We start from the raw sequence: 144,179 nt of genomic DNA, 5'->3' as shown, positions 1-144,179 counted from the left end.
TCTTTTACATTACTAAGTTATATCATTTAGTTACAATATTAGTAGAACAAGAAGACATTATTTAACTTTGATATTTTTGTGGTTAAGAAAATGAAGTAGAAAAATATATAGCAATTATTACCTCCCGTTTAGACAGTGTCTTTTTAAAGAACTATAAATTGTTGAATTATGATTATCGATTTTTGATGTTTTAAATTGATGGAAAACTCTGGCCGAAACCTTATCAATTTTATGGTTTTATGAGTTTTGATGTCATCTGTTTTTTGTTTTCTGTTAAATTCTGTAAAACTTTAGACGACGTATCAAGTCCAGTCAATAACTAGTCATTTATAAATAATAAAATTCTTCGTATTGTTATGAAAAAACTACTCCAAAATTCTTATCAAATAAAGCAATCAATCTTCATGAATGAAAATCCTTTTCTTTCAACGCAGTTGAAATGAAATTAATACTGATCCAGTTTATATCAGTCCGTTTCTCTGGTCAATATGGATGACATGATGTATTAGTATTTGAGTTTCTGTTTGCATTGATTCGAGAAAATGCAATACCAATGTGCAAACGATTCAGTATTATTAAACAAAATAAAAATGTTTTAAGAGTGTTGACAAAAAATTATCAAAAATAGCGGATCGGATGCAGATTCAAAATTCTGACAAAATTGTATATTATTTCTAAATAAATAAAAAGCAATGAATAAATAATATATATGTTTTATGGCCTAAATATGTATATTTATGTGTGTAATATATATATATATATATATATAAACACACATATCAATTATATTTACAATTTTTCGAAAAATCACGACGCCAGCGCAACCTTGCGGATCCGTTTCCTGCAAAAATATGTCGTTTCAGCGTAACTAATGTATATTCTGAATATGAGCCAAATTAGACCATAGATACAATTTTTCGAAAAATCACGACCGCAGCGCAGCAACCTAGCGTGTCCATATTCTGCAAAAATATTTCGTTTCAGCGTAATTAATTCATATTTTGAATATGAGCCAAATTCGACCATAAATACGATTTTTCGGAAAATCACGGCCTCAGCGTCACCTATTCTTCTATTTTATTATTTCTTGTAAATATACAATAGCCGATTTGAAATATACGTAGTAGGAAAAAAAAATCATTTATTGTACTATTTAGTTAGTATATGTTTACTAGCTTACACTTTCTTTTGATTTACTTTTCTTAAAAAAAAATGTTTTCACTGTTTTTGTTTTACGAAAAACTAAATTTTGTTAATTTCCTTCAACGAATATTTTTTCAATGGTGTAAGTTAACAAATTTATTATAAGTTTAAACAATATTTTTATTAGAATTTTTATTAATATCTTATATATATATATATATATATATATATATATATATGTGTGTGTGTGTGTGTGTGTGTAGTCGCCGAGTGGCTTCGATGGCACGTGGCACTTAATAACCTTGGGTTGGCCCTGAAAATGTCTGATTTTTGCGTTAGCTCTGAGAAGAGCTGTTGGTCCGAAAGCTGGTCTACGGCAAAGTCGGGGAGTCACGGCCCGTTCATTGGAATCAGTCTGGGCTTCCCCTCAGCGGCAGTTGGGTCCCCACTACAGCGTGGCAGAGGTAGCTCTCAAAACCGCTCAGCGGTTCTCCATGAGGGATCCCATCCACGATTGAAGCCCGACGAGCTGGAGCGGGTAGAAAGCGTCCACGTCCAGCGGCTCCCTTGGCGAGCCGGGCAGGTCTGCTGCTCCGGCGGGGATGTTAGCAACCGCCGGAAGTTCCTACGTTGAGGCGGCTAGAGAACTTCTTCTTGTCTTCTTCCATCTTCTTCTTCTTGGTCTTCTCTAGGTGGTGGTCGTCGATTAATTAAAAATTCACTCTCGTGCACGCTCTTATATTGGACCTTGAGAGTGGTGGGGCAGCGCAGCTACGGAGGGAGAACTTCGCGGTCATCTGTGAGACGCGAGTGATGCTTCTACGAGTGCGTACGTATACTGTGCTCCAGCTGATATCTGAGCTGGTATCGTGTTCGTCCACCGATATTAAATTCGATATTTATGTGGTAACAATATGTATGCATATATATATATATATATTTATTTATTCTTATTATTACATTATAAATAAAATATTTATTCAAATGCACCTTTGGTAATGGCTTGTTTGGTTTTATATGTAAAGTTCCAACGTTAATCGTATTTGGCTGTACTGGCATCGGATATGATTGTGATAAATCTCCAGATAATATTAATAAACTGTTATCCATTTCAAGTTCTCTTGATGAAGGTATGTCATTTCCAAAATGCTTTTTCATTACAGCATCCATTTTGGGGTAAGTATAATAATAACGAATATAAATCTCGTATAATAAATAATATGTATTCATTAGCCGTTCAGAAAACGTCATTTTGTCACTAAAAGTGGTCACAAATGATGGTATATACGACGGATTAACTGGATTACCCATTAAAAAATGTACTGCTCCAAATAATGGTGTGGTAAACATGACTATAGATGGTACGTTATAATGATATTTAAATGCTAACAAGCCTGGATGTAGTCCTTCGTAAATTAACAAATCAAATTTTGTATCGTTTGACCTGAAACATAACAAATAAAAATGTATTACTTTTTATATCTAATTGTTATTATACATTTTTATAAGTGGTTACCAAATATTCTCGCTAAAAACAGGAGTTATGATGGTCCTTAATAGAAAAATGAATCTGCTTGGTTATGGAACTCCAAATATTTCAGCTAACAGGAAATCGTGATTTTTTTATAATAATTATTTTCAGTATAATAAAAGCGGGCAAAGTATTGTACGAATTTTACGATTATTAATTACAATGAGCAGTAATCTTAGTAATTTAGCCGAACAGTATTTATTTAAAAAATAAAACATAAGGTTAAATTTAGAAAAAGCAGCATTCTTCATTTGATGTTTGTATTTTGTTTTGTTCTGATTATTTAATGATCTCGTGTTAGAATTTTTATTGTATTTTCAACTTATGATCTGTACTTATAGTATGACTGTGTGTGTGAGCGATCTTCCCCGCCATGATGGAATGAGTTATTAGCTATGCCAAGAAGGGTGAATAGCCAGGGGTGGAGGTTTAGTCGATAGTGTGCAGATACGCTCTTCCTAAATTCTAGCGGGACTTGTTAGCGACCCCGACACTGCTTCGGCAAAAGAAAAAAAAAAACTGTTAGCAAGAGCAAAGTGTTTCCCAATTTTCTCTTGGTAATTTTTGTGTTATTTAAAAAAAATTTAATCGTTTACAATTAAATTTGGCACAAATTATTGTAATAAAATAAATCAGTCATTTCAAATTATTGTTGGAAAAAATTTTATTATTAATTTTTCAATATGGTGAATTACATATTGTGAAAATATTTCTTATTTTGGAAGATTTATTATTGTTTCATATATTGATAGATTCTTTTATGATTTTTTTTTTTTTTTAATCACTTATATCAAAATTTTTACTGATAGTCAAAAGAGAAAATATTCTTTTTTCAATTTTTATGTAATACAACGCACCAAGTTTATTACGATATTATTTATTTTAACCGTATTTATTTCAACTATATTTACTAACGGTCACAATAAATAAAAATCAGAATTCGAATACAACCTGAGCATATTTTTTACAGCTTCGGAGCTAAATGTTTCATCTATATATTTGGCAAGTAAATCATTTACAGGCGGAAAAAATTCCCTTGGCGACATATAATTTTGGATAGAAAAACTATTACTTTCGCTTTCAAATTTACTAAGCGTAGCGTAACAGATGTTTACATTGATTACATGAAGATTTGGATGTGGTTCCTGAAAAAAATAATTAAAACAAGATGTAAATTTTATTTTTATACGGTTGGATAATTAATTAAAAATTGTTCATTTACATTTTTTAACGGCTTATCGCCCAACTAGACTATTTAGACTAACTCAAGCATAATTTTTAAAAGTATGATTTTTTTTAATACAATGATCTTCTTCAGCAGTGTTATTTTTATCTATAGATGAAGGTTACGTATATGAGGAACAGTTCGAAACATCGTTTTTAATACCTTTTTTCGTTTCTTTTTTTTAATTCCTTTAAAAAGAATGATGTAAACCTCACAGTTATGGTTTTAGATTAACATCTTGATTCCTTGTAGGAGAAGACATCTGTCTCGTGACGATCCCGGTCGCCACATCAGCCACTCCGTTTATAGGTATGATGTGCCTTACTGTAGGTTGTCTTTTAAAACCTCTAAATCTCACCTCACATCGTCACAACCTCACATCTTTTAAATCATTACCGTCATCAGTTTGGCTTCTGTCAGGATGCCATTGATGCAAATGTATCGACACACATTTCGATGAGTGTATTTACACAACTTACTATAGCATAAATACGGTTTCTTTCAACCTCGACCACACTATATCTTAAAACTTCAACTCTCAAGTTAACCAAATCGCGGACGAGCTATTCCCGCGTTTTCTTCTGTCACAGAATATTTCAAACGAAAACTGTTTCCCGCTTTGGGAACGCCATATTTTTCGTTTAGTTCGTGCGACGTTGTTAGTTGCCGGGCCAACTGCTGTTTATTACTCTTCTGCTATTACTGCAGAGCAGGTGGCTGCGCGCAGCTGACTTATCCCGCCACCGGTGCTCTCTTAGTCTTTTTTCCTACAGTATTTTTTAAAATACTTTTAAATAATTTGTTAATTAAAGACTTTTTTTACTTCTAAATATTAACTAATAATCCATTTCTTTTACTAATACGTTTGAATAATTATTAATTAAAATACTCGTAATAATAAAAATAATTAAATTTTTATGTAAATTTATAAATAAATAATAATAATTAATTAATGAATTCTAATTCATACAGTATAAATAAAATAATAAATTATTATAAATTAGATAAATAAAATTAGTTCAAAAAAATACAAATATAAAATATGAATCTACGCTTAGAAATTATATAAAATAATTTGTAAATTATTTGACAACGGACTGCTTCTAGCCTTTAAAAATTAGCTGTTTCTGGTGTTGTGATTATTTAACACAAGTGTTGTGTTAAATGAAAAGCCGGAGGGAGTCGTTTGTGCGCAGCCACCCGGCGCATACGTGGACCGCTCTGGGCGAATAGCAGCTAAAATAAAAATATGAGTACGTATAACAAACCCACGTGCCATCATTTTTTTATTGGAAATATATGTATTTATATATATAACATTATATACATAATAATATGTCAGGATATAATTATTTTTTCAATATTATAGCATAATTTCGTAATTACGCTCTTGATTTTTTTATTCTTAAACATAAGATAAAATATTTTAACAAACAACTTATTACAAATCTAAACTACTTTACTTAATTTTTTATAAAAAAAAAAAAAAAAATAAATAATAAATTTATCATAAATTAGATAATTCAATATAACTATTAATACTTACCAAGATTTCAGGATTACAAGTTATTACTGTTACATTATGGCCTCTTTTGATTAAACTTGGAACTATACCAAGCCAGGATTCTTGATGACTGTACGATGCAGTAGGACATACTGAAAGTATATTACTACATGCAGTTAAATTCAATACAGAAAGGATTAAAAATGAAACGTAATTAATAACCTGTAAATAAAAGAATATTTATTATAAAAAAAAAAAAAAAAATTAACAAACTGGTGTAAAACTTTAATCCCACATGTAATTACACATGTATGCTTGATTGTATTTTTAAAATTATCTTTAATCTAATTTGAATATAAGAAAAGGAAACAATGGCTTACGGGAGAAATAAATTTAATATAGGGGGAATAAATAAGAATCTGTTCTTATTCCATTTTTCTGAAACCCATCAAGCATATATATATATATATATATACACATACTGTCCCACAAAGAAACGCAGAACCATTTAGGATATATTCTAGTCGAGAAAATAATGAAAAAAAAATTCTTATAAACATAGAAAGGGGCGCATTGCTCCCTCCAAATAACTAGGGACCCGGTAGGCGTATTCTTGATAGTTCATAAGCTATAGTACCGAAAGGACTTCAGCGGACGGACTGAAGCGGAATAACGGCGGGAGCATGAGGCTAAAAATCTTATTCTCCCAGGGTCAAAACCAGTAAATAATTTTCACGCTGGTTCATACGGATAGAAATGCAAATCACCAAATCCGTCCATAAATAAAACTTAAAATTTGTTACCGTCACTAAATAACACCCAATAACCCGCCCGATAAACGAATGACAGCAGCAAGAGATATTATCCAGGCTCTGGGATCTGTAGGGAGAAATATTGAAACTCCCGCCATTCTTGCGTTCCGTTTCTAAACATAGGCCTGGAAAATCTTTGTTTTCGAATTACGGCTAGCGAAAGATTTCGCCCGGATTTCAGCTCTTTTATTAAAAAGAAGCCCTACTGTAATTTTTGGTGGTTTCTTATGTAATTTCAGCTGGGAAATAAGAGGATTTACCGAGGCATTTACATCGGGTGGAATCCCAACAAGGCCTGGATAATTATTGTGATATGTTAAATGTTAGAGAACGAAAGGCGACTCCTGTTCAAGCCCATCAGGGCTAGCAACAGGGGCGGTGATGTGGCTACCAGAAGCGTCACAAGGCGGGTATCTTCCCCTACGGTGGTTGGGATGGGAAATAGGATAAAACAGGTCCGAGAACTGTAACTCCAGTAGCTTTTAAGGTATCGACGTAAAACACAAAATTCGGTGTCGAAAACCAATTTTTTTTAGTTTTGTAGTACAATAGCTTTGTTAAATGACTTTCAAATTTGGAAGACTTAGTAAGAAAACTTTTAGAAAATTTAATTCTGAGAAACTTAATTTAAATATAGTCAATAAAAAGAAAGTAATAACTTTTAATAATTGGATTTTTATTGCAGCAAAACAGACGAAAAATAGACAGAAAATCGTATTATTTTGTTCCAAATAAACATTATTCTTAATATAGCAAAACGAAGAACTAAAATACATAAAATGATAAATGGTAACAGAATAATAGACGTTACAGTAACTGTTCGAAATTCCCCCCTTCACTATGTACACCGCATCCTGCCCGACGTAGAATATTTCCGGTGATTTTCTGTTTCATCTCAATATCGTTTCGTATAAATTCCAGTAGCATTTCGTATTTTAATGAATAACACTTCTTTAATATGAATCTTTTATTGGTATACTATCGCTTTCATATTGCCCTAAATGAATTAACATAGTGGCGATAAGTCAGGTTATCGTGGTGGCCAACTGATTAGACAACCACGTTCAATCCAGTTTAATAAATTAGATTTATTATCTACAGCAGTATTAGATTCAGCAATCTACAATTTAAAAATTTCCGCGCACAATTCTCTAAAAGTTTCCTGTGTGTGTAATAAAAGAGAATATCGTTAAAAAAAAATTATCTTGTCTATTTAATTATATTATGTACAAATACATCGCAACCAATTACTATTCTACACACACACACACATACACACACACACACACACACACACACACACACACACACACACACACACACACACACACACACACACACACACACATATATATATATATATATATATATATATATATATATATATAATAATAATTTTAATTTAAGATAAATAAGATAATTAAATATATAAGAATTTTAATATTTTTATAATTATACGGAAAAGTATTACAGATCTACCTGTGCGTCGATAAAAATATTTGATTTTCTGTTAATATATTTTTTAAAATTATGTCAGTTATAATTTAGCGTCAGTTTGTTAACAAAAGAAGATGGCTATCTTATAACTTCCCTTGGAATTTCCTCAGAACAACTGACAAAATTACTCATATATATTGAAGTTATTACAACATAATGTAATGATCTGTAAGGGGTGTTATGCGATATCGCTCCCTTTAAGTTACATCAAAATAGACGACGTGTAATGTTAATTTGTATTTGAGACAGTTGCAATAACAATAAAAAATTGGTTAATATATAATATTGAACAAGTGTTAAATACGGATAAGATACTAGTTTTATAACCAAATAAAAGATATAAGCCAGCAAACATTTTAATCATCGTTTCAGTGATTTTAATAAACTCTTGAACAATAACAATGGACTACAGATAAAAAAAAATTGCATTATAAAATTTAATTAATTCGTAAACAATACGAGCGTAGTGTTGAATCAATCAACTTATTATTATTATTACTTATTATTAAAAAGAAATTTGTGATAATTAATTATGTTTTTTAATTCTATTAAAATAATATATTAAGTAAATTTTTTAAAACAATGTATGCCATTTATTTTTCCATTATTTATTATTATTATTATTATTATTACACATGTTTATAAGATTGTTACACATACCTGCAAGGAAATTTATGTTAATTATTTCATCAATTTTGTTTACAGTTAGGAATGGTTTATATGATTGAATATCATATAATTTAGATTATATTTTAAATAAATCAGTGAATAACTTTAAATACACATAAATTAACAAACATTTGAATTAAACATAATTATTTAATCATTATTCTTATCGTTACATTTTATTAAATTTCACTTTATATTTTTGTTTTTGTTTTACTAAAATTAGGTAATAAATTGTCAAAATATGTATTTAAAATAGCAATTATGACATTCTTTCTCGCAAGGGTAAAGGTTAAACCACAAACAGTTCAGCTAAATTATTAAGAAAGCTACTGTAAGCATGTGGACTTGTCTGATTGTTCCGTAACCTCTGCACTTTATATTATTCTGTCTATTTGTATTTGTTTATTGTTAACAATAAACTATAAACTATAAAAATTTAAGTGATACATTAGAGAGCTTGGTGTGTAAAATTTATGAAAATGGGGAATTTCCATCAGACTTTAAAAAAAGTGTTATAGTTATGATACCAAAGAAAGCAGGGGCAGATAAATGTGAAGAATACAGAACAATTAGTTTAACTAGTCATGCATCAAAAATCTTAACTAGAATTTTATACAGAAGAATTGAGAGGAGAGTGGAAGAAGTGTTAGGAGAAGACCAATTTGGTTTCAGGAAAAGTATAGGGACAAGGGAAGCAATTTTAGGCCTGAGATTAATAGTAGAAGGAAGATTAAAGAAAAACAAACCGACATACTTGGCGTTTATAGACCTAGAAAAGGCTTTCGATAACGTAGACTGGAATAAAATGTTCAGCATTTTAAAAAAATTAGGGTTCAAATACAGAGATAGAAGAACAATTGCTAACATGTACAGGAACCAAACAGCAACAATAACAATTGAAGAACATAAGAAAGAAGCCCTAATAAGAAAGGGAGTCCGACAAGGATGTTCCCTATCGCCGTTACTTTTTAATCTTTACATGGAACTAGCAGTTAATGATGTTAAAGAACAATTTAGATTCGGAGTAACAGTACAAGGTGAAAAGATAAAGATGCTACGATTTGCTGATGATATAGTAATTCTAGCCGAGAGTAAAAAGGATTTAGAAGAAACAATGAACGGCATAGATGAAGTCCTACGCAAAAACTATCGCGTGAAAATAAACAAGAACAAAACAAAAGTAATGAAATGTAGTAGAAATAACAAAGATGGACCACTGAATGTGAAAATAGGAGGAGAAAAGATTATGGAGGTAGAAGAATTTTGTTATTTGGGAAGTAAAATTACTAAAGATGGACGAAGCAGGAGCGATATAAAATGCCGAATAGCACAAGCTAAACGAGCCTTCAGTAAGAAATATAATTTGTTTACATCAAAAATGAATTTAAATGTCAGGAAAAGATTTTTGAAAGTGTATGTTTGGAGCGTCCTTTATATGGAAGTGAAACTTGGACAATCGGAGTATCTGAGAAGAAAAGATTAGAAGCTTTTGAAATGTGGTGCTATAGGAGAATGTTAAAAATCAGATGGGTGGATAAAGTGACAAATGAAGAGGTATTGCGGCAAATAGATGAAGAAAGAAGCAATTGGAAAAATATAGTTAAAAGAAGAGACAGACTTATAGGCCACATATTAAGGCATCCTGGAATAGTCGCTTTAATATTGGAAGGACAGGTAGAAGGGAAAAATTGTGTAGGCAGGCCACGTTTGGAGTATGTAAAACAAATTGTTGGGGATGTAGGATGTAGAGGGTATACTGAAATGAAACGACTAGCACTAGATAGGGAATCTTGGAGAGCTGCATCAAACCAGTCAAATGACTGAAGACAAAAAAAAAAAAAATTAGAGAGCCAAACGTTAGGATATTTATAGTGCAGGTATTGTAACATTAGAATCTGTTAAAGTCACATGGTTAGTATTAGTAATATTAGTTTACGAATTTTAGAATTATAATTTTTATTTTAAATTAGTAAATTTTTGTTTTAATTTATTTATTTATTCTACATGTAGCTAATTGGTTTTATTATACTTTATTTTATCATTTTATTTTCACGGCAGTATATAAAAAAAATATAAAATTCATTCAGTGATTTGTAACAGTATTTTTAAATGTTTACACAAATAATACATAACGGATCAATCATATATGTGTATACATATATACATATATATATATATATATATATGTATATATATATATATATATATATATATAAAACCACCGAACTGCGAAGACTTCGACATTCCGATGGGGTTTGTGTCGAGGATACGACAACTGAAATATCGGGAAACGATGGGGTAAAGGACAGCTCCGTATGCAGCTGCCGTTCGCCCGTGCTTGCAAGGGTGGATGTTGGTGATGAAGTGCGGAGATTCCCGAGCCCCTGAGCGAAAAGACTGAGTCCCGGCGGGGCCGTCCCTTTGGGGGGTATCCCTGTTAGAGGCGAAGCACAAAGGACCGAGTCCCAGTTGTTGGATAAATATGTAAATGTTTAATTGGGTTGGTCGGTTTTCAAAATAAACAAAAAATCGTAATTGAAAATTTGTAATAAATAAGTTTTCTTTTTATTTACTTTTTACTCTTGCTGGATTTCCTGCATATATGTGTGTGTGTGTATATATATATATATATATATATATATATATATATATATATATATATATGATCATGTTATATATATATATATATATATATATATATATATATATATATATAACATAATACGAAAATAAATTTTAATTTTTTTTATTTCTACACCGTATTTATTTCCTAACCAGTTGAGCATCGTTCTTCGATAATAAAGGAATACATAACTTGGTCTGTATTTTTAATATTACTTATTATCATAGTAAATAATATAATTTATTCCATATTCCCTCACGGAAATTTCTATCTGTAATATAAATAATGTTCCTCTTAAAACTATTAAATTCTGATTAATGAAAGGATTTTAATACTTTTCATGATATATCATTAAAGTTTAATTTAAAAAACAATATTGAGGTTTTGATACTTAGTTGTATTATACGATCAAACAAGAATAGATGTTTGATTTCACCCAGTCGTAATCATGTACTATAATAATTGATCGGGGTTGAAAATATTGTTCCTAGAAAGGAAAACTTTACATGTACGAAACATAACTTTTATTATTCGCAGAAAAGCTATTTACCTAAGTTTTTAAATGAGGGTATATGTCTAATAAATCATGTTTCATGTTTAAAGGTAAAATATATTTTAATCGTGGTTTGTGATATTCTATTGTACTATTTATTAAAACTAGTACAGCTTTCATGCGATAATTAAACAAAAATAATAACCGATGGAAAAAGATTAAATTTTAACATAATATCGGTTGTAAACGAGGTTTGAATAAACTAAAAGTTTATTTATTGTTTTATGAACGACAAAAGGATCATCCGTATGAATTTACATACTTAGAATACTTGGGCAGTAATTACGACTTTCAACATTGCAAATCTTTTACCGCCTACATTTTATTTTGTGAAAAAACATTAAAAAAAGTTAAATTTTTAGGTTAAAAGAGAGCTAAAGATTATTAGAGAGAGTATTATATTCAAACGGTATAACAAATTTAAAAATAAAATAAATTAATGATATGTTATCAATATATTGCAGGAGTAATAAAAAAAAATTAAAAATTCTGTATGTTTTCCCCTTTAATACATTTTTTCTTTTTTTTTAACCTCCGAGTCCACAGTTAAGAAGCATTACTTCAGAGGATGAGATGAATGGTTTGTAGTAGTAGCGTGTGTGAAAATGCCATGTCTGACCGGGATTCGAACCCGGGACCTCTGGGTGAAAGGCCGAGTCGCTACCACTCGCGCCACAGAGGCCGGTCCCTTTAATACATCTGTCTGAGCTATATTTCCCGGGAAAACAAAATCAGAGTATAGTTCTTAGTTATTATTATTTCAGTTTAGTGTAGCAGATAGTTAAAAATCCGAGCGAAACAAGCAACCGAAAATTTTTAACAGACATTATACATTTTTACTAACGTGTACGAAATTTAAATATATTGATTTATTAATAATTACTTAAATGATTTTATAGTAATTACCTGTAATTGTAAAAATATTTTTACGATAATTAACAATAATAACAGTGAAAAAAAACTATGAAAATATATCAGGAGTTATTAATGAAATAAAATCTAAATAAAATTTTATCTAATTAAAATCTTTTAATGAAATAAAAATGTGTATATGTACTTTAATCGGCGTACAAATAAGTCATGTGATGTCCACATCTGATTTTTATTTTTTTTAACGGTAGAGAACTTTTTTAAAATGGTAACCGCTATTACATTTCAAAGTGTTTTATTAAGTAGGCGAAAATGCTGGAAAATTTTATCATCTATGCGATTCTGATTTTTTTAAGGATTCCTTTTGTTTTTATTAAAATGTATTCTATTTGAAAAAAAAAATTATTGTATTTTAGTTTTTTTTTTGTATTGGAGTGTTTCAGCAGGATACGATTATGGAAGTTTGGAGTATTTTTAAGCACCGAATTAAATTCTATATTTCTAGTTATATTAGATTTAAAATCAAAGTTTTAGTGAGTATAAACTGAACGGTTTTCTCCCAGTAGGATAGTATTTTTTATTTTTTATTAATATTCTTCTAAATTTATGGTGTTATAATAATTATTAAGGGCTGAAAAGTTTGACGAAATTAGGGGTTATGTAATCAATATTAACCCTATGGCGGCCACTAGGAACTAAGATTTTTAAAATAGTTCAGGACTTTTTCATTTCCGTTCAGTGGTTCTGAGATTCCCCCAGACAAACGAACAGGCTCTGCGTTTTTGTATAATAGTACATAAAAATGATGAACTATTTCATAAAATACTACACCATTTATTGTTATTATTTCAAAATTTATGAAAATTAATAATAATAAGAATGATTATGCTTACTCTATAAAAAAAAATGAATGAAAACATACCATGCTAGTCGTAATTGGTAGCTCAGTTGTGATTTTCAGTTAATCAGTTTCAATATAAAGACTAGGATCCGCTGGTAGTAAATATAAACTACTGTATGTACGAGAGTATGTCAATGTATTTAACAGTAGTTGTTGATCGTAAGCCAATTATTCATATAAAGGTCACGTGTACTGACCTTAAGATGCAGTTCTTGGAAAAATGTTAAATTTTATCATTTTCTTGAGTGCTATAAATGCAATCTATGAAATTACATATCTTATATGAAATTACCGAAATATTAATTAATATATCGTAAAGAAGTACCGTATGAAAATTAAATTAAAATATCTTTAATTTTTCTTAGAAATGTTCGTTATATACTCTGATAGCTGATATCATTTCTAGAAAGAATTACTATACTGTTTTGTTTTTTTTTTAACTGTGTAGTGCTTGAATTTATTCCTCCGTCATTAATTACTTTTGTCATGGCCAAGGAATTCGAAAATTCATTAGAAAAATATCTTCAGCCAACTCTACTCCTCTGTCAAGATCAGCATATCCGACTTCCACCAGATTAAATCTGATATATCTTAATGAACGGATAAAAATTATTCTGAGGACGACATTAAGTCAGGTTAGAATATTTGTTGCAGAATTATCAGACGAGAGGACTTTGAGTAAAAGGAATTGTTCTGTTCAACCTTTTTAATATTAGGAAATATTTCGAAAAAATAATTCAGTTATCTAAATTTAAATTACTCCGATTTTATTTTAATCTTTTTAAGGGTAGAAAATAACAATTTTTTAACAATAAAGTATATCAATAAAATAAAAGCAATAATATCCAACAACGTTTATTGAAACCAATATAATTCTTGTAAAGCTTGTCTTAAATGCGGTACACCTTTGTGTCTTACCACGTATTCTACCCACCATGCAACAGTTTCCTCGTTTTGCATTGGTTTATCTTTTGAAATTGCTGATAATCTTTCCATGTTTATTTTGTAACTAAAAATTAAAAAAAAAAAAAAATATTCTTTATGATACATATCTTTCGTCATATTTATAAATAAAATTAATAATTCTATTGCCTCTGAAGTTGCATAGTCAGAAAGGAAAAGTTCAGCAATTGGCTGTGATTTTGATATTTGTTTTTTTTGCAGATATCTGAATTACAATACCCGTTTTATCCAAAGATATAGAAAAAATATAGAAATTTCAGAAAGATCTGTATACGTAAACGCGTACGTACGGATATACACGTACGTTGTGTATGTTGTGTTGGCATGTATTTTGTTTAATATTTCTAAACTGGCTGAACATAAATTCTTTGATAGTAGCTAAAAATGAATTCTTAGGAATAATTTTCAGCATTTTTAATTCTTAAATATTTTTACTGTAATTGTAGAAAATTGAGGTTTAGTGCCATAGAAATATGTAAAATTACAAATTTTTAATTGAATCATATTTTGGAGGAGGGGATATTCAACATTATTTCTAAACATTTTTAGTATCAAATCTGAAAAATCCGTTGATCAGAAGAGTTGAAGTGTTTTACAAATATTTGGCTATTGATATCACCGTATTGTCCTAATTTTTGATTCCATCGGACAAGGTATTCAGGTTCTTTTTGTAATAGCTGAATAGGATCCTCATTTAAAATATAAATTTTTTTTGAATTTTAATTTTCAAGATTTTTTTTAGCAGTTTATATTCTAAATCAGTCTTCTTCAACCCCTGTTTTTTATGGCAGATCGGCAAAATTATAGAAAAATATAACGGACCGGCACACCGTCAGCTTAGATTTTTTGACGAGCAAAAAATAATACTTATAATCAATCATATTTTTATTTTATTAGTAATTAAATTTACATATACATATATTAATATAATTTCTATCTATAAAAAAACAAAACAATATAAAAATGAAAAACAAAAAAATAAATATAGGTTGTTGTATTTAAAAATGGAAACTACAAACAAATCATATTACAAACTAATTATAAATAATGAAAATTAGTGAGAAATTTGTTGTTGCTCATTTTGCACATTTGTGTCAATTTCGGTTTGTAAATTACTTAAACATAATCGAAGAGATGGATTAATTGATAAACACATACCTCAAAAAGTATAGAGAATTCATTTTCACCCCGTCACTCACACCATATAACCGAAAGTAATACGGTACTTTTCTTCGAAAGTCGTTAAAAACAAAAATAAAATTTTTTTATCTCTGCCGGCCAGTAATTATTAAATTTAGGACAATTTTGTTTTAAATAACAATTAATACAACTGTCTTGTACAAAATAATCGCTGGTTTCAAAGATAATTTTCGTGAAGGAATGTTTTAGTATAAAGTTCGCACAATAAATATCCCAAATGTTTAGGAGAATATTGTATTAATTATAAAAGTAGAAATTCTTAAGTTTATAAACTTCAGATAAAACAGGTCCCAGAAATATAACTCCAGTAGCTTATGAGATATCCGACGTAAAACACAATATTCGATGCCGAAAAACAAGTTTTTTGTTAAGTTTGTTGGTAAACAAAAAAGGAATCAAAGTACCCAATTTTCGTTGTTGATTAGTTGTTAGTATTTCTAATCTGTACAATAACATATATTTAAATATTTATAAAGTAACATACTGTACACATTTCAATTTATTTTAACGTAATTGTTTCGTTTTACCTGTATAATTATTGAATATATGCAGCTGAAACATTTTTTTATAAATTTTATATTTCTTTTAAAATTAATTTTCAATAATCAGCATTTTTTTTTTAAGAATGTTTATTACGTACAAAAAGAATAATTCGATATTCTGTCTATTTTTTGTCTGTTTTGCTTCAATAAAAAACCGACTGCTTTTTATGGACTATTCATAATTTTGATTACATTTGGTCAAGTCAAGAGGCTTGGGAGACTCATCACCTTGGGTGCCGTATATTAACATCTTACATAGAATAATATTTTACATAATTGCTGTACTTCTATAGTTATATAGTTAATGAAGTGCTCCACTTCATTTTCATTCTAAACATAGTAGTCTTTTTTTTTTCTTTTTTTTCTGAATTTTTATGGGCATCGACTGCTAAGGTCAGTAGCCCTCGTCACAATCTTTAAAAGAAACTACTATCACCATCTGGATCGTCATATGTAAGGGTGTAAAGGGCCCTTACATTTTATTTAAAAGCACAAACTACACAAAACATTTAAGACATAAAGACAAGGACAATCACAAACACTTATGGGGTGTAAAGGGCCCCAATATTAAAATTTGAGATAGGTTCCCAAAAGACCATTAAATTAAAATTAAAATTAAAACTTATCCTACCATATCTTTCTTTCTTTCTTCTTCGAGTCTCATTTATAGTTTGTTTAAGCACCCTCGGGGCGACCAGAACCGCCGTTGAGCAGTATATCAGTCGCGCCAGGGTGCCGTGGCAGTTGAATCCTTCTTATAAACAGGCTATAGACATGCACAGCGCACACCCACAGCCTCGCGCCCTCAATCCATCCTTGAGGGTCCCCCATGCCATCATCGGACACACCCCGACTCACTGCTCTTGAATACAGGTGAGCCAAAATGGCCTAGGCAAGAGGGCTACCTCCCGTCACTATACGTGCCAAGTTTCAAGACTCCCTTATGTATATATGCATACATTTAAAATTAAAATTAAACTTATCAATACCATTTTTTCTTTATATATATATATATATATATATATATATATATATATATATAAACTACCGCTTAGAGTTTCTTTTGTCACAGCTTTAAACTTTCATTTTTATAGACTTTTAAGAAGTCCACTGGCGTGTAAAAATGCAACTATATTTTCTTCATTTCCATTATCCAGATCAGCAGTAATATTATTTCTAAAACGGAACCTCTTTCTGAGGTCCTCATATATGGTACACTCTTCTATAAGATGCTTGATTGTCAGTGTTTTATTACAAACACCGCACATTGGTCTCACTTCGCCGGTTAACAAATATAGATTTGTTAATCGCGTATGACCGATTCTAAGTCTGGTCACCGCTACTTGTTCACGGCGAGTCAACTTATAGTCGCTTTTCCATTTATAAGGAGAAGATTTTACTGTGTTTAATTTTGTATTTAATCTCCTCCATTCAGCATTCCACTTGTTTTTTACTATGTTTGTTAGACGGTTTTTAACATCTGCCACTCTTACAGGAAATGCATCCAAATCATCGCAGACTGTTGCCTTTCTGGCAGCTTCGTCTGCGATTTCATTACCTGTAATAACAGCATGCCCCGGAGTCCATACAAATACGCATCGCTGTCCTCGTTGTTTTAGTACGTATAAAATGGACAGGATGTTTGCAATTAGGACATCCTTAATGTTCTTGTTCCGAATTGCGACGAGTGCACTTACTGAATCGGAACATATTAGCACTCTCTCTTCGCAATAGTGTTCAGTGTAGCGAAGAGCTTGCTGAATTGCAGTGAGTACTGCCGTGTAGACACTGGCCACATCTGGCAGTCTCCAAAAGTGGGCTTCTTCATTTACATATATCGAGCATCCAACACCATGTTCGGTTTTAGAACCGTCAGTATAAATTTTAATATGTTCTTCGTAATTACTGACGGTTGCCAAAATTTCCTGCTGGATGATCACTGCTGGTTTCTTTTTTATTTCTCCTTGAGAGAGATCCAAACTTGTATTTACCGCTGGCAAGAGCGATGGCGGTATTTCTCTAGTAGAAATTGCTAGAGTCTCTGGTATAGCAATTTCATATTTTCTTCTTAATTCGTGGTACCTAATTCCGGCTGGTCTGGAATAGGTAGCACGACGTTCGTATAATGCAGTCATGGGATGATTCGTAAACAATTTATTATTTATATGAGCAGGGAAAGCCCATATATTTGCTGCATATCTTAACAAGAGGATCTCTCTTCTATAATGTAGTGGCATTATTCGGGCTTCAGACATCAGACTATCCGCCGGACTTGTGCGGAAAGCACCTGTTGCGTATCTTATTCCGCTATTATGAACTACGTCTAACTTTCTTAAGTGCGACTTTCTAGCGGATGAATATACGATATATCCGTAGTCTAGTTTAGATTGAACCAATGCTTTATACAATCTCTCAATGTCTCTTTTTCTGAGCCCCAATTTAAGTTCGATAAACATTTTATAATGTTTAGGGCTCTTTTGCATCTATCACTCAAGTCCTGTATATGTAATCCCCATGTAAGTAATTTATCCAATACTAGTCCCAAATACCTTACGCTGTCTTTATATTGTATTGGATTATCATCAATTGTCAACGCAGGACTTTGATGAGGAATTCTCTTCCTACAAAAGTGTACACAGCACGTTTTTTCTGGTGAGAATTGGAATCCATTATTCCTTGCTACTTCATTTAGAGGATTGATCGCTCGTTGCAATTTGTACCTCACCATAGCAGTCTTGCTGCTGGCATATACGATTGCCAGATCATCAACATAGACGCTTTTGCTGATTTCTACTGGAATGACTAATATCAATTTATTAATGGCAATGGTAAACAAGGTACCGCTCAACGGCGAACCTCGCGGTATGCCATTTTCCAAGATTCTTTCACATGAATATTCATTGTTGACGCGTACTTGGAAGGTACGGTCATTCATGTAGTTGCTGAGCAGTATAGGCAGATTGCCACGAATGCCCCATTCATGTATCTGGAGCATTATACCATGACGCCAGATCATATCAAAAGCCTTCTGAAGATCAAAGAAGACTCCGACACAATGTTTCCTTTTAATAAAGCTGTTATATATAATTTCCTCTAAGCTGATCATTTGATCAGTGGTAGAATGGTATTGTCGAAAACCTGCTTGATACGGTGATATCAGGTTTTCTTTTTTATTAATCATTTTTTCCAATATTTTCCCCATAGCACACGTCAAAGAAATAGGATGGTAGCTATTGGGGTCTGTTAAATTTTTATTTTTCTTTGGTACTGCAGTAACATTAATGCAGTAATAATCAATGAGAACTTTTCAACGATATATCCTAAGTGGTACTTATTTTCATTGGTTCAAGGTTTATAGCCAAATTAAAATTTTAATTAATGAAATATTTGGATCTTACACGGGGAAGGCACATCGGTTCGAATCCGACATCATCTCATTTACGACAATCCGACATTTACTTTTTCTTTTTTTTTGGAATATATAGATTTATTAATAATTATTAATCTCCGATTGTGAAAAAAATTTGCGAAAAATGATAATTCAATAATAAGAATACAAAAACAAACATCAGAAGTAATTAATGAAATAGAATTTTATGCACTTTCCATTAAAAAAAAAAAAAAATATCTATATGTAATTTAATATGCCTACAAGGAAATTATGTGGGGTCCACATCAGATTTTTATTTACTGTATTGTGTTTTTCATTTATTATATATTAAAGATACTTCTATTTTTAGTAATATATAATAATCATATTTAATGTAATCGACTTCAATTATTCAATTTTGGCTAGAGGTAGAAAAATAAGCGAAATATATAATGCGCTTGTAAATGTAGTTAATTAAACTGAATAAACTGAAATCGAATATTTTTATGAATAAAATAATAGTAAACATGCAAAAGTTAATTTTTCAATATTTTCTAAGCTCAATTACAGTTCTGTTATTATATCTGATTATGATTTGCAAAAAGTAAATTCATCGTTACTTTAGGTAAATCCTTTCGGAAAATAAAAATATTTTGAAGTTTAAAGGAGATTAAATTTTGTACATGAATAATTATTTCACTGATATTGAAATTGATGCCGCATACAGCGAGGAAGGGTTGATCGTATAGAGATTAAACAAGTAGTTACTATAACTCTGATTAAGGGCGCTGTTGTCAAAGCAAGCAATATATTGCGAAATGAACTAGAAGCAGCCTCGCACGATGGCACAGTTAGTAGTGTTGTTCAATTCTCTAAAATAATTTTGTAACTTGCAAACTACGAATAAATCCTTTATTAATTTTATAGAAGTACGGTATATTACATTATTAAATGTAAGCTACTTTTGATACGCCTGTAATCGGCGATTAGTAGATTTATTGAACCTATATTTTTGAGTTTATTGATTTTTACTATAAATTTTTAAAGCAGAGAATTTTTTAAGCAGCTCATATACTTTACGTAGACAGCATCAATTATTTCATCATTTGAAAGAAAAGAATTAAGAATCCTTGGTTTATTCTTTTATAAATTTATATTTATAAATAAATGTATGCTTTTAATTGTAGTATGATGAAAATGCTAAATTAAACGTCCCTAATTCAACTCCAGACAAGGATTTAAATTTATAATAAATGACTGAATTTGCTTTCATAAAACAACCTTCATATTTATGTTAATCTGTTTACACCTAGTCTATAAAACTTGATCAATTAAAAAAAAAAAAAAAATTTATAAAGATTATAATCTAAAAATTGGTCTTATATAAAAAGTGTTTAATAAAAAAATAATTATATTACAAATAAAAAAAGGAAACAACATATGGAATATTAAAAATTATTATAAATCCACAACCCATAAATCCATAATTTGATTTTTTATTGATTAAAGATGAATTATTTCTCTAAAGAAAATGATTCGATTTGATATCATTTATCACTTCGTATTTCTTTCGGATGTTTTCATATATAGTATATACTTTTCCAGTAGATGGTTAACAGTAAGTGGTTTATCAAGTAAAATTGATATTAGTATTTATTCGCCGGTAACCGGCGAATAAATAGTAATATCACACAACTGTAACCGGTAACCGGTTACAGTTGTGTGACTGATTCCGATCAGGTGGCGGTTGGTCACCGCCACTTGTTCTCGTCCAGTCAATTTAGTGTCGGTCTTTCATTAATGTGGAATGATTTTAATTGCATCTAATTTCGGATTTAGTCTTTTACATTATTTCTCCCATGTTTCTAATAGTGTTAGTTTACGATTTTTAACATTTTCCACGCGAATAGGGATTATATCCATATTCTCACAAATTGTTAACATTTTGGCAGCTTCGTCTGTGCCTTCATTTGCCTGAGATACCACCATGCCCTGGAGTCCATACAAATACGCAGCATAGCGTCCCATTCGATTTAATACATGCAGAACGGTCAGAATGTTTGTGATAATTATTTTTTATTTACGTTTTAGGGGTATCGACAAGTGCAGTCATTATCGCTTTCCCAAATCAAAAAAAAGAAGAAAACTTTCCCTTCCTAATGAAAAACACTAGCGACATAGTCAGAAGTAATCTATTATCTATATAAATAAAAATGTAAGTGTTCGTTTGTTAAAAATCTTAAATATCCGAAATTGCTTTGAAATTTTGACACAACGTTACATTCGAATACGCGCTTGTTTTTATATACCTATGATGTCATACCTGTTATAGATAACATGCTTTTTTTTAAAAAACAGCGCTACCTGTTGGACGTAGAAGCTACACACGCTGTACTAAATATTTTATGATTCCATTTCAGTGTTTCCGATATGTGTGTCCGATATAGACTAAAAAATTACTGGATCGATTTACGCGCGGGGAAAAAGGGAGAAGGTAAAAATCGGAAAAGGGAAATAGGGAAAAATTTGAAAAGATAAAAGGGAAGAAGGTGAAAATAGAAAAAAGAAAAAATGAGATTACGGGGAAAAGGAAATGGAAAGGGGAAAGGAGAAAAAAGAAAACAGGAAAGAAAAAAGGGGAAAGGGAAATAAGGGAAAGAGAAACTGAAGAACGAAAGGAAAGGGGGGAAATGGTGAAAGGGAAAGTGAATATGGTAAAAATGAAAATGGGGAAAATGGGATAAAGGAAAAGAGGTAAAGATTAAATTTGTGAAGTTCCGTAATGTTCATTTTGTTAATGTTTTATCAAACTTTCAATTGTGTTCATTTAATCTATATACATACTCACATCTAGCAAAAGCGAAGCATTGCCGGGTCTGATAGTTATTATTTTTCATAATATTATGATTCTGAAATAATTTTGATAAATCATATTATACATATACATATACAGGAACAATTCGAGGAAATGTGTTGATGAAATTCTCAGAAACGTAAGGATGAATAATTACTTTAACCAGCTTGAGTAGGTGCCCAATAAACTAACATTATTAATGACTAAATTTCTAAGCAACAGTTATCCCTACAGAATTGAAGAAAACATTATTATTAGGCATGCGAAGCCTAAGCTATTTCTGTATTAATGATATCTATCCAAGAATAATTATTGTAAAATTTTCTGTAGGTCCGTTTGTCAAACTGCACAGTTGCTTTTTTCTTATAAGAAACCCGTAAACATTATTGCATCTAAAAATTATATACTGGGTGATATTTAAGTATGGATATTATACTGCAAACATATGAGAGGTAATTGGAAGCGGAAAGAAATGGAATTTAACTTAGTTAAAAAAAAATTCTGCATTATAGTAGGTTTTTAACGGAAACGTTAGGCGACGGAAAAGTTAGGCTACCGAAAAGGAACGGAACCCACCGGGTTGGTCTAGTGGTGAACGCGTCTTCCTAAATCAGCTGATTTGGAAGCTGAGAGTTCCAGCGTTCAAGTCCTAGTAAAGCCAGTTATTTTTACACGGATTTGAATACTAAATCGTCGATACCGGTGTTCTTTGGTGGTTGGGTTTCAATTAACCACACATCTCAGGAATGGTCGAACTGAGACTGTACAAGACTACACTTCATTTACACTCATACATATCATCCTCATTCATCCTCTGAAGTATTATCTGAACGGTAGTTACCGGAGGCTAAACAGGAAAAAGACAAAAGAAAAAATAAAAAGTAAGGAAAAGACGAGAGATTTTTTTGCAGCCGGAATTTCTAAGTTAGTGACAAGGTACGATAAGCGCCTAAATCTAAATGCTAATTATATTGAAAAGTAGAGGAAAGATGTTTTAAGATGTATATAATAAACTGAATTTACCTACAACTGTGTTACTTTCCGAACGGCCCTCGTGTGTGTATATATATATATATATATAATCATACACCTAAATTTCAAAAAATCCTAGAGGGCATAAAATATAGGCTTAATATTGATCAAAATTTAAGAGTTATGATTTTAAACATGTTTTCTTATTAATGCATACCTTAACAATCCGTATTTATCGTAATAGTAGCTTATGTTATTATGACTAAATAAATTATTGTAGATAAATACGAATATATGAGCGGCTATACGATTTGGTTTTATCCGTCATAAAATGCTTTTTCTATTACAAAACCTTAATTATTAGTGTAAATGATGACATTTGCAGATAAGCCAATATACATTTGTTTTGACACTCACATTATTGTAAATTCTATATTGTTATATTATATTCAAATTGTGGTATTGGATTTCCCAATTTACTCTTTATTACAATATTGTGGTATCATCTCGTACACCTGGCAATAATTTGACATTTAATTTGAATCTTGAACATGAAAATAAAATTATTGAAAAAGTACGTTTTAAGTTGATTAAATAAATTTATTGAAAATTCACATTACATTTTTTTGTTTACTTATACATTTTAATCATATCATAACGTCAATATTTTCCTTTATTTACGATCTTCTTTTAAATTTCCCTTAATGCTATAAGTATATATCTGGCTACATGAAATTAGTTTCAGATTTTTATTCTTATTATTTGCATTAATTTGATGCTATTTATAGGTATTGAACGATTGCAGGATTTATTGTTTATTAAAATGAAGTTTTAATCTTGTTAAGTTTGTTTGAAAATTTACTATTTTTTCTTTCTTTAGCTTTATTTTTTTTTTAATGTTGGTAGGCTTACAAGATAATTAAGCTTAACAGTGTAAGAAAAAAAATAAGAAAAGAAATACAAAAATTAACAAAATAATTGCTATTGTGAATGAGTTGAGAATGGGAAAAGCCATCATCTTACATTGTAAATTAAATAAAAAATTGTTTTGAATTTTCTTGTAAAACTACTTTCAATATTCGAATATTAGTAACATTAGAATAAGCAACGATGACAATTAATAAAAAAGATAGTAAACATTCTAATCGTTTTTGTAGATCATATAATTAATTTGTCGTTGAAAATGTTTTTCAATTAAGTTGTATATGCAAGAAGCTTGTAATAGAACATCTGTAAGGTTTTTCTGTTAAAAACAATAGAAAAATTGTCAATCGTTCCATTCAGTAAAAATTTCCATTTTAATAAAGTACATTAAACATTTTGTTTAATGTAACTTACATTAAACAAAAATACGTAAATGATACATTTGGAACTTATTTCATTAAATTTTTTAGTTACTAATTCATTGAAAGATATCTAGGTTATATTAAAATAAGAGAAAAATCATTGTAAAAAAAATAGTAATAAAATTAAATTACTAATATTGTATCACATTTTTTTTTTTTAATTTCGTATTTTAGAAGTAGTAGCAAAGTTAAAATCAAAACTTATTAGCCTTTTATTTGTCCCCAAATTCGAAACCTGTAATTAAAAAAAAACTTGCAATTAACAAAATTAAAAAATTTAATACTAATATTTTTTTTACTTCTTAGAGTAACTATTTTAAGTAGGTTAAATTTATTTACGTATTAAGTTTTTTTCTACGTATTTGTTTTATTTAAATCTATGATCGTTCAACAAACACGCTTTTCTAAGGAGAAAACATCTTGTAAAAACCGCCAAGGCTAGTAAGAAACCTATATATTTATAAGTAAGATATCAGTTCCAAAGGACAAAGATTCTTTTTATTTTTTAAACACCCCCAACGCTAACGGTTCCCGCCGGTTAGACATAACTCGGTTAACTCAGAGTGCCGTGGCAGCAGCCTGCCCCCACCCGAAGCTAGGCCCAACCCAGAGGCCACCCACCTTCTTCCTGGATCGCAAGGACGCTCCGACTCACTCTTCTTCCGGGGAGCCAAGACGACCCTCCTCAGAAGGGTTACCTGAGGAGTATATATATATATATATATATATATAAACATAAATGTAATTGATATAAGTTTATTTTCCTCTTGATTGGATAGAATTAAATATAACAAGATATATTTTACTTGAAAATACTATCTTTATTAATCTCCTGGATTAACCAATCAACTTTAATTACTTATAAGTAAATTTAATTTATAAGTTTGTATAGTTGATTGGATTGGTTAACTCAAGAGATTATTAAGATAATATTATTAAGTAAAATATGTCTTGTTATATATATATATATTTATATTTGAGTTACGATCGATTTGGTTCTTTGCATCTATGTACGAGTATATATAAGGGTTGTCTGAAATGTTTTGAGCCTTAACTTGAAGATGGCAGCACTCGCCAACAAAAGTTAGGGATTGTATTCGCGCATGCGTTGAAAGGTACTCACTGAAACATGCAGACCGTCCAGCGGAACACAGAAGACCAGCGAAAACCTCAGGAAGTGAGGTGTAGGATACCGGACTAGAGAGCGAAGGGAGAATAGACAGCCCTCTGCAGAGCTGGCGATCGTTCGTGCTTGCATGAATGAGCGACAGTGATGATGCACGGGGACTCTGAACACACTGAGCTCGAAGGCGCCTCCTGGGGCTGACTAATGCTTATATGCCGTTTCCGGCCTTGGAAGTGTGGAAGGTTAGGTGGAGGTTTAGTCGGTAGGGCGCAGGCTACATACGCCATAACATCTGCGGAACCTGTTAGTGAGCCCGACATTTTGTCCGTAAATGGGATTACTCCCCTAACCATTTTCAATTTTCATCGGAAGAGGAGGTTATCGCATACGTAAACACCTATTTTGCTTAGAAAGACGACAGATACTTTTTGGAAGGGTTAAAGATGTTAGGTCATCGCTGGAAAAAATGTATCGACTTGAAATAAGACTTTGTTGAAAAGTAAAACTTATTTTATAAAAACAATACGTCTTTCTATGTTAGGCTTAAAACTTTCAAGACAATCGTATATATCTGTACGTATAAAGCAAGTGGTCCTGACTGACTGACCGACCAATTCATCAACGCCCAGCAAAAACTACTATAGATAAATTGATAAGAAAAATTAACCGTGTTATTCTTACGGTTTAAGTACCCGCTAAGAAAGATTTTTTGAAATTCTGAATTTAAATGGTTAAAATGAAGTAAAAATGAAATACATTATTTTTTTGAGTTTCTCGATAACAAACGAAAATATCAACTTGATTTTTGTTATGTGTAATCTTTATTTGAATATCAAAAGTACGAATTTTTACATTTTTCAAATTCCGAGTTGGAAGAGTTAAAATGGATTTAAAAATATTTTAGAAACCCGGCTATTTAGTTTGATTTTAGGTGGGTGTTATTTTCATGTAAATATCTAATAAGCAATTTCTAGAGTTTTCGAAATTCTATCTTGATAAGGGTGGAGAAAGATAAAAAAAATTTGAACAAATAATGCAAATTTTTTCCAATTCCTACTATACTAAAAGGGATATTCACTAGAAGGTCCTTGTAAATACTCTTTACATAAATATCTAAAAATTATTTTCGGTTGTTTTTTAATTTTGATTTTTTAAGGGTACGGTGGTGTATGGCGAGGTGGCTGACCCAACACAGCTGCCACTAGCTGCCACTGTTACTTCACGTGCGTCGCGACTCGATGCAATTGCCTCTGGTTAATTGACTAAAAAACAAAATAATAAAAATGTTATTTATAAATGAGAAATCAAGTTCGATCACATCTTAGTGTTCTCCGTCGGGCAATGCAAAGAACCGTGCAAAGTACATTTTTACCTGTACGAAGTACAGGTATAAATCAGGTCATAATTAATAATACATATTGTTCCATAAGTTTCCATACATAGAAAAAAAACAAAAAAACATTGTCGTTATTTCTAGTTATATCAATGAAAAATAGTTCAATAATTCTTTCAGCACATATCCCACCGGCATCATCACTTTACCGGCATCTTAAATCCTCGTGAAAAAATGAATTAATTTAAAAACTAAACAAGAATAAACTAAAATAAAATTCAAATCATCGATATTTTTCGTTTTAAAATTTCGTTCACTTACATTTTATAGAAGGAAATACAACGGAAACACCAAAGAAAATTTTTCCGAAAAAAAAAAAACGAAAACCTAAGTATCTCTAAGAACTATAGAGGTTGCTTATTTTTAATGAATTTAACAAACTGAGGTCTGTAATGATTTTCTGAAGTAACTAAATAACTGTTTTTAGTAATTGTTGAAAAAATAATTCTTACTAAGTAAAGAACGTAATGCTTGTACACATGAAATTAATATCGTGGGATATTATTTACTGCATAACTATTTGTCCCCCCATAAGAGTGTTTGTAATTTAAAGTCAACATTATGTCTAATGATATAATAAATATTAAGATAGGATAAATGTTATCTATTTTAACATCTTAAAATAGCTGGTCAATCTGCTTAGATATTTTATGCCCTGTTGTATTTGTAAGATAATTAAGCAAGCATGTATTAAGTAAGATAATTCTAGTACAAATGATTCTCGCAAAAACAGACAAAACATAATTGTCACCAGGAAAACTTCTAGATAATCTGTTCTTAATTATTTAACAAAACAACAAAATAAATATATTAAAAACATTTTATGTATATCAGGGAAGAAATATCTGATCAAAACTGAGACAAGGAGATGGACTGTCACCGCTTTTATTCAACTGTGCCCTTGAATTTATAATACGGGATTGGAAAAAATTAAATAAAGACAACCTTAAAATAGGAAAAAATATTTCCTTAAATTGGCTACGCTATGCGGACGATTTAGCCCTACTTTCCCAAAATATAGAAGAGGCCAGATACCAACTGTCAACACTGGAAGAGATTGCAGGAAAAATTGGTCTAAAAATTTCATACGAAAAAACCACAATTATGGTGAGAGACCCGCTATGCATAAGCAAAGTAAAAATAAACAATAATGACATAGAACTAGTAGAAAACTTTAAATATTTGGGGGAAAACATTACACACAACCTTCAAGAAATCCAAACTGGAATGAAAGAATAAATAAACTCATCAAAGCCACAATAAAAACACAAAACATCTATAACAAAAAATGCATGTCCATAGACATAAAAATAAGACATTATAACTCAGTTATCCGACCAGAAATACTTTACGGATGCGAAACCATATTTGGACCGTTCCAGACAAGGTTTACCGACAAACTGGAAAAGATTGAAAGACAGATTCTACGACGATGCATCGGGAAAAACATTAAAAAAGACGGGATTTGGAGAATTATTCCAAACAAAGAGATTTACAAAACGATCATCCCGATAACTAATAAATTTAGAAAAAAGAGAATTTCGTTTCTAGGACATATTTTCAGAACGGAAGAGACCAGATTTATTAGACGGATAATCGAACTTTCCTGGAACATGAAAAGCAGACCGAACTGGTCATACGAAGTACAGAAACACATAAAGGAATTAGACATAACCCGTGAAAATCTAAAAACGAAAACCGGAAACAATGAGAAATTAAAAAATAAAGAAATAAGATTCCTATCAAAACCTAAGAAAACAATAAACCGGGTGTACTCTGAACAAGAAAGGGCAAGAAGATCTGAAACCCTTAGAAATTACTGGAAAAAAACAAAAGCTGAAAAACAACAAATCAGCAAGAAAAGAAAGAACTTGCCAAAAAAATGAACTAATCCATGATGGTCTTAAAAGTAAAAAAAAAAAAAAAAAAAAATCCATTTTTATAAATATAATTTATTTGTACCCGTGAAAGCTAAATATTTGGAATATTAATTTACACCTCTATGTATGTAGTTATTATTACTATATGTAATTTAAATGTACTGAGGAATTCAAAAAAACTTTACAACTCTGAACACGTGCAAAAGTTTGTAAAGAAAAACTAGCATTCTACTAAATCAGCATAAGAAATATCTTTGCAGAAGTAAGATAAAATTATAATCTGATTTTAAACGAAAAGTATTAGGATTATTGGGTTAAGAGAAATTAATCGTAGACGGTAGGAAGTATGGAACGCTTTCTAATCATACGTATGTAATTTTCAAGAAAAAATAATTCTTATTTTTCGACTTATGTGTTGCAATAATCTTTTTTTATTTTTATATATTATCAAAATTATGTATATTATTGAGTAAGAAGTGGTATTTCCTTATTTTTAACTGGTTTTACACTAGATTTTGTGTGAATACATTACCGAGAACTAACTAAACTGTTATTAGAGTTTTTTTGGAGCTCTAGTTCTTGCTTTAAAAAATGTTTTGAATAAAACTTAGAAAATTGTAAATAGATATAGTAATAATGTTTATGTGTTTTTAAGCCGGTAAGGACCATGCTATCTGTAACATAGATGCAGCTATGACTGGATTTACGCACATTCGCTTGAACGTACATAACCGTGCGAAATAGGTTTAAATTTAAACAAAGAACTTTTAAGTTAGAAGATGCAAGTTGTCTCTATTTTAAAGTCAGTGCCTTTTTTTTACATTGTCTCTCATGTTCAACCTCTGTTGTATTGAGAAGTGCTCAATTTTAATATTTCTTTTTTTTCTGTTTAGCCTCTGGAATCACGTAAGGTATTACTTCAGAGGATGAATGAGGCAATTTGAATATTGTCCATAACTGTAGACAAAACTAATGGCAATTTGAATATTCCCATTGGTTTTGTCCATAGTTGTATGGTGCCAGGTGATGAACTTTCAGCATTCCGAGCAGAATAAAAAAAAGGTTGACTGATCCGTCATGTAGAACTTCTGGACGGACTGGAAATAGGCTTTGTGCATGCATTTTATCTGTGGTAAGAAAAAAATAAGAGTTTTGGGGATGAGCCGTGTTGTAAATGGTATAGGTTTTTAGCCGAATTTTTTAAATATTTAACATTATTTTGTAATATAAACGTTGCGAAGCATTTCGGATCCACTAGTTATATTTAAATATTCGATTGTAGAAAGATTAGTATAAATTCTCTTTTGTCAGTAATTGTGGTCTCTCATTCAGTTAACAATTGTATTCTCAATTCCTTACCGATTTTTATTTTTTTATATTAGATTTCTTTTCAACATAAATACTCTGTTTGCTTGATCCAGTTTGCTTTTTAACACATCTTACTACAACCATCCTTTTGTTTTTTTTTTTTTGTTATCCTGAATGGCAAAATTCAGTTATATTTGTTATGTTATGTTCACCAATCTTAATATTTACTTTCTCATGATCCATCTTCTTCCCGTGTCACATTCATTGTCATTTTCTTACCCTTTTTTCATACTTATAGTATCTACGAAAAATATATTGAGGTAGATAAATTTTAACATTTCAATTTTTTCTTGAATCATTATGTTAGTCATTTCTACTAGTTGATTTTTCAATTTCTGTAATGCTTCTTAATATACTCGGACAAGTGAAAAAGCATCGGGAACAGAGTACAACTTACTCTTTTCTTCATATTTAGCTTAACTGCTGTTTGATTCGTCTTTAGATTGTAAATAACTTTTCTTTTTCTCAATTTAAATTTTTAATTTATTAAAATTCTTTTTTATTCTACATTATCAAATTTATTTGTTTTTTTATTAATATATTTCTGTTAAATTGTAAAGAAGGATATAAACTAACAAATATTTAAAAATTGTAATAAATAAAAAAATTGGTTTATAATCATAGTTTAAAAAAGTAATCGTAAACCCTGTAACACATTTTTATCAACACAGCATCACATCAAATAAAACCAAATAGTATAAAGAAAGATTTTTTACACTATGTACAAAAAATGTTTTTACAAAAAATATCTTAGAAAAGATAAGGTACTGGAAAAAGCCGATCTTTTCTAAGAAGATACTTTTTTTATCTTGCTATTTATATTAATTTAAATTACTTCTCTTCTTCGTTACGTCATAAATAGCGATTATATATCCTCGTCTCTTCCAAAGAGTCCTATTTTAGGGGAATAATTCTAAGCAAAAAGGTAGTCTTTCATCTTGTATAAATCTGTCTTAACGGACTTGCTACAAGGTACATCCTTTGTTATGCTCTGTCACAGAAGTTTCAAAAGTAATGAAGCGGAATTAAACTAAAGTACCTCATACCTGTTTGTACTTGTGCATGCGCGTGTTTGTGAGTTTGAGTAGATGTACAAATAGTTGTTACACTTTACATTCTAATGTTTTGAATCAAGTGTTTTTTATTAATAATTGTATTTCAGTACAAAACGTATATAAATTTACGAAATATATATCTGCGGTCTGATCTTATAATTAAATTACGTTATTGTTTTCCTTTAATGATTTGCAAAATAAATTATGTTAAACACACTTACCTCATTCACGATAATATGTAGTAAGTTCATTTTATTATTTGTTTCCTTTCATAAATATAATATCCACACACATTTTCATAACTAGTAACATATTTCAATTGATTTTCATTAATGTTACCTTGATTAACAATAGTTTTTTCAACTGAAAGAAAATCATTTAAAATTAAAATAAAAATAAAATCTTCTGTTACATTCTAGAGTATTAATATAAACACAATTTGTTCTACGATTATTAATAAATTGTTATTGTTATTAAACGCAAAGAGCTTATTTAACTAAAAAAAAATCATATATTTTAATTACTTCATATTGTCATTCTGTAATGTAAAAGCGTCCTAAATTAACAATACTATTTACTCTTCAGTGTGTATATATATATATATATATATATATATAGACGATCGAAAAGTGTTGGTGATGAACTTTCAGCATTCCGAGCAGAATAAAAAAAAAAAGGTTGACTGAATCGATATGTTGCAAATCAGTATTTTATTAATTGGTCCACAATTAATTTTTCTTTTTCAATTTTTACTTTGTTCACTTATTTCTTTCCAACAACTAGTATATTTACTATCGGCTTTTAAAATAGAACTATAAGTAAATCGTTTGATAAGAAGCACATGATAAGGGGTTCTTAAGGAACTCCCATAGTAAGTAATTCATAATAATAGTTATCAGTAAGCAGTAACCTTAAAGTCCATTAAAAAAAAATATCTCTGCCAACATTTCATAGCCCATAAAAAACAAAATATTAATAAATTTAAAAAACCAATACACAAATAAATAGCCAAAACAAAGAAAAATAAAGAAATAAAGTAAACAAGAATAATATCACTAGCTTTGGCGTTGTCATTTATCAAACTGTCATTCAGTAGCCAGTTTAAGTCAAGCGCATAGAGACGTTTCAACTTTCGGACGTTCCTGCTGTTATCAAGCAGATTGATTGCTAAGTGGTTGACGTGATATTCAAGCCGTTGATGGTATTTAACCCTGCGCTATCTCATAACCTCACGAACCGTTGGAAGCTCTAGATATTCGTAATTTCATCATTCCGTGTGAACCATGGTGCCTCTGCAAATGTTTTCGTTACTTTGTTTATTACTTGCTGTTCCCCACAAGTTCAAATTGGTCATACAATACTCTTGTAAATTAGTACTTTATTGGATAACGTAAGGCGTGTGTTTCTTCGTAGCAGCCGATGCAGTTCCCTATACTTCGCGTTTAGTTGCTTTTTTTCATCCTCACGTTACACTTCCAGGTCAAACGCCGATCTAGTTGAAGCGCTAGGTACCACACACTCTCTGATTGTGCGATCATGACGCCATCAAAGTACACACTGGAACAGTCACCCTTTCGCATGGCAAATGTGACATGCTTTGATTTACTTAATCCTGATTTACTTTAATCCTGTATTTTTTCTTCCATTCGCAGACAAGGTCTAATGCCGGTCTTATTAGGTCTAATGCAGCTCCCGCGATGCTAGGCCAGGGTCTTCGTTACAGACAAGGATAGCAGTGTCATCGGCAAATGTGGCGATGATGCAATCTGCAGCAGACCTTCCAGAACTGGAAGGTCTGCTGTGTATGTAATGTAATACAAGACCTAGTACAGAGCCTGAGGGACACCCGACCTAATTTCAAAGAATTTCGATAACTCATCATTAGATCTTATCTGACAGAAACGTTCCTGAGAGAAAAAGTTTATTTGCTTTTGTAGGAATTTGAATACTAGACAATGGATACTGGAGGTGTATTTTCGTGTGGTTAATTGAACCCCAAGCCTCAGGAATGGTCGGCATGAGTCTCTTGGCACATGAGGGGTAGTCAAGACTATACCTCATTTACATGTACATATTCTCTTATCATTAGGTCGTGGGAGGGACGGATTACCTATTGTTCACTAGTTGAACAGATTGCAAAGTACATTAAAAAAAATAAATAATTTAAGGATCGAATTAAGATGAAGGACTCTATTAGGCGTGGGAAAGATGTAGAATATTTGAATTTAAAAAAAAATAATTTTTAACAGCTAATAATAGCCATAACTTCGTAAAGAAAAGTTAAATTACGTAACTTACCATTAAATGAAATAATGTGTAAGATATTCTTTCTTGTATTGCTGTTACCAATGTATACAAAGGGATAATTTGATGTATAATGTGTTTGCTAATACAACACGTTAATGAGAATGCTAATACGTTAATATAAATTGCACAGATGTAGTGTTTGTATGTTTGATGTCGCTATTATCACCATCTGTGTTAATTATTAAAATTATTATTTTGGTTGTTACAGATGTGGTTGGCTTATCCTAAGCCATTAGATTCTATCTCTGTCCGTATTGAATCAAAATCCATATTTTTGTTAATTAATATATTAATTTATGATGTGAAGTTTTTCACTTAGTAAAATTTTTATTAGTATTAGTAAATGTTCACTTTAATATTGATTTCGATTTATTGTTGTTTCTATGGTTATAAAAATAATTATTTTTTTTTATCCGAATAAATTAGTAAGGCAGTTACAGTTTTTGCATCAGTCTGTTAACCGATTTGATGCAATTATCTTTCACACGTACCTCTACCATCAAGGTAAAATAGGATATCTTAATAAAAATTACCTACCAATTTGACTACAACAATCTGAAACGAATTTCAATTTTTTCTTTATTCGACAAAATTTATTTCGAATTTAATCGATGCGTGTAATTTTCATTATTCTCCTATAAATGTATTTGAAACTTTTCAATTTCTCTCCTTCCTATTTTATCGATCTTGTTTTACTATTATAAAGTCCTCCACTACATATCGGTGATTCAAAAAGGACATCACAGTTTTGAAAGCGTACAAAAATTTATGTAGACAACTTACAGATTCGGTAAAGATCTCATTTCTTAGCAACACATCAAGTATTGACTCCCGTAGATCATTAGTACCGCATTTAGCCATTACCGCTGTCACAAAGTTGTTAAAAGTGGATACATTTACTGGTACGGATCATGCTCGCTGTATGTTTTGGTTTCACGATTTGCAACTGCAGTTTAACTAAATTTTTGTGCCAGCCTCCGTAACAAGCTTTACATGCTTTTAAAATTGTGAAGTCCTTTATGAATCACCCGGTATAATGAATGTTTCTTTTACAATCTCTTTTTAAATTTAGATTTGAGGTCAATAAATTTTTTAAATAAATACATTTCTAGCTTATTCCAGCAAATATTTGATGCTTTTTTTTACTATATTCTTAATTATATACTATGTAAACTAGTGTATCTGAACGTACTTTTATATTTATCGTGGATAGTTTAAAGTTAAGGGAGATAATATGTTGGACAACAGAAATTTAGTAGGGTTATTTCATGTTAAAAAAAAATTACTAATTAAAAATTATTTGCTCATTTTGATAAATCACAAGCACGCGGATTAGAAAATAATACATTACAATTTCACGTAAACAGTAGACGAAAGAATTTATTTTTTACTGTTTTGAAGGGGGTCATTTTATAACTCCTTAACTCGATTTGTTTATGCCATTGTTAATTTTAGAATTTTTATTGCAGACTTTCATAGTTTTTTCATTTACGACGTTAATAAGGTAGTACGACATTCTTTGTTTGTATTTGGGCAATAATTTCTTTTCTGGTAATTTGCTTATGAAAAGAAGAATTCAATGAAGTAGGTATAAATTAAAGAAAAATGTATTTTATTTGTTAAGTAAAATACTATTTTATTGGTAAACTAATATTAGTTTGGAGTTATTATAAATTTGTTAAACAAAAAACCTTTAAACACATTGTGCATTCTATAGTTCAAGAAAAACAAATCTCGATTATTATATTAAATAACGTTTTATTAAAATTTTACGCACTTTTTCTAGATAATTTAAGACATACGTAGAAAATTTATTTTTAATAAATTTTTAAATAAATTGTCGCATCAACAAGAAAGTTCATAGCGATCGGAGTGTTAATTGTAAATGGACCGGTAAAAGAGTAGTCTTGAACAGACTCAGGCCCACCATTCCCGAGATATGTGGTTAATTGAACTCCCAATCACCAAAGAACACCGGTATCCACGATCTATTATTCAAATCCGAATAAATATTTATTACCTTTATTTTTTTTTTTTTTTTTATAATATCAATTAAATGTATATTACGTTAAAATTACATATGTAATATACATATGTAATTTTAACCAACATTTTTAATCAACATTTGGATAGTAATTTTAAATAATCAACACCTTGGATGTTTTTACTAGCTACAAATGAAGTTTGTGAAAAAGTGACCAAATAATTCAAGATTTCAGTTTAGAATTAAGGGGTGTTACTAAAAGTTTTTGGAAGGTTACCTTTATTAGGATTTGAACCTTACAACTTCCGACTTCGAAATTAATTGATTTATGATGACGAGTTTTACCACTAGATCAACCTGGGTAAAGATTTTTTTTAATATTAAGTATAAAGGTTAAATTATTTTAAGGATTCAACTAAAAGTTTCGGAGTCTTATTTTCCTTTAAACCTAAAAAGTTTATAAGTTTTAGTCGACTTCAAAATAAAAAATATAGATTCATGATTTGATATGAAAGACTGCATTGTTTTGTGTGTATGATTATACTAAACTTTTCATAAAATGACCTACTTCAAACAGCCTTTTTTTGTGTATAGGAAATACCTAGCATGATCGCGCAGTACAGTTCATGCAAATAACGTAAATAGGAAATTCCTTAGACTAATATTATACAGAACACATAGAAAATTGGGAGGTATTAAAAAAAACTGTTGTTTTTATCATTGCTTTGTACTGGATTATTATAACTTAATAACGTATAGTCTGTTGGCTTTCTGATAATCCAAATTACTTTCTTACAAAAATTCCAAACATTTGGTTCAAAAAGTTTTAGGTTAAATATAATACATTTCCTCTTTACGGTTTTCTCATTGCGTCCTTTTCTTTCTTTTATCAAATGCAAGTTTCTCCCGTTTTGTGTACGTTACAAATTCATTTTCTAATATAAACAGAATTTCGTTTTTGTAATCCTTAATTTGAGTAGAAATAGAAACAGAAAAATTATAATTAACTTAAGAAAAATTGTATCTCTTCTAACAACGCACTAGTGTTATTTAAAAAATAACAAATTTTTAATTTTAGATTTAAAATTCCTTGCAAAATGAAATTTTTTAGTACTTTGTTTTTAATTTGGTGGTTCTAAAAGTAAAAGGTATTAAAATATATATATTTTTTTACTTACAAGCAGTAATTGTACAGTGGATAATTTTAACAATGGATAATTTTCATTATCCTGCCAAGTATTTTTAAAATTCTTTAATATTTGTGACTTAATAAGACTTGGAAAATAGAAAAAGAGGAAAGATAAATTCTTTTATTTCATTAAATGTATGTGTATATAAAAGATTATTTTATATATATCTATTATTTGTTATATATCTTGGTTAATAACTCCGGTTTAGCAGGACCAAAAATCTTATAATTTGGTATGATGTTTTATCTGTATAGTGAGGCGTCCATGCTTTTAAAGTTACTATTAAATCTGAGCGGTAGGATGATACTGTCCAAGGGGGAGGGTTAAAAGTCATACCTCAGTTAGGCTGGACTTAATTAAAAACTTTATTCGTATGACTTTCACTTTTTCTTTTAATAAAAAAAAATGGAGCTTGTTTTATATTTTTTTTCCTGATTAACAGTTATTATTAGAATGTTCAACATACTTTTGGATCTGATGTTTTTTCGTTAAAAATTAAAAAATAAATAAATTATAAGTTAAAATACAGATTGAATTATTTCAAGGTAAAATAAAACACGTTTCCAGATATGTTTAACAAGATGTAGTATATATATATATATATATTTGTGTGTGTGTGTTTTTAAGTAATTTTTTCAAATACTTTGTTTAGACTGCATAACTTTTACATAATTGATAGTTTGTAAATAATACCTTTTTTTCCTGTTTAGCCTCCTGTAACTACCGTTTAGATAATACTTCAGAGGATGAATGAGGATGATATGTATGAGTGTGAATGAAGTGTAGTCTTGTACATTCTCAGTTCGACCGTTCCTGAGATGTGTGGTTAATTGAAACCCAACCACCAAAGAACACCGGTATCCACGATTTAGTATTCAAATCCGTGTAAAAATAACTGGCTTTACGAGGGCTTGAATGCTGGAATTCTCGACTTCCAAATCAGCTGATTTGGGAAGACGCGTTCACCACTTGACCAACTCGGTGTTAATCCGCGTATGTATGCTGTGCATCAGAAATAACCCACATATATAAATGTGTTTTCTCCCTTATTTAAATATTAATAATAAACCTACCGCGTTGGTCTATAGGTAAACGCGTCTTCTCAAATCAGCTGATTTGGAAATCGAGAGTTCCATTGTTCAAGTCCTAGTAAAGTCGGTTATTTTTACACGGATTTGAATATTAGATCTTGGATACCGGTGTTCTTTGGTGGTTGAGTTTCAATTAACCACGCATCTCAGGATTGGTCGAATCGTACAAGGATTTGACTGTACAAAGCTACTCTTCATTTAACATTCATACCTATCATCCTCATTCATCCTCAGAAGTAATACCTGAATGGTAATTCCCGGAGGCTAAAACAGGAAAAAAGTATTAGTAGTAACTTTTTTTAATCCGAAATAACAATATTTATTTAAAAAAACAATAAATATGTAACGTAAAATAACAATATTTTTGTGCTAACATTGAATATATATTTGCTGTGGGTTTAAAGCTGGTTAGGGCATGACTTTAGTTTTTTTTTTTTTCATTATGAACAGTAGTAAATAAAATTACAAAAAAAAAAACAAGATTCAAACTATAAACAATAAAACAAAGTCGTAAAGTTAGAATATAATCGTGTTTGATCTTGTATTCTCCTTCTGCATACTGCTTTTAGAAATATTGAATATATACATCAAAAATACACAATGTAGCTTACTAAAGATTTCATTTATTTGCTGTAAACGCTTTACAAACCATGTAACAACATACATCTGTTTTTTTTTCACCTACAGCGAATATATGAATTGAGATCGGTAAATTATTAAAAGTACCTGGATGACGAAACGGAAGGAATATAAACTTTTGTTTCAGCTGCATATAAAACCACGTAATTTTTTTTCATGAGTTTATATTTTTATCCAGTTCATTTTTGTACGTATGCTTTTTCCGGTACAGAAAAAAAGAATTGTTGAAAAAGTATTTGGTTGCTACTTGCTCATCTTATGAATTAATAAAGAACGATCTTTTTTCATATTTCACAATAATTGTTATGGAAAATAAATTGAAAATTTTTTTTATTTTTAACATAAAAGACATTTAAAAAAAGCTTTAAAAACTAGGAATTTTTTCCTTCGTTTATTTATAGTAACATCAACGATAATAGTCCTTAGCGACTTAAAAAACTAAAATTAGACAAAAAATATATAACAATATTTAGACAATAATTTCTTATTCGATGATTGAATCGTTGAATAAGAAACTGGAACATGAATACCAAATGGTAATAAATATTATATCACCAACAGACTATTTTCATTGCGTACACAGTACTCCGTAAGAGCTCTCACGGAAAATAAAAATGCTAAATTAAATTCATCCCACTACTACAAAGAAACAGCTTCAGTCATTTCATATATTTCTTCCGGTTTAGTTAAAACCTTCACATCTAATCTAAGGTTTAATTGTCGTCGAATAGACCCGAAAATTGGACAATCTATGTGTAAATGTTTTACAAACCGTTTTATATTGCACGCCTCGCAGTTCTGCTAAGGAAAACCAATTAGATGGGCGTGGTTTAGCTTCTGTATCCGACCCAGGATGATTTAGTCTTTTCTGTTGTTCGGTATAAAAGTTTTCTTAAAGACCTTCTCCGGATGCCTTGTAAGGCCGTGGGAAAAAATCAGCAGCCAGAACTTATTCCACTGAGTATGAAGTTTGACCACTGACTGTCTTCATGAAGTCGCTCTCAAAACGATTTTTTCTTGTATTTATTTATTTTTAAAAAAGTTTCTTGTAATATCTGGTAGTATTATCACTAGGTAATGATTATTTTTTTTTCATTCTTCGATGATTTAACAGTACAATTTGAACAGGGTAATGGAATGAATGCAAAAGCGGCGGGAGTTTCACAAATTCTCCCTTCGAATCGCAGAGCCTGGACAGTGTCCCTTGCTGCTGTATGATTCTGTAATCGGGCGTCTTTAAGTGTTTATTTTTAATGACGGGTCTAAGTTTTAAGTTTTATTATATTTTATGGACGGATTTATTAACATTCCATATCCGTTTGTACCAGCGTTCTCAAACCCATTTCGGGGCCGACCGCGGGTGGCTAGGCTTTTAAAACCTGTGCCCCCGACCTAATTTCCCTTCAGACCGTTCGCTGAAGTCCTTTCGGTGCTAGCGTTTCATAGGCTAGCAAGAATACGCCACAAAGGGGCCCTAGTTTTTTTTTTGGAGGGAGCAATTCGCCCCCTTCTCCGGAGGGAGTCGCAATTGATGTTTTAATTGAATTAATTGTAAGTATGAAGATATTTTAAGGAATGGATAAGGAGAAGATCTTCATCCACTTCTTGAATGCCTGCCCTTCACGGTGCTTCTTTGCTGTAAACAGGGTAAGGACTAATGCTGTATAAAAAAAATAAATTTAGAACCTGCTGAAGATATTAAACACGTTTATAAAAAATACCCCTTTCTTTGACGAGTTATGAATGCGTGTAATTATATTATGAGGTGATATTCGGTATGGTATTTCTCTATTTCTTTCATCATCGTTGTGTATATCCTTTATTTTTCAGATTTAGGTTCGTATATTTTTTTTCTAAGGATTAATTAATTTTTTGTATATCTGATTTGTTTTATACAGTCTACTTAAATATATTTTATGTTTATAATCAAGTGAGGGGAGATTCCCACTATTGAACGATAAGAACTAATTAAAAAAAAAATTGCGTCCACAGTTTTTACCGATCTCTATTTGGTACAAACACAATAGAAATAAAGTAACTAATCCATTAATTTTTGACAGTTATAATTTCATTGAGAACTTTGAAGTCTGTATTAAACGCCAGATAAAATACGGCCAGAAATAATTTCCATTCAGTCAACAATTGATTTATGAAAATACGTCAGTTTGAATGTATCTTTCTACCGAATTTTTAGTTGTATGAATTCTATCATGTGTATTCAACGCGATCTTTCCACATATCTTCTGCTTATTAAAAAAACAAAATAACATTAACGTGAGGCTTTTCATGATCCACACACAAACACATAAACTAGATGAAATATTTTTATCAGTAGTATTCCTAACTAATGATTTAATTTTCCATTACTCGTATCGACCAATAGTCTTTTACTACGCACTTGTAAATAATTTGCGAGTAATGGATGGGATTAGGCAATGTGGAAGTTGAATAATACTAAAAATATCCAGCCTTTGTTGTTAAGCTTCCATCATTTCTTGTTCCGTATTCATAAATTCGTATATCGTGCCTATCTGTTTCTTTTTCTTCGGTAATACACTTACGTACGGGTGCTATTACGTCAATTAAAGCATATACTGAAAAAAAAAAATGGATAGTGAATCATCATTTCAGTATGAAGGTACTGCCTACACAGCTATCTCCACACTGAAATTAAATAGCACGGACAAATCAGAGTAGCATGGCACCCATCATAATTATTCATGTTTTCCTTTCTTCAGCAGTATTACCAGTAATGAAATTTTTCTCTGCCTAAGGAAAACAGTCCTACAATAATTAACAAAAATTAGTGTAAAAAATAGATTACAACAGATTTGGTTCACTAAAGTCGTGCTACATAAGAAATTTAATTCCCATTTACTGACATCTACCGGAACTTTCTTATATCAGCTGAGCACCTTATAAAAATCTCCTTTCAATATATTGGATTAATTATTTAATATTTTTTCATTCACTGTAAGACTAACAGTATTTAATCTTAGTTGATAATAATTCCCATATCTATTTAAATTTTTTACCAACTACTGATAAGAGATAAATTTTTTAACGTGAGAAAATATGAAGTTTTACTGGGATTCGAACCCAGCACCTACTCCATGTAAGTCACTTCTCCATAAAGGTCAGCACGCTTCCATAAATATGACAACAGACTTAAATTATCTAAATTCACCAAGGTATAGTGAGTAAAAGATTAAGTAATCTTTTTCAATAAAAAGACAGCCCCGGCTGGGCCGTTTCTTCAGGGGTGTCCCCGTTAGAGACAAAACACAAAGGACCGAGTCCCTGTTGTTGTGTGATGGAGGCCGGAAACGGAATAGCCGGGCTTGGCGTTTCCCTCATCTGGTGCTGGAGGAGAAGACACCTCCCGGAAAAGTGTTCATACTTAATTGTGGGTCTGGTTCCGGGAGGAAGAATTAAATTTAGAACAAAAAAAAACTTTTTCAATTATTATAATATTATTATTATTTTCCTTTGCTTAAATTAGATATTAAAATGTTTAATATTAATATTAATTTAACATTAATATTAATGTTCAATTACAAAAGTCTACTTATTTCTCTATCCTTTTCTATTTATCTCTCTGTCTCTTTTCTTTCTCTTTTCTTTATTGTTCTTAAAAATTTTTAATTTCAGTTACTTCAAATTTTATCAAGTTCCATTACATAAGTCTAATTTTTTCTCTATCTCTTTTCTATTTATCTGTCTGTTTGTCTCTCAACTCTCTCTTTTCTTTTTCGTTTTGTACATGTTATGAAAACGTTTTTGATTAGTTTTCCAAGTGGTCTTTCTAGTGAAAGTTTAATAAAAACAGTTTAGATTACTGTTTGTAATAAGTACTTTTATTTTAATTATTAAGCAATCTATTTTTTTAAAAATGAAATTTTAAAAATATGCTGCAATAGTAATACAACAACAAATTTTGATAAATATTTAATATTTAGGTAAGACCTTTTGTTGTTTTAATAGTTAATTTTGTAAAAGTTTTATTTTTATTTAATTAATTTTCCACAGTTACTTGATCATCCTCGCGTCTGCAACTTAATTTATCAGGTTTCTACTTCTCTCGAGAAGATGGAAACCTGTTTAGTGAACCAGGATATTATTCCTGACTATCAATTTGGTTTTCAGAGTGTCATTCGACAATAGAACAAACCCACAGAATTGTTAATGTAGTAAACAGGTGCTTAGAAGTAAGAAATATTGTTCAGCAGTGCTTTTGGTTCTCCAGCAGGCCTTCGACAAAATCTGGATGCCTAGTAAGCTGAAACTGAATTTGTCTCAACCGTTTTAACTGGTTCTACATAGTTATCTTGGTGGTCATTTTTTCGAGGTTAAACGTAATCAAGAATTATCTGAGTTTTTGACATTAAGTTTATCATGGGGTTCCTCATGGCTCAGTTCCGGGACCCCCATTTTGTGCTATATTTATTTGTGGATCTTCCAACTTCCGACTACGTCGCTGTTACTTCGTCTGCTGATGACACGGTGATCTTTGCGGTCCCAACAGTAACTTCAGATAAATTACATGAACTGAATCAAAGTCTGAATTGAATCAAATCAGTGGAAGGCCAAATTAATCCAGCCAAATCTAATGATGTAACATTTGCGATGAGAAATGAAGACTGCTCACAGTCCACCTGGTTGTAATTTTTATCTCTCGTGCTGACAACATAAAGTATACAGGTTTGCATCTGGTTTGTCATCTGATGGGGAAACATCATGCGAGAGAAAAAGGAAGCAGCTGAACACTAAGTTTAAACAAATGTATTGGTTATTAGGCAAAAATTCTCGGTTATCGTTGTCAAACAGCTATTTTACAAAGTACTTCTGGAACCGATAAGGATCTACTTTATCCAGCTTTGGGAAAGGACAAGTATGTGATGTGCAGCCAATTCGTTACGATTAAAAAATGTAAAGAGATAAACGTATTATTTGAATAGATGTTAATTTATCTTAATTTTCAAGTAAACAGCTATAGATATAAAGAGGGAAACGCGTTTAATGCACACAATTTTTAATAAAATACTATTATATAACATAATTTTAGTGTTATCTAATAAAACATATCGTACAGATTACACCGGTTTTATTTACAGTTAAAAAATAAACTGTTCTTTGATAAGACATTAAAATTATTTTATTATCATTATTCAAAATGTATAGTTATAATATAGTTTTTTTATTATTGCGTCACCAAATTACCATCACATTCTTTACAAGGTTAATATTAGATATTCCATCTCTTATGCACTTGACTCGGTTAATGTTTGCATTAGATGAAACATATCTATGTACACAGTGTGTGTAGTTTTGAGTAAGCGAGGCAGAGCTTACTTACTTCGATATAGGCACTCCTGCTTAACGTACGTTGTAGTGAACGTTATGTCGTGAAAACACGTCTCTAGTATTTTATTATATAGGTCTACTGCAGGACTGAGTTCATTAAAAAAGAATTATATGTGGTGTGTGTGTGTGTGTGTGTGTGTGTGTGTGTGTGTGTGTGTGTGTGTGTAACGGGTGTTATTTAAGTGAGGAAAGAGTTTTATACTGCATACCAGAGAGGTATTTTGAGGCAGAAAAAATGAAATTCTATGTAGTTAAGAAAAAAAAATCAGCATTATGATGGGTTTTTAATTTTTTTCCGCCATCTTAGTTCCGCTGCATTGAATCAAACTTAATTTTCTAAAATAGGAAGGTGGATATTTGATACTTGACTTCCATTTAAAATTTTACAACAAAAATAATGGTGAAACATATTTTTATTTTAATGACTTTGTTATCGAGTTATAAGCATTGAAATTTGCAGTGACGGAAAAATCGTGTTAGCAGTAAAACGCGCTGCATAAAAAATACTATTACATTTTACATCCATAATGCATACAATAATGAACTTTGTTTGGGTTTCTGTGTGTGTGTGTGTGTGGTGTACATTTTTTCAGAGTATTTCCAAATTTGAAATCATTCTAGACTGAGGATTGTTAAAATTTGAAAACAATTGGTTGCAAGGTAGGAACAATTTTTAAATAATTACTGACATACTAAAACCAAATAATGTAGATTTGACTTCACAAATTTTATCGAAATATTTGAGATTTCAAAAAATATAGTCGTCAATGACTGCTACGTATTTATCTTCATTTCATATTTATGCAACATATTTGATGGTATTTATTATTTAAAGGTGTTAAAGAAAAAGAAAATATTTCCTATGTTCGCCAGTTATGGAAAAGATATAAATAACAGACAAAATATATATTTATAAAATATTATATTACATTTATTGTACAAATAACAAATACATTTTACTTATTGTGATGTTATTTTAATCTTATTTGATGTATGTGATAAAAACCTTTTAACAATACAATGTATCAAATAAATGAATATAAATAACAAGATTGAAATAAATGCAATAATATCTAATAACTGGTACTGAAACCAGTATAAATCTTTTACAGCTGAAAACAGTAGATAATAGAGCTACCCATAATATACTAAATATAAAGTTTTCCAATTACAAACCACATTAAAATTATTACTAAAACTGCTGCATACGTAATAGCTGGTTGTAACGGCTCTACAGCTCTTATCGTAATCGATAATGTTCAAAGAAACGTGTATATGGGTGTCTATCGCAACACTGCACCGAGCGTTAAGTCCAAATATGATGTTAACTTAACTTACCTGTAATAAATGAGGCATGATTTTTTTTTTTACTTTTGTAGCTGTATGTTTTAATATATTTATTTGTTGCATGATGTTACTGGGTAATTATTTGCTTACACTTAGTTTATTTCAATCCTACATAACAGAAATGGTTTAAAATGATGATCAATTTGAAAAATCTCCGCTATTTTACTTGTATCTTTTACGGTGAACATTCTAAACAGATTACATAAGTGTTATGTGATTTATTTACGAGTACATATGGTGGAAGAATAGTTTCAGCAATGAGTCTGTACAAGACTACATTCATTTTCATGTCATCATATCATCCTCATCTCATTGAGTCGGTGTTGCTTATTGTTAACTAGTTGAACAGATTGCAACGTACACATCAGAGGAAAAAATATATTAGTTTAAAAAACTTATTTTAACTAAATTTTTCCCCATCCAAACGCGGACTTCAAAAATAGAGATTTAAAAATGGATGTGGTGTCTGTCTGAAGATGATATCGGATCTCCATGTAGTGTCCAAAGATTATATTGGATCTCCATGTGGCGTCCTATCTTGTATAGGGTTGAAATAATCTGATCCATACTAACAGCAGCTGATTTTTATTGTAGATCGGCTGCATTTTTTTAGTATTGCTTATTAGATTCCTCGGTCGATCGAAATATAGCTGCCTTTGATTTTCGGTACGATTTTAATAAGGTAAATTAGACGGTAACTAATGTATTCATAATGTTTTAATGAGTGGACTAATTTAATTACGCGTAATCTCTTACAAACAATGAAACAGAGAAATTCAGTTAATTAGGAAACATTAAAACTATAAGTCATTGAAAAAATATATTTTTGCATTTGACATCTTAGAATACAACTTAAAATCTAAATGAAATTAACACCAGTTTTAGCAATTTTGATTACAATACAGTCACAACATTGTTATAAATACAGCAGATTGACGACGCTGCTACTGAAAATTACGTCATTATTTTTATCCCTACTGTAACAGCCTCGATAAGGGGAAATAACATTTTTCATATTTTAATTCGATTTTAAATAAAAAAATAAATACCTTCTTTTGTTGCAGTTTAACTAGTACCAAATTAATTTAAATCAAGATACCATGAAAAGTCGTATATTTATAAGATATTTTTGTAAGATCAAAACATTCAGAAATTATATGATAAATCTTAAGTTGACATGCGTTTATTTATGATTTTCTGAATGGAAAAGTAATGGAAGTTTATTTTTTGAAATATAAAATTGATATTTACTCGCTATTATAACCTTTTTTTAAGTATTTTTCAGGCGTATAATGAAATTAGTAGTTACACATTTGAGGGTTTAAACGAAAGTCACCAGTGGGTATCTATAAACTTCTTTTAATCACGTGATTGTTTCATTCATCTAAAAGACATTTAAATATTATACTTTACCGGATATAAACATTTAAAAATACTTAATGATGAAAAAAAACTTTTTCCCGATTATTCTCATCTAAATATTTTTCTGTTTGTTTTTGTATAATAAATAAATAAACAGATATGGTGAGCATTTCGTTAAAATTCAAGAATTAGGAAAACATTAAGACAAAAAATAATCTTTGAAGATATTCATTATTTGAAGGCGTGAAAGGAAAAATAGATCTCCAATAAACTCCAGTAATGGAAATTATAAAAATAAATCGATTCTTCGTTTACTTATTGTGATTTAATTTTAACCTTATTTGGTGATTGAGACAAAAACCTTTTTGCAATAAAATATATCAAATAAATGAACACAAATAACAATACCGAAATAAATGCAATAATATCTAATAACAGGTACTGAAACCAATATAAATCTTTTACAGCTGGTCTTAATTGGGGTGCCCCTTTGTGTCTTATCACATATTCTATCCACCATGCAGCAGTTTCTCCACCTTCTATTGGTTTATCTTTTGAAATAGCCGATAATCTTTCCATATTTCTTTTGTATCTAGAAAAAATAAAACCAGAAATCAATATACATATAAACATATATTTATTCGGTTGATGTTAAGGTTTTTAAAGTTCAATCAAAACTAGATGGCTAAAACGTTTTCATCTTTCTTAAAATTGTCCTAAAAATTTGGCTAATCTTTTTCTAATTAACACAAGAAAAATTTAAGTATAAAATACCAACAACTAATTATTCTATTAATAATTAATACAGTTCGTCGACCGCACTGACGTAAAAAAATTAATGTTCTTATTATTTATAATTAACAATTCATCCACCACTACATCATGATGTAATAGTGAATGCGTCTTCCCAAATCAGCTTATTTGGAGGTCGAGAGTTCCAGTGTTCAAGTCCTAGTAAAGGCAGTTACGTTTATACGGATCTGAATACTAGAACCTCGTTACCGGTGTTCTTTGATGGTTGGGTTTCAATTAACTACATATCTCAGAATGGTCAAACTGAGACTGTACAAGACTACACTTTATTTACACTCATACATATCATCATCAATCATCCTCTGAAGTAATACCTGACGGTAATTCCCGGAGGCTATTCAGGAAAATGAAAAAGCATTTAGAAACTTAGAGTAAATAACGCCAATAATTATTTTATATTAAATGTAAGACAGTTTTACTTACTTGTCATTAGTTAATAATTCATTCAACTTCTGGTACACTTTATCATAAGTTATTTCAAAAAAGTTAATCGTAAGTCCGGCTTCTTCATGTTCACTTTTCTTTGCATTCCATTCTTGATCCCAGAATAATGGTAATGTTAATACTGGCACCCCATAATGTACAGCTTCTTGACGGCTTTGATGACCGCCTTGAGTTATGAATAGTTTCAAATTTTTATGTGCTGAAACATAAAACATAACACGTTTTTACTTTTTGCATTTCTTTATTTATTGAATTGTAAATAAACAAACATATTCATAGTATGTAAGAGCATGATAAAGTAAAATATTTAGACGTTAGTACATGGCACATACGTAAATTTTTTTCGCTATTTTCACTGATTTATTAATTTCAATAATAAAAAAGTTGACAGTAAAGTTGTACTATTTTCCTGGCGTTTATTCTTATATAATAGAAAAAAAAAAGTCAATTGAAAATAATACCAACGATTTCTGTTTTGGTTTGGCGGTGATATACGATGAGGTTGTGTTTTAAAATTATCATTAAATGTTTAAAGAAAACAAAAAAATAGATTAAAATTTTTTATAAAAAACAGTATTTTTTAATCTTTTTCTGCTCTACCAGCTCTACAATCACCTTTTTTTCTATTTTTACTAAGTTCGATTTTTTTCGGCCTCCGCGGCGCAAGTGATAGCGTCTCGGTCTTTCATCCGTAGGTCCCGAGTTCAAATCCCGGTCAGGCAATGTATTTTCAAACACGCTACAATTCATTCATCTCTTCCCCTGAAGCAGTACTTACTGATGGTCCCGGAGGTGAAAAAAAAGAAGTCAAATTGAGGAAACTAAAATAATTCCACGGAAAAATGTACAACCAATAAAAAGTTGCCTGAAATGTCTTTATTGGAGTGAATGGTGAATTATTATGAAATTTGATTGTAATTCATTAAACTTTATTATTTCAATTTTTAACTATATAATATTTTTAATAAATCAAAAAAATGTTTTAAAAAATACCCTAAATCTATATTTTTAAAATTTGATCCCCTCCCCTACGACAAATATTGCTCCAAATTATTTTTTGTTTCACTTGCTCCGTTACCATTCCCTAGAAAGACATAGAAAAAAATTCAGAAATATATGTACTAAATTAAAATGTAGCTTTTTGAGTTTTGAGGAAGAGGGAAATTTTGGGGCAATTTTTTTTAAAGTACCAAGTTAAGTGTGCACACTTGTACTGAGCGTAATATGAAGTATCGTTATGTTTCAAAATTTTGAGAATATTGACCACAATAATCTATCTACCCATTCTCCTGTAGATATTGACCCAAAATTATACAAACAAATTACCACATGTACACGAGTCTCTGTACTCTGCACAAATTTTCATCAATATCGGTTCATCCAGTCAAAAGATATTAAGCATCAAACACGCCAACAGTAAATAGATGCTTAGGTACGAAAATCTTCATTTTTTTGTTTTTGGGGTCCCTTGGTGATGAAATATTATAAGAATTAAAAACACGTACTTCATTTTTTGGCTGATAACCGGATTACCTTCCTTCTTGCAGCATAGCCGTCAAACTATGATGCCAAAAAAGTAGAATAAAACCGGCTTAAAATAAAACCATACTGAAGACTAACAACAAATAACTCTTACTCCTATTATTTGTGTCCCAACTTATAAAGAATTGATGTTATAAGAAATTAAAAAAAAAAAAATTTTTTAATTTCAAATATATTTATTAGTAATCAATTAAATAAAATCTGTTTAAATCCGTTTCATTGAACATTTTTTTATATATAATGTTAGTGAATCTAAAAGTGCAAAAATTTTAAATATCAGTTTGTTACAAACAGTATATGTTTGTTATTCATTTCCAGTTTTCCTTCCATGGCCTACTGACATTCGATTTTGGAATTTTTAGTCATTCAAAAATGTTTGATGGTTATCGTTACACGTAATGGGTAGCTAGATATTTTCTAAAGCTGTCTTATTAAACCACTGATGAAAAAGAATGAAAAAAAATGATTGACAGTGCGATATTCCCTATTAATTTTTCTTCCTACTCGATTCTTTTATATTATTTTATCATGATGCTATATTACCATCATTTAATTTACTTACTGAACTCAAACAGTTACTATATAGCATAACTCGTAAATCAGAGGACTTCTGAAATAAAAAATAGATTGTATTTTATGATTCCTCTAACGTTACCGTTCTATATTTTTATAAAATAATTCTGATAATTAGATTAATATTCTGAAAATTATAATTTCTTATAATTTACCTAATATATCATTCTGTGGTAACCATTTTTTAAGATATACATTTGCCGGTTTATCCGGAAATTCGATATCAGATTCCCATTTCATTAGTACTTTAATTTTAGGAAATTGTTTAAAAGCTTTCATAAAAGCATTTCGTTTATCCACCGGTAATGATGTACCTTTCATATTACTTCCAAGACTGAAATAAATGAATCCATCTTTTGCATTATCCATTAAATTTTGTAAATCCTGTAAAAAAAACAAAACAATTTCGTACGCTGAGATTGATTTGTAAATAATACAGAAATCGTTTAAAGTAATTCAGATTAACACTTATATAATTTGAACTCTTAGACGTAACATTTTAATAGCACATGTATTTCATATATCATCGTCGGATTATATATATATATATATATGAATGATATATTTCATTTATCATTTATATCGTATTTTTCCATTTGATGAACCGCTGGACTCGAATATGTAATTTTATTCATTTTTTAAATGTACTTTTACGAATATCGCCGCTAGATAGCAGCACTTGATAGTACTGAGTAGCGTACAGAAACGTAATCACATACTGGAAAAATAAAATTTGAAAGAAAATATACTACAGCTTGTTTTATTAGTAAATGATGTTATGTTAATGAAAGTACTGAAAATGTAACAATTTTTCGTTTCGTAAAGGTCATTGTACTAGTTTTATTAAAAAAGGGAAAAATATGGTATGAAGTGACTACGTATGGTATAAAACTATTAACAAAAAAAACTGAAATTCAATTTGTTCTAAGGCAATAAATTTTAATAATAAATCCTAAAGATAACAATTACTAATTCATAAAAGAATAAATAATAATATAAAAAAATGCAGATATACCAAAAAAAAGAAAAAGATTTTACAAAACTCTTACCGATCCTATTTCATTTACATGTAATCCATATAAAATTTATAGAAATAATACATTTCTTATTATTCGTGGTTTAATAAATGAAACCGAACCAATTTGTTGTTTAATAAATGATTTAAACCGTTAAATGATTAATTTATGAGCATAACTATACTACATTTTTTTACTTATTTAATTTTTCATTTGGCAAACGCCCAGTAATATAAAAAAGTAAAGTCAGAATGTTTATCAGTTGACGTACATTAGCAAAACAAATTAACATGATATATTGATAAAGACATGAAACAGTCCTGTTATTCAAGTTTAACGTGTAGATTGCGTTGAGGAGCAGCAAACCCGTGTCAGTTAACCCCACCGGTTTGGTCTACTGGTGAACGCGTCCTCGCAAATCAGCTGATTTCGAAATCGAGAGTTCCAGCATTTAAGTCTTAATAAAGAGCAGTTACTTTTATATGGATTTGAATACAAGATCGTGGACACCGGTGTTCTTTGATTGTTGGGTTTCAATTAACCACACTTCTCAGAAATGGACTTGAGACTGTACAAAACTACAATTCACTTACACTCATACATATCATTTTCATTCATCCTCTGAAGTAATACCAGACAGTAATACCCGGAGGCTAAACAGGAAAAACCGTGTCAGTTGCTGTACTGACATGAAACTTCGCCAAGGTGATTGTCACCTTCGCGATTCTATACAGCATAATATAATTATTATATAATTTCGTGATTCTTTAGTCCCTATAAAATCTGTTTTTTATATTACTGGAATTGTTGATCAATTGTGAGCAACTGATGAACAATAATCAATATGATTATTTTTTATTATTTTTATTACTAAGCTTAATGAGTATAATTAGATTTCAATTTTTATTTAGATATTAGACACAAATTTCTTTCAACAGCTACATTTTTTTCTAATATACTATTAAAATCGTATACCTATTAGATTTTAAAGTAATATTAAAAAAAAAAAATGAATAAGTAAAGATTTTGTGGATTGGTTAAATTAAATAAAATAATTACATTTCTTATGATAAAAAAAAAAATATTATTTTTGTGTATTTACCTTTGGTAGAGGTTTATTTGGTTTTATATGTAGAGTTCCAACTTTTATAGTATTTGGTTGTAATGGTATCGGATATGATTGTGATAAATCTCCAGATAATATTAATAAACTGTTATTCATTTCAAGTTCTTTCGATGAAGGTATATCGTTTCCAAAATATTTTTTCATTACAGCATCCATTTTTGGATACATATAGTAATTGTGAACGTACATTTCATATAAGGTATAAAACGAATTAATTATCCGTTGATAAAATGTCATTTTATCGCTGTAATTGGTTAAAAATGATGATAAATATGACGGATTAATTGGATTGCCCATTGAATATAATACTGGAATGTATAATGGTACAGTAAAAATGACAACAGACGGTACATTATAATGATGTTTTAATGCTAATGCGCCTGGATATAGTCCTTCGTAAAGAATCAAATCAAATTTTGTATCACTTGACCTGAAAATAAGAAAAAGATATTACTGATTTTGGTTTTTGTTATCAAATTATGATAAAAATAATAATGACGAGTTCCTATAACTTGTTACCTTTGAACTGAAGGTGCACTGTTGACGGCAAGCCGTTCCATTTATTGCCTTTGGGAGAATTAATAAATTAACCTTTCATGTAAAATTTGTTTTAACATAAATTTGATAAAAAATATTATCTAAATTATAAAAATCAGCCCTCAGGGAAATTGTTCTTGCTTTTGGATATACTTAGGGATGTGGCGACAATATAAGTCGCTAATAATCTAATTCACAAAAAAAAAATTAAATACTTAACTTGAAAAAGGTAAGTTTTCCCTCTTATCAATGTAAGGGTCGAAATGGATGTATATTTTTTCTGTAATAGTTTCCAATTACCAATAATAGTATGTTCGTGCGCTTTCGGATTAGTAATTCATCCTCAGGAACATTTATGTGTCATAATTATGATTTTTTACTTCATGTATCATTAATTATACTAACTTGAAATTAAAAAAAAATAAAAATATCTATAAACGTTACAACTGATCGTCAATAGGTAAAATAAATTTAACATTATCCGTCATTTCAGTATAAAGGTCTCAATTCTTATAACATTTTTTTTTTAAATTCAGATTAGTGTAACTAATGATGTGTGAAATAAACAATTATAATTATAACACATCAATGTATTTACATTTTTATCAATTAACAAACAAGTTAATTATTTTCAATTTCTTTTTTAATCTCCGGAGTGTTTCAAGGGGTTAAAGTTCTCCAATTCCATTCATACTTTACTCCAGTTTTCAGAAAGTTATATTATTCACTATAGTTATTGGTTTTTTTTTATTTTTTCACATAATCGTGGTTACAGATCGGCAAATTCTACATAGGTTTCTATATTTCATTCGGGTAATTTCAGGTTCGATTTGCGGTTAGGGATGACATATGGTTGAGGTTCACGCAACAACTTCTTACACTTACTTTCCTTTCAGAGGTTGGACCAGAAAGGGCTTCAGACAAAAAAGAAATTCCCAGTCGTTCTGACAACTTCCAAAAATCAGTGAAGAAGGAAAAAATATAATGTTGGTCTCTTCCTCGGTAAATAAAATGTGACTTTTAGGGATTAATATCGGTCGTTTATTAGAGCGTGTTCTTGACTATTACTGTTAACTTTTTTTTATTGTAATCTACTCATTTCAGCTTATATATTGAATTTTCAGTTTAAGAGATCAAAAGATCAGACAATACAGAAGATCAAAAATTCATATAGAGATAAGGGAAGCGGTTTTAGAGCTCATATTAATAGTCGAAGGAAGTTTAAAGAAAAACAAACCAACATACTTGGCATTTATAGATCCTGAAAAGGCATTCGATACCGTAAACTGGAATAAGATGTTCATGAACAACCTAAGGAAGAAGCCGTAATAAAAAGTTGAAACCGACAAGGATGTTCCCTTTCTCCGTTACTTTGTAATCATTACATAGAATTATCAGTTAATGATGTTGAAGGACAATTTAGATTTGGAGTAACAGTGCACGTTGAAAAGATAATGATAGTACGATTTGCTGGTAATATAGTAATTCTAGCTGAGAGTAAAAAAGATTTAGAACTAGTAAAAAGATGTAGTCGTACACAAGAACTACTGCCTGAAAATAAGCAAGAACAAAACGAAAGTAATAATACGTAATAGGAATAATGTAAATGGACCACTGAATATAAAAATAGGAAGTGAAAAGATGATGGAGGTAGAATTCTGTTATTTAGGAAGTAGAATTACTAAAGATGGACGAAGCCTGAACGACATAAAATGCCATTATATGAACCAAGACCCATCTCTTCTTTAACATTATTGAAGATGGTTACTCTCGATCTACCTCTAGGTTTTTACCCAAAACCTTGCCGTCAAATATATTCGCCAAGAACTGGTCATGTCGTAGTACATGTCCTATCAACACATCAGACATAAGTTTCAGCGAACTGTTTCCTTATTTGCATACTCATTTGATTATCAGTCAGTATATTCTTTTTATCCTGGAAAGCTCGTTTTGCCAGAGCTATTCTTCTTTTTACTTCTGTGGCACATTTATTATAGCTAGTGACGGTGCTTTCCCAATAATAAAAACTGTCAACCTTCTTTACAACAGTACCGTCTAATTTAACATCAACCTTTGTACCGTCATAATGTTTGTATGCTTTTTAATTTTTAGTTTGTTTTGTTAGTATTTTAGACAGTGTTTCTAACATAATCTATGATATATCTACATGATAACTCATATAAATTGAGATCCACGATCCCATTTTCAATAATTACTTTCCGTAATACCAATTTTAAATCTCTTCTTATTTTTCAATTAGTTTGAACATTCTTCCTTATCACTTCCATCTTTCTTATCTTATTACAACTATACCTTCACTCTGCATGTCAAAAGGATATTTAGTCATAGGATCCAAATTAGCCATTCTTTCTCGCTCATCTTTACACATTCATTTATGGCATAGTCTTCTCCACTAACTTCTTCTTAAGTTTTTTTTTTATTTTAACCTAGTTTTTCAAATTACTTATCCTTGTTTTAAATAACAGAATGAAACAGAATGAAACTGAAACATTATGTGATATTTTCAAAATTCATAAAAGCACATAATAATATCTAGTGATAAATATTATTTATTATCATATTCTTTTGTCAAGTAACGATCATTAAATTAAAAAAAAAACGTAATAGTAGTAAGTATATTATTAAAACAGCTGCCTTAAATGAATCCTTAAACCATATTATTTGTAAAAAAATAATTTAACTATTAACCTAAACATTTTTTTTTTTATTTTTACTTTTACATTTGAAAAAAAAATCTTAAAATTATTACAGAAAATTGGAGTTTAGTCATTATTTTTCATGATAGTGGCTAATGTAATACTAACACAGCTTGTGTACGGAAGATTTTTAAATATTATCTAATTGATATATATATATATATATATTTCTAAAACAAAATTTCATATTGTAATAATACTATTAATTGTAATAAAACTAAATATTTGATGTAATTTAAACGTCTATTTTACAATAATTTCAATTCACTTCTATATCACTCGACCAATCAAAAAAGAAAGTCAAGTTAAGTAATAAAAACTAACCTGAGTATATTTTGCATTGTTTCGGAACTAAATATTACATCCATACAAATTGACAATACATCTACTATAGGTAATAAACATTCTGATGGCCAGAGGTATTTTTGAAGGTTGAAATTATTTTTTCTTTGATAATCTAGATATACGTCGTATAAGATATTCATATTGATCATGTGAAGATTTGGATGTGAATTCTAAAACAAACAAAAAAAAAGATTTAATTAAATCAAACCTTTCTTTTTCATTTTTGTTTAGCCTCCGGGAATTACCGTTCAGGTATTACTTCAGAGGATGATATGTATGAATGTAAATGAAGTGAGTCTTGTAGAGTATCAGTTCGACTATTCCCGATGTGTGTGGTTAATTGAAACCCAACCACCAAAGAACATCGATATCACGGTCTAGTATTTAAATCCGTATAAAAGCAGCTGTCTTTACTAGGATTTGAACGCTTGAACTCTTGACTTTCAAATCAGCTGATTTCGGAAACGCGTTCAACACTAAACCAATTCGGTGGGTTAATTAAATCAAACCTGGATTAATATTACGTAATACAGTTGTCGTGTATCATGTATTAGTGATGGATTTCGTTTGATTTAGTAAGAAATTTAGGTAAAAAATGTCTTTGATTTGAGAAATTATGATATTAAAGTAAGATAAATCAAGGAAGATTGACAGAACGAGGTAGTCAGTGAGAGAGAAGGGGAAACAAAGTTAAACGTCCTTTTGTTTTCATTGTTGAACTGTAAGCCCTTTATTAAATTTAAACTTTATTAAGTACTGCAGCACTAAATTATCAAATGTTAATATCAGTAAATTATTTATCTTTGGAAAATTACTTTTTTTCACTTAATTTTTTCAGATTAAAAAGTATTTTTGTTTGAGGAGAAAAAGTACAATCATAGTAATTCTAATGTCGTACGGATTAGAATGAATACTTACGTTTATATTGTTATATAATATACATGCATATTAAATTGCCATAGTAGTTGTAGATGATCTGATAAGATAATCTTACAAACAATATCTATTTCTGTACTATTTATGATTTTTGTTTGTTCAGGATAAACAAAAAAACTCTCCGATCCGTCGCAACCAAATGTTTACTCATGTTTCTTGGCATAACTGACAAGGTTTTAGATGAATTTTATCTGGAAATGTCTCGAAGAATCAACTGATCGATTGGTTTCAGATTTTCAGAATATATTCGTATTATATCATACAAGATTTTGAACCGCTTACCGAAGCACGAGCTCTCTTGAAGGTTAAATTATTAAAAGTATTCATTATTTTTTCACTCCCAAGGAGGGTGAAGTTATAACTTAAAGGTGATTTTTAAGGAAAAAATGGATTAATACTTTTACTTCATTATCGTATTTCTACCTTAATGGCAAAAAAAAAGTTATGAATTTTTCATTGTCAAAGGTGTGATTACTTAATTAGCATAACTTCAATTATTATGTCTTTTGTAATTTAATTCTTTTTCAGGTTTCTATTTGGCTTGAACCCGTTAATTGTTATTTTTCAGTATTACTCTCACAGTCATGTGGATAAGGAACAGTGAGGGGGTCCAGGGGGCGGAGCCCTCTCGGTAGACGGGAATAGCGACCGCAGCGAGCTCTTCGGGTGTCCAAGTTGCCGTCCCCCTGCAACACGGAAATTGCGAGCGAAGCAAGCTCTGCGCCATTCGAGTAGGTCTCGTGTCCCTGGGAGGCCCCGAGGAGCCCCTGAGTTGGCATAGGGGTTCGCCTGGCAGACCTGAACCCCGGGGGTCCAAGTTCAAGCTAGACGGGCCGACTAGTCTAGATATAAATTTTTTTAACATACAAAAAATTACACTCGTTTATAAAGAATAACACACTTCCATTCCCTGAATTACTGAGGGAAAAGGTTTGTTTTCCTTAATTTATATTAAGGAAAATATTATTATTTTCTTCACAGAACCAAGTATACAGTTATGATCCGAAATTCAAATAAAACGTTAAGCCTAATCGCCACAAAGATCGACTAAATAGTTAAAATGACTACTCTAAGAGAAAGAATACCTGATTAATGCCTCTTGTAATTCAGGAATTTTTTTATAACCATCACAACTATAACAAAAACTGTGTTAAGTGGTGTAAAATAATAAACTTATGTTCCCCATTTTGGGTTATTAATGTATATTTTATATGCACAATATATTATTATAATGCTTATAACAGTAATTTTATAAAATCTAAATTTCATTCATATGTGAAAACGAATTCTGTAATAATAATTATTTACAGTTTTTGTAATACTTTTTCTTATCATACTGAATTGTTTTCTGCAAGGTTTGTGGTATTAACTCCGCAGTCAATATCTAGTTAAACAAAATTAATCTCTGAATATCAACTACCTTTCAGTAGGTTTCAAAAGAAAATATACATCTGTACAATCTTTACGAAAATAGCAAAAAGAAAACACTTCAATTCTCGTTTTTCCTAGTAAGCTTAGCATCGGATGCCCATTATTCTAAGAAGTTAATATATCACTTTCTGGAATGAGTTGTGACTCAAGTCGACTACTGTTTTGATGAAACATTGGTATTTGTAAGAAAAAATCTTATGAAAATTTTAGGTCATGCATGAGATAATTTAATAATAAACTTAATACTTACCAAGATTTCAGGATTACAAGAAAATACTGTAACATTATGACCTCTATCGATTAAACTTTGAATGACAGCAAGGCATGGAAGTTGATGGCTATACGATGGTGTGGGACAAAACGAAAGTATGTTACTGGAGTCAGCGAAATTTAATACCGACATAATTAACAATACTACAAATTTGAAAACCTGGAAGAAAAATAAACAATATAGTTATTAATAAAAAACATTTTACAAATTATAACACATAAATTTATAAACTTCATTATTCATATTATATTATTATTCCTGAACTATATAAAATAAGGATTTGTAATTTTAAACAACTATAATATATTAGGTATTTCTAAAAAGATACTAAAACTCTAATAAAATATTCATTCATTACCAGTTCCTATTTAAATAACTTATACTGCATTTTAAGTTCAATAAACCATTCTACTTCCACTTCCTTATAGATTAGAGAATCTTGGTGGTATTTTATTAGCCACTTCTATTGCATAAATTTATTTTTTCAAAAATTTTTTTAGTTAATAATGTACAGTTTCAGAACTAAGTAAAATAAATTTTCTACCGTCATATTGCAAACATTTAAATATTAATTCATTACAGCATTTCTCTTAGTATAGATATAAATATTTCACAGCGTATATATGGAATTATGTATAATAAAATTTGGATATTTCATTATGTAGTTTAAACTTTTAAAATGCCATTTAAGTAAAGTTTATTATATATGTATATTATTTTCTGTTATTTATTACAGCAATTGATAAGATTATAACACATACTTTCACGAAAGGGTTAGGTGATCAATTTTGTTTACAATTCGGAATATCTTTATAATTAAACTAGCGGACCCGATAGACGTTGTCCTGATCAAACGTTGTAAAACCAAAAATTAAAAAAAATTTCAAATCAAACTATAAATTGTTTGGGCCTTTTTGGTGAAAAAATATGTAAAATTTTTTTTTTTTTAATTCTGACGCCACCACGCGTACAGTTATCACAATTCGACCTATAAGATCTTTCAGATTTCTATCGATTTCAAGTGAATGCTTGTGAGCCACGGTGCATTCATCCCAGATAAAATTTTGCATTTTCTGAAAACTGCAGTCATGCCTGAATGCTTTTTTATGTTACACATTGCGTCTGAATTTGTGTGGATGTTCAATAGCAACTTGAGTGCTGAATGCGCAGTCCGCCCTCCATCAAGCAAGTTTGTTGCAATGCCTGATGAAGCAAACAAATATTTTTTCTTTCCAGGTGAACATCTTTATTTTTCTATAATAGAAATGTACATATATTTTTGTTTTTATTCTATCTTACTTATGGAAAATCTTATAATATTTTCGAAATTTCAGACATATTATAGTGTATTATGAGACGCCATGTCATGTAATATTTATTAAAATTTAATAAAAATATAACATTATGGCTTTAATATTTTTATGTCCGTCAAACACGTCTTCTAAAAACAGCGATACTTATTATTTTTGTGATGTACCTAGAATAAAGAAACAGTTTCACCCATTTTCTTGAACAAAAATCATTGATGGAAGCGGTAAAATAATGAGTTACAAATACATAGATACAAACTAAAATTTTTTTTAACATTTGTTATGTATAGCAGGAATAATTTTGAAAATTATTAAATGGGAGAATGCTATCTAATATATGTTTCCTTGAAAGGTAGATTGTAATTTTAATCTTGATTAGTGATAGTTTTCATGTAAATTTAATACAAGTAGTAATGCGGTAAAATAAAATAAAAATAATAACCGTTAGAAAAAACTAATTTCTAAAATAAAATCTAGGTTGAAAATAAATTTTGAATTTTATTCAGCTTATATTTTTTATGAATGCTCTAACAACCATTCCTATCTTCTTGTGAACAAAAGAATATTTGAATAATAATTTAAAATTTTAAAGCATAAAGCATTAGTAGCTACCAAAGATATTTTTGAAAAACGGGACTAAATATTCCAAAATTTTAATTTTGAATTAGAAGTAGACAAAGGCTGTTAGAAAACAAGACAGGTTAAATTCATGCACAACCTTTTTTACCTATTTTTATTAGGTAGTACACATTTAAAATAAAAGACATAAAACAAAAACCGGTTCGAATATTACAATACTTAACTTTTTACTAATTTAAATTGGTTGGGAGTTAGAAACCGTGGGAAACGAATAACCTGAAACTAAAAAAAACCATTATATATTTTCTTTAAGGTAGAACACATTTTGTAAAAGAAAAGCCGCTTGAATATAATTATATTAAAAAAAGCTTGTATATTTAGAGGCAAGAATGCTTGTAATTTTTCTTTACTTATATCATAATATTTTTAAGATAGAACGGATTTTGAAAAATATAAGTTCGAATATCACAGCAATTAAATTGTATACGGAAATATTTCAGAAGAGTCCGACAGACAGTAAATATTTTAACACCTATTTACATGGTTTATTAATGATCTTAGATTCTCATTCCTAATTATAGTTGATGTAAATTAAAAATTATGAATAACTTCATAAATACTGAATTTTGTTATCTGTTCTGTCACATAGTGGTATAAATCTTTGTTTATTTATTTTTTTAAATTATTTGATTGGTTTGATGCAGCTCTCCAAGATTCCCTATATAATGTCTATGAATTTATTTTATTTGCATCTATAATAATTGTAAATAATAATAAAAATGATTAAACTTTACTATATGTTCATATAGTAAAGTATAAGTATAGTAAAGTATATAGTAATGAAAAGAAAAACGTAATCATGGCGATTGACGGAAAAATCAGTTTATGCTCTATGTGATGTTCAGTCGACTTGATTAGATAAGTATGTCAAATTATTAATTAACAGCTACACTACTGAATATCTGCCAAGTTATCTTGTAAAAGCCATACAACTGAAATTTATAATAGTTCTATGCGTAACGTGTGAAAAATTTCAGATAAAGTAGTGATTTTATTATTTATGAGTGGCATTAAAATAATGAGTAGTAAAAATACCGTTATATTAGAATCGAAAAAGTAGTACTTGATAATGAAATTAGAATTTGTTGTCATGTTTCTTAGAAAGATTTACTTCTCTAATCTCATAGACCATGTCGTTTTCAGAAATTATTAATAGCATTTGTTTTTGAATTTCGTTATGTATTTGAGCCGAGAATGTATTTATTTTTCTTTCTCAGTAATTAAAAAATTAGTTAGTATACTTACATTCCATACTGAATTCTATTACGAGTCATGTATATACTTATAGTTTAACTTTGACAATAGCTGGTAGATTTTAGAATGTTTTACTTCATTTTATAAATGAAAATATCTATGGTATGTAATTATTGGTTTTCTATTTATATGCTGATTATTACACAGAAAAAAAATCTTTACGTGCTTTTAAAGTTTGATTTAGTGTTAAGTAGTTTATATTTTCTGACGATGAAAAATAACTCACCAAAAATTTTCGAATGATAAAAATAACCTTTTTTTACAATGAGAATCAATAATCCAAAAACGTATAAGAAATTATATTAATTACGATAATTTAGTATTTCTACTTGTAGTTTTATTAATTGTTAATTAATTTCTTCACTTTTTGTGTAATGTGGCCTTCACGTGAACACCCACTTGGTCATGTATCTTAAGTCATTATATCCCTCTCACTTTTCCAAAATTCTCTAAATTTTGTCGAGCTATTCTTAAGGTTGTATTAGTCTCAAAATTCTTTACACGCAAAAGAAATATTTTTTGTTGCATAATTTGTTAGTTTTCTTCTTGGTAAAATTTTAAGAAAATATTGGGAACGGTAAAAAATTGGACTTATCTCCTTATATAGGTCTAAATTTATTATTATTAAATCTTAATATCCCGTTTCGTATAGCTGCCGCTACCGCAACGAATATTGTATCTTTAACTACGGCTGGCACGGTGCCTGTTATCCGAACTAAAAACATTCAATTTTAGCGTTCAGTCAGCACTTAAATATGCCATTGATTATTCAGAAAAAGAGAAGTGTTTGAGAAAAATAAATGATTTGGGCTTTAGTATGAGAAAGATTTTCATTGACCGACATTACGTAAGGTTTAGGCGTATTCAATATCTGACAGTTGTAAAAAAATTCAGCAACGAAAGTAGGCCGATAGTGTACTTGGACGAGTCATACCAGCTTCTCACACAAAAAATGAATCGTGGTGTAGTGATTTTTGTGACGGGCTGAAAGTTCTTATTTTAAAAGGCAGCAAACTTCAATGGCAGAAAGTCATTCAGTTTTGGTTGAGACTTGACTAGACGTGTTTTGTTTGAAGTTTATGTTAGTGGAATACCGATGTGACTGTAGCTTGTGGCATTCGCATCGGTGGCATTTTGACAGCGGCCAAATGAGATATATTTTGCGGCCATGAAGTTAACCTCCGATAAAGCCCCTAAGGATTAGCTACAGACGGCGTGACGGGGTCGGACCAGTCACATGGTGGGTGTGTTCCCGTCAGGATCAGTATATTTATTTTTTTGAAGAAATTTTACAAAAAATGCATGACATTCTTCGACTACTTCCATCCCACCCCCGGATTTAAATCCTGTCGAGATGGTTTGGTCAGACGTTAAATGATAAGTAGTCGGTCATAACGTAACTTTTGATATGATACATGTTCAACGGCTACGTGAAAATAAACTGGCTAACATGAATGAATAAAACTGGAAGGAGTATCGTGATAAAGTTAACGAAACAGAAGCTTAAAGTATGAGACAAGAAACATTATGTAGTATTGACGTTACTATGGAATTTATTATTTTTTCACAATAAAATAATGAAAGTGAGTGATGACTAAGATGATAATTCTGATGATGCAAAAAATTCGATCTCTTGGGTTGGAGTTCACCCTCTTTAATTAAAATAGTTTTTATTTTGTTAAAATATTTAAAAATAATTATTTTTACATTAAATTTTTGATTCGTTATTTAGTATGCGATGTATTTAATTGTTATCTTGCATTAAATTTTGAATATCTTTTTTAAAATAAATGCAACACTTTTTCTTAGGGTCTGAGTGCACAATAAGAATGCATTTTTTAAATCCTAAGTTTAAAGCGATTGAACTGCAGTAACAATCAAATTTACCTTTTCTACAATTTCTCGACAACAAATGAAGTTCAACTTAGTTCTGGTGTGCGTAAAAGCTATAAATTCTCAAAATAAAGGTTGAATGTAACGTTTGAATTTCATTCAGCTTGTTTGTTTTCTCTGAATCGCATTAAGGCTCTCAGTATTTCCTTATGCTCACAAGCATATTTTTGAACGTAAATTCGAATTACCAACATCTTAAGAATTTACTAATACTGAATAATAATACTGAAGAAAGTGTTTCGGATATCTATTAGAGAATCTGTCGCATAAAATGACAAGCTGTCGAATGGAGATTGATTTATCTGCGATTGATGGTAGTGCAGAGTAAGTATAGTGATATTGCAGTTTTTTCTTAATGATTTCCAGTAGACTTTTGTAGAACATTGATGGGTACAGGAGACATAAAACTCCAAGAAAAGCATCGATGTAAATTTAAAGTAGAAAAGAAAACAAATGCCGTTGCAAATGCGGAAACCAAGCTATGTTTTTAACACCCGTCTATAAGTTACAATGATGAGGTATATTCATATAATCCAATTGATAGAAAATTAGAGTTTTTTTTTCAATTCTCGAAGAATAAGGCTGGCAATATATTTCTTTCCGAATTAAAATTTCCTTCAATATTTAAATAAATGTACCAGAAAATTTAGTTTTAACTTTATTCGTCATTTTGAAGATAATTTACCATCGATTAACTAAAATTACAGAAGTAAAATATCACCTTAAAGGTTCATTTGGACTATTAATTACCCAACAATGCAACGGTTCTGTGATAAATTTTATGAACTCTACGTTTAATTTCGTGTGAACTGAACAATATTAACCTAACCCTTACATTAACTTTATTTTATTATCAATATGTCTTTTGACATTTAGCTAAGAATAAAACCTATATATATCATCCGTAAAATTGATAAAAATTTAATTATGTATAAAATGATTTTAAGATAAATTGATGAAAATTAGTATACGACTTTTTCTTGCGGTATAAGTGTACACCAAGAAAGGATTTTTTGAAATCTTAAGTTTAAAGGGTTGAAATCCAGGAAGAATCAGATTTACCATTTCTTTAATTTCTCGAGAACAAATGAAGATATGAAATTGATTTTTGGTGTGCGTAAAAAACTAAATTCTTTTAATAAATTAAAAAGGGTTGAAAATTAAATTTGAATAATGCAGTTTGTTTTCTGTGAATGGCCTTACGAATCGTACTATTTCCTTATGCTAACAAGAACATTTGGATAGTAACTTTAAATAATCAACATCTTGGATGTTTTTACTAGCTACAAATGAAGTTTGTGAAAAAGTGACCAAATAATTCAAGATTTCAGTTTAGAATTAAGGGGTGTTGCTAAAGGTTTTTAGAAGGTATAGAATACAAGAAAGATTGAACTTCTTGGATAACGTTTTTTATAACTTATTTTCGTAACATAGTACACATTAAATATATTAAACAAATTATACATATAAAACGGTTCAAATATTTAAGTGCTTAATTTTTTATTAATTTAAATTGGTTGAGAATTAGAAGCAGTAGGACGCAAGGAGTGTATAACTTAAAAAAAACCATTATATGTATTTTCGTAAGGTAGAACACATTTAGAAAAAAAAACCGCTGAATACCGTTATATATTTCATGCTTATTTATTAAAATCGCAACGATGATTGAATACTAAAAATTATTTTAAGATAAAAAGGATTTTGTAAAAGTCAAATTTGAATATTCTATTGTTTAAATTTTATACCGGAGTATTTTTGGAGGGTCTATTCGAGAGCTATAGGAGTTTAAAATATTTTAACATTTATTTACACGGTATATTTCCGGTCATAGATTTAGATTACAGATTTTAATAGATCTAACTAAATGGCTTTCTCACAATCAGATATTATTTTTTTTTACTTGTTACCACGTATTAACTTTTATAATAATTGTTAAAGCCTTACAAACCTCCAAAATTAGGGTGTTATTTAATTACTATTTGATCTAGGACACTCTTCTTGAAGTATTATTTAAAATAGTTAACATTTTTCATATCGGTTGAATGGTTCTGAGATTACTACAGACCAAGGAAAAGATTTTCTAAGGTTGTATAATAGTTATTTAAATAATGAATCATGTTATACTGCTACTTAGTGTTATGAATTTTTTTGGCATTTAAGATATATGCAAATAATTAAAAATGATTTACATGTTGTATTCCAACAAATTAAAAGAAAACACTTACCATCGCTAATAATTGTAGTCTGTATGATGTTTACTCAACTTACTGCAGGAACTGTAAATAGATAGTAAATAGAATGATAGTGCATATTAAATGTACGATATGCACTTTTAAAAAAAAATAATTACTGATAATTTGCCAAGTCATCATGTGAATGCCACGCAGTTGTAATCTTATATTATTCCATGAGAAAAAATTTATGATAATGAAATTAAAATTTGTTATGTTTTTTGAAACGTTTATTTATCTATTTTGATAGTTAATGTTATTTTCTAAATAAAACTGAAATTTTTCTAACTTTTCTTAGTTCTATTCAACATATCTTACACCATTTGTACAGAATTCAAATGTTGTTTAAATAAACAACACTTTTAAATGTTTTATTTATTACAGATTTAACAAAGTTATTTTACATCAAACATAAAACACAGGGTTTTTTACTCTAATTTATAGGGTTTCACCACATATTTCTCAAAAAAAAACTTCACATACGTTTCTGGAACCTTATTCACTTAATTTTTCAGCCTTGACACCATAAGAACCCACTAAATCTCCCCCTTTATTAACGTTCTAAAAATTTCATTTCATTTTCTCATGGTAGCTGAAATTCGAGCGTAATCTTTCACTAGAATAACTAGCAAACGAAGCATTTTAGGACTTATGTTTATATGAACATTTTCCATTAAGAGGAGAAACGGTTATGAAATTACTACATAACTTCGTAGTACGGTTGTATATGGAAATTTTAAAAATGATGTTTATTAAAATTTTACCGTGAAAAATTTTTAAATTTATCTAATTTACGCTTCCTTTTAATTGGAACTTCTTTATTTATTTATTTATTTAAACTAATCTAAATTATGTGAATTAAAAAAGATTTTCTGTGCAGATTATTTATTGTTCTAAAAAAGTGTAACTAAAGTTGATATTTATAAATCAGGAATTTTACATTAACTGGTGTGTATACTGTACATGCAACTGATTTTTGCTTTGTTTTCTACAGAAACCTGATTAGTATTGGTTAAAATAAAAGAAAAATAATTATATAGTTAAATATTTAATTTTTTTTTAGATTTTAGCTTAAAAATATTTATACAAAATAATTATATTTACTGCTATGGGTTTAGCGTAATTTTTCATATCTAAATACGGACATTAAAGATAAATATTTAAAAATGGATGTAGTGTCCGTGTGAAGGTGATTTTGGATCTTCATATAGTGTCCTACCTAGTAGAAGGTCGAAGTAATCCGATTCATACCAACAGCAGCTGATTTTGACTCTTAATTGCTGAAAGCTGTTGGTTCTCTGTAGTGCAGTATCAATAGGTTTCGTGGTCGATCGAAATATCGGTGCCGTTGATTTCACATGCAATAAAATTTTCAGAAATCGAGTAATATTGATTACGCTTAATCTCTTACAAACATCGAAACGGTAAAATCCAGGTAATTGGATAATATTTATAAAACGGAAAAATCCAGGTGATATTTAAATTGAGTAATATTTAAACAAAAAGTAATTGAACAAAGACAGTTTTACACTACCTTAGCATAGAACCTAAAAATGATATATTACTAAAACCTCTTAGAAATTTACATATAAAACAGTCCAAACTTTAGTTAGAGAGAGTAGAGTATCCATCGTGGATACCGGTGTTTTGGTGGTAGGGGCCACACATCTCAGGAATTTTCGACCTCGAACTGAAGAAGAATACATTTCATTTACATTTCTTCATAATACCGGTTGAGCGATTCAGTTCAGTTCAAACCCTGTTCACAGTTCATCGATTCAATTCATTAAAGTTTCTGATTCAAATAGCAAACCTCCAATAATCCATTTTTTTCGAAATTAAATAGATCCACAAAACTTCTCAGTTATGCCGAGATACATTTTTATATTTTAAAAATAAGCAGAAACTTTTAAGCATTAAATTTTATATATATACATATATTTTTATAAAATGTGGCGTGAAGAGGTAAACAAAATAATGTTATTTTCCGGGAATTCGTTTAAATTTAAAATGCTAATAGATAAGCACGTTCTTACGTAGATACTATTTTATCTTGTAAATTTCAAATCTACAGCACTAGATATGAAGAGGCAACTTGTTTAATAAATAGATTCTACAATTAAATACCATTATATGAAAAAATTTTGGTGTTATCTAAAAAAAAAATATACAGATTATACCGGATTTAATTATTGTTCAAAATTAATAATTTTTGATAAGAAATTAAAATTAATTTATTATCATTATTAATAATATAAAATTATAATTTAGAGTTTTTGTTTTTAAATTATTGCATCATAAAATTACTATCACATTCTTTACGACGTGAAATATTACCTATTCTATTTCTTATTAAATTCACTCACTTGTCTTTGAATTAAATGAAAACATTACTATGTAAACAGTGTAAGTAATGATGACTACCAAAGTTTGTTTATTAGACGAGCTTGTTTACTCCTATACTGATACTCGTACATAACGCACAACATAATGAGCGATATGTCGTCGAGAAAATATAATCTCTGATTTTAATTTTTTTAAACTACAAATCGGAGATTATTAAAAAGAATATATATATATATATATATATAAATATATATATGTATATATATTTATTTATTTATTTACTAGACGAGATCGGCTAGTAAGACAGTCTCGCACAGAAGGTGGAATCCTCTTGGATCCTCCCGCTTTGTTCGTTATCCTTTTGAGAATAATACTGATAAATAACAATTAAAATTTACATTTTTTAAAAATACCTGAAAAAGAAACTAGATTACAAAAATGTAATAGTAGTAAGTATAATAAATAAGGTACACAGAATTTTGACGAGGGAAAATTGACAACTGCACTATGAAGTGGGCTAGCGGCTCGACGATTGGGTTAAATCACGAAATGTAATCCCGGAATATCATGAATGTATCCTGAAAATTTGAAAGCAATCGATCGGTTGATTCTTTAAAACGTTGACTATTAATTCCATCTCTTATTCACTTAGTTTTTGCAGTAGATGAAATCATTATTATGTATACAGTGTGTGTATTATGGAGTACCAGTTCACAGGCTATAAGGAGTCGAGCTTGGTTATTCCCATACAGTCAATTTTTGGTTTTCTTCAATTACTAATTAGTGAAGCCTCCACTTTTGCTGAATGATATCGAGCATTGTCCATAACTGTAACACCATTTCTACGAAATTTTTTTTTAAACTGATGTAAACAATGAATTCTTCATCTATTTTTGTACGTTAATCAACGTCCAAACTGGTTTCAAATATCCACTGGGCATCTTTTATGTACTTTTATCCAATTTCAAAGTATAATCAACCCCAGACGACTGGACTTTTCAATCCTAAAGAAATACATTTTACTAAAATACCTTTGCTTGAGGTAGAGATTAATCAACCCAAACTGTAGACAATTTACGACCAATATGTATATAGATACATTCATATTTTAAATGTCATTATTATTTTTTTTTTAATTACATGATTTGTATGAAAAGAGTTTTACCTAGTCCTTCCATTAATTATAACACTATACCCTATTTAACTATATCTTCTGTTGACATACTAAAACCAAATAATGTAGATTTGACTTCACAATTTTTATCGAAATATTTATAAGATTTCAAAAAATATAGTCGTCAATGACTGCTACGTATTTATCTTCATTGCATATTTATGCAACATAGTTGATCGTATTTATTATTTAAAGGTGTTAAAGAAAAATAAAATATTTCCCAAGTTCGCCAGTAATGGAAAAGATTAAAATAACAGACAAAATATATATTTATAAAATATTATATTACATTTATTGTACAAAAAACAAATAAATTTTACTTATTGTGATTTTATTTTAATCTTATTTGATGTATGTGATAAAAACCTTTTAACAATAACAATGCATCAAATAAATGAACATAAATAACAAGATTGAAATAAATGCAATAATATCTAATAACTGGTACTGAAACCAGTATAAATCTTTTACAGCTGAAAACAGTAGATAATAGAGCTACACATAATATACTAAATATGAAGTTTTCCAATTACAAACCACATTAAAATTGTTGCTAAAACTGCTGCATACGTAATAGCTGGTTGTAACGGCTCTACAGCGCTTATCGTAATCGATAATGTTCAAAGAAACGTGTATATGGGTGTCTATCGCAACACTGCACCGAGCGTGTAAGTCCAGATATGATGTTAACTTAACTTACCCGTAATAAATGAGACATGATTTTTTTTTTTTACTTTTGTAGCTGTAAGTTTTAATATATTTATTTGTTACATGATGTTACTGGGTAATTATTTGCTTACACTTAGTTTATTTCAATCCTACATCACAGAAATTGTTTAAAATGATGATCAATTTGAAAAATCTCCGCTATTTTACTTGTATCTTTTACGGTGAACATTCTAAACAGATTACATAAGTGTTATGTGATTTATTTACGAGTACATATGGTGGAAGAATAGTCTCAGCAATGAGTCTGTACAAGACTACATTCATTTTCATGTCATCATATTATCCTTATCTCATTGAGTCGGTGTTGCTAGATACATTCGTATTTTAAATGACGCCATTATTATTATTTTTTTTAATTACATGTATTTTACAAAAAGAGTTTTACCTAGTCCTTTCATTAATTCTATTACTATACCCTATTTAACTATACGTTCTGTTAGATTATAACATTATCAAATAAAAATTGTAAAAATAAATTAATAAACAGAAAATTAAAATCGTAAAATAGATAAACAGAAAAGAAAGATCCTAGTAAAATAATAGAGCTACACATAACACGCTATAAATGAGGTTTTTCTTTTCCAAACCACATTAAAATTGTTATTAAAACTGCTGGAAAGGTAATAGCTGGTTGCAATGGCTCTATAGCGCTTATCGTAATCGATAATGTTCAAAGAAACTTGTTCATGGGTGACTATCGCAACACTCCACCGAATGTTTAAATTCAGACGTGATGTTAACTTTATTACTCATTTATTACCCGTAATAATTGAGACAGGATTTTTTATTTTAAGTTGAACGTTATATATTTCTTCCATGTTATTACTGGGTGTTATTACTGTTATTACAGGTTATTGCATTTCGTTATTAATTATTTATTTATACTAGTTGATTTCAATCCTACATCACAGAAATTGTTTAAAATGATGCTCAATTGAAAAATCTACTCTATTTTACTTTTATCTGTTAGGGTGACCATTCTAAACTGATTACATAAATGTTATGCGATTTATTTACGAGTACATATGGTGGAAGAATAGTCTCAGGAATGAGTCTGTACAAGGCTACATTCATTTTCATATCATATCATCCTCATCTCATTGGGTTGGTGTTGCTTCTTGTTAACTAGTTGAACAGATTGCAACGTACACATTAGAGGAAAAGTAAATTGTTTAAAAAAATTATTATGAGTAAATTTTTCTCCATCTAAACGCAAACTTTAAGCGTAGAGATTTAAAAATGGAGACGTGTCCGTGTGAAGATGATATCGGATCTGGACGTAGTGTCCTGGATCTCCATATGGCGTCCTATCTTATATGTATATAGGATTGAAATGATCTGATCATATTATCAGCAGCCGATCGAAATATAGGTGCCTTTGATTTTCGGTACGATTTTAATAAGGTAACTTAGACGTTAACTAATGTTTTCATGAGTGGGATAATTTAATTACGCGTAATCTCATACAAATAATGAAACGGAGAAATCCGGGAAAGTACGTAGTATTAAAACAAAAAGTCATTGAAAAAAGATATTTTTGCATTTGAATCTTAAAATACAACCTAAAGTCTATGTTAAATTAACACCAGTTTCAGCAATCTTGATTACATAACAGTCGCAACATTGTTATAAACATAGTAGATTGACGACGCTGGTATTGAAAATTACGTCATTATTTTTATCCTAACAGCCTGGATCAGGCAAAATAACATTTTTCAAATTTTATTTCGACTTTATTAAAAAATCAATACCCTATTTTGTTGCCGTTGAACTAGTACCACATTAATTTAAATAATGAAATCATGAAAAGTGGTAAATTTTTCAAGAAACTTTTGTAAGATCAAAACATTCAGACTTATTACATGATATTCTTAAGTTGATATGCGTTTCTTTATCATTTTCTGAATGAAAAAGTAAAGAAAGTTTAGTTTCTGAAATATAAAAATATATTTTCTCGCAATTACAACCTTCTTTTTAAGTATTTTTCAGGCATATAATTAAATTAGTATGTAGATAGTTGAGAGTAATATTTAAACGAAAGTCACCAATCGGCTTTTATAAACTTCTTTTAATCACATGTTTGTTTCATTCATCTAAAAAAAACATTTAAATATTATACTTTACCGGATATAAGCGCTTAAAAATACTGAATAATGAAAGAAAACTTTTTCCTGATTATTCGCAACTAAATATTTTTGTCATTGGGTTTGTACAATAAATAAATAAACAGATACGGTGAGCATTACATTAAAATTCAGGAATTAGAAAAAAAATTAAGACAGAAACAATCTTTGAACATATTCATTATTTGAAGGCGTCAAAGGAGAAAAAGATTTTCAGTGTTCTCCAGGTATGGAAAATATAAAAATAAATCAATTCTTCGTTTACTTATTGTGATTTAATTTTAACCTTATTTGGTGATTGAGACAAAAACCTTTTTGCAATAAAATATATCAAATAAATGAACACAAATAACAATACCGAAATAAATGCAATAATATCTAATAACAGGTATTGAAACCAATATAAATCTTTTACAGCTGGTCTTAATTGGGGTGCCCCTTTGTGTCTTATCACATATTCTATCCACCATGCAGCAGTTTCTCCACCTCCTGTTGGTTTATCTTTTGAAATAGCCGATAATCTTTCCATATTTCTTTTGTATCTAGAAAAAATAAGACCAGAAATCAATATACATATAAACAAATATTTATAAGGTTTTTTAAAGTTCAATCAAAAACTAGATGGCTAAAATGTTTTCATCTTTCTTAAAATTGTCAAAAAAACTTAGCTAATTATTTTCTAATTAAGAAAAGCATAATTTAATTATGAAACACCAACAACTAATTATTCTATTAATATATAATACAGTACGTCGAACGCACCGGACGTAAGAAAATTAATGACTGTATTATTTATAATTATCAATTCATCCGAAGCCTAATAATCTGAGTTTTCAAAATCCAGACTTTTCTGCACATCACATTAACGAATACAAATAATATGTGATCAATAATTTCATTAAATTTTAACACTTATCTATTTTGCAGTTATTTTTTTATTCTATGTCATGTTATTTCAGTTTACTGATATTACATTTCTATTATTTTTCACTATTTAATACTTCTAATTTTTTTTTAGAGTTAATCGTAAAACTTGGCGTCGCTTCACAATTTATAAAATTATAAAAAAAAAAATTATTCTTACTATGTTCACTATTTGGATCGTGGTTTCTTTTATTCATCGCGGTATACGTTGAACTACTTCATCCTTTTATTAAAAAACAAATTATTAACATTACCTTTATCAGAAATATCTGTATGATGAAAACGAAAAAATTAATTGTCTTACTAACTTAATCCAATAAACACTATAGTGAAATTGTAAAGTTTTTGGATTTTTTCTTCGTTTTTATACTTTTGTTTCTTAATTATGTCATTAAAGATTTTACTATGTCAAGATTTCCATCTTTTCCCTAGATGTCTAATATTTTTTAACAGTTTGTTGTGTAAGAACGTAGTAGCATATAGAAACTAATACCCCCGGGTTGGTCTAGTGGTGAATGCGTCTTTACAAACCAGCTGATTTGGAAGTCGAGAGTTCCAGCGTTCAAGTCCTAGTAAAGGGCAGTTACTTTTAAACGGATTTGAATAATAGATCGTGGATACCGGTGTTCTTTGGTGGTTGGGTTTCAATTAACCACACATCTCAGGAATGGTCGAACTGAGACTGTACAAGATTACACTTCTTTTACACTCATACATATCATCCCTTAAAATAATGCCTGAACGTTAATTCCCGGAGACTAAAGAGGAAAAAGAAAGAAAGCATAAAGAAACTTAGAGTAAATAACGTCAATAATTATTTTATTTTAATTTATGTAACATAAGTTTTACTTACTTGTCCTTAGTTAATAATTCATTCAACTTCTGGTACACTTTATCATAAGTTATTTCAAAAAAGTTAATCGTAAGTCCGGCTTCTTCATGTTCACTTTTCTTTGCATTCCATTCTTGATCCCAGAATAATGGTAATGTTAATACTGGCACTCCATAATGTACAGCTTCTTGACGGCTTTGGTGACCGCCTTGAGTTATAAATAGTTTCAAATTTTTATGTGCTGAAACGTAAAATATAAAAACTTTTTTTAAATTTCTTTTTTTATTGTATTGTAAATAAACAAACACATTCATATTATGCAAGACCATGATAGAGTAATACTTTTAGAGTTTAGTAAATGGTACATACGTTATTTTTTTTTCACCATTTTCCCTGATTTATTAATTTCAATAAATTAAAAAAAAAAAATTGACAATAAATGTCAACGCTTTCCTGGCGTTGGACATAATATCAATGAGTTCTTTTTTGGTCTGGCAGTAATATACGATGAGGTTGTATTTTGAAATTATCATTTAATCTTTAAAAAAACAAAAAAGATGTTAATTTTTTTTTTTTTAGATATCAGTATTTTTTAATACTTTTCTACTCTACCACCTTTGCAATCACCTTCCAAGCGGTATTTTTCTACATTTACTAAGTTCCAAATTTTGCCGGCCTCCGTGGCGCGAGTGGTAGCATCTCGGTTTTTCATTCGGAGGTCCCGAGTTCGAATCCCGGTAATGCATTGCATTTCACACACACACACACACACCAAATCACTCATCTCATCCTCTGAAGCAATACTTAGCGATGGTCCCGGATATGAAAAAAAAGAAGTCCAATGGAGGACACTAAAATAATTCCACGGAAAAAAGTTCAGCAAATAAAAAGTTGCCTAAATTGGAGGGAGGGGTGAATTATGATGAAATTTTTTTGTATATCATTTAAATTTATTATTTAATCTTTTATAATATTAATAGTTTTAATAAACCAAACAATTTTTTTTTTAAATTCAAAAAATCTATATTTTTAAACTTTAATCACCTCCTCTACCACGAATATTGCTTCAAATTTTTTTTTGTGTCACTTGCTCCGTTACCATTCCCTACGAAGACATTAAAAAAAATTCTGAAAGATATGCACTAAATTAGAATGTAGCTTTTCGATTTTTGGGGAAAATGGGAATTTTAGGGCAATTTTTTTTTTTTTAAATAGCAAGTTAAGCGTTAACACTGTACACTGTGAGCGTAATATAAAGTATTGTTATGTTTCAAAATTTTGAGAAAATTGACCCCAAAAATCTATCTACCCATTCCGTTGTAGATATTCACCCAAAATTATACAAATTACACATGTACACGAGTCTTTGTACTTTGTACACAATTTCATCAAAATCGGTTCATCCAGTCAAACATATTAAGCATCAAACACGCCAACACACGTACATAGATACATAGGTACGAAAATCTTCATTTTTTTTGTTTACGGGTTCCTTGATAATGAAATGTAATAAAAAATTAAAAACCCGTACCCATTTTCTGAATGATAACCATATTACTTTTCTTCTTGCAGCGTAGCTATAGAAATATATTGCCAAGGAAGTAAAATAAAACGTAAAAAATGAAATCGGATTAAAATAAAACCATACTGATAACTAACAACAAATAACACTTACTGTTATTTGTGTCCCAACTTATAAAGGATTGATCTTAAAAGAAGTTTTAAAAATGGATTGTTTTGTAATTACTCGATTTTACTTTATTATCATTGTTATAATTTTTGTTATCATCAACATTTTCATAAAAACCGCATTCTGTCGGCAAAGAATCCATTCGCAAGAAATGCAAAGTCTCGTCAGTTGCATCTTGGAAAACAGATTATACTAGAAATTATGGAGAAACCGTTTAGTATTGAAAAGACTCGCTGTAGTACGGGAATTTGTATTAAAGGCCCCTAGGTTTTCTAATTATATTTCTTGTAAATACTTTTTAGTACATGTAAATGTATTGGAATAAATCCGAGCTATAATTTCCTGTTATCATATTATGACGATCCAAAATAATGTTTTGTCGCAAAATCATGTTATGAGAAAATAATAATTTATAATCTAAATTATTAAATTGTAGAAAATGTAATCTTTCGTTTGAAAAATTGTCCACCTATTTAATTAAATAAAATTACATTGGAATTACCTACCGCTTCTTTATTAAAAAAAGAGTACATTATTGCGGAAGTTGAAAAGTAATACTTGTACACACATATAAAAGAAAACAACGGTTACCTTAAGAATATCTTTTTTCAATGCTTTTAAAGACGGTTAGTTATGAATTATTTTTATAAGCAATAAGTTAAACAAAAAGGTCGCTAAAGGTTTGTAGATGTGTTTCATTGAACATATCTTTTGTATATACTGTTCGTATACTGCTAGTGTAACTATTTTTGAAATCTGTTATTACAAACAGTAGTTATTTGTTATTCATTTCAGTTTGTTTTCCATGGCCTACTGATTCGATTTTGTAATTATTAATCATTCAAAAAGGTTTAATCGTTATCGTTACACGTGATGTATATACATATCCGTAGCAAGATATTTTTTAAACAATGTTAATTAACCACTGATTAAAAAGAATGAAAAAATATGACAATGCGTTATCCCCTATTCATTTTTCTTCCTACTTGATTCTTCTACATTAATTTATCATTATAATCCAGTTATTTAATTTTATGCCTGAAACAAATAGTTACTGAATAGCACAACTCGTAAATCAAAGGACTTGAATAAAAAATATTTCTATTTTTATGCTTCCTCTAAGATTAACATTCTATATTTCTATAAAATAATTCTGATAATTAGATTAATATTCTGAAAATTATAATTTACCTAATATATCATTCTGTGGTAACCATTTTTTAAGATATACATTTGCCGGTTTATCCGGAAATTCGATATCAGATTCCCATTTCATTAGTACTTTAATTTTAGGAAATTGTTTAAAAGCTTTCATAAAAGCATTTCGTTTATCCACCGGTAATGATGTACCTTTCATATTACTTCCAAGACTGAAATAAATGAATCCATCTTTTGCATTATCCATTAAATTTTGTAAATCCTGTAAAAAAAACAAAACAATTTCGTACGCTGAGATTGATTTGTAAATAATACAGAAATCGTTTAAAGTAATTCAGATTAACACTTATATAATTTGAACTCTTAGACGTAACATTTTAATAGCACATGTATTTCATATATCATCGTCGGATTTCATATATATATATATATATATATATACATTATATATTTCATTTATCATTATATCAGACAAACGTCGTCGGTAAGAGGCGACGAAGTCAAGGACGTTTACAGATCTAATCTAACAGTGAAATGATAATGGGGGAAAAATAAGCGTGAAAACATTATATTACAGCTCAATAATTAGTAATTCTTAATAATTAGTAGTTCAATTAGTAATAAAGAATACTTTCAAAAATATCTGGAATTTTGTTAAACAACGTTTTTTTTCCATTTGATGAACAGCGGGACTGGAATATGTCATTTTACTCATTGTTTTATCCTACCGTTTCGAATCGCGCAGCCAGATAGCAGTACTTGATAGTACCAGGTAGCATACAAAAATTGATAATGTACTTGAAATAATAAAATTTAAAAGAAAATATATTACAACTTGTTTTAATAGTAAATGCTGTTATGTAAATGAAAGTACTGAAGATGAAACAATTTTTCGTTTCGATAGGTTATTATACTAGTTTTAATAAAAAATGAAAAATATGGTATGAAGTGAATTCTATGATTATCATTAAAAAAAAACTGACCGTGAAATTCAATTTGTTTGTTCTAAGGCAAAACTTTTAATAATAATTCCGTAAGATAGCAATTACTAATTCATGACACGAATAATATAACAAAACGCAGAGATATCCAAAAAAAATTACAATGAAATTGCAAACCGTACTAAGAGTCTTGCAGATATCATTTCTTAGTGTTCCACTGTGTGAGATGGGTGATGGAGAGGAGAGAGGTGGAGCATATTATTGGTGTGATCACCCCAGATAACGTGGTGGAAACGATGTTGTTTAATCGGCGGAATTAGTAATATGGTCATTCGTATTATGAGAGCTAAAGCTATGGAGGAAGTGAAAGATGAGGAGGACGCTAGGAGGGGCTATCCACCCGATAGCCCCTTCTAGGAGGCGCGGGATGCCGAGGTGTCTCACGGCCGATGAGTGAAAGGAGACTCCAGGGGTTTTGTTAGGGGGATAAATGAAAACACCAGAGTCCCGGGTGGAGGGTTCTCTAGGGGGCTTTTCACTTAGAGGGGAGGCATAAAGGAAGACCAGATTCCCGGTTGGTGGTCCCTCTAGGGGTACTTCCGCTTAGAGGCAAGGCCATTAGAAAAGACCCAGTCCCGGTCGACCAAGTGGTACCCCGTGCCGGATACGGCATAGCCGGGTCATGCATGGTCACACTGGAGGTTAGAGGCAAAGGCACCCTTGAGATTGAGTCGTGCTTCGCCGGTCTACGTCCGATCCTAAGGGGAAGGGGATGAAAAAAAAATACAAATAAAATTTCTGTAATATAAATAAAACTGTTTTTAACAAAACGATATTGATAGAATAAGAATTAAGACACTACATTTCTATTATATTAAAAGCTGTTATTAATTTACAATTTTCTTTTAAAAAATATACATGTTAAATAGATGTATTAGACTATAGGTATACAATAATCGATAATAAACAATTTTTAAGAGTCCATTTAATAAGCAAAAAAATTGAAAAATAATTTACAAAACTCTTATCGGCCCGATTTCATTTATATGGAATCCAAATCAGATTTATAAAAATAATACATTTCTTATGGTTATTTGTTGTTGAATAAATGAAATAAACCCGTATTAAATAAAAAGTAATTAATATTAATTTATGTACATAACTAAACTACATTCGTTTATTTATTTTGGTTAGATATCATTTGGCAAACGCCCAGTAATATAAAAATTAAAAATCAGAATGTTCATCGGTTGATGTAAATTAGTAAAAAAAATTAACATGAGATATTGATAAAGACAGGAAACAGTCCTGTTATTCAAGTTTAACGCGTGGGTTGCGTGGAAGAGTAGCAACCCCTGTCAGCTAACCCACGGGGTTGGTTTAGTGGTGAACGCGTCTTCTCAAATCAGCTGATTTGGAAGTCGAGAGTTCCAACGTTCAAGTCTTAGTAAAGGCAGTTACTTTTATACGGATTTGAATATCGTGGACACCGGTGTTCTTTGATGGTTGGGTTTCAATTAACCACACATCTCAGAAATGGTCGACTTGAGACTATAAAAAACTATACTTCACTTACACTCATACATATCATTCTCATTCATCCTGTGAAGTAATACCAGACAGTAATTCCCGGAGGCTAAACAGGAAAATACCGTTTAAGTTGCTGTACTGACATGAAATTTCGTCATAATAACTAACAATCACCTTGGTGATTCTAAGCAGCATAATAAAGTTATTATATAACCGAGAGATTCTGTAGTCGTTATAAAATATGCTTTTTATATTATTCAAATTGTTGATCAATTGTGAACTTTATTACTAAGCTTAATTAGTATAATTAGATTTCAGTTTTTATTTAGATATTAGACACAAATTTCTTTCAACAGTTAAATTTTTTTTCTAATATACTATTAAAATCGTATATCTATTAAAGATTTTGAAGTAATATCAATAAAATAATTGGATAGGGAAATATTTTGTGGATGTAAGATTTTGTCCCATATTTACTGGTTAAACTAATTAAAATAAATTTCATTTCTTATTGTAAAAAAAAAGATTTTTTTTGTGTATTTACCTTTGGTAGAGGTTTATTTGGTTTTATATGTAGAGTTCCAACTTGTATTGTATTTGGTTGTAGTGGTATCGGATATGATTGGGATAAATCTCCAGATAATATTAATAAACTGTTATTCATTTCAAGTTCTTTCGATGAAGGTAAATCGTTTCCAAAATATTTTTTCATTACAGCATCCATTTTTGGATACCCATAGTAATTGTGAACGTACATTTCATATAAGGTATAAAACGAATTAATTATCCGTTGATAAAATGTCATTTTATCGCTGTAATTGGTTACAAATGATGATAAATATGACGGATTAATTGGATTGCCCATTGAATATAATACTGGAATGTATAATGGTACAGTAAAAATGACAACAGACGGTACATTATAATGATGTTTTAATGCTAATGCGCCTGGATATAGTCCTTCGTAAAGAATCAAATCAAATTTTGTATCATTTGACCTGAAACAAAAAAAAAAATTACTGTTTTTGATTTTTGTTATCAAATTATGATAAAAATAATAACAAAGGGTGCCTATAACTTCTTGCCGTTGATCTGAAGGTGCACTGTTGACGGCAACACTGCACTGTTTATTGCCTTTGGGAGAATTAAAAAATATGTAAAACTATTACTTATTAAAATAAGTAAAAATATTATGTTTTAACATAAAGTTGATAAAATATATTACCTTAATTATAAAAATCAGACCTTAATGAAATTGTTCTCGCTTTTTGATATGCTTATATTGACCTCCTCTCACTCAATTCTGCCAACACTTGATCATTTCTTTTCCTATCCACCCAGGTTGTTCTTGTTATTCTCCACCAAACCCACATTTCCATTGCTTCCAGTCTTCTTCTTTCTGCTTTCCTAAGCGTCCATATTTCACACCCATAAGTTAGAACACTCCAGTCATAAGTTTTAGCGAACTGATTCCTTATTTGCATACTCATATGATTATCAGTCAGTATATTCTTTTTATCTTGGAAAGCTCGTTTTGCCAGCGCTATTCTCCTTTTTACTTCTGTGGCACATTTATTATTGCTAGTGACGGATTAACCTTTGTATCTTCCTTTGTTTTCCTACAATTATAATCGTTGTTTTCTCCTTATTAATTTTCCGTTTTTTGTTAGTACTTTAGATAGTGTTTCTAACATAATCTATGATATATATATATATATATATATATATATATATATATATATATATATATATGTGTGTGTGTGTGATAACTCGTATAATTTGACAACCACGATCCCATTTTTAATAATTACTTTCCGCAATACCTATGTTAAATTTCATCTTAATTTGCAATTTAATTTGGGCCTTTTTGCTCTATCATTTCCATCTTCCTAATCTTATTACCACTATATCTTAACTGTGCATGTCAAAAGGACATTTGGTCATAGGATCCACATTAGCCATTCTTTCTCGCTCATCTTTACACATTCATTTCTGGCATAGTCCTTTCCACTATCTTCTTCTTAAATCTTTTATTTTAATGTAGTTTTTCAAACTACATATTGTTTTAAATAACAGAATGAAACTGAAACATTGTGTATTGTTTTCAAAATTAATAAAATCACGTAATATCTAGTGATAAATATTATTTATTATCATTTTTTTTTTGGTCAAAAAGTAGCGATTATTAAATTAAAAAAAAAAGTAATAATAGTATTTATATTATTAACAAAAACTGCTTTATTTCGATCCTAAAACTAGATTATTTTTAGAAAAATGATGTACCTATTAACGTAAACATTTTTTTTTTAACTTTTATACTTAAAAATAGAATCTTTAAATTATTACAAAAGATTAGAGTTTATTCATTATTTTCAGTGATAGTATTTAATATAATGCTAGAACAGCTTTTGCAGGATAATTTTTAAAAACCTTATCTACTTGATACAATTTAAAAGAAATTTCATGGTGTTAGCAAGAATAATACTATTGTACATATTTGATGTATTTTAATCGGCTATTTTACAATAATTTCCATTCACTTCTAAATCACTCAACCAATAAAAAAAGAAAATTAAGTTAAATAATTCAAACTAACCTGAGTATATTTTGCATTGATTCGGAACTAAATATTATATCCATATAAATTGCCAATACTTCTGCTATAGGTAATAAACATTCTGATGGCCAGAGGTATTTTTGAAGGCTGAAATTATTTTTTCTTTGATAATCTAGATACACGTCATAAAACATATTTATATCTATCATGTGAAGATTTGGATGTGGATCCTAAAACAAAATATAAAGAAAAATATTTAATTAAAACAACCCTTTCTTTTTCTGTATACTGTTTAGTTTCCGGAAATTTCAGGTGTTACTTCAAAGGATGAATGAGGATTATATATAAAACTTTTACGGTCTCAGTTCGACCATATCTGAGATGGGTGGAAGTTGACACAAGAGGAGGTAGACGATGAAATTAACCCGGCGGGGGGGGGGGGGGGTGATATATGGTTAGAATAGGGAAAATCGGACTGCCTCGTTCATGAGGCATGAGATGCTTAGGTTTCCATTGCCGATGTTTGAGCGGTGACAGCGGAGGAAGTAGGAGAGAAAAAAAGAAAACAGCAGTCCCGGTGGGGTGCCCCTGTTGTGGACATACCCCATTAACGGCAAGCACCAAACGACCTAGCCTCGGCGGATCAGGTAGTACTGCTGGGAACGGCATAGTTAGGCTCAGTAAGGCCACCTGTGATGTTACAGGCAAAAAGGCACGCTTCTTGAGATCGAGTTAAGCCGAATGGTAGATCCGATATCATTAGTTTTGGGTTAGAAAAAAAAACAACCAAAGAACACTGGTATCCACTATCTAGTATTCAAATCCGTATAAAGCTTTTGCTAGGACTTGAACGCTGGAAATCTGGACTTCCACTTCAGCTGATCTGGGAAACGCGTTCAACACTAGATAAATCCGGTGGGTTAATCAAATCAAACCTGGATTAATATTACGTAATAGAATTTACGTGTGTCATGTATTAGTGATGGATTTCGTTTGATGTAGTAAGAAATTTATGTAAAAAGAAAATGTAATTTAAGAAGTTATGAAATTAAAGTAAGATAAATCAAGGAAGAGTGACAGAACAAGGTAGTTAGTGCTTGAGGAGGGGAACAAAGATAAACGTCCTTTCGTTTTCATTGTTAAACTGTAAGCCCTTTATTAAATTTAAACTTTATTACGTACTGCAACCCTTACTTATCAAATGTTAATATCATTATATTATTTATTTTGTAATTTGTTTTTTGAAAATTACTTTTTTGAATGAATTTTTTCAGATTAAAAAAGTATTTTTATCTTTGAGAAGAAAAGCTACATTCATAGTAATTATAATATCATACGGATTAGTATGAATACTTGCGTATATATTCATATACCACATACATGCATATTGAATTGCCATAGTAGTTGTAAATGATCTGATACGATAACCTTAAAAACAATATCTATATGTATACTATTTAGGATTTTTGTTTGTTGGATATGCAAAATAACTAGCCGATTAATCTCAAACAAATTTTTACCGTGTTTCTTGGCATAACTGAGACAGCTTTAAGGTATATTTCATCTCGAAAGATCTCGAAACACCAATGGATCGATTGGTTTCACATTTTCAGAATACATTCGTATTATACAATGGAAGATTTTTAACCATATACCGAAGCACTAGCTCCCTTGAAGGTTAAATTATTAAACCTATTAATTATTTTTTGACTCCCAAGGATTGTGATGTTACAATGTAATTGTGTTTTTTAAGGAAAAAATAGATTAATCCTTTTACTTCATTATCGTATTACTACCATAATGCCAAAGAAAGAAGTTATGAATTTTTCATCGTCAAATGCATGTGTACTTAATTAGCGTAACTGCTACTATTCTGTCTTTTGTAATTTAATTCTTTTTAGGTTTCTATAAAGGTTGAACACGTTAAATGTTATTTTTCAGTATTATTCTCACAATGATGCGGATAAGGAACAGTGCGGGGCGGGGGCGGAGCCCTCTCGGTAGAAGGGAATAGCGACCGAACTGAACTCTAAACCCCTTGCAACACGGAAATTTCGAGCGAAGCAAGTACTGCGGCATTCGGTAAACTCCGTGGCCTCAGGAGGCCTCGAGGAGCCCCTAAGTTTTCGCCTGAGACGACCTGAACCCTATGAGTTCATGTTCTGGCTAGACGGTCCGACTAGTTTACATATAAATTTTTACAACATACAAAAACATTACAGTCTTTTATAAAGTATAACACACATCTGTTGTCAGGGTTACTGAGGAAAAAGGTAAGTTTTCCGTAATAGATTCTTCTTATATCTTCAGTGAACCAAGTATTCAGTTATGTTCCGAAATTCATAAAAAAACGTTAAGCGTAATCACCACAGAGATTGACTCTGTCAATTGAGTTAAAATCACTATTTTAAGAGAAAGTATACCAGAATTAATGCCTGTTATAAATCAGGAATTTTTTATATCCATCACAACCATAACAAAAACTGTGTTAAGTAGTGTAAAATAATAAACTGATGTTCCCCATTTTGGGTTATTAATGTATATTTTATATGCACAATATATTATTATAATACTACAGTAATTTTATAAACTATAAATTTCATTCGTATCTGAAAACGAATTCTATAATAATAATTATTTACAGTTTTTGTAATACTTTTTATTATCATACTGAATTGTTTTCTCTAAGTGTTTCAGTATTAACTATGTAGTTAATACCTTGTTAAACAGAATTAATCTCTGAATATCAACTACCTTTCAGTAGTTTTGAAAAGAAAACATACAACTCTACAATCTTTAAGAAAATATCCAGAAAATAGCATAAAGAAAACACCTCAATCTTCATTTGTCCTAGTAAGCCTAGCATTGAATGCGTGTTATTGTAATAAATTAATACACTATTTTCTGGAATGAGTTGTGACTTACGTCGACTACTATTTTGATGCTTAAAATTGGTATTTGTAAGAAAAAATCTTATGAAAATTTTAGGTCATGCATGAGATAATTTAATAATAAACTTAATACTTACCAAGATTTCAGGATTACAAGAAAATACTGTAACATTATGACCTCTATCGATTAAACTTTGAATAATAGCAAGGCATGATAGTTGATGGCTATACGATGGTGTGGGACAAAACGAAAGTATGTTACTGGAGTCAGCGAAATTTAATACCGACATAATTAACAATACTACAAATTTTAAAGCCTATAAGAAAAATAAAGAATATAGTTATTACATGTATAAAAATCACACACATATAAATATAAGTTTGTAGCCTTCATTATTATTATTATTATTACTATCGAACTATCAAAAATAAGGATTTGTAATTTTAAACAGCTATAATTTATTCGGTATTTCTAAAAAGCGATTAAAACTTTAATAAAATATTCAGGTATTACCAGTTCCTATTTAAATAACTTATACTGCACTTAAAGTTCAATAAACCATTCTACTTCCACTTCCTTATAGATTAGAGAATCTTGGTGGTATTTTATTAGCCACTTCTATTGCATAAATTTATTTTTTCAAAATTTTTATTAGTTAATAATGTACAGTTTCAGAACTAAGTAAAATAAATTTTCTACCGTCGTATTGCAAACATTAAAATATTAATTCATTACAGCATTTCTCTTAGTATAGATATAAATATTTCACAGCGTATATATGGGATTATGTATAATAAAATTTGGATATTTCATTATGTAGTTTAAACTTTTAAAATGCCATTTAAGTAAAGTTTATTATATATGTATATTATTTTCTGTTATTTATTACAGCAATTGATAGGATTATAACATATACTTTCACGAAAGGGTTAGGTGATCAATTTTGCTTACAATTCGGAATATCTTTATAATTAAACTAGCGGACCCGATAGACGTTGTCCTGATCAAACGTTGTAAAACCAAAAATTAAAAAAAATGTCAAATCAAACTATAAATTGTTTGGACCGTTTTGGTGAAAAAATATGTAAAATGTCCATAATGGCGGATTTTTTAAAGACCAAAATCGATCGATAATTCTCTTAGTAATCGTATCCTGCGGTAATCTTAACAAGTGTGCGCAGAAAGAAATTCGCTTTTTTTTCATAGTATCGATTAAGGATTCCAAGTTTTCGTACAGAAATTTATAAGGCAATAATCTATACTGATTTTCGTGTTTATATTTTTTGTTTATGCAGGTTCTAAGAATCCTGCGTTCAACATTAAGCAAAGGTTCAGTCCTATTTTTCTGATTTAATCACAGTTCTGCAATGCCTAATTTTAGTGTTAGTCGAGAGCGATTTTTTTGTTGTTAAGTATTTTTGGTTACTTGTAGCACTTTAAATAATTTATTAAGTCTTTCAGTCCAATTTTTTTTTTCGTTACGATTAAAAGTAATGATCTCTCCAAGATATTTAAATTTTTCTACAAGTTCAACTTTATTTCCATTAATATTCACAGAATTAATAACTAAAGGATCTATAGCCATCATTTTAGTCTTTTCGTAAGATATTTTAAGTCCAATTTTATTCGCAAGTTCTTCTATACTTGTTATTTGTATTCTGGCTTCTGCGGTACTATTAGCTAATAAAGTAAGGTCGTCGGCAAATCCTAGGGAATTTAAATTTAAGTTATCTCTATTGTATCCTATGTGAATATATTTTGGGTTAATTTTAAACCGTTCGCGCATCAGAAATTCTAGTGCACAATTAAATAATAAAGGCGAAAGTCCGTCGCCTTGTCTCAGTCCGGATTTTATGTAAAAAGGTTCGGAAAATTCGCCACGAAACTTCACTTAAATTTTGTGTTTGTCAATGTTAAACCGATCATATTTACCAATTTAGGATCCGATCTGAGATTTCTCAGAATTTTTAACATCGAAGGCCTACGTATGCAATCGATTTCTTTTTTGAAATCAATAAAAGAAATAATCATCTGTTTTTGCTTCCTATTATAAATATCTATAAGTAATTTCAAAGTAATAATTTGATCTGGACAACTGCACCAAGGCCGAAAACCACCTTGGTAATCGCCTACCACGCTTTCTAGTTGGTCCTTAATTATATTGTAAATAATTCTAGATAAAATTTTATAAGTACAACCTAATAACGAAATTATACGATAATTGTCCGGATTTGTCTTGTCGCCTTTTTTGTGTAAAATATGTATAATAGCTGTCGTCCAATGTTCTGTCCAAAGTTTTTGGATTCCCAAATTTTAACCAGAGAATTTTGCAAAGATTTCTTATCATTTTGCTTATATATATTATTTTTTCTTAATTTTAATACAATAATTCTAACTAAAGAGCGCGCGCAAACCGTATTTAATATACGCGGGTGTGGCGGTAATTAAACGACGGTTGGTACTAACTAAACTAATGGTATTTCACTATTTCAATACAACTTTTGCTTGTATGTTTAACAGACTGATGTAGCCCCGAGACTTAACGCAACAGGTACCGAGTCAACCGGGCGATCGTGATGGAGACTCAGCCAGACTGAGTTACTTTTTTACACTTCAAATATTATAGATTTGTTTAACTCTATCGCTCACCTGTTTCGTCCCAACATACCAGTAGTTTAGAATATTTTGTGGAGTGAAGGTTGCTATGTTGAAAAACCTTTTTTTGCAAAAATTTTTTTTTTTTAACAGATTCTGCTAAGAAAGATATGACGTTAATTTGGCGAAATCACGAAATACTGAGGGTGACATTACTCTACAGACCCAGCCCCTTGATCTTTTAAGTTGAAAATTTAATGGCATCAATGCCGCATATATTGAGGCAATCTGAGTTTGGTCAAAATCGGTCCGGTAGTTCTGGAGAGATAAAGTGATTTAGAGGGCAACACCGAACACACATATATGTACATACGAATATCCGGAAAATTTCAATCCGGTGTTTTTTATGTTTTTTTGGGTACCTTAGACGTCAAAATGTCAAGATCCGGTGAAAAGCGCATGTGTCGAAATTGAACCGATTACCATATTCTCCCTTCTAGAGCTATACCTATCTAGACAGGAAATTAAAAAATAATGATTTTAAATAAACGAACAAAGATTTCTTACATATGGTTTAATAGCATTAGCTTTCTTATTGTTAATTTTGTTAAATTTAACCTTACCTTTAATTTTTATTTATATATTTTTTAATAAATATAGGAAATCATTTTTTTTTAATTTTTTCTTTAACAAAAACAACAAATGAACTCCGTGCATTATTACTTTTATGAACATAAGTGTAAATATTAAAGCAGGCACAGTTCGATTAAATTACTAACAGTGCTGCTCTGAATGCACGGTCTTTTTATTAAATATCCCCTTGCCTCTCAGGACCATAATAGTTATCTGAATATTTCGTTTATTGTTATTAATGAACAATAAATAAAAAAAAACTTGATAATACATTAAAGCAAACATATGTTTCTAGCAAGTATAATAAAACAAAATTGTATTATTTTTTTCGTATGGGCATTATACAACTATAATATAAAAGTGAATTTTTAGGCAGAAATAACACTATATTTCAATAGAAGAATTTGTACGTTAAATTTATATTCTTTTCTTAAAATTATTTATCTAACTGTTTTTTATTGTAGAGTGCTTTATTTACGTAGCATGTAAATTATATGTAAATATGTATAAATAATGCTAAAATAAGTTATTCACAGATTGAAAAAATATTCAAATGTAGACAATTATGAACTATGTATATTACTTTTATCCATGTGGAATAATGTAGCTCAAAAATGAAATAACAATACATTTTTATAAACATAATGATAAAGCTCGAGTAGATTTATCTCGAAAACAGATTACGGGTCTTGTTTGTAAACCCGATATATTCCTTAAATTTCATCACCTGAATAACTAAAATCCTAACGTAAATAATTTACGTATCAAGGTATAATATAGAGCATTAAATTGTTCATATCTATCTTATCTATCGTTGTAGTAAGTACTTCAACCTGTCTTGTCGTATCATAATTTTGTCACTGGTAGTGTACTAGTCGATGCAATCAATAACTTCAATTATGTACTGGCTATGATTGTCACAATCAGTTATTTTCATCCGACATGAGTTTGATTAAATTAATTCGTGAGCTGCCAGATAAACGACATGCTGTTCGTTTTTTATATGCTAAAGAGATTTACATACTCATAATTGTTACGTACAGATTCATGAAATGATACTATCGTTAAGCGATAGCAAGATAATTAGCATTGTTCAAAGGCGTAGTTATAGCTTGTTTTTGCGAATTTTTTTGCAGTTGGGCTCGTTTAAATAACGATAGTTGTATTCCAGGAAACTGAAATTGAAAGTTTTTTTTTTTATTTCCCTTACGTATAAAATTAAAATGTACCAATTTTGTAATGAAGAATTTGATTTGACCGCTGTAACTGATTAGAAAAGGTTTTTAAGGTGTGGACATTTTACTTCGTAATTTTACTCGGACATTTTACTAGTAATAATACGCGGAAATTTTCTGAACGTGGAAATAAACGAATATCTATTTCGTATGAGGGGACGATTTACTTTCAGCAATGGTTGTTTTCGGAAATTTGTAGAGAAAAAAAAAATGTTTTGATAGATGCGGTCCCCGATCGGTCGAATCACACGTTACTAACTGTTATAAAAGGTGTAAAAACCTGGGACACGAACAAATTATTTGATTGTTGGAGTTACGATGATGTACTTATTCTACCGTTTAAAATTTTTCGCATTCAAATTGTTAATCACTCTGTTAACATTCGAGATCCATTCCACGCGGGGCGCATAAGAACACAGTGATGAATTTATGCGTATCAGCGAAACGATAGAATCGCAAGGAATATGATATCGATATCTATGCTAATCTTTATTTATGCTAATTTATGTTGTGCCAGCGTAACGTAATAAGGTAACAGTTCAACCAAACTTTCCAGAATATGCCTAATTTTGGCCTCAAAAATAGTAAATATAAGTTATACTATTTTTTACAATTATAATAGCAATTTTGGAAGTGTGTCCCTCACCATTCGAAATAAGACCGGGTTATTAATTTATTATCCTACATTGGAAATTTTTGTTAAATAATTTCGTTTTAGACGTGGTACTGTAGCTGTCATATTCGCTTTTTTTCTGACCAGATGAACATAATTCTCTTTCTATAACAGAAATCTACTTTTGGTTTTATTTAATTTTTCTTTTTATTAGCATATAATAATATCTAATAATAATTTATTTCATTTACCTGAACTGAACTCGAAGACATATTATACTATGTTATCAGACGCATTGTGTGTCATGTAATATTCATTACAATTTAATCAAAATAAAACAAAATTAATTATTTAATATTTTATCTCCGCAAAACATGTATTGTAACAACAGGGTTAATTATTATTTTTATGATTAACTAGAATAATCAAACAGTTTTACCCGTTTTCTTGTCCAAAAATAATTGACAGAAGCCGTAAAGTTCCCCAAAAAAATGAAATACAAATACATAGATACAAAACACAATTTTTTAACATTTGTTATGTAAAGGAGGGCCAATTTTGAGAAATATTCAATGGGAGAAACTATCTAATATATGTTTCCTTGAAAAGAAGACTGTATTTTAATCACGACTTGTGATAGTTTTCATGTAAATTTAATACAAGTAGTACTGTCGTAAAAGAAAAAAAAAATAATAACCGTTAGAAAAAACTAAACCCTAAAATAATTATAGATTTAAAGTAAATTTTAAATTTTATATTTCTTTTGTTTTTCTATGAATCCCTTATATATCGTATTTCCTTATGAAGAAAACAGTATGTGGGGATGATAATCTCGAATTTTCAACATAAAGCATTTTTAGTAGCTACCAAAGATATTTTTGATAAACGGGACTAAATATTCTGAAATTTCAATTTTTAATTAAAAGGAGATAAAGGCTTCTAGAAACTAAGACAGATTTAAATTCTTGGACAATCTTTGTTAAAATTATTTTCATTCGGTAGTACATATTTAAAATTAAAAAAAATAAAAGTAAAAAACGGTTCGAATAACACATTACTTAACTTTTTTACTAATTTAAATTGTTTGGGAGTTAGAAACCGTGGGAAGCAAAGAACCTGAAACTCTGAAGAAGCCATTACACCTTTCCTTTAATGTAGAACACATTTTGTTAAAAAAGAGCCGCCTGAATATAACTATTTTTAAAGCTTGTTTATTTACAGGCAAGAATGCTTGAAATTTTTCTTCTGGTATATTATAATTTTTTTAAGATAGAATGCATTTTGAAAAATATAAGTTTGAATATCACAGCATTTAAATTGTGTATGACAGTATTTCAGGAGAGTCTGACAAAAAGGAATTTAAAATATTTTAACACCTATTTACGTGATTTATTAATGAGTGTTAATTCACATTCATAATTTTAACGGATGTAAATTAAAAAAAAAAAAAATCGGATATTATTTGGAATTTTTGATTTGTACTACTATTCTTATTAACTTTTATAACAATTATAAAGGATTTAGAAATGTGGCCAAATTAAAGAGTTATGTAATTACTATTTGATCAGTGACACATTGCTGGAAGTAAAATTTAAAACAGTTTAGCAGTTTTCCAAATCAATTCAGTGGTTATGAGATTACTTACTAACACAAAACACTGCATGTCTTAATGCAGTGTAATTTTTATGTTACTGTAATGTAAATAATGAGTCACTTCATAAATAATGAATTTTTTTATGACTACTATAATTTACTGTTATGAATTTGTTTTATTTGCATTTATGATAAGTATAAATAATAATAAAAATGATTATACTTTACTATATGAATAAATGAAAAGAAAAACTTACCATGGTTAATAACTGATAAATCAGTTTATATGATGTTGAGTGCGCTACGTGATGTTCAGTCGATTTCACTAGATGAACTGATAGTAAACATACAATAGCTCATTCCCATGTATGCCAATTTATTAATTAATAGCTACAGTATTGAATGTTTGCCAAGTTATCTTATAAAGTCCATACAATTGTAATTTATAAGTAGTTCTATTTTTGTCATGTATAAAAAGGTCTGATAAAATACTCATTTATGAGTGCTATAAAAATAATGAATTTTAAAAATACTATATTATTATTGAAAAATAAGAACTTTGTGATAATGAAATTAAAATTTGTTATCATGTTTCTTAGAAATGTTTAATTCTCTAATTTCGTAGACTGTACCGTTTTCAGATAGTATTATTAGCATTATATTAAATTTCGTTAAACATAAGAGCCGAAAATGAATTTCTCGTTCTTTTTCAGTCATTAATAAATTATTTAATATACTTGAGGCAATATTGAATTCGATTTCGGGTCATAAGTATATTTATACTTAACTTTTATACTTTTTAACTTTGACAATAGCTGGTAGATTTTATATATTTTACATATAATATTTTTTCCATGGTACGTAATTATTGCTTTTTTATTTATATTTTAATTAATAGACAGAAAAAATCATTGTCAATTTAAATATACATTTAAAATATACTTCACTTTTAACTATTTGATATTTCTTGTTTATAAAAAATAACTCGCCAATAACTTTCGATTGTTTTAATTTTGTTTTTACAATAAGCAACATTAAAAACTAAAAAAAGGGTTTATATTAATATGATAATATAATGCTATCGGTTTTAGTTTTTTAATTAATTAATTATTTTTTCTTTTTGCATTACTGACCTTCAGGTGAACTCCCACTTGGTCTAATTTATCTTAAATAGAAATTCCTTTCACGTTGTCAGGATTCTCTAAATTTTACTAGCTATTCTTACCAGGTTTGTTACGCTCAAAATTATTTTTTCCTTAAAAGTTAAAGCACGCAACATAAAACTTTTATGTAACAGAATTTGTTATATTTTTTTTTTTAATAAAATGTTAAAAAGTGTGGAAAATTTAATTTTATCTCATTAAATAGGTCTGCATTAATTATTATTATTTAATATTACTTAATACTCCCGTTATGTAATTCTGCTATGCTTATGTTAGGTTGATATAAGGAACTGGAAACAGTGTGGTTAGAGACGGTTATACATCTATGTTCCCTCGTTATTAAACTGAAATCCTAACTAAATAATGCCTTTTGTATATATCCATTTGTTTCAAAACGGATCATATAAATAAAAAATATAAATGATCGTTTAAATTAAATAAGCAAAAAAGTGTATTCATTATTTTAAAAAATAAAATAGTTTACCGTACATTCAACATGATGTGCTACAAACGAAGTGACTATTCACTCGTCATGGTTGCATTTTTATTCGATTAAATTCTCTCTTATATATTTGAAATTTTATCTTATTTAAATACATTGTTAACCCTCTGGAAAAATACTATGTGAGGGTAGTTAAAATAAAAAAAATTACTTCAGTAAATTTTAAACTAAAGCGTAAATGTTGTTACTAATAACATTTTTATTGCAGTTTAATAATGCAATCAAGTGGTATGTACTTTATCTGTCATTAAAAGAATCTATTTAATTTTAGTTTCAAAAGTTTTTTCATCATCTCCTTTGACAAACTCCTCATAGATTTATTGATTCTCCTCATTAATTTGGAAAATTTGACCCTTACATTTACGTAACAATATCGTAAAAATACGTCAAAATATCCTTTTTATTTTTTTAAGCTCCGGTTAAAAAAAGGAAATTTCAAATAATTAGAAGTAAAGTATATTTTAAATGCAATTGAGAATGATTTTTACAGTCTATTAATTAAAATATAAATAAAAAAGCAATATTTACGAACCGTGGAAAAAATATTATATGTAAAAAATGATCTAAAATATTATAAAATCTACCAGCTATTGTCAAAGTTAGACTATAAATATACTTATGACCCGAAATGGAATTCAGTATTGCCTCAAGTATACTAATAATTTTGTAATAACTCAAAAAGAACGAGAAATTCATTCTCGGCTCTTATGTTTAACGAAATTTAATATAATGCTAATAAATGACCGTTAGGTATAGCTTCAGAGGATGAGATGAATGATTTGTAGAGTGTGAAAATGCCATTCCTGACCAGCATTCGAACCCGGGACATCCAGATGAAAGACCGAGACGCTACCACTTGCGCCAAGGAGGCCGGCTTTTAAAATATCCTAACTGAACTATTGTATTACCATTGTTGCAGCAACAACATCAGAATAAAAATTGTATTGAAGGAACGAAGTTCATTTTATTCTAAACATATAACACGTTAAGGATATAAGTCCAATTAGTACATTTTTTAAAAGAAAATTTTCAGTCGCCAAATCTAAGTTTTATCACGTTTCTTATTTCAGAAATATATTTTGCTCAATTGTATGCATAGGCCTGAAATAAAATTTTTTCCTAAATTTGTTTGAATTTTAGTGAAATGTCAGTCGACTTTATTAAGTCAATATTTAATATTTTTTAATACTATTTAATAAGTACTATCGTTTCATATTGTTTAAAAACACAGTTGGAAAAGTATGTCTTAATTGTTTATAAGAGATCGTTGAAATTCCTACAGGTTTTAATTCAAATTCTTAAAAAATTGATATATGGTATTAATGTTATTAAAATAGATGGCTCTTGAACAAAATTTCTCCATTTTTATTATTAGTTGAACAAGCAGTTTTTTAAAATCACCACCATATTAAACTAAACATTAAAACAATGTTAATTTAAAAAAAACAATAAATTCGTGTTAATTCTATCAAATAAAACAGAGAATTACACTGAAATTATTTTTAAAAAAATCAGTTTCTTTTAGTGCGAATACACAATATAACATGTCCGTGAAATGTAGGTACTATGATGTAATTATTCACTGAGAAAACATTATTATTATTAACAGTATTATCTTGCACACTGGTATGACAATGCAGACGTCTGTCAGCTTGGCTTTGTTGAGTCAAAACACAAACTATGTTAATAAAAAAAAATTCAAATGGGCTGAAGTCACATAGCAAAAAGGATTGTAGGGATAAAAGAACGGGATGCAGCTCAATGGGGGGCTGACTAGTTCTGAATGACTAATAGCAATGTCCATCGGGGAACCACCGACCCATGGATCATAATTATATATATATAATATAGTTGCTTGTTTTATTATTTTTGTTGTTAGTCAATTATTTAGTTTTTATTAGTCAATAATTCCTTCAAAGCATGGCATACTTTATCGTATGTTACTTCAAAGAAATTATGAGTCCGGGTTCTTCTTGAAAACTTTTCTTTGCGTTCCATTCTTGATCATAAAAAAATGGTATTGATATTAATGGTATTCCGTAATGTACAGCTTCCTGACGACTTTGATGGCCGCCGTGAGTAATAAACAATTTTATGTTTTTGTGAGCTGAAATAAATCAAAATTAAAAAGGTTTGATGAATGGTATTTCAAATAAAATTTGTGATTTTTTAAATTTATATTCAATATATTGTAAAAATAACAAAAAAAAAAACTATTCAGCTTTTTGTTGATATGATTTCGTAAAATCAAAAACTCTCCTAAAATTTTTAGAAATAATGCAATTAAAAATTTCATTATCAATAAATGAAAGCATCGGAAATGAAATTCTAAATTCAATTTTACCATATAAAATATTGAAAACTAAAATGTATATGATTAGTTATTTGTCCATTAATAAAGACTTACAGTGCTAAAAATTCTCATTTAGAGCTAGTATAACTTTGCCAGTTTAAGACAGAATAATACTGTTGAAAAATTTCTCTCTCTGTCGCTCTCTCTCTCTCTCTCTCTCTCTCTCTATGATGGCTGAAATTCTCCAAAGGCTTCTACTCTGAGCCTTCCTTTTTAGCTCGACATAGGTTTCAAAATTTACATCCCTTAATTTGCTTGATATACTTCTCCCTTCCTCTCCCCCGATGATGCTTTCCTTCAATATTTCTCTCAACGATAATTTGGAGCAGCCCGTTGTGTCGTAGTATGTGGCCAATTAGCGCATCACTCTTTATAAGAGCATTCATGAACTTCCGTTCTTCATTTATCCGGCTAAGTAGGATTCAAAACTCTAACAAAATTGAATATTATTTCTAAATAAATAAAAAGGAATGAATAAATAATATATATGTTGTATGGCCTAAATACGTATTCTTATGTGAGTAATGTATATATATATATATATATGTGTGTGTGTGTGTGTGTATATATATATATATACACACATATAAATTATATATACAATTTTTCGAAAAATCACGACGCCAGCGCAACCTAGCGGGTCTATTTTCTGCAAAAATATTTCGGTTCTGCGTAACTATTATATATTCTGAATATGAGGGAAATCGGATAATAAATACAATTTTTCGGAAAAGCACGACCTCAGCGTCTAGCGGGTCCATTTTCTTCAAAAATATTTCGTTTCGTCGTACAAACGTATATTATGAATATCAGCCTAATAGGACCATAAATACAATTTTTCGAAATATCACGATCCCAGCTCAACCTAGCGGACCTATTTTCTGCAATAATATTTCGTTTCTCGTAACTAATAAAAATTCTGAATATGAGGAATGTCGGTTGGTAAATAATTTTTTTCGGAAAATCACGACCCATCGCCACCAAATAGTTCTAATTGTTGAATAAAAATTTTATCAATTATCTCTGTTTTATTTATTTCGTTTTTAATGAAGGTAATATATTCTCTTGTAATGTAATACTTTTTTTTAACTAAGTGATGGGACTTAAAAAAATTGTTTTATGTTGTGTACTTCATTTACATAAACAAGCTGTAGTATATTTCCTTTTAAATTTTATTATTTCAAGTACATTATCAAGTTTTTGTACGTTACCTAGTACTATTAAGTACTGCTATCTGGCGGCGCAATTCGTAAACGAGTTAAAAAATCAGGGTTAGAATAACAAAAGTTTCATATTGTCAAATTATTAAACGTTATTTTACGTAGATTATAACATATTTATCGAGAAAAAACCTCTATATTTATTAAGAAATCTATTTCTGCGATGATATGTAGCTTTATTTCATCAAAATATTATTTTTTTACACTACAAAAAATTTAAAAAATTTTGTAATGTCGATCTATAAAATTATTATATATATTTATTTGTGTGTGTGTGTGATTGCATGCGCGCACGTGCATGCGTTACTTGAATTACTTATGTTATACAAAATAATGAAATTTGAGATAAATATCCTTCTTTCTATAAATCACATAAATATAAGAACTGAAGTTTTGAATATTTCACTAGCCATCTTTTTTCTGATTTGTTACTTTGTATTTATTATTTTCTTATGATTGAAGAATAATTTCACAATATTTTGACTATCTCCTTTTGCGAGATCCCTTTCCAACCACTAAAAGAGCCCGTATAAAATAAACAGATTTACCAGTTATAGCCGCTTAGATTACACAATTGATTGATATCACAGTGTTTGTTATTAAATTATCATAAATTGGTAAATGTTAAGCAGTATATAAGCAAATGAGGATTAAAATTAATAAGTAATAAAATGGTACTACTAGATGGCGGTCTAGAGAGAAGTGGTACATTCTCATAGTATTAGTAAAAAATATTAAATTTTAAGTGGACGGTCGGTTGATTAACCCACTCAGTTACTATACTAAAGTAGCAACCAGCAACTTTAACTACCGATCATCCGAGCGTCACATTACTGCGGTTCCCTCTCGGGTTCAGCCAATTTCTACCTTTTTCTTTTCTACGTTTACCTCATAAAGACCGGAAACCAAATAGACAAGCGCAAGGAAATTATTTTTACTTACCACTGAATTATCTACTTCCCACTAAAATTAATACATTTTAATCGAAAGAGATTCGATTTATTAAATAAATAATTTTTTTTGTAGTATTAAATATGACAACCTTACCAAATCTTTTCTTCTATATAATTATTTATTGTAAATATACAATAGCCGATTTGAAATATACTGGTTGTGCGACAAAAAAAAGTTATTTTACTATTTAATTAGTATATGTTAAATACTAGCTTACACTTTCTTTCTTTTAATTTACTTTTCTTAAAAAATTATTTTCATACTTATTGTTTTAGAAAAACATAAATTTTATTAATTTCCTTCGACGAATTTTTTTCAACGATGTAAGTAATCAAATTTATTATAAGTTTAAACAATATTTTTATTAAAATTTTTATTATCGTCTTATATATATATAGTTGCTTGTTTTATTATTTTTGTTATTCCTATGTAATTTGAGAATTTTATAGCCAAATTCTTTGTAGCACCCTAAAATGGATGTATTTGCTAGTAAATAATCTCATTACGGCAAGTACTAGAATTTTATGTATATGTTCCACTCCGTACTTTTTATTATGTATTTTATTTTGTTTGTTGTATTCGTTTGTATCTGGTTTTCAATGGTTGCCAATGGCTACTGTGTAATCATAATAATTGTTATCGAGTATTTCCTTGAGATGCATTATTGTATTTTTTATATTTTTTAAATTATGTGTAATATATAACTGGTGCTTGCAATCCATGCGTTATGTGCTGGTGTGCCGGAAGGGTATGCGACGAGAGGATTGATAAAAAACTGGGAGGCTGGCTAAAAAAATAGTGTAGCCAGAGGAGACGAAGCGCGGAACCGTGTAGAGCCAGGGAGGCAGCCTTCATGCAGAGGATGTCCTGGTAGCAAGAGTGATTGGGTCGAGACACTCCGATGATGCACTAAGGACCCTCGAGGTGTGAGGGGCAGGAGTGCGCGGACCAGGGGGGTATGCAAGGGGTGGTGCATACTCGAACCCCGACTAGGTGTAGGAACGGGAAGGATATTCCTCTGGGAAAGCGGCTTCATGGCAACCAGAAGCGGAGGTCGTGTTGGCTCTTTGAACCTCGAGGGACCCCGCCGGGAAGTCAGAATACAAGGAGGTGAAAGCGAACAAATCAGGGCGGGTGGTTAGTCGCTACCGTGTCACTTAGGACTAGTCAAGGCAACATCTTATAGGCGGTTACCGGCTACCCTTGAGTGTTTAAAAAACAATTGAGAAAAAAAAATAGAAAATAACAGATCAAAATGTACTATATAATATCAGCATGAACACCTCAGATGGCAATAATAATTATTAATAACAGTAATCGTTTTATAATATTAATACTCTCTCAACATTGTTAATAAAAATATAAAATGGAAAACGGATTTATTTATTGTTATCTAATGAATAATTAAAGTAACACCACTGATCGAATATAATATTAATACCTCTACTTAATGTAAAATAAAAAAAAATATATTATAAAACAGAAGGTAATAAATTCTGTAAGATCGTGTAATATTGCAGATACGTTGCTATAATTGTTTTCGTGGGGGGGGGGGATAAACTAAGGGGCTTATGATGAAGATAAAATAATAATAATGGAAAATCATATTATATAAACGGTTTTTTTTAAATATTTCATTGCCTTTCAAAAATACAGAACATATGCTTAGATTTTTACATAATTTACTACGCAAATAAGTCATAGTATATAATTTTTTTCATAATCCACATTTTTACTTGACACTTACATTCCAATAAATGTTATGAATTATTAGAAAGCTAGTCGTCGATTTTTCTTTCTCGCCATAATATCTAACATTTTATCAGGATTAACACTAATATCTCTATCCTCTGACAAAGAAGCTAACGAACTTAATCTTCTTCCATCCCCCGACTTGTTACACGCAATCGTATTGACTCTTTTAATTGTGAAGAATAAGCGTTCATTAGTACATTTGTTATCGGAAGAGTTGCTAAAACTTGCAAGAGGCAATGGATATTTGGCAAATATTCTTTACTGCAGCATTCCAATACTTCAATCACTTCTAGATCGTATTTAAATTTTATGACTTTATCTCCTCGCACCAAATAAGACACTCCGCTTGGAGGACAGATTCAGAACATTTATTATCATATATTGCTAAGATTTTTAGTTCATCCACTTTTTCAGGTCTGGCTGAACCTGGCAAAAGAACTTGAACATTTTTTAAGATTCTTGGATTGGCGTTTAGCTTCCTATGCATGTCTTTGGAATGCGATAAGCAAGTGTTACATTTCTGGCTTGCGGGAAATTCCCAGCAATTAATTATTTTTATTACTTCGTCAGAGTGAGCGCGGCGCTCAGACGTCGAGTAACGGTGTTACTCTCGCAGGGTCGAGTAACGGCGAGTTTAGGTATATAGCAGGCGATTAACGAGTTAGGAGATGGTTACGTGCTGATTTATCTAAAATGCTGTGAAAATACGTTTGAGATGTTATACATTACGAAAATGCAAAATGCTAAAAATGAATTTTTTGGACCCAACTTACTGTATTTAACCCCGAATTATAATTTTGGCGTGGAATATAGGTCCTTTAGCTTCCTGCTCGCTTCGTGCGTGTATTTATTAACATAATTTAATACTATATTTCCAGTCATTTCAATATTTCTGTTTTATATCATGCTTTATAGCGGCAAAAGTTAAAATTAAATGCATAATCTTTAACACTTTACTTAAAAAGTAAGATTTGAAATTTTTTTTTTTTTTTTGTAATGGAAGCTTTTACACTGCGGTCTTAGCTATTTTCATTTTACGTCTATTTTAGAATATGCAGTGGAAGTTAGGTTTGTTAAAATACACTAAATTTGTCAAGTCTAATAGTTAAAGAGATTAAATTTATTTATAGTGAAAATATATATATATATATATATATATATATATATATTTTAAAGCAAGCTTACTTTCTTTGTCAAATTAATCCTGTCAACGTCCAAAGTAATTATTCGTTTACTTTAATTATGGTACTTTATCCAGGACGTCGACTTTGGATTCTTCTATGATGACTTCGAATACAGAGTGTCCCTTATAAAACGGAACAAATCAATGTCAGTAAGTATATTTAAATAATAAAGGCATATTTTAGTTACTAAATTAAATATTTTATCTCCAAACTTCCCAATACCTTAAATTCTAGAGTAAATACTGTAAGTGGCCGCCATTTTCATGTATACACGATTCCACCTTTTCACTGAGTTTCGTGCAACTATTTTCAGAGGTTGATAATTAAGCAGCTGTTAACTTTAAAGTAGCTTTTTCGATATTGAACCACAGTTGTTCGTGTTCGTGGTTTATTGCTGTAGGCTTTTTCTTTGACGTAACCCCAAAGGAAAGAATCTGACGCAGTCAAATCTAGATATCTTCGTGGTTATAAGCCACGACTAATAACGGGATCACCATAGAATTCGTTAACGAAATCAGAAGTAGAATGTGCGAAATGTGATGTTACACCGTCATTTTGTAAAAGGCAGTATCTATCTTCCTCTTTCAAGTGAATTGAAATAAAATATTCTGATATAGTTCAGAAGTAATGGTGTACTGGAAGAAAAGAGTACCAATAATATTTTACGTGATATCGTTCACCATCTTCTGCGGGTACAATTGTTTTTAATGAGGCGCTGGAGATTTTCAGCCCTCTAATTCCTACTGTTTGGTTGTATACGTAGCCGTCTACACCAAACTACGCCTCGTCTGTGAAAAACATCGAATGCATAACATTAATGCTCTCACGCACGAATCGACGAAACCAAAGATAATATTCAAGCCGTTTTTCTTTGTTTGGATCAAGACATTGTTCAACTGTTTGAATTCAATATGGTCGTAAATTAAATTTTTTGGCGCCTGATGGACGGTTGATTTTGGTAAATTAATTCCACATTGATTTAAAAAAATGGAAAATTCGTTTAATTTTTTTTTTTTTGCTAGGCAGTTAATCTATCTTTGATCTCACCTACTGTGTCTGCATTTAACACTGTCATCGATCTTTTGTGTTCCTTGTTATTAACAGAACCTTTGTATTTTAATTTTGCCCGTGACGTCACCAGGATGTCTTATTAGGTGCCGGTTTATCACGATATTAACGGCAAAAGGATTTTTGCGGTGCAACCACTGATCGCGGGCTACAACTCAAGAATAAAAGCACGTTCGTCTTTTGAAAACACCATCTTCTCTCTAACAATGCACTGAGCGTTATGATCGGTTATTTATGTCTATCAGTAGCAGTCTGCTGCGTTGGTGCGACGTCCATTAGTTGGGCAATTCCATTTTAGTCAAATGTAGAGGAGTTGCACTGCCAATTCAAATATTATAGAATGATACTTGGGTGGGTTGAGTTTTAAATTGGACAACCGCAGTAAGGTAGGCGCTTGTAAATGGAGACGTATTTTACAAATGAGAGTAAACTATGTATGCCGATGTATCTGTACACTCGCGATATTAGTAGGATGGTAACGAACTGACTTACATGTAAAAAATATAATAAATAAAAATATCACGGGGCATGCTATAAAATTAGTTATTTTTTATTGCCAATATTTGTTAATATCGTAGTTTTTGAATGTTATTCTTGAGGAGGTAGTGTCCGTGTAAGTACTTGCTAAGGTTAAGCTGGCGTGAGTAGTAGAAACTAATGTACGAACGTGATGGAGGTAAATTTTTAAGTGCTTTTAAAAGAAAGCTCAAATATACAAAAGGTTCAAAACGACTAGAGATAATATTAAGCTCTCCTGTTGTTTTATTGGTGTTAGTACGATATTATTATTTATATTAAAAAGTTAAAGAAAGAAAGTTTAATCTTTTATCCATTATTCCGTTTATCTTCCCTTCCAAAAGAAAATTGTATTCAGAAATTTATTTAAACTTCATTCCGGATACCACATACAATTTGTTGACAAGTATTTAAATGGCTTTAACCACATTTTTCTGCCACGACAATTTTCGCTTATTAATTTTTTTTTATGAAATTTTAAAAAGTTTCTGTTTACGCTTGATAGTTTTCAGTTAAAAACTTTTAAATATTTTTTTTTTCCATTTTTAAGTTTCTACCTACATTTTCTTTTGTATTTTCAAGAGTAAAATTTATAATTAACTAGAAGTCCGGTATATGTTTAATTTTGATATTGAGTCCTAAAAATATTTTTGGTTATTCACTTACAAATAGAAATATAAACAACTTTCGTATTGTAAAAAAAGATATTATTTTTTAGAAATATTTCTCGTGAAATAATCTATTTATAGCCCATAAATTATTTCACGGGAAACCAGTAAAATGTTACAATTTTTACCTCAAGTTTTTAGTTAAGGGGTACCCCTTTTTTGAGCGAAGTTTTTATAATGAATGAATGCCATATACACACGCATAAAAAATTATTCTAAGGTCAACATCACTTCAGCTCGGAATATTTACAGCAGAAATATCAGAAGAAAGGACGGTGGGTAAAAGGAGATCTTCAGTTCAATCATTATAATATGTGGAAATTATTTTTAAACAAAATTCACCGGTATAAATTTTTATTTACTGTGATTTTATTTTAATCTTATAAAGGGAAGAAAATAATATTTTTTTAACAATAAAGTATATAAAATAAACAAACAAAAATAAGAATATTGAGATAAACGCAATAATATCCAACAATGTGTATTGAAACCAATATAAATCTTGTACAGCTGGTCTTAAATGCGGTGCACCTTTGTGTCTTATCACATATTCTACCCACCAAGCAGCAGTTTCCTCGTTTGCCATTGGTTTATCTTTTGAAATTGCTGATAATCTTTCCATGTTTCTTTTGTATCTAAAAATGAAAAAATAACATACATACATTATGAAATTTCATATGAATTCTTTTCAGTTATGTTTAAATGAAAATCGTTTTAAAGAGAAATAACTTAAAACAAGACATATTTCGTCCATATTTTTAATTAAAATAATCCACGTTAATAATTATTAACACTATTAATATTGCCTCTGCTGTAGCAAACTTAGCAAGGGAAAGTTCAGCAGTTGGTCACGGTTTTGGTTATCTGTGTTTTACCAACTATCGACAGTACAAGACACCTTTTTTTCCAAAAATACATCTCTATACGATATACAAATGTCTACAACCTGATCGTTATATCCGAAAGTACAAGCGAATTTACGTACATAAGTTTTTCATTCTATGACATACCTAACTTTTAATATTCTGTAATCAATAATATATATGAATAAAACTGTTAAAAATTAAAATTAGAAGGAAAAATTGTACATTAAATTATTAAATAATGATTCGGTAAGCATACTTACTTGTCGTTAGTCAATAATTCCTTCAAAGCATAGAATACTTTATCGTATGTTACTTCAAAGAAATTAATTATGAGTCCGGCTTCTTCTTCGAAACTTTTCTTTGCGTCCCATTCTTGATCGTAAAAAAATGGTATTGATATTAATGGTACTCCGTAATGTACAGCTTCCTGACGACTTTGATGACCGCCGTGAGTAATAAACAATTTTATGTTTTTGTGAGCTGTAATAAATCAAAATTAAAAAGTTTTGATGAATGGTATTTCAAATAAAATTTATGATTTTTTAAAATTTGTATGTAATATATTGTAAAAAGAAGAAAAGAACTATTCATCTTTTTGTTGATATGATTTCGTAAAATCAAAAAGTCTCCTAAAATTTTTAGAAATAATGCAATTAAAAATTTCATTATCAATAAATGAAAGCACCGGAAATGAAACTCAAAATTCTATTTTACCGTATGATATATTGAAAACTAAAATGTATATGATTAGTTATTTGTCCTCTATCGATTCTATTTCATCTCTTCTCCCATGCATAACTCGCCAATATATTCTTTCCATCTCTTCCTTACATCATCACGATTAAAATAAAATCTCTTCTTTGCTCTTGATAGCGATAACTTTCATTTTCCTTTCTCCAAAGAAAGTTTTAATTACTTTTCAGGCCTCTTTAAATTCCCCAATCCTTCAGCAGACGGTTTGCCTCCGTGCAGTTATTCCTCAAGTATGATTTTTTCGCTTTTTTGCATTTCCTATTTATTTTGTTATTGTTTAGCTTCATTGTCTCTTTGTTGGTTCTTGTACTTCTTTCTCTCGCCAATCAATTCCACGATTTCTTGGTTGATCGAATCTTTTCTGATGCTGGTTTCCTCTCCGTCCAGTGATGGTCATATCTACACAAACGGCCATATGACCTTATGTATGTTGTCACTTCTATATGCCCACTCCAACAATAAATTCTTTATTCTCTCGTATTCACTTATAAAAAAATAAAAAAACAAAATAGGTAAAAATTTGTTATTAGTGCTTTAATTTTGTTTTATCGCATCGCATTAAACGTTTTAATTAAATTTTATTGATCTTTGTAATTTAATTAAATAATACGAAATTCTAATTTTTTTTGTTGTATATTTATAGTATACGGTGGAGTTATGAACTAACATTGCAAAAAAATAAATATTATACTACAAAGTAACAAAAGAAAGTATTGCAAAAATTTCGCATTCATTCATAATGAATTCTTATAATTAGATTTGTGATCCAAAGAAGCTAAACAGTTTGTTTGGAATTGTTTTATTGTTCTCATATAAGTAAATCGAAAATGGTCTCATTATATTTTCTCTTTATTTTCCCCAAAATAATATAATTTTTATAAATTTTTTGAAATTCATCTCTATTTATATTCGAATGCCTTTACTAAAATCCGGTAATCTATGATTTAATTAATCGTAAAATATTTTCCTTTTTTTAATACCAGTTTCTTCTGACAAATATATCTGAATAGATATCTCATTTTTTAACGGTTTATGAAATAAAGGAACCTGTGAATCAGAGTGCAACGTCCTAATAATGTCTTTGAACTACAATATTTTTCCCAAATCTTTCTTAACTCTAATAGATGTATTGACGTTTTTCATAAAAGTATGACGCTACTTTTCTATTATCTTTATTCTTAAGGCATCAAAATTAAAAGGCATCAAGTAATTAATTTTAGCCAAAATAAGTTAAATCATTTTTTTTCACTTTAATTTTAAATTGCTTTAACACGTAACGTCGCATATATGTGCCGTAATAGATAGTTGCTGTCTGCTTTTCGTCGATTGCGTAATTCCAGTACAGTGCTGAACGGTAGTAATTTAACTTAACTCTTGTATTTTACGGGTCTCATTGTTGCCATATTGTACTTGACGACTGTGAGATACGGCACATAATGTGCCGTATGCGATGAATATTTTATTTCTCTTTATAACTAAAAGTATTCTTTAAAATGATATTATAGTCTACGATAGCTCTCAGCAAATATGTGCACTAACTCTAGCTGAAACACTTCTTTATACATATTCTTATTTACCGTCTATTCGTAATAGTTATTAACGACAATTTTGTTGGAGCTCCGTACCAGCATCATTTCTTCTATAAATATATGAAATTTCTATAAAAAACTTTTTATTGTACTTTATAATGGTACGAGGATAGATCCAGAAATAAGGTTCCCATCAATTTTACAAATAGACAACATTGTTTATCCTCATAGAAACTTTGCTCTATTTTTCTACTTAATCGCCATCTTTTTCTACGCATTTTCGTGCTCCAGTTTCTGTTTCCCAATGTCGTAGAACTCCGCCGTCAACCCGTTCAGAAAGCGTTTCATCTCTTCTTTTGACACTTTTGAAGAAACTGGCGAGCACAGTCATGGCGTTTCTCCTTGTGTTCTGAAGTCAATAGCGGCGATTGCCATCGAGCACAACACTTGTGATACCCCAATTTTTCAGTCAGAGCTCTTTCCACTGTACCGTAAGAACTCCCAGGAATCCGAGCAACAAGTTCACGGACGGTGATCCTCCTGTTTTGAAGCGCTTCGCGTTGGACCATCTCGAAAACCGATTTCGAAACTGACAATCTTCCACTTCGTTCTTCATTGTGGACTTTCTTCCGACCGGCACTAAACTCCCTGCACCACTTTCGGACGTGTTGAACGGAAATACATATTTCGCCATACACCTCTGTCAACTGACGTTGAATATCCACGAGTGGAGTCTCTTTGGCGTGCAAAAAGCGAATTACGGAACGAATCTCGCACTTGGCGGGATCAACAAGTGGAATCTCCATCTCGGACGACTGCTGAGCCAAGACTGAGCGGCCCAGCGAAGCGCGGCCGGGCAAAATCGAGAGTGGAGAAACAGCCGCGCACAACGGTGTAGCCGGATTTCGCCTCGCATCTTCCCGTGCGGCTGGAGCTCTTTGGGAACCTTATTTCTGGATTGATCCTCGTATATAATTGATTTAATAACGATGAAAAATAAAATTAAGAATTTATATAAAATTATATAAATGATAAAATATTATTCCATACTTATGAATTTATAAAAGCTTTTCGTTATTCGCGATGATGTCAAGATGACATCATCACGAATAACATTATGTTGAAACTAATTAAGTAAAAAATAAATCAGTTTATTAAGTATTAAATGATTTGAATGATGTTTATATGCAAGGGAAAAAGATTTTATGAGTAGCGATTCAGACCCAATTATTTGGAAATAAATTTGTGTTTCGTTCAGTGCTTATATTATTAAAGTATACAATTTAATGTATGTTTTTTTTTGTTTTTTTTTAAGAAAAATAAATCAAAATTAATTTAATTTAGGAATATTAAGATGACAAATCAAAATAGTGAGTAATGGATTAGAAGAGGTAATATAATTAATCTAATTTATAAATAAAAATCAGCATTTGTAAGATTAAGTAATATGATGAATATTTTATTGAATAATTATTTATACAATTTGTATTAAAAATATATGAAAAGGAAATATATTAGAATGGAAGGAAACTATTAGAATGAGATTAAAAAGCAATGTGATTGCGGTACGGCACAAATGTATACCGAACGAAAATCCAAGGTCAAACAGTTCAGCATATGGAGTATTAACGTATAAAATTAAAAAATAAAAAAAAATAAATAATTGGCTAATTATGTTAATTCATTAATTGTAAAAGATATAGAGAATATTTACCTAGAATGTCCTTTTGTGGTAACCATTTTTTAAGATATACATTTTCTGGTTTATTGGGAAATTCGATATCAGATTCCCATTTCATTAATACTTTAACTTTAGGAAATTGTTCAAATGCTTTTACAAAAGCATTTCGTGTTTCTTCTGATAATGATGCAATTTTCTTATTACTCCCTAGACTGAAGTAAATGACACCGTCTTTTGCATTGTCCATAAAATTTTGTAAATCCTGTAAAAAAAGATTAAAAATTTACATCTGATTGATTTAATAGAATTTATGAATGTATAGAATTAAGGTCATGACTAATATTCCAGAGGTAATACAAAAAACAGCGATAGAACTGCAATATATATCTTGCGTTACCTAATTACCGCTCTAATTTTGATTTTAGTCTATCTTATCATATTTAATTTTTTTTTTCTTAATAATAAATAAAATGTTTTAAATTCTGATTTATTAAACTTAATAATCCTGGTTTCTTACAAATTTTTTTGAGAATTTCTTAATATTTTTATGATTTATAAAACATATTATTATTGTTACAAATAATAAACTGATTTAAATTTAAACTAAGCATGTCTCCAATTAATTTTTTTTTTACGCTCTTTAGTGAACCCTCTTGTCAGTCAGGATCAGAACTTTGTTTTACTAGAATAAAAGGGTTTTTTACTGGAAAAGATTAGAAACATGGATTTCGAAATATCATAGCTCCAGGTCGAGCTTTTTATATATCCAGAAAATTCGAAAAAAGAATCGGGGGACAGCTCTATAATTAAAATCTTCCTTGTAAAACCTCAGAACAGAAATGTCAGTGTTGGGCTCGTACAGATCCCAACAACTTTAACGCAGATTGAATGGTTGTTTAATAAAAATGGCAGAGATCTATTGCACAGTAAAAATATTAAGGAAAATTGGTTGTTTATCTCCACCTATATCTCGATGATTTCGTATCTCTTTTACATTACTAAGTTATATCATTTAGTTACAATATTAGTAGAACTGGAAGACAATATTTAACGTTTGATTTTTTTGTGGTTCAGAAAATGAAGTAGAAAAATATATATAACGATTATTATGTCGCCTTTCATTCGTGTCTGTTTTTTTTTTATTTTTATTTAAACAGTGTCTTTTTGAAGAACTATAAATTGTTAAATATGATTTTCAATTTTTGATATTTTAAATTGACGGCAAACTCTCGCCGAAACCTTATCAATTTTATGGTTATATGAGTTTTGATGTCATCTGTTTTTTGTTTTCTGTTAAATTCTGTAAAATTTTAGACGCCGTATCGAGTCCAGTCAATAACTAGTCATCTATTAATAATAAGATAATTCGTATTGTTATTAAAAAACTACTCAAAAATTCTTATCAAATAAAACACTCAATCTTCATGAATGAAAATCCTTTTCTTTCAATGTTGAAATGAAATTAATATTGATTCAGTATATATATATATATATATATATATATATATATATATATATATATATATCAATTATATATATAATTTTTCTGCAATAGTATTTCGTTTCTCGTAAATAATATAAATTCTGAATATGAGGAATGTCGGTTGGTAAATAAATTTTTTCGGAAAATCACGACCCCATCACCACCAAATAGTTTTACTTGTTGAATAAAAATTTCGCCAATTATCTCTGTTTTATTTATTTCGTTTTTTAATGAGCATAATATATTCTCTTGTAATGTAATACTTTTTTTTTTAACTAAGTGATGGAACTTAAAAAAAATTGCTTTATGTGGTGTACCTTCATTTACATAAACGTATTTACTATTAAAACAAGCCGTAGTATATTTTCTTTTAAATTTATATTTCAAGTACATTGTCAAGTTCTTGTACGCTGCCTAGTACCATTAAGTACTGCTATCTGGCGGCGCAATTCGTAAACAAGTTATAAAATCAGGGTTAGAATAACAAAAGTTTCATATTGTCAAATCATTAAACGTTAATTTACGAAGATTATAACATATTTATCGAGAAAAACCTCTATATTTATTAAGAAATCTATTTCTGTAGCTTTATTTCATCAAAATATTATTTTTTTTTATACTTCAAACAATGTTAAAAATTTTGTAATGTCGATTTGCAAGTTGGTAAGAGTAAATATGTCATTCTACCGAACTGCGTGATGTATGTTGTTTCAAACTATCAGAAAATGGAACTAATAACATGTTACTATTCCCGTGACAAATAAGAATAAATTGTGATTTTCATCGAAATCATTACAAATAAATATATACTGGTTAATTTTATATCTGTATAATTATTATATATATTTATTTGTGTGTGCATGTGAGTAAGTGTTCGCATGCCCGCACGTGCATTTATTACTTGAATTACTTATGTTATACAAAATAATGAACATTTTAATCGAAAGAGATTCGATTTAAAAAATTAATAATTTTTTTTGTAGTATTAAATATGAAAATGTTACCAAATCTTTTCTTCTATTTTATTATTTATTGTAAATATACAATAGCCGATTTGAAATATACTGGTTGTAGGACAAAAAAAAATATCATTTATTTTACTATTTAATTAGTATATGTTAAATACTAGCTTACACTTTCTTTGATTTAATTTTCTTAAAAAAATTGTTTACACTGCTTTTGTTTTACAAAAAACTAAAATTTGTTATTTCCTTTAACGAATTTTTTTTCAACGATTTAAGTTATCAAATTTATTGTAAGTTTAAACAATATTTTTATTAGAATTTTTATTAATATAAAATTTTATATATATATATATGTAAAATGTGTGTGTGTGTGTGTGTGTGTGTGTAGTCGCCGACCGGCTTCTACAGCACGTGGCACTTAATAACCTTGTGTTGGCTCTGAAAATGGCCGATTTTTGCATTAGCTCTTAGAAGAGCTATTGGTCCGAAAGCTGGTCTGCGGCAAAGTCAGGGAGTCGCGGTTCGTTCATTGAAATCAGACTGGGCTTCCCTCAGCGGCAGTTGGGTCCCCACTACAGCGTGGCAGAGATGGCCCCCAGAGGCCCCGCAGCGGTTCTCCAGTGCGATCCCATGCTTGAGTCCGCCGACCAGGGCGATTGAAGCCCGTCGAGCTGGAGCGGGTAGGAAGCGTCTACGTCCAGCAGCTCCCTTGGCAGGCCGGGCAGGTCTGCTGCTCCGGCGGGGATATTAGCAACCGCCGGAAGGTCCTACGTTGAGGCGACTAAGGAACTTCTTCTTCTTGGTCTCCTCCAGGTGGTTGTCGATGATTAATTAAAAATTCACTCTCGTGCACGCTTTTATATTGGACCATGAGAGTGGTGGGGCAGCGCAGCTACGGAGGGAGAACTTCGTGGTCATCTGTGAGACGCGAGTGATGCATATACTGTGCTCCAGCTGACACCGATATTAAATTAGATATTTATGTGGTAACAATAAGTATGTATATATATATAATTGTTATTTATTCTTATTATTATGTTATAAATAAAATGTTTATTCAAATGTACCTTTGGTAATGGCTTGTTTGGTTTTATATGTAAAGTTCCAACGTGAATCGTATTTGGTTGTACTGGCATGGGATATGATTGTGATAAATCTCCAGATAATAATAATAAACTGTTATCCATTTCAAGTTCTCTTGATGAAGTTATGTCATTTCCAAAATGTTTTTTCATTACAGCATCCATTTTGGGGTAAGTATAATAATAACGAATATAAATCTCGTATAATAAATAATATGAATTCATTAGCCGTTCAAAAAACGTCATTTTGTCACTAAAAGTGGTCACAAATGATGGTATATACGATGGATTAACTGGATTGCCCATTATAAAATGTAGTGCTCCATATAATGGTGTGGTAAACATGACTATAGATGGTACATTATAATGATATTTAAATGCTAACAAGCCTGGATGTAGTCCTTCGTAAATTAACAAATCAAATTTTGTATCATTTGACCTGAAACAAATTAAAATGTATTACTTTTTATATCTAATTGTTATTATACATTTTTATAAATGGTTACCAAATATTCTCCCTAAAAACAGGAATTATGATGGTCCTTAATAGAAAAATGAATCTGCTTGGTTATGGAACTCCAAATATCTCAGCTAACAGGAAGTCGTGATTTTTTTATAATAATAATTTTCAGTATAATAAAAGCGGGCAAAGTATTGTACGAATCTTAGTAATTTAGTCGAACAGTATTTTTTTTAAAAATAAATAAATAAAAAATGTAATATAAGGATACATTTAGAAAAAGCAGCATTGCTCATTTGATGTTTGTATTTTGTTTTGTTCTGATTATTTAATGATCTCGTGTAAGAATTTTTATTGTATTTTCAACTTATGATCTGTACTTATAGTATGACTGTGTGTGTCAGCGATCTTCCCCGCCATGATGGAGTTATTAGATATGGCAAGGAGGGTGAATAGCCATGGGTGGAGGTTTAGTGGATAGTGTGCAGATATACATACGCTCTTTCTAAATTCTAGCGGCACCTGTTAGCTACCCCGACACTGCTTCGGCCTGTAAAATGGATTCCCCACCTCTACAAAAAAAAGAAAAAAAAAGTGTTAGCAAGAGGAAAGTGTTTCCCAATTTTCTCTTGGTAATTTTTTCTGTTATTTTAAAAATTTTAATTTGTTTGCAATTAAATTTGGCACAAATTATTGTAATAAAATAAACAGTCATTTCAAATTATTGTGAACAAAATTTTACCATTAATTTTTCAACTTGGTGAATACGAAATACGAAATATTTTCACAATATGTAGAAAATATTTCGTATTTTGGAAGATTTATTGTTTGATATATTGATAGATTCTTTTATGTTTTTTTTCTGTTTTTTTAATTATTTACGTATTTATTTCAACCATATTTACTAACGGTCACAATAAATAAAAATCAGAATGCGAATACAAACCTGAGCATATCTTTTACAGCTTCGGAGCTAAATGTTTCATCTACATAATTTGCATGTAAATCATTTACAGGCGGAAAAAATTCCCATGGCGACATAATTTTGGGTAGAAAAACTATTACTTTCGCTTTCAAATTTCCTAAGCGTAGCATAACAGATGTTTACATTTATTACATGAAGATTTGGATGTGGATCCTGAAAAAAATAATTAAAACAAGATTTAAATTTTATTTTTATATGTTTGCATAATTAATTAAAAAATGTTCATTTACATTTTTTAACGGCTTATCGCCCAGCTAGACTATCTAGAATAACTCAAGCATAATTTTTAAAAGTATGATTTTTTTTAATACAATGATCTTCTTCAGCAGTGGTATTTTTATCTATAGATGAAGGTTACGTATATGAGGAACAGTTCGAAACATCGTTTTTAATACCTTTTTTCGTTTCTTTTTTTTATTTCCTTTAAAAAGAATGATGTAAACCTCACAGTTATGGTTTTAGATTAACATTCTGATCCCTTGTAAGAGAAGACATCTGTCTCGTGACGATCCCGGTCACCACATTAGCTACTTCGTTCATAGGCATGATGTGATTTACTGTAGATTGTCTTTTAGAACCTCTAAATCCCACCTCAAATCCTCTCATATCGTCACAACCTCTTGTATTTTAAATCATTACAGTCATCAGTTTATCCTGACTTCTGCAAGGATGCCATTGATGCAAATGTATCGACAGACATTTCCATCAGTGTATTTACACAACTTACTATCGCCTATGTACGCTTTCTTCCTATATCTTAAAACCTCAACTCTCAAATTAACCAATTCGCGGAAGCGCTATTTCCGCGCTTTTCTCTGTCACAGAATGTTTTAAACAAAAATTATTCCCATATATAACCTCATTTAAACTATACTCTCGAATTATTATTTGATTGTTACTTTAAACACTAAGAATATTATTCTCATACCGACAAAACGAGTGTTGATCGTATCGACAGTTTTGTCCTATTCAATTTTTTCTTGATTTATTCAAGAATCCAAAAAACTAATTCATACATTTGATACATTTCTAATAAAAACGTATTCTATCTCTCTCTCTTTTGTGGTCCGCTTTCGGGAGTGAGGTCAATGCTTGCACCCTCCTGCACCGCAGCATATCACAGAGTTCTCAATATATCCATTCTCATCCTAACAGCGAATGTCTGAGATGCCAAAAAGAATCTAACCTGACAAAGTATGCACCTAGGCGGGACCCCCTAGCCACCCGTATTACTAATCTGTCCATGCATGACAGCATCAAAACAAAAAAAAGGATCAATTTTGACTTTTTTTTTGTCATACTGATTATTGTCAAATTACCATCTTCTCAGCTTTAACTCTACAATATACGGTTCAGAACATCGATAATCAAAGTATTAAACTGTATATTCGATCGTTATTGTTTTATTCCTTGACCTATTGTTTCGTTACAAATATAGTGAAATACTTTAATTTTTATAAATTCTCTTTCTGTTTTTCTTTCTAACCAATCTACTTTTTTTCATTTAAATTTGTTATTTTATTTTAAGTTTTAGAATCGTTCGAATTCTAATGCCCTTATACAGTCTGTGTCTACAACTCTTTACAAAATGGTCCATCGGCCACCATAGAGAAACATTTTTAAATTTATTGATCGTATTTTATTTTAATTTTAATATCTTTAAAAGTTTACGCGCGCGCACTTGTGTGTATAGCCTTTAAAAATTAGCTGTTTCTGGTGTTGTGATTTTTTAACACGTGAAGTGTTACATTCTAAAGGAACCGGAGGGAGTCGGATGCGCGCAGTCACCCGGCGCACACGTGGTCCGCTCTGGGCGAATAGCAACTAAAATAAAAATATGAGTACTTATAACAAACCCACGTCCCTTCATTTTTTGTTGGAAATATATATATAATAATATAATAATATGTCAGAATAAAATTATTTTTTCAATATTGTAGCATAATTTTGTATTTAAGCTAATGATTTTTTTATTCTTAAACATAAGATAAAATATTTTAAGAAATAAATTTCTTATTGCAAATCTGAACTAATTTACTTAACTTTTTATAAACAAAATAAATAAATAAGAAATTTATCATAAATTTGATAATTCAATATAAGTATTAATACTTACCAAGATTTCAGGATTACATGCTATTACTGTTACATTATGGCCACTTTTGATTAAACTTGGAACTATACCAAGCCAGGATTCTTGATGACTGTACGATGCAGTAGGACATACTGAAAGTATATTACTACATGCAGCTAAATTCAATACAGACAGGATTAAAAATGAAACGTAATTAATAACCTGTAAATAAAAGAATATTTATTATTAAAAAAAAATTAACAAACTGGTGTAAAACTTTAATGCCACATATAATTACACATATGAGCTTGATTGTATTTTAAATAAAGTGTAAGCTGATTTAATCGAGCGCAGAGCCTCCTTCATTTGCATACTGGCGGAAACCTCCAAAAATGCATTTATTTCATAAAACAAGGTCCGCCTATGTGTACAATTATCCTTCGTCCCTGCTATTACAAGATTTAATATTAAAAATTAGCACAAATGATGGCAACATCCGACCATTTCGTGGCTTTTTTTTAATACTCTTTATCATAGAAAGTGTATTCTGTGTATACAAAAATACATGCGTGATAGAAAAAAGAAAAAAAAATTTAGAAGCGAGTTCACTTCCTTTTAGTTGTAAACTTTTTAAGGGCAATTTTCAATCAATGGAAACAATATTAGTTGCTCTGTTTGGAATAACATAGTCATCACGATTTATTGCACACAAGTAGACAAAATCTTTTTGCACAATCCCCTATATCCTGTAAAACCTATCGGTATTTGCTTTACTCTTAATATCCTGCGCTGTAGTTTGTGTCAGTTCCTTTCATATAAAAAAACTTATCTTTAATCAAAGTTGAATACAGGGAAAGGAAACAGTGGCTTACGGGAGAATTAAATTGAATATAGGGGTAATAAAGAAGAATCTGTTCTTATTTCATTTTATTGAAACCCATCGCATATATATATATATATATATATATATATATATATACACACACACACACATTCACACACACACACACACACACACACACACACACACACACACACACACACACACACACACACACACACACACACACACACACACACACACACACACACAGAGAGAGAGAGAGAGAGAGAGACAGGGTGAGAGAGAGAGACTGTCCCACAAAGAAATATTCTGGGGAATCATTCTGGTATATTCTAATCGTGAAAATAATGAAAAAAGAAATTTCATTTTTTGATAACCGCCGGAAGCGTCACAAGGTGGGTGTCTTCCCCTACTAGGTTGGGATTGGAAATAGGATAAAACAGGTCCCAGAACTGTAACTCCAGTAGCTTTTACGGTATCGGCGTAAAACACAAAATTTTGTGTCTAAAAATAATTTTTTTTTTAGTTTTGTAGTACAATAGCTTTGTTAAATGACTTTTAAATTTGGAAGACTTAGTAACAAAACTTTTAGAAAATTTAATTGTGAGAAAATTTATTGAAATATAGTCAATAGAAAGAAAGTAAAAACATTTAATAATATGATGTTTATTGAAACAAAACAGACGAAAAATAGACAAGAAAAACCGTATTATTCTGTTCCAAATAAACATTATTCTTAATATTGCAAAATAAAGAATTAAATCGAAATTCCCTCCTTCACGATGTATACCGCACCCTGCCCGACGTAGAATATTTCCGGTGAATTTCTGTTTCATCTCAATATCGTTTAGTATAAATTCCAGTAGCATTTCGTATTTTAATGAATAACTCTTCTTTAATATGAATCTTTTGTTGGTATACTATCGCTTTCATATTGCCCCAAATGAAGTAACATAGTGGCGATAAGTCAGGTTATTGTGGTGGCCAATTGATTAGTCCCATCACGATCAATCCAGTTTAATAAATTAGATTTATTATCTACAGCAATATTAGATTCTGCAATCTACAATTTAAAAATTTCCGCGTGCAAATCTCTAAAAGTTTTACGTGTGTGTAATAAAAAAAGAATATCGTTAAATAAAAAAAAGTTATCTTGTCTCTTTAATTATATTATGTACAAATACATTGCTACCAATTACTATTCTACACACACACACACACACACACACACACCCACACACACACACACACACACACACATACATACATATATATATTATAATAATAATAATTTAAGATAAATAAGTTAATTAAATATATAAGAATTTTAATATTTTTATAATTATACAGAAAAGTATTACAGATCTACCTGTGCGTCGATAAAAATATTTGATTTACTGTTAATATATTTCTTTTTTTAATTATGTCAGATAAAAATTAGAGTCAGTTTGTTAACAAAAGAAGATGGCTATCTTATAACTACCCTTGTTATTGCACAGAACAACTGACAAAATTACTCATATATATATATATATATATATATATATATATATATATATATATATTGAAGTTATTGCAATAACAACTGAAAAAATTAGTTCATTGTCAGTCTTGTATTTGACAGTCAAATATAAGTTTTAACAACATAATGTAATGATCTGCAAGGAGTGTTATGCGACAGCGCTCCCTTTAAGTTACACCAAAATAGACGTGTAATGTTAATTTGTATTTGAGACAATTACAATAAGAATAGAAAATTGGTTTATACTTAATATTGAACAAGTGTTAAATACGGATAAGATACTAGTTTTATACCAAATAAAAAAAATAAGCCAGCAAACATTTTAATCATCGTTTCAATGATTTTAATGAACACTTGAAAGTAACAACGGACTACAGATAAAAAAAATTGCATTATAAAATTTAATTAATTCGTAAACTTCTAAATCTAAATCGATTAACAAAATCTCATTTATAATAAAAGTACAATTTACCATAAAACGTATGGATTCAATCTTTTATTTTTAATACGGTACAAATTAAAAAACATATATGTTTTGTATTATATACATTTTTTTTTTATATGCAAGAGCATCGACTGGAATGTGGACTGACGAAAGTTATTGTAATAAAAGTACAAGTTGTTGGCAATATTGTCAAAAAAAAAAAAACACCCGACACTTTGTCACAATTTACCACACATCATTAGGCACTTCATCTCAATACTTGCTACTACTGCAGAAGCGGTTAACAAAAAACGTCTAAAATACTTCAATCACAACTGCCATAAACAATTGCATTATGCAACTTAACCACTACAACAGACAACTCTTAATACTATTTTCCTATAATAATAAATGTATTCTCAATTTCTGCAACGAGTCAATACTCTTTAGATAACCTGATATCTTATTAATAAACGTAATAAAATTTATTAAGAGAGACTTTAAGTAGTTAATCACCTGCAGAGTGGGCCAAGAACAATGAAGTGTAAGGGAGCGATAACTTCGAAAATATTCTATACAAATCGTTGAATTTGTTGTTGGAGGACCTCAGTCGGAAAGCTGACATGACTGGAATGTTGTAATGAAATGATCAAGCTCGTCTGGGTTGAGCATCTTATCAATATTCTTTTAATTTTCCCAATAATCGTTTGGCTATCTACGAGGAAGCCGTTATGGCTGTGTAAGAGAACTCTTCATTTTAAGTGATAGAAGATTTCATTAGTTGAGTTGGCGCAAAGTATTATTAAAAATAAATTTATGATAATTAATTATGTTTTTTAATTCTATTAAAATACTATATTAAGTAAATTTTTTAAAACAATGTATGTAATTTATTGTTACATAATTATTATTATTATTATTCACATACCTACAAGGAAATTTATTTTAATTATTTCATTAATTTGTTTACAGTTAAGAATGGTTTATACGATTGAATATCACATGATTTAGATTATATTTTAAATAAATAACTTTAAATACATATAGGTTGAATACATATGAAAATTTGAATTCTACATAAATTATTTAATCATTCTTATCGTTACATTTTGCTAAATTTTAGGTAATAAGTTGTCAAAATACGTATTAAAAATAGCAATTATGACTAATTATGACACTCTTTCTCGCAAGGGTAATGGTTAAACCACAAAAAGTTCAACTAAATTATTAAGAAAGCTACTGTAAGCATGCGGACTTGTCTGATTGTTCCGTAACCTCTGCACTTTATATTATTCTGTCTATTTGTATTTGTTTATTGTTGACAATAAACTATAAAAATTTAAGTGATACATTACAGAGCCAAACTTTAGGATATTTATAGTGCAGGCATTGTAATATTAGAATCTGTTAAAGTGACATGGTTATTAGAAGTAATTAGTTTACGAATTTTAGAATTGTAATTTTTATTTTAAATTAGTAAATTTTTTTTGTAATTTTTTTTATTTTCACGGCAGTATATAAAAAAAATATAAAATTCATTCAGTGATTTATAACAGTATTTTTAAATGTTTACACAAATAATACATAACGGATCAATCATATATGTGTATACATATATATATATTACTCTCACACGTGTGGAATAACGTAGCTAAAATATTAAGTACTACCGTAAACTGGACATTTCGAGTGAAGATTATCGTTGGAACGATGTTACGCAGTTCGGTAGACTTGGACACTGTGACGGGGTTTCTGTCGAGAATACTAACTGAAATATCTGGAACCGAGGGGGTGAAGGACAGCTCCGTATGGAGCTGCCGTTCGCCCGTGCTTTCACGGGTGGACGGTGTAGATGAAGTGCGGAGATTCCCGAGCCCCTGAGCTAAAAGAGTGAGTCCCGGCGGGACCGTCCCTTCGGGGGGTATCCCTGTTCCCTTTGGGAACGGCATAGCCGGGCCTGGCGTGTTATTTAGATATGTAAATGTTCTATTGGGTTGTTCGGTTTTCAAAATAAACAAAAAATCGTAATTGAAAATTTGTAATAAATAAGTTGTTTCTTTTTATTTACGTTGTTACTCTATCTGGATTTCCTACATATATGTGTATTTATATATATATATATATAATATTATCATGCTCTATTATAATTTATAAATACGGAAATAAATTTTAATTTTTTTTTTCTACAAGACCGTATTTGATTATTTCCTAACCAGTTGAGCATCGTCGATAATAAAGGAATACATAACTTGTTCTATATTTTTAATATTACTTATTATCATAGTAAATCATATAATTTATTCCATTTTCCCTTACGGAAATTTCTATCTGTAATATAAATAATGTTCTTCGTAGAACTATTAAATTCTGATTAAACATGAAACATTTTTTATTACTTTTCATGATACATCATTAAAGTTTAATTTAAAAAAATATTAAGGTTTTGATACTTCAATCAAATAAGAATAGATGTTTGGTCTTACCCAGTCGTAATCATGTACTATAATAATTTATAGGGTTCGAAAATATTGTTCCTAGAAAAAAAAATGTTACAGCTACCAAACCGAACTTTTATTACTTTTATTATTCACGGAAAAGCTAATTACAAAAGTTTTTAAATGAGGGTATATGTCTAATAAATCATGTTTCATGTTTAAAGGTAAAATATATTTTAATCGTGGTTTGTGATATTCTATTGTACTATTTATTAAAACTAGTACAGATTTCATGCGATAATTAAACAAAAATAATAACCCATAGAAAAAGATTAAATTTTAACATAATATCGGTTGTAAACGAGGTTTGAATAAACTAAAAGTTTATTTATTTTTTTATGAACGACAAAAGGATCATCCGTATGAATTTACATGCGTGAGAATACTTGGGCAGTAATTACGACTTTCAACATTGCAAATCTTTTACCGCCTACATTTTATTTTGTGAAAAAAAATTAAAAAACGTTAAATTTTTAGGTTAAAAGAGAGCTAAAGATTATTAGAGAGAGTAGGAAAGATTGAACACTAGAACAACGTTATTAACTTATATCAAACGGTATAACAAATTTAAAAATAAAATCAATTAATAATATGTTATCAATATATTGCATGACTATATTGCAAGAGTAATAAAAAAAAATTAAAAATAAAATTAATAATTTTTAATAATAAAAGTAGTAAGCTTTTAATAAATAATAAATGTAAAAAAAATTCTGTATGTTTTCCCCTTTAATACATCTTTTTTTTCTTTTCTTTTTTTTTTAACCTCCACAGTTAAGAAGCATTACTTCAGGGAATGAGATGGAATGTTTGTAGCGTGTGTGAAAATGCCATGCCTGACCGGGATTCGAACCCGGGATCTCTGGGTGAAAGGCCGAGACACTACCACTCGCGCCACAGAGACCGGCTCCTTTAATACATCTGTCTGAGCTATATTTCCCGGGAAAACAAGATTAGAGTATAGTTCTCATATTCTTCTTTTTTTTCAGTTTAGCGTAGCAGACAGTAAAAATCCGAGCGAAACAAGCAACCGAAAATTTTTAACAGACATTATACATTTTTTCAACTTTCAACATTGCAAATCTTTTACTGGTTACATTTTATTTTCTCAAAAAACATTAAAAAAAGTTAAATTTTTAGGTAAAAAGTGAGCTATAAACTCTTAGAGAAAGTAGGAAAGATTGAACACTAGGACAACATTTTTAATTTATATTCAAACGGTAAAACAAATTTAAAAATAAAATAAATTAATAAAATGTTATCAATATATTGCATGACTTCCCCGGCTACGCCGGTCAATTTATTTGTAAAAAAGTGATCCATAACAGAAAAAAATTAATTTAAAAGAGAATTGTTTATATGAAGAATGAAAAAAAAATCTCTTCTCGTTTTCTTTCAGAATATAATTTAGGTGTTAATGATGCTATTTTAATTTTGATAAGCCTAGATAAGTAATAAAAAAAAAAATTAAAAATAAAAGTAATAATTTTTAATAATAAAAGTAGTCAAGTTTTATATAACAATAAATGAAAAAAAAAAAATTCTGCATGTTTTTCCCTTTAATACATCTGTCTGAGCTATATTTACAGGGAAAACAAAATCAGAGTATAGTTCTCATATTCTTCTTTTTTTCAGTTTAATGTTGCAGACAGTTAAAAATCCAAGCAAAACAAGGAGCCGAAACAGACATTATATATTTTTATTTCCGTATACGAAATTTAAATATATTGATTTATTAATAATTACTTAAATTGATTTTATAGTAATTACCTGTAATTGTAAAAACATTTTTACAATTTTTACATCCTGTTTCAGCAGGATCCGATTAGACTTATGGTAGTTTGGAGTATTTTTAAGCATCTATTTAAATTCTATATTTCTAGTTATATTAGATTTAAAATCAAAGTTTTAGTGAGTATAAACTGAACGGTTTTCTCCCAATAGGATAGTATTTTTTATTGTTTATTAATATTGTTATAAATTAGTGGTGTTATAATAATTATTAAGGGCTGAAAAGCTTGACGAAATTAGGGGTATGTAATCAATATTAACTCCAAGGCGCCCAATAGGAACTAAGATTTTTAAAATAGTTCTGGAATTTTTCATATCCGTTCAGTGGTTTTGAGATTCCCCCAGACAAACGAACAGACTCTGCGTTTTTGTATAATAGTACATAAAAATGAAGCACTATTTCATAAAATACTACACCATTTATTGTTATTATTTCAAAATTTATGAAAATTATTAATAATAAGAATGATTATGCTTACTCTATAAAAAAAATGAATGAAAACATACCATGCTAGTCGTAATTGGTAACTCAGTTGTGATTTCCAGTTAATCAGTTTCAATATAAAGACTAGGATCCACTGGAGTAAATATAAACTTCTTTATGTACGAGTATGTCAATATATTTTACAGTAGTTGTTGAACGGAAGCCAATTATTCATGTAAAGGTCATTTGTACTGACCGTGAGAAGTAGTTCTGATTGGAACAATTTTTAATTTTTGATAAATTTTATCATTTTCTTGAGTGCTATAAATGTAATCTATGAAATTACCGAAGTATTAATTAATATATCATAAAGAAATACCGTATGAAAATTAAATTAAAAAATCTTTAAATTTTTCTCTGAAATATTTGTTATCTACTCTGACAGCTGATATCATTTCTAGAAAGAATTACTATACTGTTTTTTTTTTTTTTTTTAACTGTGGAGTGCGTGAATTTATTCCTTTGTTATTTATTACTTTTTTCATGGCTAAAGAATTCAAAAGTTCATTAGAAAAATATCTTCAGCCAACTCTACTCCTCAGTGACGGTCAGCATATCCGACTTCCATCAGATAAAACCTGATATTTCTTCCCGGTTTATATAGCAACGAAGTTTTTGTAATTAATGAATGCATAAAAATTATTCTGAGGACGACATGAAGTCAGGTTAGAATATTTACTGCAGAATTATCAGAAGAGCGGAGTTTGGGTAAAAGAAAAGAGTTTTTCAACTTTTTTTATAAAAGGAAATATTTTGAAAAAAATAATTCTCTTATCTAATTTAAATTACTCCGATTTTATTTTAATGTTTTTAAGGGTAGAAAATAACATTTTTTTCACAGTAAAGTATATAAAATAAACAAACAAAAATAAGAATATTGAGATAAACGCAATAATATCCAACAATGTGTATTGAAACCAATATAATTCTTGTACAGCTGGTCTTAAATGCGGTGCACCTTTGTGTCTTATCACATATTCTACCCACCAAGCAACAGTTTCCTCGTTTTGCATTGGTTTATCTTTTGAAATTGCTGATAATCTTTCCATGTTTCTTTTGTATCTGAAAATGAAAAAAAATATACATGCACTATGAATTATTTTTCATCATTATTTTGTTATGTTTAAACAAAGATCTTTTAAAAACACAAACAAGTTAAAATCATATCATTCATCATATTTACTATTAATAAAATTAATAGTTCTATTGCCTCTGAAGTTGAATAGTTAGAAAGGGAAAGTTCAGCAATTGGCTATGATTTTGATATTTGTATTTTTTCGTTAATATCTATATTACAAGACTCGTTTTATCAAAAAATACAGAAAAAATATAAAAATTTCAGAAAGATCTATATACGTAAACGCGTACGTACGTTGTGTATGTTGTGTTGGCATGTATTTTGATTAATATTTCTGTATTGGCTGAACATAAATTCTTTGATAATAGCTAAAAACGAATTATTTTTACGGGGCATTGAAACATTAAATTTTGTATAAAATTAAAAATAATTTTCACCATTTTTGATTCTTGATTTTTTTCTGTAATCGTAGAAAATTGAGGTTTAGTGCCATAGAAATATTTAAAATATCAAATTTTTAATTGAATCATATTTATGGGAAGGGATATTCAACATTATTTATAAACAGTTTTAGTATCAAATCTGAAAAATCCGTTGATCTGAAGAGTTGAAGTGTTTTATAAATATTTGTCTATTGATATCACCGTATTGTCCTAATTTTGATTCCATCGGACCAAGAGGAGGTATTCAGTTGTTTTTGTTGTAATACCTGAATATGATCTCCACTTAAAATATACATTTTTTTGAACTTTAATTTTCAAGATTGTTTTTAGCTGTTTATATTCTAAATCAGTCCTTTTCAACCCCTGTTTTTTATGACAGATTGGCAAAATAATAGAAAAATATAAGGAACCGGCAGACCGTCAAGTTAGATTTTTTGGCGAGCAAAAAAGAATACTTATAATCATATTTTTATTTTATTGGTAATTAAATTTACATATACATAATAATAATTAATATAATTTCTATCTGTAAACAACAAAACAATATATAAATGAAAATTAGAAAATAAATAAAAAATAAATGTAGGTTGTTTTATTTAAAAATGGAAACTACAAACAAATCATATTATAAATTATTTATAAATAATGAAAATTAGGGAGAAATTTGTTGTTGCTCATTTTGCACATTTGTGTCAATGTCGGGTGTAAATTACTTAAACCTACTCCAAGAGATGGATTTATTGATAAACGATTTCTTGTTATGGTTTTAATAAGTATTATAGTTGAGAATCCAGCAATTCACATATTTGCGGTTGCAAAGGGAAGTGGCATTTTATTGAATTTTTTTGTGGGCCAATTTGTACAGGAACCGGTAGCATTATCTTGCGGATCGGCAGAAATCCTACAGGTGGTTGAGAAACACTGTTTTAAATACAATACAATTTTGATATTAAAATCTTCATTTGGTCAAGGGGGACAAACGGTACCAAAATTATTTTACCGAGTAGTTTTTTCTTTTCCCCTCATTGTGAGAAATCTGCTTCTTGAACCCGGTCAGCTACACCAATAAAACAATAAAAATACTATTTTCAGTATTGATCTCATTAAGAAAGATTGCAATTATATTTCAATTTAAATTTTAAAAATAAATTCATATTATGTCGTAGAATTTAGTTGAATATTTCTTTTTTAGGTTTTTATTTATTAAGTTAAAAACTCTCAGATGTGAATTAGTGTAACTCGTTAAATTATTACAGCTAAAATAAGAATTTTTTTATTAAATTATACCGTTATAAAAAAAAATTATAAACAAATTGTTAAAAATAGAAAATAATTTCTATTGCTTTCCATTGGTTTTTTTTTCATTTTGTTTTTGTTTTTATACCTAACCTTGATTTAATTGGTTTCAAGTGTTCTCTTAATCAGAAATATATTGTTTAGATTTAATCTACTAAGTATTTGGTACCGTTGGTATTAATACAATTGTATAAATTAAGTTTCAACCTACCAACAATTGAGAAAAACTGTAAATCACAATTTACTGTAAAAACAATTTAAAAACTGTAAATCCTAGTACTTTCGGAACTGCTACTCCATCTTCAGGGATGTTTATTTAAATTGAAATCAGTAATCTTTTTTAAATTAAACTGTTTTGTTTATAATAGTCGGTCGTCAAGAATAAAATTAATTCGTACATCAATAAGACATTAATGACGTTACTGTTCGTAAGATGTTTGCTACTATTATAAAAATTAAAAACTATTAATAATAAGTAATTTTAAAAAAGATTATTGATTTGAATTTAAATTAATATCCCTGAAAATCTCTGAAGATGTTGTAATAGCTCCGAAAATACTATGATTTACACTTAAATTGTTGGTAAGTGGAAATTTAATTTATACAGAAATATATTGCTTACTACTTGCAGAAAAGCAGTTGCTTGGTTAGAAAATAAAATCACTAAAATAAGAACAGAAATAATAAAATAATGGATCAGTAACCATATTTACTTATCATTAGTTAGTAATTCCTTCAACGCTTCGTATACTTTATCGTATGTTACTTCATCGAAATTAATTATGAGTCCGGCTTCTTCTTCGAAACTTTTCTTTGCGTCCCATTCTTGATCGTAAAAAAATGGTATTGTTATTAATGGTAGTCCGTAATGTACAGCTTCCTGACGACTTTGATGGCCGCCGTGAGTAATAAATAACTTTAGGTTTTTGTGAGCTGAAATAAATCAAAATTAAAATGATACCCTTCTTTATTTAAGGGTATTTTAAATAAAATTTATAACTCTTTAAATTTATGTTTGTATTGTAAAAAAACAAAAAATAATTATTTATTCAGATTTTGTTATGATTAGGTAAAATCAAAAATTTTCCTTAATTGTTAACAAATAGCATACTTACAAGTTTCATTAGTAATAAATGTAAACTTTTTAATATGAAATAAAAGTCAGAATTTGTATAATTACATTTATTTAATTGCGATAACATTAACTACCATTACAGAAAATAAATATAATTTATAATGTAACAGAAGACAGTATTGTAAAAATTCTGCACTTATTCCGAATGAATACTTATAATTTGATCTATAGTTCAAAGAAGATCAACAACAGTTTGTTGGAATTGTTTTATTGTTCTCATATAAGTAAACCGAAAAATGGGTTCAGAATATTTTGTCTTTATTTGCTTCAAAATAATTTTTAAGTTTCATAAATTTTCTTAAATTATTCATTTCAATTTTTATTCGAATACCTATACTACAGTTAATGTATGTTTTAATTAAACATAAAATATTTTCCTTTTTTTATAGCAATTACTCCTGACAAATATATCTGAATATTTATTTTAACAGTTAATATAATAAAAAAGGTTGTGAATTAGTTAGCTACGTAGTAATAATATTTTCACACTACAATATTTTTCTCAAATCTTTATTAATTTCTAAAATTCATAATAGATTTGTTAAGTTTTTCATAAATTTATGGTACTACTTCTTTTCTAAAATCTTATTGGATAAAAAGGCATCAAAGTAATTAATTTTTTCAAAAGAAAATTACATCAGTTAATTTTTATGACTTTAGTTATAAATTTCCTTAGTTATGCTAACTATGGTAATAATCTGTTATTGTAAAAAATGTAAAAAGATATTTACCTAGAATATCCCTTTGTGGTAACCATTTTTTAAGACATACATTTGCTGGTTTATTGGGAAATTCGATATCAGATTCCCATTTCATTAATACTTTAACTTTAGGAAATTGTTCAAATGCTTTTATAAAAACATTTCGTGTTTCTTCTGATAACGATGTAATTTTCTTATTACTTCCTAGACTGAAATAAATGACACCGTCTTTTGCACTGTCCATAAAATTTTGTAAATCCTATAAAAAAGAATTAAAAATTTAGTTAATTTTTATATACAAGATTTGTTTAATAGATTTATTTATTTTTTCTCTTTTTCCCCCGAATCGGATTCCACAGTGAAGCATAACACAATCCAGGAGAGTGTCCTTTTATATGCCGGCTGGTTCTTATCGACTAATGCCTGCCTCTAACTCCCAGAACAGGGTTACCAGGCCCGACTATGTCGTTCCTGTTCCTCCACCCTAGGAGCCGGGACTCGGTCTTTATGCCTTTTTGCCTCAAACGAGAACATCCAAAGGAGCATTCTCGCCGACACTACGGTCTTTTTTTCTACAAGAGGACGAGAGAGTCTCCCGTGCCTCACCGCTGCTACCCATCTGTGCTTAGTAGATTTAATAGAATACATGTATACATAGAATGTCATGATTAATGTTCCAGAGTTAGATATATTAAAATTAACAGCGATCGATACGTTATTACCACTCTAATGTCGTTTTTAGTCATATAATTATATTTAAAATCGGGTTTCTGCTTAATTATAAATACAATTTTTAACTTACTAATCCTGGTTTCTTAGACATTTTTTTGAAATTTTTTTTTATTAACTGTATCACTTAAAAACTGTATTATTAATGTTACAAAAAAAAAACTGATTTAAATTTAAACTTAGCTTGTCTACAACGAATTTTCTTTTTACCCTCTTCAACCAATTTTTGTCGTTCAGGATCTGAACTTTATTTCATTTTTTACCGGAAAAGATTAGATACCGAACTTCACAAATATCTTAGCGCCAGGCGAAGCTTTTTATATATCCACCAAATTTGAGAGAAAATAATTAGTAGTCAGCTTAGTCAGCTCTATAGACAAAATCTCCCCCCTATAAAATCTCAGAACAAAAATAGAAAGATTGGGCTCGAAGAGGTCCCAACAACCTTAATGCAAATTCAAAAACTGTTTAATAAAAGTCGTAGAAATCTACTGCAGGGTAAATATTAAAGAATAAGTAGATGGATAATAATGGAAAATAGAAATGGAATAACTATGATGATCTCCAAAAATAGGGATCGCGAAACGAAACATTCTCGCCTTGGCCTCTTCCAATGGATGGATGGCGTTCAATCATTGTCAGGAAAAAGCTTATGATGAAAAAGAATTAAAGAAGCATATTTATAATCATTATGTGGTAAAAGGATTACAGGTTTTTCTTCAGCTGTTAAAGAAAACCAACATAAGATGAAATTCAGGCTTCCTCAATGAAAGACCTTTCCTTATTAAGAACTGCCTGATTTTTGTAAGTATCCGAGTGAACTGCTGTAACCTTTTAACCAGATCTACACTGGAATATAACGTTCCATATAAGTGAATTAAAATAAAAATAAAAATTAATTTTTAAAATTTATTAATTAAAATTATGAATAATTTATAAAATTACTATTACTATACAAACGACAATTATATATATATCTGTGTACTTATGTGCACGCGCGTTCGTGTGCGTGAACGTGCGTGCGTTCGAGCAAGTTTTACTTGAATTACTTTTAAAAAAACAAAATAATGTAATTTCAGGTAAACAGACTTGTATAAATCACATAAGAATATAAATAAAATATCTGATGTAGACACCACATGACTTCCTTGTACGCCTATTAATAAATTACGTTTACACATTTTTAAAATAAAAAATAAATAAAAAAATAAAATTTTATTTCAGTATTAACTTATGATTTTTTCTAATTTTTTTTTATTGTTATTATTTATTGTAATTTTTTTACAATCAGACGTTAATAATTATCAATGTACGAGTATCAATATATTTAAATCAAAGAAAGAAAAAAAATTGAAAAATTGAAAAGGAAATGTATCCGAATTCGAACCTATGAGCCTTCCGCTTGTAAGATACAAATATTTCACTAATTAAACTTTTATTTTGCTAGAATTTTGGAACCAATGAAAATAAGTACTACTTATGATATATCGTTGAAATGCTCTCAAATCGGGCTTATTACTACAGCTAAGAAAAAAAAGTCTAAAATCCTATTTTTTGGGATTTTGGGCTTTTTGGACACTTTTGGTAAAGTCGATTGTAATCAAAAGAGGAGGTGCATAACGAGATATTACAACAGTGCTATATACAAAATTTCAACATTCTACTGCTAATCGTTTTTGAGTTATTATATACGTACGTACGTATAGACGCAATTGTAAAAATGGATTCAGGGGTGGTCAAAATGGACATGTGAAAACCGAAATTTTTCACGATTCCAATATTAACTGTCCTGGAAGTAAAAATGAATGAAGTTTTGTAAACTTCACTTGGTATATTTCTCCTAATTCGTAGCTTTACATTTGTTACTTTCATACGATTGATGAATACTTTTATAATACCCCCCCCCACCATTTGTACAGTCTCCTTTCAACCAATAATATATTCCGTCTTTGTTTCTAACTTTTTTTTTTATTAAACAACGGTTTGAAAATTACCTTTTTGTTTATGTAATATATTTATTATTTAATTTCTATATTTTATTAATTTTCGTGTTTTTTTTACATGGCATAACTGAAAAAAAAATAAAATAACGTTTATGTAGCACTGCAGAGCAGTGTAAAAAGGACTAAAGAAGATTAAAAAATAAACAGAATTCTGAGATGTGGCACCCTAGATTTTACAAATGATTAATAGATATCAGAGTGTTTGTTATTAAAGTAACATAATTATTTAGACGTTAAGAAATAAATATGCAAATAAGTCTAAAAATTGATAAGTAATAAATTGGTACTACTAGATCGCGGTATAGAGAAAAGTTGCATTATTAAAAACATAGCATTAGTAAAAAAAATAAATTTTAATTGGATGATGGACTAACCCACTCAGTTCGTAGTAATAGTAACCAGTAACTTTAACTACCGATCATCCAATCGCCGCATTACTTAAAACTACGGTTCCCTCTCCGGCACAGCCAATCTCAACATTTTGCATTTCTACATTTACCACATAATGTACGCCAGAAATGTTCGTTTGCAACCCACTAAATTCTCTACTTCCCATTTAAATTACAACATTTTAACCAAATGAGTTTCAAGTTATTAATTTAATTTTTTTTTGTAGTATTAAATATGAAAATTTAAAAAAAAATTTCCATTGTATTTAATTATTTATTATTCTAATTTTGAAAGTTTGTGTCAAATACTACTTTTCACTGTTTGTGTTTAAGAAAAAGACTAATTATTTATTAATATTCTCCAATGATTTTTTTTTAAACGATGTAAATTATCAAATTTATTATAAGTTTAAACGATATTTTTATTACAATTATTATTATTATCTCATTATATATATATATATAAAATTCTTATTACATTATAAATAAATATTTATTCATATGTACCTTTGGTAATGGCTTGTTTGGTTTTATATGTAAAGTTCCAACGTGAATCGTATTTGGTTGTACTGGCATCGGATATGATTGTGATAAATCTCCAGATAATAACAATAAACTGTTATTCATTTCAAGTTCTTTCGATGAAGGTATGTCATTTCCAAAATGTTTTTTCATTACAGCATCCATTTTAGGGCAGGTATAATAATTATGAATATAAATTTCGTATAAGAAATAATATGAGTTCATTAGCCGTTCAAAAAACGTCATTTTGTCACTAAAACTGGTAACAAATGATGGTATATACGATGGATTAACTGGATTACCCATTAAAAAATGTACTGCTCCAAATAATGGTGTGGTAAACATGACTATAGATGGTACGTTATAATGATATTTAAATGCTAACAAGCCTGGATTTATTCCTTCGTAAATTAACAAATCAAATTTTGTATCGTTTGACCTGTAACATAACAAATAAAAATGTATTACTTTTTGTATCTTTTCTTGTCTTATTGTTATTATAGGTTTTTATAAATGGCTTTGGTTTTTATAAGCGGCTACCAAAGAATTCGGCTAAAAACACGAATTATGAAGGTCCTTTTACAGAAAAATGAAACTTCTTGGTTATGGAACTCGCATTTTTTCAGCTAAAAATAAATCGTGATATTCTTAAAAATAATAATGTTCAATGTAATAAAAGCTTTTACGACTATCTCGACTATTAATAATGAAAATAAAAATATTAGTTGTAGCAAAAAAATTCTCTTTCTAGAAGGAACGAAATAAATTCTAATGAATTTTTTTCTAAAAATAAGGGTTTTTCTAAATTTAATACGTGTTTCAGTAAAGATTAAAATAAAAAAAACTTTTACAAAACTTTTCTGCATTGTAGGTCCGGGGTCTACAAGATAAAACAATTCTAGATGTTTCTTAATATCTCTATATATGAAGTGCACAATATCAAAAACATTTTGAAAAATATTAAAATTGAAGGGATGTAGAGCAAACGAACAAAAAATATATATTTCTGTTTTAAAAGTTTGGAGTTGATTTTTTGAAAATTATTTTTTTGAATTATTATTTATATTTATTCATTGTTAGTAAAACATTTTCTTTAATAAAGTTTATTTTTAACGTCCTCTAAAGAAATTCAAAACTCTTTTTTCTCTATATCCCCTATCTCATTCAGGTAATTTAAAAATTGTAAAAATATGTTTGATGTCCCATTCGTAGAAATATTTAAGCCAAATGTTAAGAAATTTGTTTGATCCATTCTGAAACATAAGGCAATGCGATACACATACGTAGATAGACATACACGCTCATACGTACACACATACGTATCGTATCATATGTATCATCGTACATATGTATCGTATCATACGATACACATACGTACGCTCATACATAGATAGATATGCTTTTTTCCCTAGATTAACTAACTGGACCCTAAAACGTAAAGATTTGCCAAAACCCGATTCTCCGTGTTTGATATGATCAACATGGTTTCCACTTTAATATAGCTATTCCAGTTGCATTAGCTGGTAAATTAAAATTAAATAAAATTAAAAATTGTCTTCTTGTACGATTTATAATACATAACAATGCGATATGCAATATCAAATTTAATAAACGCTTTGCCATTTTCGTAGCAGTTATTATCATTATATAATATTTAACCAAAAACCAGAAATTTTAAAGAGAGGAACGTAATTTTGTGTAGTGCTTATTACTATAATTTCATCACAGATTATTATCATAAAGGATGATGGTGCTAGTATTCTACCGAGCAAATCCCAAGATGAAGGACAATCGGATGTACATTATATCGGCTCAAAAACTTTCATACCATTATGGCGTATGCTAAAAGTTACAGCTTGTGAATAAAGATGATGATAAAATATAAAGTTGAAGTTCTTAGAGATATTTGACGCCAGATTTTTTTATAATTTCATTAGCCTTTAGACACAATGATAAGTACAAAACATAATTTACGCTGGTGCTAAGGTTAGCAAGAGTAAAATATTTCCCAATCTTCTTTTGGTAATTTTTCTGTGTGTTATTCTAAAAATTTAATCTGTTTACAATTAAAATTAGCTCAATCATTTCAAATTATAATGGCAAACATTTTTACATTAATTTTCGAAGGTGGTGAATTACATGTGAATATATATTTTGTATTTTGGAAGATGTATTATTTATTTTTTGACATATCGATAGATTTTTATGTCTTTTTTTAATTACTCATATAAAAATGTTTACTGGTAGTCAAAAGAGAAAATATTCTTTTTTCTATTTTTTAACATAATACAACGCGCAAAATTTACGATTTAATTTATTTTAACCGTATTGATTTCAATTAAATTGACTAATGGTCACAATAAATAAAAATCATAATGTGAATACGAACCTAAGCATACTTTGTACATCTTCGGAGCTAAATAATAGATCTGTCCACATTGCAAGTAAATCAGCTACAGCTGGAAAAAATTCCGATGGCGACATATATTTTTGGACAGAAAAAGTGTTACTTTCGCTTTCAAATTTCTTAAACACATCATAAAAGAATTTCATACTTATTACACTAACATTTGGATGTGGATCCTGAAAAAAAAACAAAATATGAATTTTATTTATATACGCTTTGATAATTAATTAAAAATTACTGAGTTACATTCTCTAACGCCTTATTCTCCAGCCTTATCGTCCAGGTACCTTTATCTATAGATTAAGGCCACATATTAAATTTGGTTTGTCTGGCATTTCCTAAAGTATAAGACCGAATGTCCGTACCACAAACGGCTAATGTTTCTCAAAACGGTTTCGCGACCAGTATCCTGATTAGTTCCTAGAGCTTATCTAACTTCCTGAGCGGAATAAGCGTGGTACCCTAAACCACTCGCTTGCGTGTCCCACCGCTCACTTGTCATATAATACTAAAATGGGTAGGCGCATCTCGTCTACATACTAAAATATATGACTTTTCAATAAATTAAAATTTATTCTGTCAAGGACAGCAATTTGCTGCCACGCCTAGGTCGCTGAATGCCAGAAAGTACTTGTCCACTATATTATAGTCCTTGGACTTATATATGTGACCGATGACCAGCCACTTCTCGAGGCTAACTTCCTATGGCTAGAGGTAGGAGTCTTATATCCATTAAACTACTGAATTACCACGAACTAACAGGAGACAGTCATCAGCGAAAGCCTGGGCCGTGACTCCTTCTTGGAATGTCAATCCCAGAAATCCGTCGAATACCAGGTTCCACAGAAAGGGACCGAAAACTGAACACTGCGGGCTTCCCCTGGTAACTGATTTTTTTCACAACTAGGTGGGCATCCTTAAACAGAGTCGTGTAGTTAGGCAAATAATCACGTACCACTCTAAGGGCTACGGGAACATTGCGGCGTTCCAACTCATAGAGAACAGAACTCCAACAGAAGAAAGGAAATGATGCCTCTATGTCAATAAAAATTGCCAAAACATATTTACAGTCGACGCTTTCCACCTCGGCAAGAGCATTTAAGATGCAATCCTCGGTGCCAATCCCTTTCATGAAGCCGTATTGGCCTCGATTTAGAAAATCGTTCATATCGATGTTTTCTCAGGGCCGTTCCACAACTAGCCTTTCATGCAACTTGCCGACTACTGGCAAGAAGTCGGTAAGTGCTGACCTCGCTCGGATCCTTTACTGAATTTAAGAGTACATTCATCAAAGCCACTTTCCAACGAGTTTGAAAGCAACCCAAGCTAATACACTGTGAAAACAGCCTACCAAGCGGCTCTCTTATGACAGGCAGCAGATGATAGAATATGTCCGGGTCAAGCTGGTCAATCCCATGCCTTCCTCAATGCTATTCGAAAACCACTCTGTCTATATCTACGGGATCCACAGCCCGTACGCCCGGGAATGTTGTCTCACCTGCCCTGACGCCGATTTATGCTTCACCCTCCGGAGCATCTGGAAACAGAGTATCCAGGAACCACTGGTAAGTCGACACATATGTTAAAGTGTGGTCCCGACCACCAAACCCGCATCAAACACTGGACAGCACGTGCAATGGCTTTGGACGGTGACATGACTTAGCGAGCTACCAGAGGCTGCGTTGCAAATCGCGCATAGAGTCCTGCCAAAATTTGGCTTCCTTGATAGCATAAACGTACTGATTACTGGCGCGCCGGTAGATCCGCAGATACTCAGCGCCCACGTTGTCACCGATAATCCCCGTTAGGTGGCGACGCTGGTATCTTCTCCTAGCGGACCTAACTCTTGCGCGCAGAACGCTAAAGTCAGACGTTCACCTGTTTTTCCCGGGTTGCCGCCTGCGTCTAACAGACGGCTTCCCGGAAACGGAGGTCATGACCGCTCCTGGCACTCATAGCTCCGCGGACCGGCTACAATCCAAGGGTTGGCCTAGGCCGTTCATTGGCCTAGGCTGTCGTAGGACCCTATCGCCGCCAATCTTGATGGCCCGGCCGAGTTGGTCAGCCATCAATTCCACCTCCTCCCTGTGCTCCAAGCGCACATATGAGGAAGAACATGAAGCATCGTTTTCAGTATCATTTGTCGTTTGGTTTTTTAAAGTTAATTTAAAAAGAAGGATGTGAGTCGGAGAGTTATGATTTTAGTTTTTTACATCCTGATCCCTCGTAGGAGAAGACTCCTACGTTGACACGATGCCGGTCGCTACATCAGCTCATCCGTTCACAGGTATGATGAGCTTTACCGGAGGTCGTTTTTTAGACCCTCTAAACCTGATAATATCACAGTTTGGCCTCTATCAAGATGTGCAAACGCCTCGGGAGTCATTTCTATCAGCGTATTTGCACAACTTGCTATCGCGTTCGTACGGCTTCTTTCATCCTCGACCACCTACTTACAACCATTAACTATCAAATTAACTGATTCACGGAATGACGATCCTTTTGCCTTCTTCTAACACTGAAGGTTTCTCACAAGAACTATTCTCATATCTAACTTCAATCAGACTATGCACTCAAATGACACCAATAACACTATAACCACCAATAATACTATTCCGCTTTCGGGAGTGAGGTCAGTTCCTATAGCCTCCCACACCGCAGCTCCATCACATATACGTCTATATACCGGGTGATCATTTGAAAAGTTACTACATTTATTATTCAATAGCTATCAGTCCCATTGTATTTTTGTTTGCAGGCATATTTACCATTCTCGGGGAACATTTTTAAAATTATTTTCGAAGTGTTGGAACCCAACACTTTATATATATATATATATATAATCGCAAAATTCTTTCTTTGTGCACGCCTACTTAAAGATACAAAGGCTCCCTGAAATTTTCAAGTCTCTACCTATAATAATTTTGGTTGTACGTTGATTGTGGGACAGTGCATCAGTCAGGATATTCTCTATTAAATAAGAAATTAAATACATAATTATATGTCAGGATAAAATATTTTTTTCGATACTGCAGGATAATTTTATAGTTAGGTTAATGATTTTTTATTCATAACAGTAAAATAAAATATTTTAAGGAATAAAATATTTTTTTTGTAAATCTGTACGTCTTTATTTAATGTTTTATAAAATATAAATAAGAAATTTACATCATAAATTGGATAATTCAATATAAATATTAATACTTACTAAGATTTCAGGATTACAAGTTATTACTGTTATATTATGTCCTCTTTTCATTAAACTCCGAACTATACCAAGACATGATTCTTGATGACTGTATGATGCCGTAGGACATATTGAAAGTATATTACTACACGCAGCTAAATTCAATACCGACAGGATGAAAAATGAAACATAATTGATAACCTGTAAATAATAGAAAGATAATTATTATAAAAAAATAATTGCAAACGTTTTAACAAACTGGTGTAAAAATTAATTACAACAGTTTTTAATATATGACTGATTGTATTTGTTCAGTTCCACGTCGACCCGTTCGGTGCTGCGATCTAGTGGGTGCTATTGAATGCTATGAATGCTAACTCGCATTCTACGTAAGAATCCTGTCCAGTGCGGACGCATTTTTCATTTCGTCCGGATGGACAATTAGTGTTAGTTATATTCTACGTCAGAATCCGATCCAGAGCGGTCGTATGCACTTTTAGTTCGGATGAACGTTTAGTTTATTAGTATAAGTTATATGTTATTTAATTTAATTATACATGTAAAGATAGTATCAAGTTCAATTATACATTTCATTAACTGTCAAGACGACAATTCATTAAATCATTATTCAACAAGCTACAAGGCGTTGTCTTCATTCAACACTTATGAAAATACAGTCCAACCTCGCTGAGAACTCTACCACACGTTTCATGGACTCCGGGCCGGTCTACCAGTATTATAAATAAAGTTGATTTAATCGGGCGAGGTCTTCTTCCTTTGTATAATGCCGGATACCCCCGAAATTCAATTTTCTCGTAAAATAACGTTTGATCGACTATCTATACACTTACCCTTACATCTCTACCATCATAAGATTTCATATTAAAAAATTAGCACAAATGACAACATCTGATCGCCTCGTGGCTCATTTTTATTCTCAATATCCTGCGCTGTAGTTTTGCTTTTCTATACCGAATTTTGTTTTACGTCGGGTATCTAAAAAAACTACTTGAGTTATAGTTTTGGTACCTGTTTTATCCTATTTCCCAGCTGAAATTACATAAGAAACCACCAATTTTACTTAATTTAGGTTCCAGAAATTACAGTAGGGCTTCATTTAATTAGAAAAGCTGAAATCCGAGTGAAATCTTTCGCTAGCCGTGACTCAAAAACAAAGTGTTTACAGACTTATATTTATATTAACTTCATTCATTATTTTTAAAATTAGAACATGTGCTGAAAGTTTCTTCGTGGGACACTCTGTATATATCGTATATTCATTGTGGTCAATATAAATTGAGACATATGTATATTTCTAAAACGGTACATTTTAGGAAAAAATGTTTCCTACTAAAGTTATTCCATTTCAAGGTGGAAATACGTTCATAATCTGTTATAAGGTCAAATAAAGGTCAATTTCATTTTTTTTAATAGGAATGTATGTTTTCTATTGCAGAATCGAAGAATTCTATGCAAAAAAAATAATAAAAATTTAATGTCAGACTTTTTTTTCTAAAATTAATAGTTTTTTACGTATTCATCTTCAAAAATGCTGTAGGCCTATAAATTGGGGCTTTTAGTTTCATGACGTCTGGCTTAGCTGTCGAGTTACACTCCTCTACTGTTAAATTTTAAATTAAAGAAAATTAAATTTTAAATAAAAAACAATCAAAGGATAAACTTAAATAAAATCTATTTTATTTAGGCACCGCAGCATTACATTGTTTTCTGCGGTCAAAGTATTTTGAAGGTTCCTGTTTTTGTCCCCCGCAATTCCAACATCACTAAACTATTTTGCAATTCTGTACACAGACGAACGACTTGGAGTATTTCTACCTGGGAATCGTAGAGCACACAGTGCTACTGTTCATCATTTCGGTGACGTTCCCCGTAAAGCAAAATTACCTTGGTTTTTTCTCTAGTAAATCGTTCCATAATTTCCAGTAAATAAAACCTAAATAATTTAACATTTATTAATAGTTGGGGAGTAATAAAAAATTAATTGAAGACACTGATAATAGTTCACTAAGAAAATGTCATTTGCAACTTGATCTTCACTTTTAGGCTATATTAAAAAGTTCGCTGTTTACACACTTAACTTCTTTTTCTTCTTCTTCATTATTGTTAGCATTAATTGTTTTTTATTTAAAATGTAATTTTATTTAAAATTTAACATCAGCTGGACGAAACTCAACAGCTGGTACAAACCTAATGAATCTAAAAGTACAAGTTTATACGCCTTCAGCATTTTTGAAGATGCAGATGAAAAAACTATCGATTTTTAGAAAATAAAAGTCTGAAATGAGATTTTAATCTTTTGTTGCAAAACCTTCGATTCTGCAATAAAAAAATATAGGTTCCTATTTAAAAAAAATTAAGTTGACCTTGAAGTGACCTTTATTTGAATTTATCAAGAACAACATAGGTTGTAAACCTATTTCCTCCTTGAAATGGAAAAACTTTAATAGGAATAATTTTTTCCTAAAATGTGTAGTTTTTGAGATATAAATGTGTCTCAATTTAAATGGACTACCCGATGTGTGTGCGTGCGCGCGCGCGCGTGTGTGTGTGCCAAATTTTTTAATTTAACTAATTTGCGTATAATGCCTTGATTTATTTAAATAAATAGTGATTGTAATATAACAGAAATATTTCTGTACCGCTTTATAGGTATTATAATGTACCAAAATTTCAATATATTTGGCAAATATAAATTTAAAAATGTATTAATAATGAATAATAAAAATGATGATGAAAAGCTTTACTCACCATTGTTAATAGTTTATAACTGTAAGGACCAGTTAATTCTCTGCGCTGTATAAACTAAACGTGCTGATAGTAAACATGCTATGTAAAATTGGCGTTATATAAAAATAAAGTCTTTGATGAAATACTTCATTTAATTACTTTAATCTGTTATCTAAAACATAAATATTAAGAAAAAATAAATTAATTAATGCATTTTACAAATAAAAATTAATTCTTAGAAAATTTTTACATGAATTTAAATATAACTTTTCCTGCGATTGGCACTACACTAAATTATTTCGTCATTAATTGCAATAACATGTTTAATGTCCAATATACAAGATATTACCAATTTTTTTTCTCCTTTAATTATATTCTATATATAAAATCTTCAGTTTATTTTATTACTACATTTTTTAAATAGTATTTTACAAATTCTTTATTACATTAAAAAAAATAAAACAGTAAAAAAGTCGTGATATTTTTTACTGGTTAATATTACTGAAATAATACAGAAAAATAATTTGAAAAAAAAACTTTTTTCTTTTTATAACAAAATTTAAGTATTCCTGGATATAGAGAACTCAGCATCAGTAATGGACATCACTGATGTCCATTATTGTTGAAAATATTTTTACGATATTCCTGATGCAGTCAGATTGTTATTTTGGAATTGACGAAAACTAGATTGAGAAATTAACAATTCTTTCCCTGTTCTGCCAAGAAGAATGATGTTTTGTTATTTTATTGTAAGAAAGACATATGTATAAAACATAAATTAAATAAGAAAATTAATATATATATATTTTTTTTAAATTTAGTACTAAAATACGAGTATTTTCTTTTTATAAGAATATGAAATTATTATAACCATAACTTGATGAAATAATTAAAAATAACGAGTAGACCCTACACACAAGCATCAACTTTAAATTCACCATTATCTCTCACTGCTTAAACGCGTATGAAAAATACACCAATACAAAGTTAAAATAACTTCAAATTGAGGTCATGTTGTCCGTTGTCGATCTTAACTTGAGCGTAACTAAAGAACGACTCAGCTGATCTTTATAGGCAGGGGTTCCCTCGAGGTTACTCCTGTTAGAGGCAGGCACAAAAGACCAAGGTCCAGGATGTCATAGCCGGGCCTGGCTGCTCGCCCTCGTGGTTAGAGGCGAAGGTACTTTCCGGAGCTGTGTGATGCTTTAATTCGCATCCAGCTCCGGGAAGCAGAGGGGAAAAAATTATCTTTATACAATTTTTATATACACAATGTCAAATACGCTATTACGCAGCATATCTAAATTTCAGTGTAATTGATGTAGTAGTTTTGGAGATTTTTGAGCCAGAATATTTTAAAACGTTTTAGAACAACTGACCTTAACTCAAGAACAATTCAACCAATCTTCATTAAATTCTCGCATACACATGCTTCTACACAACCTCTTTTTTTAAAACTTACAAGTAGAGTAAAATAAACCAGCAATTGCGACTCCTCCGGAGTAGGAGTAGCATTGCTCCCTCCTTATAGTTAGTGCCCCGTTGTGGCGTATTCCTGCTAGCCTAATAAGCGTTAGTAACGAAAGGACTTCAGTAGACGGTCTGGAGGGGAATTGCGTCGGGAGGACAGGCTTCATAAGCCTAGCTTTCCGCGGTCGGCCCATAAAATGGGTTCGATAACGGTGGTTCAACAACGGATTGGAATGCAACTAAACCCGTCTTAAAATCACTAAAAATAAACAAAACTTAAAAATTAGACCCGCCATTTAAAAATAACCCTTTTAAAAAACAAGCCCGATTAGAATCATCCAGCAGCAAGGGACTCTGTCCAGGTTCTGCGATAAGTAGGGAGAAATAAACTCCCGTCAACTTTGCATTCCATTCCATTCCATCGCATACAAATTTTCAGGTGCACTATTAAAGGATATCTAAATTTCAATTTAATTGATCCAGCAAGTATAACGAGTTTCAAACCACAAGATTTGATCTTGAATGAGAAAAAATTACCAGTGCTAATATTTGGAAAGTCTTTGTGATATTCAGTTAATCTGTTACAACTTAAAGACTAGATCCCCTGAGAGAAACTTAAAGTATTGCGTGTTCTAGTATGTCAATTTATTTAATAGTAGCTATTGAGTGTGCGCCATCTTCGTGTAAAGGCCTTGGTACTGATCTTGAAAACTAATTCTGGGCGGTTTAATTCAAATGTTTGATTAAATATTCTTTTTACTAATTTTTAGAATGTCAGAAAAATTCTACAAAATTACTGAAATATTAATTATTGTATGATTAAGAATTATTACATGAAAATTCAATTAAAATATTTTTCGTTTTTTTTAGAAATGTTTATTTAAATTATCTATTTTAATAGCCGAGGTTATTTCTAGAAACAATTACTGTTTTTATTTATTTTTTACTTAAATACGGAAGGCGTGAATTTTTCCCTTCGTCGTTATTATTTTTTTCATGGCGTAAGGAATTCAAAAATTTCTTTAAAAAAATCTTCAGCCAACTCTGCCTCTCAATCGCAGTCCCAATACCCGTCTTTTTCGAAATCAAATCTTTATCTTCCCAACTTCGCGTAGGTATACCACTAGGTTTGTTTTAATCAAATTAACCATACTTGAACTGTCCAACGAAGGTAAGTGTTTGCACTACAATGCCCGTGAGCACGCTCTTGAGATCCGTGGCTGCAGGGCCGGCGCCCGGAAATGAATCCTGTTGTCTTCACTCTTGGGATGAATTTAGGGTTGGGACAGCCCCGTCCAGGAGCGGTGAGCAGCTTAGGTGTTCCACCCTCGATGATTGGGCGGGGATTCCCTTGCGGCTTCGGATTTTGGGGGGAAATAAGACCAAAGTCGCGGTGGGGGATCCCTCCGAGGATTCCTCACTAGAGGCAAGGCGTAAAGACTGGAATCCCGGTGGGGACAAAAACCCCTTGGGGTCCCGTCATTTGAGGCACGGCATATCACTAAAAGATCGAGTCCCGTCTGCCTGTGGGGAACATTAGTTCTGGACGAGACACTTTGAGGCTAAGGCAGCCCATGAAGCTGTCTGTGTAAAGGCTTAGATGTGTATCCGTCACCGAGGGGTGGGGGGGAGATAAGAAATAATGCACTCAAAGGAATTAAATAAAAAATCATATTTGGAATCGAATACAATCTACGTAACAAAATGTTGTGGGGCTTCCACCACAGCCATATTCTATAATGTCTTTAAAAATAATTGTTTAATAATTCAATAATTGTAAAAATATTGTTTTAAAGTCTTATAATTTTAAACTATTTTGATTGTAATTCAGAGTACAATATTTTAACCGTGGAATAAAAACTACTCATTTCCGGAATGTAATCAATTTTACATTTCTTACTAATTTCATTAGGATTGATTAGAATCATTCCTGAAAACTTAAATTCATCAAACTTTGGAAAAATCTCCCATTGAGGCGATGACTGATTCCAATATTTGGGTACCATTTCGTTACCATATACTTGTGAAAATAAGTACCCCTTATGATATATCGTTGAAAAGCTCTCAATCAGGGCTTATTACTTCAGTTAAAAAAAAGTAAAAAATCCAGTGTTTTTGGATTTTGGATTTTTTTGGACACTATGGTCGAGGTGATTTCATTCAAAAGCGGAAGTGCACAACTAGATGTTACAGCAGTCCTAAATCCAAAACTTCACCATACTATCGCTAATCGTTTTTAATTTATGCGAGATACATACGTACGTATGTACTGACGTCACGCTGAAACTAATCAATATGGATTTAGGTACGGTCAAAATGGATATTTCCGTTGAAATCTGAAAACCGAAATTTTTCACGATCACAATACTTCCTTTAATTCGAACAAGGAAGTAAAAATTAGGAATGGATCTGCAATATAACTTATTATAAATGGAGATAAGATAAAATAAATAAACTTTTAATCATTTAAAGCTGTTAAAGTAATAATTAAAAAGTACATTATTTTATTTTTATAATTTAAACAATTTTTTTTTTCTAGCAACTATTTTCATTTATATTTGTTTTAGAAACGCAGTTTATGTTGAGTTAATTAAAAATATTACATTTGGGCGTGTCTAATAGCTAAGTGGATTAAAAATATAATGAAAATATGTAAGTTTATTTTTGTAAAATACATAAAAGAATCACTTTTTCACCAGATGACTCTTGTTACCGAACAAATTAATTGTGTACGCTATTAATGGACCTGGCTAATAAAGGCTGAATAATGTCTTCATTGACAACTTCAAACGGTTTGGAGGAAGGTTGCAACTTTTAAGGATGTATATTCAATGAATGGGAATATACTATGTACGCGATGTGTTGTACATGTGCGATTTAAATTAAATAGTAACGAACTTACACAATAAATATAATAAATTACAATAATATATCTTATAAAATTAAATAGATTATTTTTTATCGTCTATTGTAGTTTGTGTATATTACTCGCACAGGTTTCGTGGTCATATAAATTTTTGATGGTTGGCATAGATCATATGAACAATTGTATAAGTTTGAAATTAAATCTTCAGTTCTCAACGATGAAAGAGGCAAGTAGATTCCACCTTTCATGAATGATCAAATATTTAAAACGACTGGGGTAGTCTTAAAATCTCTATTCGTTAAGCCTATGATAATACAGTATAATGTACGAATATGTTCAAAATTGAATGGTAAGTAAAGTTGTAGCTCTCTCTTTCTGTTATTCTGTTTATATTGCATCCTAAAAAAAAATTATCAGACATTTTATAAAAATCTAACCTTAGATCTAACATTTAAATATTTTTAAAATTTCTTTTTAAATATTTTTAAAATATTGCTTTATTGGAATTAGTTTCTTGAACTATAAAAGTATAAATAAATTCTAGTGTAATAATGTCGTGAAAGGGAGGTATCCAATGATGCTTTTGAAGACAATATATAGGTTTAAACGAAGTACAGTACAATAAAAAATATATCGAATTAGAATATAACTAAGCGTAATGAAGAGAGAAGTTTGCCCACTAGTCTGCCTAAATGGAGTTCTCATCCATCATTCAGACAACGTACGATACGTAGGACTTCATTTGAACCGCCGCCTAACATGACAAAATCATGTGAGAGAAAAGAGAAAATAATTAAATATCAAGCTTCGGGGATTGAAATGGTTATTAGGAAGAAGCTCCGTGTCATCATTAAATAAAGACTCCTGTTATACAGAGTGATTTTTTAGTCCTGTTACACAAATTTAAATGTAATTTAGAAAAGGGAAATTTAGGTGGAATAAAAAAATGTATTTGTTACTTACAAAAGAGATTTAATAAAAAGCTATTACTTACATAATTGTTAAAGAATATGTTCAAAATGCCCACCCCTGCTGTTATACACGCACGGACTCTTTTTAT

The 144,179-nt window shown here is 29.8% G+C and overlaps 4 protein-coding genes across 5 annotated transcripts in view; all 4 read right to left on the bottom strand.

Annotated features, from left to right (window-relative positions):
• The window catches only part of LOC142329048 (UDP-glucosyltransferase 2-like), a 17,619-nt gene extending 4,146 nt beyond the window's left edge, over positions 1-13,473 (bottom strand). The window contains exons 1-4 of one of the 2 annotated variants that reach the window (XM_075373317.1): positions 13,350-13,473; positions 5,446-5,625; positions 3,626-3,819; positions 2,134-2,587 (exon numbers count right to left, since the gene is read on the bottom strand). In XM_075373317.1, coding sequence (XP_075229432.1) covers positions 2,134-2,587; positions 3,626-3,819; positions 5,446-5,625; positions 13,350-13,352 — 831 coding nt within the window. In that variant the 5' untranslated portion in view covers positions 13,353-13,473. The remainder of the gene's footprint in view (positions 1-2,133; positions 2,588-3,625; positions 3,820-5,445; positions 5,626-13,349) is intronic. The other variant, XM_075373318.1, reaches the window with a different exon arrangement.
• A 31,404-nt stretch (positions 13,474-44,877) lies between these two features.
• LOC142328672 (UDP-glucosyltransferase 2-like) lies at positions 44,878-65,807 on the bottom strand. The gene is made up of 7 exons (XM_075372581.1): positions 65,754-65,807; positions 58,412-58,591; positions 55,774-55,964; positions 52,172-52,625; positions 50,209-50,437; positions 47,918-48,137; positions 44,878-47,273 (listed from the first exon to the last, which is right to left on the bottom strand). Exons 1-7 carry the CDS (start codon positions 65,754-65,756, stop codon positions 46,997-46,999), a joined length of 1,554 nt encoding a protein of 517 aa, XP_075228696.1. The 5' UTR covers positions 65,757-65,807; the 3' UTR covers positions 44,878-46,996.
• A 3,737-nt stretch (positions 65,808-69,544) lies between these two features.
• LOC142328673 (UDP-glucosyltransferase 2-like) lies at positions 69,545-91,690 on the bottom strand. Its single transcript, XM_075372582.1, has 7 exons — positions 91,582-91,690; positions 84,792-84,971; positions 81,803-81,993; positions 79,751-80,204; positions 76,769-76,997; positions 73,909-74,128; positions 69,545-72,673 (listed from the first exon to the last, which is right to left on the bottom strand). Exons 1-7 carry the CDS (start codon positions 91,582-91,584, stop codon positions 72,397-72,399), a joined length of 1,554 nt encoding a protein of 517 aa, XP_075228697.1. The 5' UTR covers positions 91,585-91,690; the 3' UTR covers positions 69,545-72,396.
• Positions 91,691-103,052: 11,362 nt separating this feature from the next.
• On the bottom strand, positions 103,053-135,311 carry LOC142329528 (UDP-glycosyltransferase UGT5-like). The gene is made up of 11 exons (XM_075374202.1): positions 135,306-135,311; positions 132,831-133,024; positions 130,427-130,880; positions 126,829-127,057; positions 125,676-125,895; positions 122,988-123,207; positions 112,592-112,664; positions 111,052-111,413; positions 107,610-107,798; positions 103,834-104,048; positions 103,053-103,342 (listed from the first exon to the last, which is right to left on the bottom strand). Exons 1-11 carry the CDS (start codon positions 135,309-135,311, stop codon positions 103,066-103,068), a joined length of 2,439 nt encoding a protein of 812 aa, XP_075230317.1. The 3' UTR covers positions 103,053-103,065.
• Between the last annotated feature and the right edge of the window lie 8,868 nt (positions 135,312-144,179).

This window comes from Lycorma delicatula, chromosome 8 (genome assembly GCF_047948215.1).
Source record: "Lycorma delicatula isolate Av1 chromosome 8, ASM4794821v1, whole genome shotgun sequence".
Taxonomy (NCBI): Eukaryota; Metazoa; Arthropoda; class Insecta; order Hemiptera; family Fulgoridae; genus Lycorma; species Lycorma delicatula.
The sequence above is the reverse complement of the archived record's forward strand: the minus strand, read 5'-3'. Positions and strand labels throughout refer to the sequence as shown.

What these genes read in the sequence shown, in the direction of transcription:
- LOC142328673 (XM_075372582.1), bottom strand. An exon ending in CAAATAAACCTCTACCAAAG is followed by an intron (nt 76,998 to 79,750) that starts GTAAATACACAA and finishes TTTTTTTTACAG; the next exon opens with GATTTACAAAATTTAATGGA. An exon ending in GAATTATTAACTAAGGACAA is followed by an intron (nt 72,674 to 73,908) that starts GTAAGTAAAACT and finishes TATTTTTTCTAG; the next exon opens with ATACAAAAGAAATATGGAAA.
- LOC142329528 (XM_075374202.1), bottom strand. An exon ending in CAAACAAGCCATTACCAAAG is followed by an intron (nt 127,058 to 130,426) that starts GTACATATGAAT and finishes TCTTTTTTATAG; the next exon opens with GATTTACAAAATTTTATGGA. An exon ending in ACCACAAAGGGATATTCTAG is followed by an intron (nt 125,896 to 126,828) that starts GTAAATATCTTT and finishes GATTTATTTCAG; the next exon opens with CTCACAAAAACCTAAAGTTA.
- LOC142328672 (XM_075372581.1), bottom strand. An exon ending in CTTGTAATCCTGAAATCTTG is followed by an intron (nt 55,965 to 58,411) that starts GTAAGTATTAAG and finishes TGTTTGTTTTAG; the next exon opens with AATTCACATCCAAATCTTCA. An exon ending in ACAATGCAAAATATACTCAG is followed by an intron (nt 52,626 to 55,773) that starts GTTAGTTTTTAT and finishes TCTTATTTTCAG; the next exon opens with GTCAAGTGATACAAAATTTG.